The sequence below is a fragment of the Nicotiana tabacum genome, chromosome 19 (assembly GCF_000715075.1).
Source record: "Nicotiana tabacum cultivar K326 chromosome 19, ASM71507v2, whole genome shotgun sequence".
Taxonomy (NCBI): Eukaryota; Viridiplantae; Streptophyta; class Magnoliopsida; order Solanales; family Solanaceae; genus Nicotiana; species Nicotiana tabacum.
Window position 1 is genome coordinate 73,016,554 of NC_134098.1, and position 116,468 is coordinate 73,133,021.

Below are 116,468 nucleotides of genomic sequence, written 5' to 3' on the forward strand. Positions count from 1 at the left end.
CAGCTTGCAGGAGTTGCTTGATAAGGGTTTCATTTGGCCTAGTGTGTCATCTTGTGGTGCTCCGGTTCTGTTTGTAAAGAAGAAGAATGGTACTATACGGATGTGTATTAATTATAGGAAGTTGAACAAAGTCACAATCAAGAACAAGTATCCATTACCATACATTGATGACTTATTTGACCAGCTTCAGGGTGCTAGAGTGTTCTCGAAGATTGATTTGAGGTCAGGGTATCATCAACTGAAGATTCGAGATCCGAATATTTCGAAGACTGTTTTCAATACTTGGTATGGTCACTACAAGTTCCTAGTGATGTCATTTGGGCTGACCAACGCCCTAGCAGTATTCATGCACCTGATGAATAGTGTATTCCAGTCATATCTCAACTCATTCGTCACCGTGTTTATTGATGACATCTTGGTGTACTCCCGAAGCCGGGAGGATCATGAGCAGTATTTGAGGATTGTGCTCCAGAACTTAAGGGAGAATAAGTTATATGCTAAATCTCAAAGTGTGAATTCTGGCTTGATTCAATGGCATTTTTGGGTCATGTGGTATCTAGTGAGGGGATAAAGGTAGATCCGAAGAAGATTGAGGTAGTTCAGAGTTGGCTTAAACCGTCTTTAGCTACTAAGATTCGGAGTTTCCTCAGTTTGGTCGGATATTATCGCTGCTTCATAGAGGGTTCCTCGTCTATTGCTGCACTTTTAACTAGATTAACCCAGAAGGGTGCTCCATTCAAGTGGTCCAACAAGAGTAAGGAGAGCTTTCAGAAGCTCAAGACTGCCTTGACCACAGCTCCAATTCTAGTTTTACCTGCAGTATCGGGTTCATATACGATTTATTGTGATGCTTCACGGATTGATATTGGGTGTGTCTTGATGCAAGAAGGTAGGGTGATTGCTTATGCTTCGTGCCAGCTGAATCCCCATGAGAAAAACTACCTTATTCATAATCTAGAGTTGGCAGCCATAGTTCACGCATTGAATATTTGGAGGCATTATCTCTACAGCATGTCTTGTGAGGTATTCACATATTGTCGGAGTCTACAACACTTGTTTAAGTAAAAGGACCTGAACTTGAGGCAGTGAAGGTGGTTAGAGCTATTGAAAGACTATGTTATCACTATTCTGTACCATCCCAGAAAGGCCAATGTGGTGGCCGATGCCTTGAGTATGAAGGCTGAGAGTATATTACATATATTCCATTTATAGAGAGACCATTAGCATTGGATGTTCAAGTGTTGGCCAATCAGTTTGTGAGATTGGATGTTTAGGAGCTTAGCCGGATTCTAACTTGCGTGGTTTCTCGGTCTTCGTTATATGAGCGCAACAGAGAGCGTCAGTATGACGACCCCTATTTTCTTGTCCTTAAGGACACGATACAACACAGAGATGCCAAGAAGGTTTCTACATGAGATGACGGGGTGTTGCGGATGCAGGGTTGGATATGTGAACCCAATGTGGATGGGTTGCGTGAGTTGATTCTTGAGGAGGCACACAGTCCGCGGTACTCTATTCATTTAGGTGCCGCTAAGATGTATCAAGATTTGAGGCAACGTTATTTGCGGAGAAGGATGAAGAAAGATATAGTAGAGTGTATGGCTCGGTGCTTGAACTGTCAGCAGGTGAAGCACGGGTATCAGAGGCCAGGCGATTTGCTACATAGACTTGAGATTCCCGAGTGGAAGTGAGAGTGTATTACCATGGATTTTATTTTTAGGCTCCCGCAGACTTTGAAGAATTTGACGCAGTGTGGGTGATTGTGGATAAGTTGACCAAGTCGGCAGATTTTATTCCGATGGTGACTACCTATTCTTCAGAGCAGCTGGCTCAGATCTATATCCGTGATATTTTTCATCTCAATGACGTGCCAGTGTCCATTATCTATGATCGAGGCACGCAATTCACATCGCACTTCTGGAAGGCTGTACAATGTGAGTTAGGCACACATATTGAGTTGAGTATAACATATCACCCAAGACGGACGGGCAGTCTGAGCGCACCATTCAGATCTTAGAGGATATGCTACGTGCATGTGTTATGGATTTTGGGAGTTCATGGGATCAGTTCTTGCCGCTTGTAGAGTTTGCCTACAACAATAGCTACCAATCGCGTATTCAGATGGCTCCTTATGAGGCCTTATATGAGAGGTTTGTGTTGTTCTCCAGTTTGTTGGTTTGAGATGGGAGAGGCTAGGTTGTTCGGTACTGATCTGGTTCAAGATGCCTTGGAGAAGGTCAAGTTGATTCAGGATCAGCTTCGTACATCACAGTCTAGACAGAAGAGTTATGCCGATCGAAAGGTTCATGATGTAGCATTTATGGTGGGAGAGAGAGTTTTGCTGCGGGTTTCACCCATAAAGGGTGTGATGATGTTCGAGAAGAATGTCAAGTTGAGCCTTAGGTATATTGGTCCTTTTGATATCCTTGAGAGAGTGGGGGTGGCTTATAAGCTTGCATTGCCACCCAGCTTATCGGCAGTTCACCCGGTGTTCCATGTTTTCATGCTCCAGAAGTATTATGGGATATGTCTCATGTGTTAAATTTCAGCTCAGTCTAATTGGATAAGGATTTGACTTATGTCAATGAGCCGATGGACATCTTGGGCAGCCAGGTCTGAAAGTTGAGGTCAAAGAATATTGCTTCAGTGAAGGTTCAATGGAGGGGTCAACTAGTCGAGGAGGCGACTTGGGAGACCAAGCATGATATTCATAGTCGTTATCCTCACCTTTTCAGCACTTCAGGTATGTCTCTATACTCGTTCGATGATGAATGTTTGTTTTAAGAGGGGGAGAATATAATGACCCGGCCGATAGTTTTGAGTATTTTAGACCCGTTCCCCTATTTATTGCCTCCTCTATGTTCAATTGTGGTTATGTCACTTGCCACTGTGATTGATTTGGTTTTGGATGAATTTCAGAATGAATTGGGACACTTAGTTCCAAGGTTGAAAGCTTAAGTTGAAAGAGTTGACCGGATTTTGACTTTTGTGTAGATGACTCCAGAATAGAGTTTTGATAGTTCCGATAACTTTGTATGGTGATTTTGTACTTAGGCATATGTTCAGATATTGATTTTGGAGGTCCGTAGCTTGGTTTGAGGCTTTTTAGCGAAAGTTGAAAAGTTAAAGGTTTGGAAGGTTGATAGGTTTGATTGAGGGTTGACTTAATTAATATCGGGCTCGGATTGTGATTTCGGGAGTTGGTATAGGTTTGTTGTGTCATTTTGGACTTGCATGCAAAATTTGAGCTCATTCGGAGTTGGTTTGGTATGATTCGACATTAGTTTTAGAAGTTGAATGTTCATTGATTCAATAGGCTTGAATTGGGGTGCGATTCATAGATTTGATATTGTTTGATGTGATTTAAGGCCTCGAATAGGTTCGTGTTGTATTTTGGGACTTGATGATATGTTTGGACGAGGTCCCGGGGGCCCCGGGTGTGATTCAGATTGAAATCGGGTTCATTTTGGACTTTGGATGATTGCTGAAGAACATTTGAGATCTGGTGCAATCGCACCTGCGAGGGCATGGCCACATGTGAGGCAACGCAGAATGGTTCAACGGCCATAGGTGCGAAATGGGGCTGGGTGAGTTGGGTCTGCATATGCGGAGGTCCTTGCGCAGGTGCGTGATGGTAGGCTTGAAACTCGTGTTTTAGCCGTATTTTGCACTCTAATTACTACACTTTACTGGTGTTTGAGCTTAAATGATGGTGATTTGCACTTATTACGTGTTTTATACCTTGTAGGAAATGATTCAGAGTTAAGAAGATAATTTGGAGCTAAATCAAACAATTTAGAGCTTTGAACTCTGAGTAGAAGCCCAAGGAATTAAACTGGTATCACGTTCGAATATTGAGGACCGAATACACATGTAAAAGATAGAGGAAAATTGTTTAAAACCATTTAAATGGCCATCATGGCATGGTAACCAAAATGGGGGACAAGGTGACAATATGTCACTATATTCTATGTAGAAATTTAATTCCCCAAGACATGGTCCAATAAGACATTTGACCAACGTTAAGGATTTGCTTTGTTTCGGCAGAAATGCATCCTCTGATTTTTGTCCACTGCCGCATCGCATTGCGTGGCGCGGCAGTGCAAAATGTGCCCAAATTTTGTTTTTCGATGTGTTCTGGAATTTTTCACAAGGCGCGGCGCAGGGTGCTGCGCGGTAGCCCAAAAATATTAGAGTGACTTTCCATTTTCGCTAAAGAGGGTAGTTTCGACCGGAGTTTATTTTGGGGTCGACTTAAATACACCAAAACACCATTTTAGATGGACTTTTGACACATTTGTTTACATAAGGAGGCTTGGGAAGAACACAAGCACAAGAATTTCATCATTCCTTCCTCACTCAAGATCCGGGTTTGGATTGAATTTATGTTTTCCTATACTTTTGTTATATTTTAGAAGAACTTCTCCATGTCTATGGAGTAAATCCTTTTGGGTTTTGATGTATTTGGTGTATTAATGATTGTTTATGGATTATAACTCTATTTTTATGTATTTGAATCATTTTATGGAAGATTTAATTGTTGCATCTATATTCACTTATTTTTGTAATCGAAAGAGGCATAACTTGTGATATCTTTGCATTATATTGTTGGTTGAGTTCATAGATTCTTCTAAGTAATCGAAAGAGGTTAGCTGAATCATTGATTAAACCTAGTTAGGAGAATAATCAAAAGAGGTTTTCCTAAAGACCAATCCACTACGCATTCTTGCATATCTTCACAGTGCTTAAATTGGTTCATCTCGTAAGGTTAAAACTTAATCGAAAGAGGAGTTTTTGCTGAAAGTTTGAACTAATAATAGAGTGAATTCAAGAGACTCAATTGAACAATAGAAATGAATTGTCTAGAGTTAGATACCGAACTATTATCTTGCATTTATTCTGTCAAAACCCTATCCTCTTCTACTGATAACCTTAACTGCTTATTCCTTGTTTCGATAGTCACTAGTCAATAATTGTAGATTTTAGATTCTTAGTTAAAAATTATTATTAATCATATAAATCTCAATTGTTGATCCTCTTGGATAGCAATCAAGCTAAAAACTACGAGAATATTATTTAAATCCAATCTATGTGGACACGATATTATACTATACTATCTTTGACTAGCGAGCACAATTTAAGTGTGTATTTGCGCTCGTCAATGCGCATCCGTAGATACAGATATCTTCTACAGAAGCGGATTTACGTCAGTTGTCTCAGGACCGCAGGTGCGGTCAGCTTCCGCAGAAGCAGACGTGCAGAAGCGCCCTTTGGTCCGCATAAGCGGAAGCGAATGTGCACATTTTGTCCGCAGGAGCGGAATTCCCTGAGCCTTATTTGAAGTCGCATCTGCGATACATTTTCTGCATATGCAGAGTCACAGAAGTGACCAGTTGTCCGTATGTGCAGAATACCTGGGCAGAAACTATTGTGACTTCCATGCTACTGGATATTGAGGGTTTTTTTTCCATTTTTCATATTTTGAGTTAGAGAGTTTGGTTTTGGGCAATTTTGGAGGGGATTTTCAAGGATTGGATTGGGGTAAGTGTTTTTGACTCGGATTTGCTTATTATTCATGATTCCATCATTGTTTTATCATTTAATTAGTGTTTTGAGTTGGATAAATTGAGGATTTTGTGAAAACTTTCCTAAATTATAAATTGAGGATTTGAAGGTAGATTTAAGGTTGGAAATGGATAATTTTTATATGGTTGGACTCGTATCGGAATGAATGTTCGGATTTTGTAAATTTGAGTGAGTTCCGAGGTGCGGGCTCAGTGTTGTCTTTTTGAGTTGACTTTTTAATTTTCTTTTAAGTTTGCAACTTTATTATCCGGAATCATTTTCTACGGTTTGTATTTATGATATTAAGTTATTTTGGCTAGAATCGAGCCGTCCAGAGTTGAATTTTTGCGGAAAAGACTTACTAGTGGGTTGATTTAGCTTGTTTGAGGTAAGTATCTTGTCTAACTTTGTGTGAGGAACTACCCCTTAGGACTTGGGTTGATTTGTATTATTTGAATAATGTAAAAGACGTGTACATGAGGTGATGAGTGTGTACACTGACTTATATATGATATTTTGACCGATTTAGGCTCTTAGATTCTTTCATGCATTTAGTTAGAAATTGAAATATCATGTTAGATCTTCCATTGTTAAATTGCTCTTACATGCTTTACTTGATGTTGTTATGACATGCTCTATCCTTTATTGCCAAACATGCTCTTGTATGCCTTAATTGCCGTTGTTATCTCTCTTATTTTTATGATACCTCCTTTATTGTCGGGATATTCTTGATTAAAGTTATTGATTATTGAAATATCTTTCCTTGTTGAGAAATTCTTACTCATTTTGTTATTACTGAGATTTTTGTTCGTATTGTGGTTGAGCCGTGGGCTATATGTTGTGGTAACTTTGGTACTGTTGATTTTGGCAAGTTGTGGCATATGGGTGATAAGTGGGGATTTAGACTACTTATTAGCGCCCTTTTGCTTTCATTTTAGTCCCAAAAGTGCTTAATTTTGTTCCCGAAAACTGATGAAATGTGCTTAATTACAGGAAGATTGGAAGATGAGCTCCCGAGATGAAATCCAGCTCAAGAAGGAGTAATCTGAACTCAAGGACAAAAATAGGTACAAAAGCTTAGAAGTGCGGACCGCAGAATATCATATGCAGCTGCAGGTTGTGAAGAATCTTCCATCAGAGAATGTTGCAAAGTTTGGTCCGCATATGAAGTGTGCGGTGGCAGAAGCTGGGTTAGAGCAAAAGTTCAGAGAACCTGCATCTCAAGTCCACCAAAAGTGCGGACCGCACAATTATTGTGCGACCGTAGTAACATTTGTGCGGACCGCAGAAGAGCAAGGTGCGGACGCACTTACAATTGTGCGGACAGCAGAAAGAGTGCAGTGCAGCCGCAGATCAGAATTATGCGGCCGCAGATTTCCAATCCTGGCAAGCTGAAGAAAAGTGCGGATAGCACATGGAATTGTGCGGCCGCAGAACTTCCGAAAGGGCATTTTTGTCCAAAAATTCCAACCCTGGATAAATAGAAGAGTTTCACTTTTTTAGGTTAACTTTTGACATTAACTACTACAGTAGACAGTTCCTTTTACTCTTTTTAGTAGTTTTTGCTATTTTGAGCTTTTTGAACATAGAGTTTATCATTTTAATTAGCAATATGGGTTTAATTATCGTTTCGTCTTCTTTTTCTTCCAATTTAAGCATGAGTAGCTAGATGTTTACTAGGGTTGTAACCCAACCCTAGTGTGTAAACTTAATGGGCATTTGATTTATTGCTTGTTTATGGTTGGGTATTTAATATTTAACCTTGTTCTTGCTTTTATTTGAAAAATTAATTGTTGCAAATATTAGTTCATGCCTATTTGACTTGGTCTCTACTTGAGAAAGAGAGACTTAGTCTAGGAAAACTTGGCTAACAAGAAATTGGGTCAATCGAGAGATTGATAAGCCCAATTAAAGGGTTGAACCTAGAGATAGTAAAACCCGACTTGAGCTTTTATTCAACCGTTTTTTCAATACCCATTTGGACTTGAGAAAGCCAAATTGGGAAAAAATCACTCTCTGACCAAGAGGTATTGAGTGGGTAATCGAGTGTTGATAGCTATAATACACCCCGACCAATAAAACAAGCTTTAAAGTTTACAACCCATTAGGCAAACACCTAGGTGAAGGTCATAGCCCTAGGCCTTTTATATCATTTGAAAAACAACAAAAATAATTTCCTAGTTTCAGTCTTTAAATTGCAATCATAGTGTAATTTAGATTTTTAAACAACCAAACTTTGCGGAAGTAAAAGTTTAGATATACAAACTCACACGCTAAGATATATACTACTAACTCACATTTATATAGCTCCCTGCGGAATTCGACCCCGACTCTTGTTGGGTATTACTATTGCATCGACCGTTTTCATAACCTCGAATAGAGGAGTGAAATTGGACGAGATCAATTTTTGGCATCATTGCCGAGGAGCTAAAGAACGGTATTAGCTATATATTTAGGTGTGCTTTTAGGATATCTTCTTTTTCTTCCTTGTTACTAACGTGTGAGTATTGTAGGTGCAATCATGGCAAACAACGAGTTTGGAAATAAAGTCGTGGGGGATGTGGATGTTGAGGATTTTCAAATGGATGAGGTCCCTCTTGAACCTCAAGCCAATAGACGAGGTCGACCGCCTCAAGACAATGTACCCACTCCGCCTCCACCTCCACCACGAGCTGCTCCACACCGGGTGTTATCGAATGAAGGGTATACAAGTGCTATAGTCCCTCCCCGTATTAGGGCGGGCAACTTCCAAATAACTAATGTGATGCTCACTTTCCTCGAGCAACGAGGGTTCTTCACCGGTGCACCGGGTCAAAATACATATAAACACTTGAAGGGGTTTGTAGATACGTGTTGAGGGAGCAAACAAGCAAATGTCTCCAAGGATGCTTTGAAGCTAAGGCTTTTTCCCTTATCTCTAAGGGGGAAAAGCTTTAGATTGGTTGGAATGTTTGCCAAATCATTCCATTCATAATTGGGATGAATTAGCAGAGAAATTTATTTCAAAGTACTTCTCTCAGGGGCGCATGGCTATTCTTTGGGATGAAATTCTAGAATTCAAGCAAGAGCCTAATGAACAACTGCACGAGATATGGGAAAGGTATAGAAAAATGGTGAAAGAGTGCCCCAACAATGATATGACGGAGAACATGATTCAACAAACTTTCTATCGGGAGATCAATACCACCAACCAATGTGTAGTGAATCAACTTGGCGGTGGGAACTTCATGACTACGCCCTATGCAGAGGCGTGTGATATTTTGGATGAGATAGCAGATACTTCATCGGCATGGCAATCTAGAGCCAATTTTACACAAGGTGATCGAAATGTGATTCTTCTTCACAAAGAGTTGTATGACCATGGACAAGCCATAGCCGAGTTAACAACCACCATGAACCAATTGGCAAAGGCTCAACTTCAACAAGTGCAAAACCCAAGGCAAGTCAATGCAATGGAGGGAGTCAATATGATATTGAACAAGAGAAGAACAAGAAATCCACAAGTGCAACAAAGAGTGAACAATTTTGTGCAAGATGATAATGCATTTGATTAAGATGGATCTTATGCTGACCAAAAGGAAGAGGTACAATATGTGAACAACTTTCAAGGGCAAAGAAACAACTTCCAAGGCCCTAGTAAATAACAATGGAGACCTCCAAACAATCAAGGTAATTGGAATAGTGGAAACAATCAAGGCAATTTGAATAACAACAATCAAGGCAATTAGAGTGGAAGCAATAACCAAGGGAATTGGCATAACAATAATAACCAAGGCAATTGGGGAAGCAACAATCAAGGCGGGTGGAACAACAATCAAGGAAATCGGGGGTCGAGTTTTCAAATGCCACCGATGTCTCAGCAACCGAGCAACCCACCTCCTTATCCTTCCCATGGTGCTAGTTCGTCCAACAATGAAATGGGCCGTATTAAGAACATGTTCAAATAAATGATGGAGAAGAATGTCGATTCCGATGCCCAACTTGCTTCACACAACACATTGATCCGCAATCTAGAGGTGCAAATGAGTCAAATCTCTCAAGTGTTAAATTCTCATCCTAAGGGGGCACTACCAAGTGATACGGTGGTGAACCCGAAGGGCGGGAATGACACGGGACATGCCATGGCTATTACTACAAGAAGTGGAAGGGGTGGGAATGCACTCACCTCAAGTCAAAGGCAGCTTGTGGATGATGATCAAGTGGTAGAAGAAGCGGAGATCCCCGAGCAATATGGTACAAGCAAATGATGAAGTGCATATTGATATTTATGACACGGTGGAAGAGACTCAAGAGGATGTGAACCCGTCTAGGGATTATGTGATTGATTTACCGAAACTGGTAGTGCAAAAAGCCAAGGCAACATTGCCTAAGCCACCTCCTCCCTATCCTCAAAGGATTGCCAAGAAAAATGGCGAGAATCAATTCAAAACGTCCATTGATATGATGAAGATTCTCTCGATAAAAGTGCCATTAGTTGAAGCTTTGGAGCAAATGCCCGGATATGCAAAGTTTATGAAAAACTTGGTGACGAAAAAGCGGTCGATGAATTTTGAAACTATCAAAGTCACTTACCAAGTGAGTGCAATTGTGAATTTGATGGCTCCTAAGTTGGAAGATCTCGGTGCTTTCACAATCCTTTGTACCATTGGAAGTGCCGAGTGTGCAAAAGCTCTTTGTGATCTTGGGGCGAGTATCAATTTGAAGCCCTATTCGGTTTTAAGACATTGGGAATTGGGAAACCAAGACCCACATCTATGAGATTACAAATGATCGCCCGTACAATGAAGAGACCCTTGGGGGGTGATTGAGGATGTATTGGTTTGAGTTGAAAAAGTTCATTCTCCCACCGTATTTTGTTATTCTTGATTGTGAAGTGGACTCTGAGGTCCCGATTATTCTTGGTAGACCATTCCTTGCTACGGGGAAGGCTCTTGTTGATATGGAAGCCAGAGAACTCACTTTCCAGGTAAGTGATAAAAAGATAGTGTTCCACGTGTGCAAATCTCTGAGGCAATCGAATAGCAATGAAGTGTGTTCGTTCGTGGACTTGGTGACCAATGTGATTATTGATGATACAAGTGCCACTATTAATATGGGTGACATGTTGGAGGTCGTCTTGCTAAATTTTGATGATAATGAGATGGATGGCTTCATGGAATGTGTTAATTCTTTGTAAGGAATGGGGTTGTACAACTATGCACCCCGGAAGCTTTCCTTGGACTTTGAGAACAGGAAAACTCCTCTTACAAAGCCTTCAATTGAAGAGCCTCCTATCTTGGAGTTGAAGCCATTGCCTCCACATCTCGGGTATGAATTTCTTGGCCCTTGTTCTACTTTACTGGTTATTCTTTCCTCTTGTTTGATTAACGTGCAGGTTGACTCTACATTGGCGGTGCTCCACAAGAGGAAGAAAGCTATTGGGTGGACTTTGGCGGATATCCGGGGAATAAGCCCCGTATTTTGCATGCACAAGATTAACTTGGAGAAAGATGCCAAACCCTCCATAGAACATCAAAGCGGACTCAATGAAGCCATGAAAGACGTAGTCAAAAAGGAGATCATCAAATGGTTAGATACTGGGGTGGTCTACCCCATTTCCGACAGTTCGTGGACTTCTCCGGTGCAATGTGTCCCTAAGAAGGGGAGCATAACTGTGGTCACCAATGATAAGAACGAGTTGATTCAAATAAGAACGGTGACCGGGTGGAGAGTGTGTATGGACTATCGGAAACTAAACAAAGTGACAAGGAAAGACCATTTTCCACTCCCCTTCCTTGACCAAATGCTTGATAGGTTGGCCGACTGTGCTTTCTATTTCTTTCTAGATGGATATTCGGGCTACAACCAAATCCTTATTGCTCGGGAATATCAAGAGAAAACAACTTTCACTTGTCCCTATGGCACTTTCACTTTCAAGCGAATGCCATTTGGCTTATGCAATGCACCGATAACTTTTCAATGGTGTATGATGGCGATCTTTACGGATATGGTAGAGGACTACCTTGAAGTCTTCATGGATGACTTTTCGGTAGTCGGGGATTCCTTTGATGATTTATTGGCATATTTGGATAAAGTATTGGCAAGGAGTGAAGAAACGAAATGGTGTTGAATTGGGAGAAATGCCATTTCATGGTCGAGGAGGGCATTGTCCTTGGCCACAAAATTTCAAAAAATGGCATTGAGGTCCACAAGGCGAAGATAGAGGTGATTTCTAAACTTCCACCTCCAACATCAGTGAAAGGCGTGAGAAGTTTCTTGGGTCACGCGGGGTTCTACCGACACTTCATAAAGGATTTCTCCAAAGTGGCGAACCCCTTGTGCAATCTTTTAGAGAAAGATGCTAAGTTTCACTTCAATGATGATTGCATGAGAGCCTTTAAATTGCTAAAGTTCAAGTTGACAACAACTCTCATTATCACCGCTCCTAATTGGAGTATTCCTTTTGAGCTCATGGGTGATGCTAATGATGTAGCGGTTGGAGTAGTTTTGGGGCAATTTATCAACAAGATTTTTCATGGTCTACTATGCTAGTAAGACAATGAATGATGCCAAAACAAATTACACTGTTACTAAAAAAGAGCACATTGCCATTGTGTTTGCAATTGAGAAGTTTCGCCCATACTTGATGGGTGCAAAGGTTATTGTTCATATGGATCATGCAGAATTTTGCTATCTTATGAGCAAGAAAGATTCAAAAGCGAGCTTTATGAGATGGGTGCTATTGTTGCAAGAGTTTGATATTGACATTCAAGATCGGAAAGGGAGTGAAAATCAAGTGGCGGACCACTTGTCTCATTTGGAGGAGGAGGGGAGGTCGCATGATGGCCTTGAAATCAATGACTCTTTTCCCGATGAGCAACTCTTGGCTATTTCAATGAAGGAGGTGCCATGGTTCGCCGATCTAGCAAACTTCCTTGTATGTGGAATCATCCCGGATGAGTTCTCTTCAAATCAAAGGAAGAATCTCAAACGGGATTGTCAAGATTATTATTGGGACGAGCCTTACCTCTTCAGGATTTGCACGGATGGGGTAATTAGAAGATGTGTACCGGATGAAGAGAAAAATGTTATTCTTGAGGCTTGCCATTCTTCGCCTTATGGTGGTCACCATGGCGGAGCAAGAACGGCTGCTAAAGTGCTAAATTGTGGTTTCTATTGGTCCACTCTCTACAAAGATGCAAGTGATATGGTGAAAAGATGTGATGAATGCCAACGGGCCGGTGGAATCTTGAAGAAGAATGAAATGCCTCTCACTACCATTTTGGAGATCTATATCTTTGACGTGTGGGGTATGGACTTCATGGGTCCTTTTGTGAGTTCTTGTGGAAATAGCTACATCTTGGTCGCGGTTGATTATGTGTCTAAATGGGTTGAATTCGTTGCTCTACCCAACAATGAAGCGAGAAGTGTGGTGACGTTCTTGAAGAAGAATATTTTCACAAGATTTGGTACTCTACGGGCTATCATAAGCGATGAGGGGTCGCATTTTTACAACAAGGCGTTTGACACTTTGCTTAGTAAGTATGGTGTCACTCATAAAGTTATGACTCCCTATCATCCTCAATCTAGCGGTCAAGTGAAAGTCTCCAACCGGGAGATAAAGAGTATCTTGTCAAAAACAGTGAATGCTAACCGGATGGATTGGTCAAAGAAGCTTGATAATGCAATATGGGCCTATCAGACGGCGTTCAAAACTCCTATTGGGTTGTCTCCATACCGGTTGGTGTTTGGAAAATCTTGTCATCTTTCGGTACAACTTGAGCACAAATCCATGTGGGCTTTAAAGAAGTTGAATCTTGATTGGGATGTAGCTGCTAACTTGCGGGTTGCACATTTGAATGAATTGGATGAATTCTAATACCATGCATATGCAAGTTCGTCCTTGTACAAAGAGAGAATGAAGTACCTTCATGACAAATACATCCGAAACAAGGAGTTCAAGGTGGGCGATCTTGTTTTGTTGTTTAACTCACGATTGAAGATGTTTCCCGAAAAGCTGAAATCCAAATAGAGTGGTCCCTTTGAAATTGTGGGTGTGACACCTTTTAGTGCATTGGACTTGAAGAACAAAAATGATGAGGTATTTCGAGTCAATGGTCATCGGGTGAAGCATTATTTGGGACAAGCTGATGATGTCCACGTGGTGGCAATTATTCATTTGAAGTGATGGTAATCTGCGTCATGCCGCGACGTTAAATCAGGCACTTCTTGGGAGGCAACCCATGTTTTCTTTTTCTTTTCTTCTTTTGTAGATAGGTGTTATTTTGTGCTAACTAGAATTGAAGTGTGTTGCAGGAATGAGTGTGCTTTACAGGAACTATGCTCAGAAAATTGGCTAGGTGTGGAAAAAGTACGGACCGCACAATTTTGAATGCTATAGCAGAAGGCAACTGCGGCCGCATAATTCTTGTGCGGACCGCACAAATTGAGATGGGAAATTGCAAACTCTCTGAAGTTTGTTCTGTCAGAGAAATGGTCAATCTGTGACCGCACATCAAATTATGCAGCCCGTAGTCAAAATTTGTGGTCGCACCAGAAACTGTGAGGACCGTAGATCAACAAAGGCTATTGAGCCTCCAGGTAACAGAGTGCGGACCGCAGATGGAATTCTGCGGCCGCACTCCTCCTTTATTTCCCAAGTCTGCCTATAAGTATAAATAGTAGCCTAAGGCTACTATTCTAAGTTTTTTTTCCCTCTCTGAGCACTCTAAATTCTAAAACTTGAAAATCATCTGTTCAATCATCTGCCACACTCCATACACATCTGTGATCACTTAGTTGCACTCTTTCATATCTGGTATGTTTAATTTCTCGTAGAATTTTTTAAATTTTAGTTAAATTTATAATTTGTTAGATAGTTTTAGGCCATTTGTCAATAGATTTAAATTTTACTACCATGTGGGGTTTAATCTGTGTTGGGTCAACTACTAATTGCTTTACGGGAACTGGGTAAATTGATTTGCATGCTTGATTGTTAATATCATGTCAATTGTTGAAATATTTTGTAAACCCTAGGAGTCTGATTGACTTTGGTTTGAAACCTGCGGCCGCACTTGAAATTGTGCGAACCGCAGAAATTCCACCGCGGCCGCACAAGAAATTGTGTGGTCCGCAGAAGTAGAGAATAGGGTTCTTTGATCAAGCATGGTTCTGCGGCCGCACTTGAAATTGTACGGACCGTAGAAATTCCACCGAGGCCGTAGAAAAGTGTGTGCATCCGCAGATCAGACCAATATCTGTCAGCAGAGAGTTGGTACTTTTTGGAATTCTAATGTGCGGCCGTAATGAGAAATGTGCGGACCGTATTTCTATTCTGTGGTCGCACACAAAATTATGCGGACCTCAGTTCCATTTTTGCGGCCGCAAGTTCAAGTTGTGCGGTTCGCACATCCCAGTCTACGGCCTTACTTGTAATTGTGCGGACCGCACTTCCCCACCCTGCACTCATGTTTTACACTGTGATATATTATCTGTGTGCAATTGAATTACAACTGACTTCTGCTATTGCTTATTACAGAAAATGGTTAGATCTCGTGGCCGCGGTGACACTTCAAAGGGGAGGGGTGAACTTTCCAAAGGCCAAGCCAAAAGCACTTTACCCCTCTCCCTCCAGAAGATAATCACCAAGAAAGCTACAACAGGCCGAGGAAGACAGCCTGAGCCCTCCGAATCTAGTTCATATGCCCCATCTCGGGAAGCATCGGAGGGCGACTTACTGCAAAAGTAGCGTGCAGTCCAATCACAGCCACAACAGCCACATGGAAGGTATCAACTCTAGACGATCCTTCCTCCTCACATAGCACTTTTGAGGGTTCGGAGAGCAAAAGTCAGGCTTCAGAGCCCTCTTCTACACTTGTCCCTAAGGGACCAGTAGCTACTGTGGACGATATTCGAGACGATGGCCGAGGGGGTGATACTACAGTTGCCGGCCTTGAGAGGTCAAAGAAGAAAGAGTTCTGGGAGGACCATTTTGTGAGTCTCGCTGCCCTCACTAGCATCCATGGGTGGTAGCCGGTGAGATCGCTCACTCTTGAGCGACAGTTCCAGCTCAAAGATCTTGAAAAGTACAATACAGAAGTATTGAGACAGTTCCGAGAGAGGAAGGGATGGATGTGGTTCACCCAACCAGTTGTGGACGCCAAGGAGTATTTGGTCTGGGAGTTCTCATAAATAAAGGGAGCAAAGTTACAAAAGTGAGAAATATGAAGGTGCGGTTAGACCAGCACACACTGAACTCCTACTTGGGGTTTGAGGACGTTGAGCCGAAATAGTATTTGGAGAAGGTGGCGATGGGTGATGCAGCTCGCCTATGGCTAGTTGAGCGTCTTGCAGCCCCGGGGCCGCCACCACCATGGATCACTGCAGGGGTTCCTATTCAGCGGAACACCCTAAATTTCGAGGCGAAGGGATGGCAGACCTTCGTATACAGTAGACCAGACCCGTGCCAGAACTAGACAAACCTATGTGGGTGTCGTGATGTCGTCCAACATGTCAGTGGTCACCAGGCAGGCTGCTACTTCCTACCCATATCCCAACACCATCACTGAGTACCTTACTTATGCACGAGTAGAGCCCAGAGATTATGACACGAAGGTTCGGGCGAAGAAGCCCTTCTCTTAGTATTCTCTGATAGATGCACACAACCCAAAGAGAAAGGGTTGGCCGACTACCACCGTAGGCCAGTATGATGAGCCATCGGTGGTGGGTACAGAGACAGCTGATATGCCATCCACTTCAGCAGAGCCTTCTACTAGTACAACTGCCATGCCTCCACCTTCAGCCTCAGTACCTCTCACCTCGGCTTTGTAGCTGGTACCTATGCCATATGCTCCACTCTCTGCGCTGTGAGTCTCCCAGACACTGGCGAGCCTCAACAACTGGATGCAGATAGGTACTTTAAAGCTGACTGACATATCCAGTCATGTTGCAGCACAGTCATCCTGTCTGGCACCCCAGATTTCCCCCAGAATTGATGAAACTTTGAAGAAGCTCCTGGAAAATCAAAACACAATCATGGCCACTTTAATGCAACATGGGGCAATGATCGAAGAGTTGGGCAAATAGGTAAAGAAAATGAGAAAGCGGCAGGCATCTAAGAAGTTAGTGAACGAGCTTTGGAGCCAGGTTACAAAGCTTGCAGCAGCCGGAGACATTCCATTTGACATGTTGATAAACCCGCACCACCCAGGCCCAGCTCCTACAGCACCTACAGCACCAGTTGGCCAGTCTGAGGAGCCAGACACTGCTGCTGACACTGCTGAGGCAGTCCGTCAGATATTCACCAACCCAACCATTTTCGGACTTAAGGATGATGAGATCCAATTGGATGGCGCTGAGGTCGGTGCCACTGCTGGGGACACAGAGATGGCCACAGAGCCATAGGGAGTTTTCTTCACTTTCACCCTTCTCTTACTCTTATGTTGTTAAGCATTGGGGACAATGCTTATTTTTATTCGGGGGGGGGGGGGGTAGAGTTTCTTTAACACATTCTGATGAGTCTGTATTTTGATAACTATCATACATTTGGCCTGTAATTAACTTATTACTCCCTCCGTTCCAGTTTATATGAACCTATTTCCTTTTTGATCCGTTCCAAAAAGAATGACCCCTTTCTAAATTTGGAAACAATTTTGCTTAAACTTACAATTCTACCCTTAATGAGAAGCTTTTATAACCACACAAATACTCTAGGCCCCTTTTTGACTTGTTTAGGATCACAAATTTCAAAAGTCTTCATTTTTTCTTAAACTCTGTGCCCGGTCAAATAGGTTCACATAAATTGGAACGGAGGGAGTACTATTTTCTTCCTCTTTCTCATTATGTATATACTCCCTCTTATCTCTCATTTTGTATATTCGTTTAGCTTTCAATAGTTTTTTTGTTTTAAATCTTCTTTATCTTTATGTTTGTCTTCTTTTTGAATTAGTAGCTTCTTTTTGATTTAATAGCTTGTTTTTATGTCTTAGTGGATAATAAGCCTTTAATTTTCTTAATGCCACGGTTTCTTTCCAAAGGTGATTTTTGTGTGAACCGGGTAGCTCTTCCTAACGATGGATGGCGTGACAACCTTCTTAAGGGATTGAGTCCGTTTTTGGTGTTTAGGTAATAATAGTAGTAATAATGAATAAAAAGACCTAATTAAGTCATGCTCGAAGAGTCAAACATGCTTCACTTGGTACCAACACACTTAACTATGTGCTTATGGTTAAAAATAAGTTTTTTGGAAAGAAATAGCTCTAGTTAGTGACCTTTTGACTCTTGTGTCGACTTAGGCAATCATCGAGTGGTTTAGTCGAACCATAGTAATTTTCAATATTAAATATGGTCGTTGTGGGCCCTCGACTCCATCCTCTTTAACAATCCAGCTGCGTGAGAGATGAGATGTTGTTGTTACAAGTCCAAGTACCCGGGAGAATGGTCTAGTACTTGCCCCAAATATGTTTCTAGGCAAAATTTAAGTTTTACTTGGCTTGAGAAGTGATTGTAGGCTCTCCTTGACCCACTTGAAATTTTTTTTTGCCCACCAATATTGTTATCCCTAGTCAACCCATTCGAGCCTAAGACCTTTGTCATTTGATAACCATGTAACAAGCCTTTACCCGTTTTGTCGTGACCCTCTCTTGGCACCCGAGCTTTCCTTAACACTCTTGTGACATAATTGGCTAAAAACGTAAGTTTGGTGGAGAGACAAGGAGTTTGAAAAAGGTATCAAGGCACAAAAGAGAAAGGAAATAAAGAGAATAAAAGGCAAGAAAAAGAAAGAACAAAAAGAAAGTGAATAGGTTGAAGAGTTGAAGGGATTCAAGGAAAAGTAATGATGCAAAGCATGGAGAAATCAAAGAAAGAGAAAATGAATATCATGAACAAGAAAGAGTGATGTTAAGTCTCTCTAGTTCCCCTAAGGAAAAGAAAATGTCTCAAAGAATTGGCAAAGCATGAGCCTAGAAAAGAAAATAGAGTGCTTAAGGAAAGATGAACCCGTTCTATCATAGCATTTCCAACCTTAATCCAAAAGCCTTCATAGCATTCCGAAAAACCCCTACGTGATTTCAAGCCGAGTGAGCTTACATTAGTGGTGATTTACATGAGGAGCAAGCCTATGGTACTTAAAGCCGTACTTGCGACATTCTTTTGAGAGAGATGAGTGAACCTTTCATAAATCTTTGGATTGAGTGCTATATTCTTAAGTGAGATAGGCAAACGGAGAGTAGAGGAGGAGGAGTTTGGGATCCAAAATAACCTACATGAAATAGCGAGTTTCCTTGATGAACAAAGTCAACTCTTGATGCTCAAGTGTCACACTAGAACTATTTGTGCTTAAAAGTTTAACGTGTTGCCTTGTTGATAATTCATAAGTGGTGTGGATAATTGTTGGTCCCAATTGATGTGTGATTGATTCACTTTTGATTAGCTGGAATGGCTTCTAGCTTGTGGAGGTGGGAACTACTTTATTTGCTTGAGGACAAGCAAAAGCTTAAGTTTGAGGGAGTTGATAAGTGGGGATTTTGACTACTTATTAACGCCCTTTTGCTTTCGTTTTAGTTCCAAAAATGCTTAATTGTATTCCCGAAAACTGATGAAATGTGCTTAATTGCAGGAATATTGGAAGATGAGCTCCCGAGATAAAATTCAACTCAAGAAGGAGTAATCTGACCTCAAGGACAAAAATAGGCACAAAAGCTCAGAAGTGCGGACCGCAGAATATCATCTACGACCGCAAGTTATGAAGAATCTTCCATCAGAGAATATTGCAAAGTGCGGTTTGCACATGAAGTGTGTGGCCACAGAAGCTGGGTCAGAGCAAAATTTTAGAGAACCTGCATCTCAAGTCCACCAAAAGTTCAGACCGCACAATTATTTGTGCGGCCGCAGTCACATTTGTGCGGACCGCAGAAGAACAAGGTGCGGCCGCACTTACAATTGTGCGAACCGTAGAAAGAGTGCAGTGCGGCCACATATCAAAATTATGCGGCCGTAGATTTCCAATCCTGGCAAACTGAAGAAAAGTGCGGACCGCACATGGAATTGTGCGGCCGAAGAACCGCTGAAAGGGCATTTTTGTCAGAAAATTCTAGCCCTGTATAAATAGAAGAGTTTTACCTTTTTAGGTTAACTTTTGACATCAGCTGCTACAGTAAACGGTTCCTTTTACTCTTTTTAGTAGTTTTTGCTATTTTGAGCTTTTTGAACATAGAGTTTATCATTTTAATTAGCAATATGGGTTTGATTATCATTTCTTCTTCTTTTTCTTCCAATTTAAGTATGAGTAGCTAGATGTTTACTAGGGTTGTAACCCAACCCTAGTGTGTAAACTTAATGGGTGTTTGATTTATTGCTTGTTTATGGTTGGGTGTTTAATATTTAGCCTTGTTCTTGCTTTTATTTGAAGAATTAATGGTTGCAAATATTAGTTCATGCCTATTTGACTTGGTCTCTACTTGAGAAAGAGAGACTTAGTCTAGAAAAACTTGGCTAATAAGAAATTGAGTCAATCGAGAGATTGATAAGCCCAATTAAAGGGTTGAACCCAAAGATAGTAAAACCCGACTTGAGCTTTTATTCAACCGTTTTGTTCAATACCCATTTGGACTTGAGAAAGCCAAATTGGAAAAAAAATCACTCTCTGACCGAGAGGTATTGAGTGGGTAATCGAGTGTTGATAGCTATAATACACCCCGACCAATAAAATAAGCTTTAAAGTTTACAACCCATTAGGCAAACACCTAGGTGAAGGTCATATCCCTAGGCCTTTTATTTCATTTGAAAAATAACAAAAACAATTTCCTAGTTTCAGTCTTTAAATTACAATCATAGTGTAATTTAGATTTTTAAACAACCAAACTTTGCGGAAGTGCAAATTTAGATATACAAACTCACACACTAAGATATATACTACTAACTCACATTCATATAGCTCCCTGCGGAATTCGACCCCAACTCTTGTTGGGTATTACTATTGCATCGACCGTTTTCATAATCTCGAATAGAGGAGTGAAATTGGACAAGATCAATGGGCAATTGTGGTGCGAGTTGTTATTGTATTGTGATATTTATGCGCATGCGACGGTATAAGGATAGGGGTTAATGTGCATGCGGTGACATAAGGTGGGAATTTATGTGCATGTTGCTAGTAAGGGAATTACTTGAAGCCACGTGGCGGCATAAGGGGGCTAAAGTGCATGTAGCTATTTCGGGAAAAATATTTTCAAAAATATCTTAATGTAAGGCTCATGCGGTGGTATAAGGAAAAGTTGTAATTTTGAATTGAGAAATGTGGATACGATGAGGTACCTCGCTTGTGATTCTTGTTGTTAATTCTATGTTAAAGAGATTTATTGGTTGAACAGTTTTGTTATTTCTTTATTTTCCTTACTTGCATTTGTCCGTATTGATTACTTGTAATTCTTTCATATGATCACTCCATGTTGTCTTTATTGCTTTAAATTCCATATTAGCTTACATTATTGAACTGCTTTATAGCCATTTATTTCCTCGTCGTCCATTATTTGTTTATGCTATACCTTGTTCAGTTTCTCTTATCCTAGTAGGTGTGTTGATCTGACCTCGTGACTAATCTACTAAGGTTAGGCTTGATACTTATTGGGTACCGTTGTGGTGTACTCATACTACGCTTCTGCACATTTTTGTGCAAATCCAGGTACTTCATCTCAGGCTCGGCATCAGTGATTTGGCTATACATTCCAGAGACTTCAAGGTATACCTTCTTGGTGCTCGCAGACCTCAAAGTCACCTTCAATCACTATTTTTACTATTGTTTATCTTCTACTAAGATAGTGTTGTATTAGATATTTTTAGACAATTTCTCTAGAGTTTATGACTCAGTTCCACTGGTTTTGGGAATGTTGTTACAGATGTTCTGTTTTGGAGTTATTATGAGTTTTATCGAATTATGTTATTATCTTAGTTGTTAATAATTAACGAACAAGATGCCCGAAGAGTGGAGGTGGAGCACGATGGTTCCTGTATACAATAACAAGGGTGATATCCAAAATTACAATAATTATCGGGGTATCAAACTGCTTAGCCATACTATGAAAGTCTGGGAGAGAGTGGTAGAGCTAAGGGTGAGAAGGAGTGTGACTATTTTCGAGAACCAATTTGGGTTTATGCCGGGACGTTCGACTACAGAATCCATCTACCTTGTTAGGAGCTTGATGGAGCAGTATAGGGAGAGAAAGAAGGATTTGCATATGGTGTTCATCGACTTAGAAAAGGCGTATGATAAAGTTCCGAGGGAGGTTTTGTGGAGATTTTTGAAGGCTAGAGGTGTACTTGTTGCCTACGTTAGGTTGATTAAGGACATGTATGATGGAGTAAAGACCCGAGTAAGAATGGTGGGTGGGGACTCGGACCAGTTTCCGATTATGATGGGGTTGCATCACGGGTCGGCACTCAGCCCGTTTTGTTTGCTCTGGTGATGGACGTACTGACGTGACACATCCAAGGGGAGGTGTCGTGGTGCATGCTCTTTGCATATAATATTATATTGATTGACGAGACACGAGACGGTGTGAGCGAGCAATTAGAGGTATGGAGGCAGACCCTGGAATCTAAAGGTTTCAAGTTGAGCAGGACCAAAATAGTATACTTGGAATGTAAGTTCAGTGGCGAGACTCTAGTAGGGTAAGGAGAGGTGAGGCTGGACTCGCAAGTCATTCCTAGAAGATGGAGTTTTAAGTACCTCGGGTCTATTATTTAGGATGATGGGGAGATTGATGAAGATGTTGCACATCATATTGGGATGGGATGGATGAAATAGAGACTCGCTTTCAGTGTTTTGTGTGACAAGAATGTGCCACCGAAACTTAAGGGTAAGTTCTACGGAGTGGTGGTCAGACCAACGATGTTGTATGAGGCTGAGTGTTGGCCAGTCAAGATTGCTCATATCCAGAAGATGAAGGTAGCAGAGATGAGGGTGTTGAGATGGATGTGCGGGCACACCAGGTTAGATAGGATCAGAAATGAGGTTATTCGCGATAAGGTGGGTGTGGCCTCTATTGAGGACAAGATGCGGGAAGCGCGGCTTAGGTGGTTTGGTCATGTGAGGAGGAGGAGCACAGACACCCCGGTGAGGAGGTATGAGATGTTGACATTGGAGGGCCTACGGAGAGGTAGAGGTAGGCCAAAGAAGAGGTGGAGAGAGGTGATTAGGCAAGACATGGCGCAGCGCTTGCTGACCGAGGACATGACCCTTGATAGGAAGGTATGAAGGTCGAGGATTAGGGTAGTAGAGTAGGTAGTGTAGAGTGTTCATAACAGTAGTATTGGCACGCAGTCTCACTTTCTGTTGGTAGTAGATTTTTATGACTAACCGTTGTTTTCTTTCATTGTTGATCACCTTACTGTCTTGTTGTTTTATTCTACTTTTATATGGTTTTTTGGTATTGTCCTTTCTTGCGTATATTTTCATTAATGTGGTACTTATACTATCTTGAGCCGAGGGTTTATTGAAAATAACCTCTCTATCCTCACAAGGTAGGGGTAAGGTCTGCGTACACACTACCCTCCCCAGACCCCACGGTGTGGGATAATACTGGGTATGTTGTTGTTGTTAATTATGTTAAGCTATCAACGAGTGTTAAACTTACCTAGTCTTAGAAACTAGGTGTCATCACGACTACCTTAGGTGGGATTTTGGGATCGTGACAGGGTTATGGATGAATTCCATTGTTGATTGAAAACCTTTAAGGTGGCTTTTATGGGGATTCTTGTCTTTTAGGGTTATCCATTAGTTTAGGGTTGAATAGGATTTTAATTAAAGACAATTTGTTTGATTTCAAGTGTTTTTAAATTTTCCTAATTAGTTCTTTGCTAAATTCTATCTTTCTTGCTTTTTATTTGTGTTCTTGTTATTTTTGCTTCCGTGTCCGTGTCCGTGTCCGTGTCCGTGTCCGTATCACTCCACTTCCTCCTTCATCATCCACAATATAGGACAAAGCTTATATGAAAAATAATAGGTGGAATAGTCCTCGTGTTATGCATATATTCTAGTTTTAGTCCTTGTAATATTCGACTAAGCATATTTTATCTTTAATTAAGCCGTGTGTATTGTGTTTCTAATCCTTTTATTAACGGAGAATGACAGATAATGGTTAGGTATGACGATGGGCAATTTTGCTACTTCTCATGGTACTTTCAACACCACACTTAGCGCATAATAATTACAAAAACTTAGTGAGATATTTTTAACTTTAATTCAAAAGTCAGTTATCAAAAAATAAATAAACTTTTTTTAAACGAACATGTAAATACGTTTTAATGTGTGAAATTATATGTATATATAAGAAATATCATTTATTATTTATTAATTATTAAAAATATACAGTGATTTTAATTGGTAACTAATATCATAAAGAATAATAAAAATCTTCCAAATAAATTATATTTTAACTTAACTTAATTAACAAAAATTCTAATTAAGTTTCTTTATCAACTTAAGTAAAAGAGTTTAACACTTGATAGGTAGTACTAACTGCCTAATCAACTAAGAGGACCTCATGATCTCAAATTAAACACTCGCAAAGGCTTCGATCACCTGAATTTACTTCTAGAATTGGCCAGTTAATAGAGGAATTCTTTCGTTGGCTTAGTAAGAATCGCCTTTTATTGCCCAAAATGACTAAAAACACGCATACAGCTTAATTAAAGATTAAATGTGTCGAGTCAAATATTGAAATGGCTAAAATTGAAACAATGCAATAATATGACTAAAAAAATGCTATTTCTCCTAAAAGAGGAATTAGCCATAGTTATAAACTCATGTTATATTTTTCATGTTTTAGATACAATTTTATAGCATATAGATATTTGAGGTATATTCTCATTCTCTCGAATCTAATTTCTTTCGACGGAATTTATATCTAGTTCATTTTTATCTTACGTACTCCTTTTTCTGTTTTTACATTAAGTAAATTACAACCACCATATATGTGATTTTTGTTAAATAATTGGTATGCACCCTAAGACTTTTGACTTTTTTATTTTCCCGAATTTTTAACTATCCTTTAGATACAAACAATACACTTTTTGAACATTTTCATTTTAAGGAGCTAAGAATATTTAAAAATAGCTTTTGGACCTTAATGACAGGAAAAATAAAAGGCCCCGAAATAATTGTGCTGGAATAATGCATGATAATTTTCTTACAAAATTATGAGAACGTAACATTTATTTTTCAGGTTTAAGGATGTAATCAAGACATCTTCAATCTCTATTTTTCAATTAAAAGGGATAGTAGATAATTATATGAAGGCAATAGCTGACATAAAGTTGAATCACAAAAATATCCTTCAAAATTTGCTGACCATTTTGCCCTTCACCAAAATGGAAATTACCTCCTACTCAATGTTTAAAATACGTTAAAGCAAAATAAACTAATATACTAACCAACATGACTCTTGGTTGCTATTAAAAGAAATTGAAGAATTTTAGACCCAATTCCAAAAATCAAATTACCAAAATATTCTTCTAAAATAGAAAAATAAATAAATAACTTTAACTACCAAGTTTGGCTCCAAGAAAATCATTAATTATGAAAAGGCACAATCATAAGTAAAAGGCACTTTTCAAATAAGTTTTATATATATATATATATATATATATATATATTTAAAAAATCGTTAAATTATAAAGGACACAACCATAAGTTAAAAAAACACTTTTCAAATCAGTTGTTTAAAATTAATCCATGCAATTTATCAAATGTTATGTTGGTTAGGGTAAAAACAAAATAAAGGAATTAGACCAGTGTAAATGGAAGTACGGAAATACATATTCCCTGAACTTTCCCTGCATACAAAATTTTTTAATGGGGATAAATTTAATTTATAAAGTAAAACAAGACATTATGCATCATTTCTTAAGCAGGAAAATATAAAGATAATATTCTTCCGCATATACATGCAGTTTGTAACTTGAAATTACAAAATCGAATAGGAAGTGAGAAAATTGCAAGTAAAAACGTCAAGAACGACGGGATACATCCTTGCATCAGTTTGTACTTTGTGTATGCAACTTCTGACTGATAATTTATGTCTCTCATCTTTGCCCTTTTTTTTTTTTTTTTTTTGTGACTTCATTCACAAAATAGTATCTTCAAGTATTTATCCGTACCATGAGTAATATGGCATTCTCTTATTCTTTAATTTTATAGCTTTCTTTCGTTATGAAAAGGTGCGAGTGAAGTATACAAAAAGTTGTTAGTAATTCAATTTTATGAATTACTAACGTGTTGTTGGCTAGGAAGGATATAAAAAGTAATAGTGAATCATAAATCAGATCACTAGCTTGTTACAGTTGGAAACAATATGAAAAAATCATGAAGAAGAAAGTGGCAATAAAATTGGATTCCTAATTGTGGTTTATGAAATTTAATTTTTAAGAATATTATGATAAATATTCGTTATGTGATGATCTTACAATATAATTTTATTTGCATGAAACTGAGCCGTGGAAGCAGCTACCAATACTTGTATTAGGGCAGGCTTTCTACATCACGCCATTTGGGATGCAGTCTTTTCTTGGACCCTTCGTGAATACATCATGCAATTGTGCACGAGACTACCTTATTTTCCTAACAATCATGTAATACATGTACATTGTTACGCGGCGCCTTCCTGAAACTTCTTGGAAGGGCGACGTAAGGCTAAGCAACCGATGTCAGTGCGGTTGCTATGCGCCAACTGAGGTCCTCTCTGTACGCTAGACTAAATTATCAGTGTCGTACGGAAAAATCAATGTCGTGAGCAATTGATCAGCAGAAAATGAGCAACTGATGATGAAACCTGATGATTGTATTGATAATGATGAAAGCTATTACAAGATGCAATGCGGTGTCGGGGGGGAGAGACACCAGTACAGAGAATTGTTTGAATGCTTGAATGCTTTGGTCCCCCTTAATAATGCTTAAAAAAAATAAACCAAAGTTACATGCGTTGACCTTAGAAAGCTGTAGAAGCACACTGAAAATGAATGAAATAAAACTACTCTATAATTACAATGAAAAGGACTTAGTCTTCTATGGAAGCAAGTCCGATGGCAGCAAGTTTGTCTTGAGCATCAGGGTCTACGCGCGCATTGTTGTTGGCGCGCGCGACACTATTTGGATCTGCTAGCTGCTGGGCGCTGGTGCTTGGCATTGGGTCTGCGCGTGGGGCACTGTCTGTGCGTGCGGCGCTGTTGGCAACATGATGGTTTATGCGCCCGGCATTGTCGGTGCACGCAGCACTGATGGCATTCGCCAGCCGCTGGGCGCTAGCACTGATTATCGGTGGGGCGACAGAGGCGCATGCGCGCTTGTCACTTGGCGCTGCCGAGACCACGGGGCCGATCGTGGCGTTAGGCATTGGGAGGCATGCTGGGACACCACGGGGAGCGTCCAAGGGTTCATGGGTCGATGATGGAAAGCAGCCCATGACATTCTCCCCCACCTAAGTTGGCGACGTCCTCAGAGCCTTACCTGCAGGATGATGATGATTGGTCAGGCTCTTGATGGTTGGGAAGTCTGTTCCCCTCGGTGTTGTGAGGTGGCTTTCTGAATGATCTTTCATGTATTTCTGAAATGGCCTGAGGCGACTGACATGGAAGACTGGATAGATTTTCCACCAGGATGGTGTGTTCAGCTGGTATGTGGATTTCCCGATGCACCTTTCAATGGAAAAAGGCCCGATGTAGCTTTGCAATAGGCGAGGATCTTGGGTCCTCTTTGCAAACAAGTTCTGCTTCGGGGTTCTTACCATCACTTTGTCCCCTGCTTGATGTTGGGCAAAGCGAAGGTTTTGTTTGGCATACCTCGTTGCCTTGTCTTAGGCTTTGAAAAGATAGCTCCGCACTATCTTCAAAGTTTGTTCTCATTCTGTCGAGAAACTGGCAGCTCGATGAGATGTTGGCATGTTTGGTGCATTCACATTTTGTGGGAGTAACGGCTGCTGTCCGGTAACAATTTCAAAAGCACTTTTGTTTGTATGGGCGCACTTTTGTGAATTGAAACACAGTTGAGCAGCATCCAGAAGCTTCACCCAATGTGTTTGTGACCCGGTTGCAAATTAGCGGAGATATTCCTCCAGCATGTCATTGAACTGGTTTGTTTGATCATATGTTTGCTGATGATGATGGCTTGAGTTGTAACTCAATTTGGATCCGAGGCAACTGAAGAGTTGGGTCCAGTCACTAATGATGTTGCTGGGCATACCCAAATGTTTGACAACATGAGAGAAGAAGAGTCGAGTTGTATCTTCTGCTGATATGTTCTGTGGGGCTGCGATGAAGGTAGCATACTTGGAAAATTGGTCTACTACCACCATGATGGTTGCATGATTTCCGACCTTGGGTAATCCTGTGATAAAATTCAGGGAAATGCTTTTCCAAGGTCTCTGTGGGACAGGTAGCGGCTCCAAGAGTCCCGCTTGTGCTGAGTGATCCGACTTGTCCTTTTGGAATGCTTGACAAGTCTTCACACAATGAGGGGCACCATGAGGGGCACCATGAGCTGTTGGACGCCGATGATCTGATGTTTGATTGATGATGTTGAGGGCAGCCGGAACCGTAGGTTCAGGCCTGTTGGTTCCCTTCTTTGACTGCATGTCCGAGATGTTTCCAGCGGCCATCTTTATGGGTATGCATGATATGGTGCGGGGTTTGTCCCCGTTGTCTCCCATCATTAGGAGCATGTTGGCATATGGTACCAGGATAGTGTTTGTTTGCCTGAGGAATTCCAATCCCACTATCAGTTCGAAGTCATCGATGATAGCTATGCATAGGTCGAATATTCCCTTGAATGGGCTAAGCTTCATTGGCACTTCTTTGGCTATTCCACTCACTGGCTGAGATGGAGAGTTGATAGCCTTGACACGACCCTTGCATTTGTGCACTGCTAGACCGAGGCGTTGCACCTTAGTTGAGGTCAGGTAGTTGTGGCTAGCACCCGTGTCTATCAATGCCCGAATAGGTCTTCCGTTTACTTTCATTTCAACGAACATTAATGTACTCTTTTGTGATGTGGGAGGCCTCTCGTCCGCCTTTCCTTTCCCTTTCTTGTCAATTGGGAATGTGTTCTTCTTGGGGTTGCCAGCACTGGTTCCCGCCAAGGTATCATGAATGGAGCCAACAAATGCGTTAAAGGCCCCTACTTGTTCTGCACCGACTGAGCCGTCCTGATCTGACTCATCATCGTCAATAGTTTGTTGAACATTGATTTGTGTATTGGGGACCTGATTGTTCCAATGTTCCCCACCGCAATGGCAGCATTCTGATGAGGGCTTTCTCCCTTGATTGTTGTTGACTGGTGCATCACTGTTGCTTCTTGAGGAAGGAGTCTTAGATTTGGATGCACCTCGATCTCCTTCGTTTCTGTTGAGGCCACCGTTTCTAGGTTGGCTCCTGTTGTATCCCCCTCGGACAGGCTGCTGGAGCCTATCCTTCTGAGTTTCCAACTGATAATCCCCAAGGCACTCTGCAGATTGAATGGCCTTGGGCAGGGTATCTACCCGTTGTCTTTGCAACTCCATACAGGCATGAGGTTTCAAACCTTCTATGAATGCGAACAGTTTGTCTTTGTCCCCCATATCCCGTATGTTTAGCATGAGTGCGGAGAATTCACGCACGTAGTCTCGCACCGACCTGGTGTGGCAGAGTTCACGCAACTTTCTCCGTGCATTGTATTCCATATTTTCGGGGAAGAACTGCAGGCATACAGCTGCCTTCAATTCTGCCCATGTGTTGAGAGTATCTTCACCGGCCCTGATGGCTTCGTATTTGACTCGCCACTAGAGTTTTGCATCGCCTTGAAGATACATGGCATCAGTTGCTACCTTTTTGGATTCCTCCAACGGCATCGAAGTATTGTTCGATGTCGAAGATGAAGTTTTCCACTTCTTTAGCATCCCGGGCTCCGTTGTATGGCTTGGGTTCCAGAATATTCAGCTTTTGTGGCATGGGGGGAATGTTCATGGCACCCCTGATTTGGTTTTCGCCTCCTTTGAGCAGGCTTTGAAGGGAAGCATTGACAATATTGAGCTAGCCTGTCAAATTGTCTATGGTTTTCTTCATGACGGTCAGTCAGTCTGCATCTAGTTTTCGATGGGCTAAATCCTCGACATGCTCCTGTTGTAGGTCCTCGAATTTACCATGAATTTCGGTTGCCTCGACGGCAGCCGTTTGCCGGTCTTCCTTAGAGTCGCGATTGATGTTTGCTATGTCAACTTCGGCCTGCCGCATTCTGTCGTCCAGGTCGTCAAACCTTTTCACTAGGCTGGTTTTTAGATCATGCAACGTATCCACGATGGGCCGTAATTCGTCAACCGTCTCTTGAAGGGTCGCGATGCGATCCCCATAATTCACCATGGTCAGAAATGGTGATGATGATGGCAATGATTTCCCTCGTTCGATGTCGAGACTAGGCTCTGATACCAACTGTTATGCGGCATCTTCCTGAAGTTCCTTGGAAGGGCGACGTAAGGCTAAGCAACCGATGTCAGTGCGGTTGATATGTGCCAACTAAGGTCCTCTTCGTACGCTAGACTAGATTGTCAGAGTCGTACGGGAAAACCAATGCCGTGAGTAATTGATCAGCGAAAAATGAGCAACTGATGATGAAACCTGATGATTGTATTGATGATGATGAAAGCTATTACTAGATACAATGCGGTGTCGGGGGGGAGATACCAATACAGAAAATTATTTGAATGCTTGAATGTTTGAATGCTTTGGTCCCCCTTGATAATGCTTAAAAAAAATAAACCAAAGTTACATGCGTTGACCTAAGAAAGCTGTAGAAGCACACTAAAAATGAATGAAGTAAAACTACTCTATAATTACAATGAAAAGGACTTAGTCTTCTATGGAAGCAAGTCCGATGGTAGCAACTTTGTCTTGAGCATCAGGGTCTGCGCGCGCATTGCTGTTGGCGCGCGCGGCACTATTTGGATCTGCCAGCGGCTGGGCGCTGGTGCTTGGCATTGGGTCTGCGCGCGGGACACTGTCTGTGCGTGCGGCGCTGTTGGCAACATGATAGTTTGTGCGTGTGGCATTGTTGGTGCGCGCGACACTGATGGCATTCGCCAGCCGCTGGGCGCTGACACTTATTATTGGTGGGGCGACAGTGGCGCATGCGCGCTTGTCACTTGGCGCTGCCGAGACCACGGGGCCGACTGTGGCGTTAGGCGTTGAGAGGCTTGCCGGGATGCCACGGGGTGCGTCCAAGGGGTCATGGGTCGATGATGGAAAGCAACCCATGACAGCAAGCACGTGACGAGAAACTAGTATATGTGTGTGTATATATATATATTTATTTTTTTTTGTTGGTCGCGAAGTTTCCAAAATGGAAAACAAATATCATTCGTATATATATATATATTGTTTAGTTGGTCGCGAAGTTTCCAAAATGGAAAACAAATATCCCTCGTCAAAACCTATTCCTACCGGGATACGCAAATCCTAATCGTTTTAGGAATTTTTTTTCTGTTTTCCTAGTTAGTATAGGATAGTAGTAAATAAGCGCTATTTATAGAGACACTACCCAGTGTTTTAGCAATAAATAGTTATCCTTTGAACCATAAAAAGTCTTAGCAATTCCGTTCTTTTAGTTTTTTTAGGGGTGTAATGGATTTGGAAGCAATGTTTTCTTAACCATTTTTGCATTGGAAAAAAGCCTAATATTTTTGAGTTGATTCGAGCAGCTATAACAGTGGGAGAATGGAAGTATTAGATGGAGTATAAGAAGCACAAGAATGATATAATGAAGTGGTTGATGAATCTGGAAATATTAGCACAAGAATATGAATCTGATGAAGATGACTCTTCCCTTGAAGTCGAGCAGATGGAAGTTGTTGTTACTGACAAGAGTCTTATTTTTTATGATCAACATCAGAAAGAAAAGACCAACTCCACCATAATAACAGAAGAACAGAGTTTGGACAAGCCAGATAACGACAACCTAGGCAAGAACATGAATGCAACAGTAAGAGCGATGTCCAAGAGTTGCCGTGTGTCACGAGCTGAGCTATAAACAAGCTCAATCGTGAAGAAGCAGAATAGGGAAGGAGAGGGAAAGAAGAAGATAGAGAGAAAATTGGATAATATTTCTAATATCTATAAAATGCGTACATATGCCAGCTAAATAGGAATCCGGCATTGGATTCTAATATAACAACCTATTACACCATTGACTACCACATGTCCCTACTGAGAGGAATTTAATGGGACTTAATTATAAAAATAAGAAAATAAAGATAGGGACTAAATTGAACATAGTAAGACTTATGGACCTCTACTACTAAGCTTAATTCATGACAATCCATCTCCCTTTAAGGAACCTTGTCCTCAAGGTTCATTAAAATTTGAAAACTGCGATTGAATGAAACTACAATCTTCCCAAGTGACCTCTTCAGGAAGTAAATTTGCCAACTATATCAAGACCTGCACAACTGCAGCATTTCCTATTTTGATCATTTTTCTATCCAAGATTGCTATTGGCTCTACTAAAGGCTGGCCATCTGCAGCACAGACTGGAGGATCAATGGATGGAACAACATAAGACCCTATTTTCTTCTTCAGCTGAGATATGTGAAAAACAGGGTGTGAATTTTAGCAGAAGCAGGCAATTGAAGCTCATATGAAACATGACTTAATTTCTTAATCACTTGATAAGGGCCATAATACTTGGATGTTAGCTTCAGGTCTGTCTATAAGGTTGAAGCTAGAGGAAAACACAATCTCCAACTTCTAGCTCCCTTTCAGTCCTTTTTTTTGTTAGCATAAAACTTCATTCTCTATTGTGCCTTCTCTAGATTTACCTTCAGAATCCTGGTCATTATTTTTCTTTCCTGCAACCATTGATCAGCTTCATCTACCTTCGACTGTGTCACCAGCTCAAAGTAGAGTTGAGGAGGGTCATATCCATATAAAATCTTGAAAGGGTTTGATTGAGTAGCTGTATGGTAATTGGAATTATACCAATCCTCAGCTAGAGACAACCATTTGTGCCAATCTTTGGGTTTGTGCCCACTCATGCATCTCAGATAGTTCTCCACACATTGATTCACCCTCTCAGATTTCCCATCTGATTGAGGGTGATAGGCAGAACTGAATTTCAACTCTATTTTCAACCCCTTAAACAACTCCTTCCAAAACAAGCTCAAGAATATTCTGTCCCTATGACTCACAATACTAGTAGGCAACCCATGCAGCTTATAGATATTGTCCATGAACAATCTAGCAACTTGTACAACAGTAAAAGGATGAGAAAGAGATAAGAAATGTGCATATTTGCTGAACCTGTCCACAATAACGAAGATTGTATTCTTCCCTTCAGACTTAGGGACACCTTCAATGAAATCTATGGTTATATGCTCCCATGCTCTAGAAGGAAGTGGCAATGGTTGTAGTAGCCCCGGATAAGCTACATGTTCTCCCTTACACCTTTGACAAACATCACATTCCAGAACCACTTTTTTACGTCAGCTAGCAGAGAAGGCCAATAGAAAATGGCCTTAATCCTTTGCGTAGTAGCAGTGACTCCAGAATGACCTCACAGGCCTGTAGAGTGAATGTGTTGCACCAATTTTTGTCACAGTTGAGTACCATTTCCTACCCACACCTTGCCTTTATACTTAAACAATCCATTTTGTAGGATCACATTGGCTACTGCAGCAGGATCCACAAGCACCTGGGGTCATGATTTGGGTTACTTCCTGGTCTCCATCATAACTATTGATGATATCTTCCACGCATTTTGGCTGAATTTGAGAGATGACATAACACTCAGCACCAACATCATGCATCCTAGAGAGTGCATCAGCCATATTGTTCTCAATACCCTTCTTGTAATGTATCTCATAGCTAAGACCCATCAGTTTTGTCAGTCCTTTGTGCTGAAGAGAGGTCGTGATCTTTTGGTCTTGAAGGAACTTGAGACTGAAGTGATCAGTTCTGATTATGAAGTGGTTTAGATGTAGGTAGTGTCTCCATTTATCGACTACCATTAATAAGGCTATCAACTCTTTTTCATAAGTTGATAGGCCTTGATGCTTCTTGCTCAAAACCTGACTTAAGTAAGTCACTGGTTGCTTATTTTGTTAAAGTACAGCACCCACTCCAGTACCACATGCATCTACTTCAACTATGAAAGGTTTACTGAAGTCTGGTAGTGCTAGTAGAGGAGCAGAAGTCATTACTTTCTTCAATTTTTGGAATGCCTCAGTTTCTTCTTCACTCCATTCAAATGTTCCTTTCTTAAGCAGGGAAGTAAGAGGTTTACTGAGCTGAGCATATTTTTTTATAAACCTTTTGTAGTAACCTGTAAGACCAAGGAATCCTCTCAATTCCTTAATAGTTTTTGGTTGAGGCCACTCTAACATTGTAGCTACCTTGCTAGAATCAGTACCAACCCCATTACCAGTAATCACATGTCCTAAATACTCGATTTTATCCTGAGCAAAGACACATTTTGATCATTTGGCAAAGAGCTGGTTTTCTCTTAATATCTACAGCACAACTTGCAAGTGTTTCAGATGATCCTCCACAGACAAACTATATATTAGAATGTCATCGAAGAATACTAGTATGAACTTTTTGAGATAAGGCCCAAAGACTTGATGCATAAGGGATTGAAATGTTGTAGGGGCATTAGTGAGGCCAAAAGGCATCACCCTAAATTGCCAGAGACCATGGTGAGTCCGGAATGCAGTTTTAGGCTCATCATCAAATCTCATTCTGACTTGATGATATCCAGATCTAAGATCCACCTTTAAGAATATCTTTGATCCATTGAGCTCATCCAAAAGGTCTTCTACCATGGGGATAGGGTATTTGTTCTTCACAGTTAGAGAATTTAATCTTCTATAATCCACACAAAGCCTCCAAGTATTATCTTTCTTCCTTACAAGTAATGCAGGAGAAGCAAAACAGGAGTGGTTGGGAACCACTATTTGAGATTTTAGCATCTCTCCAACTATATTTTCAATGACATTCTTTTGATCAAATGAATACCTATAGGGGCTCAAATTGAAAGGTTGAGCCCTATGTACCAATGGTATAGAATGATCACAGGGCCTAGAAGGTGGCAATCCTTTAGGCTCTTTGAAGATGTCCTGATATAGCTGCAACAACTTAGTGACTTCTTCAGGAAGTTCTGCTTCATTAGTGGACACATGAGCAGTATTGAGGATGCAGAAAGCAGCCATAGTGGCCCCAGAATTCTTGAGAAACACTTTCTCAAATTTGTCCCCTTATGTTGTGACCAGTTTAGGATCTTCTTGATGACTCAGTAGTGTAACCCAAGTGTCACCTCTGAAAAACGATATACTGAGGGGTCTAGTGTGCAACACCACTGGGGCAACCAAGTCTAACCAATCTATGCCCAAAACTAGGTTCACATCCTCCTACTTGTAGCAGCCTTACATCAAAACAGAAGGGTTCCTCTTGCATCTTCCAACAAAAATTAGGGCAAATGGCCCTACTATACATATATTCTCCATTGGCTACTTTCACTTTCATTGGAGCATAACTAGGAATTGCTTCTAATCTAAGGACCTTGACAATTTTTGAATTCACAAAACTGTGAGTAAAGCCACAGTCAATCAAAATTGTGATAGGCAATTTCTTGACATACTCTTGAATCTTTATAGTTTTAGATGAAGAACTTGTCACTCCCATAGCAACACATAATGATATCTCACCCTGCTCCTCTTCAGGAATATCCTCTGTTTCCACCTCATTTTTACTTCCACTACTGTCCCCTTCTTCCTGAATAGCTTGCACCTGTCCATCTGGTCTTCCCCTTCCCAAGCAATAACATTCAATGTTTTAGGTTTACACTAGTGGCCAGGGTGGTATTTCTCGAGACATCTATAACAAAGGCCTTTATCTCTTGCTATATCAGAAAGTTGGTTTGGCTTGAAGGGAACTCTGGGTTTGGGAACCAAAGCTCTGTTGTTTGGGTTCTGGGAAGTGGTTCCTTGATATGGTATAATAGCTTTGGAAGTAGGTTGGGGATTGTTTGAAATATAGGTTATTCTGGCAGTGGTGGATCTAAGGAGGGCTTTAAAAGAGGCTTCATAAGACTTAGCTAAGTCAAATGCATCCATTGGGCAAATGGGATTTGCTAGTCCTACTAGGGGTTTTAATTCGGGTTTAAGTCAACTGATATAGCTGGAAATAAAATGAATTTCAAGAGGGGATTTACCAATAACATGTATGATTTCAGCTCTTCGAACTTCTCCTGATAGCTTTCCACACTACTTGTTTGTTTAAGATTATTAAATTGGTCCAAAATATCAATTGGACCTCACACTCCCAAACCTCATACAAAATTCTGCGCAAAACAAGGGCCAGTTAGTCCCCTTCTTCTCCAGGATATGGCTATCAAACCATATATCTGCCTTGTCTTTCACATGCACAGACACATAGCTCATTTTGCTTTGTTCAGGGATCTGATAAATTTCAAAAAACTGCTCACATTTAGTTCGAAACTGGCCCAGATTCTTGTATTATCAGTGGTCCTTGTGCTGAAGACGCCATGGATCTGGGAGAAGCAACAGTTTATGCTCTCTTCAAGGCATCGATCTGAGAAATAATTAGTTCCAACCTCCGATTCGTATGTGAAAATGGTAGGTGTTTGAGGTGAGTTTGGGGTGGCCCTTAATGGAGGAAAAGTGAAACCCCTACCAACAGGATAGCTAGTTGAAGTTGAAATCAGGGTTACCTGAGCTTGAGTATTCAAAGTTTGCCCAGATTCTCGCATTATCAGTGGTCCTTGAGCTGAAGACGCCATGGATCTGGGAGAAGCAATAGTTTTTGTTCTCTTCAAGGCATCGTGCTGAGAAATAATTAGATTCAGCCTTCGATTTGTCTCTTGTGTTTCCCTTAGCTGAGAGGAAAACTGATTTTGACTAGATTCCAGTGATTCAAAATGTCTCGCATTCTCCGTAGCCATGGACTCCAGCTGGGTTTCGAGTTTTTTCATACCTTCTTCGAGGCCCTTGAATTTTTCAGAGTCGGCCATTGTTATCCGCAAGAATTGAATGGCTCTGATACCAATGTCACGAGCTGAGCTATAAACAAGCTCAATCGTGAAGAAGCAGAATAGGGAAGGAGAGGGAAAGAAGAAGATAGAGAGAAAATTGGATAATATTTCTGATATTTGTAAAATGTGTACATATGCCAGCTAAGGAGAAATTTAATGGGACTTAATTGTAAAAAAACAAGAAAATAAAGATAGGGACTAAATTGAACATAGTAAGATTTATGAACCTCTACTACTAAGCTTAATTCATGACACAGTGGTGGTTCAACGAAGATCAAGCTGCCCTTCAAAGAACACAAACAATTGGAGAACACAAACAATTGGATGATAGTGATAAAAAGGGAACAAAGCAGGCCCAAATCAACAACCAGCAGACTACTACTACTACTGTCAATCTGAAATCAGCAACAAAGGTCAACTGCGGCGGAGTTATGAGGAAGAGTGGCAAGGGTTTCAAGAATATTGACGCTGACACTCAAAGCAACAACCTGCAGACTACTACTACTATTAATCTGAAATCAGCAATAAAGGTTGACTGCAGCGGAGTTATGAGGAAGAGCAGCAAAGGTTTCAAGAGGACGGATATTGACGCTGACGCCCAAAGCAAGAACCTGCAGACTACTACTGTTAATCTGAAATCAGCAACAAATGGAGTTATGAGGAAGAGCGGCAAAGGTTTCAAGAAGACGGATATTGACGTTGACGCCCAAAGCAAGAGCGTGCAGACTACTACTGTTAATATGAAATCAGCAACAGAAGTCGACTGCAGCGGAGTTATGAGGAAGAGCGGCAAAGGTTTCAAGAAGATGGATATTGAGGCTGACGCCCTAAGCAAGAACACTGCTACTACATTAACAGCAACTAAGCATTGCACTGAAGAAATATTAATGAACAAGAAGAGATCAAGAGTGGATTTTGAATCAAGTAAAAGGAAATATGAGGATAGGTTGGCAGAGCAAAACAAAGCAAAGAGAAGGACTTTCACGAGATGCCTAAGCCTGCGAAAGATCCCTGTGCTCGCTCCCAAACGCTGCTGGGAAAGGAGAAGGTTTTGAGACGATATTATGATTCAATTTCCCCATGAGAATTTTTGTATTGCCATTCACTTGACTATTTTTTTTAGTTAGTCAACTCTTGGGTATATGCCCTTTAATTTGTATACGTGAACTAATTCAAACATTGAAATAATAATAAAGTTACAATTTCATCAATGTTGCTGTATCTCATGTTTTTAATATCTGTGATTCATTACCTGCTATGCATTTACTAGTTAAAGCTAGGATTTCGTTACTCTGAGTCTTAGATGAATATTCAAAATTTTATTTATTGTAATTTTTATCACCTTAGCTGAACTCTTAGTTTAGTGACGCTTTCCCTTACACCGGTAGGCATGCAGTCATGAACAGACAGAAAGCTGCACTATTTATTATTTAAAGTTGACAAAAGTTGCTCAATTTACAATGTTTACTAATGTCATAATCTATTCATTGTGAGGTAGCAGGGGTAGTTCAGCCTCATTTATTATTATTCTCCATTTACATCTGCAGACACTTCAAAACTGAAGCAAAACGTTTAGATATCGCAATCTAGTGAGATTTAATGTAGTCCATGGAACAAAACCATTTAAGGCGCGATGGCAAACTTTCTGTTATCAATATATGGACAACGTTTTGCATAATTACCAAGGTTCGACAAATATCTGCAAGAAGAGCATACTTTACTAAATTTAAATTTTAAAAATAGTACAAAGATGTCTTATGTATAACGGGATTCACCTTCTTTACCTCTAATGGAACTTAATACAACGATTAAAATGAAAATCTAGCCCTTGGACCTGATCGTCTACTGCTGCCTGCTGGTTACTCTGTTACCGGTTATTCCGTTGCTTCCAGTTGAGACAAATCTGTCAATTACTCTATCCAGGAAACTGAAATAAGCCCGTTTCCATGGCTTTCGAACGAGCAAGATACAGTAAGGAACAAGAATACCTGCAAGAAATCCCAATCCAACACTCACATAAAACCATTTATCAGGAAATTCATCACTGCTGTCATTCTCTAGTACTGTTGTATTGTTTGAGTTCCCATTTTGGCATAGTAGTAGAAGTGGAGCTCCACAAAGATGGGGATTCCCCTCAAAAGCAGACTCTGTAAAAGTTGTCATCTGCCCCTTATAAGGAACCATACCGGATATATTGTTGTTTGAGAAGTTAAGAAAGCTCAAGAATGACATCAATCCCATGCTTGATGGGATGACACCAGAAAGCTTATTACTCGAGAGATCAAGCGATGCCAACTGACGTAAGCTTGAAATATTTTCTGGGATTTGTCCACTGATTTGGTTTCCAGACAAGTTCAAAACGATGAGGCCGTGCAACTTAGTCATTTCCACAGGTAATGCACCATATAAGTTGTTCCTTGACAAGTCTATTGAGATCAGAAGTGATAGAGTCTTGGTGTACTTTTGAAACTGGCTTTTCAAATTCACTCTCAAGCTTTCTTCATAGTAAAGCCCTCTATACTTCCCATACAACAAATATTCATTCACCTTTTGCTCTTGGACCATGGCCTTGAGGTTTCCTATGCTTGTTGGAACGGTGCCAGTTAAGTTGTTTTCTGCAAGATCAAGGACCTGCAATGAACTCAGATTTGACATTCCTAAAGGAAGTTCTCCTGAAAATGAATTTGACCTCAATCTGAGGATTCTAAGATTTGGAACATCATCGGATATCCAAGAGGGAATATTTCCTGACAGTCTGTTGTTTCCGAGATCAAGTGTCTCCAAATTAGATAGATTTTTGAAAGATAAGGGGATCCGTCCTGAGAATTTGTTGTCATTTAAGTGCAATGACTGAAGTTGCCTCAATTGACCCAAGGAACTTGAAATTAAGCCAGATAAGTTATTGTTCCCAAGGTCTAAAGCTTTCAGGTAAGAACACTCCCCTATGCTTGAAGAAATGCTTCCTGTTAGCTTATTGTTTGATAGATCAATGACTTGAAGAAGGGTCATCATTCCTATAGTAGCTGGTATTTCACCCAAAATTTCATTACCCGAAAGAGACAGGAATATTAAGTCTGGCATGACTTCAGAAATATTCTGAGGGATGAGACCTTGAAACTTATTGTTTGACAGATCAAGCAATTCAATTGGGACAGTAGGTAAAGGAATGGTTCCCTTAAATAAGTTCGAGCTCAGGTCAATATCTGCAAAGGGAAATATTGGTAATGGATTTGGTAGATTACCATTTAATTGATTAAAAGAACAATTCAGCAGGGATAGATTAGAAGAAATGTCCCAAAACCAGCCTGGAATTGAATCTGAAATACTTGCATTTGAAATATCTAGGAACATAAGCTCCTTTTGAGACTTGAGCCAAGTAGGAAAGGAAGGACCTAAATGGCAAGACCCCATGTCAAGATTTCGAATCTGAAATGGAGGAATCCAGTTGGGATTAACATTCAAGGTGAAGGAGTTGGATGAAAGGTCAAGAATCTTCACTTTGCTCAGGTTACTAAAATGAACTTCTGTTAAAGTACCTGTCAGGAAATTAGAAGAAACATCAAGAACTGACAATTCAGAAAGCTGTCCAAAACTCTGCGGTAGAGTACCAGTTAGCTGGTTCCCTGAAAGTCCCAAGTTGGTCAAATTTTGAAGTGTTCCTAATGAAGCTGGTATAGGGCCTTCAAAAAAGTTGGAAGTTAATCCAAGTTGTTGAAGATTTTTCAACTGACCCAACCATTCTGGTATTTTACCAACAAGACCATTAATGCTCAGCTTTAAGTACATCAAACTAGGCAAGGGCCTCTTGGAATCACATTTCTCGGCTCCTTCGAGTATTTCAGGTAGACTTCCTGTCAAGTTGTTTCCTGATAAATCGAAGTTGATTAATTTGCATAGTCCTCCTATAGTACTCGGTATTCCACCTTCAATGTTGTTCAATAAGAGATTGAAGTGAGTCAAATGAGTCATATTCCCAATGGATCGAGGCACTTTTCCATGTAGTTTGTTCGAACCTAAATCGAGAACTTCTATCTGTTTCCAGCTTCCTCTAAATAGTTCATGACAATTGGCACTAAGGTTCTTGTTAAGCGCAAGGTTCAAGTATCTTAACCTCGGAATCTCACTGATACCAAGTGGAATTCTGCCTCTAAGACCAGAGTTGCTTACGTCTATATATTCAAGATTGCTGCTATTTACAAGCCAACTCGGGAACATTGAGTTGAAACTATTGAAACTAAGATCAATAAAAGCTAGTGAAGTGAAGTTGACAGGAGTAAGATGTGAAATGGATCCAGACAAGCCACAAGATGAAAGACGCAACGCTGTTAAATGTGGAAGCTGGTTTAGCATTTTCAACCAACTTGATCCTACCATCGAGAGATCTACTTGGTTCATCCCAAGATGTTTTAAAGAAACAAGATAAGTCACCCATTGAAAACTTTCAACAGTCACAGCTGAGAATTCTGAAGAAACATCTAGATACTGCAAGTGAGAAAGATTTCCCAAAGTTGGAGGTATTGTGCCAAAAAATCCAGCTTTTGATAGATTCAGATATTCCAAGTTCTTCAAAGAACCAACAAATCTTGGAATCGGGATTCCACCAAAAGTGTTTAGACTCAAATCCAAGTATTGTAAAGATTGGATTTTTAACAAAGAAGGCCTAATCTCCCCACTCAAGTTCCAAAATCCATACCTGGTAACATCAGCAGAATTGACTGGAAATGGATTGTGAAGGTCTATTTTGATAACAGAACCAGTAGTGTTACTGCACCCTATTCCTCTCCACTTACAACAGACTCTTCCTTGCCATGACGAAAGCCGGTTCTCAGGATCATTTAGGCCATTCTTGAAATCAAGAAGTGCTTCATGATCATTAGCTGAACAACTTGTACCAACATTTTGGCCCTCACAAGCAAATTCTACTGCTATTGAATGTAAAATGACAACAAAAAGAATATAAACTTGAAGTCTCTCCATCAATCCCAAGTCTTGGAAACAGAACAAGTACCCTTCTCTTTCCTTTGGTTCTCCACAAAGCAAGAAAGTTACATTTTAACGAATATAACAAAGAACCAAAAGTTTTCAGGATGGGATTAGGTGGTTGAAAATGAATGATGTAGTATCAATAACTAGTATCAAAATGGTTGTCACTTTCCATCATGTAGAACATTAACTGACTAGAGTACAACAAAAAGAATAAAGAAATTGGTTTCACATTTTTTTGGTCAAACTGGTCTTTATGTCATAGGAATGGAAAATGATTTTGTCATGTTTCCTTGAGCGTCAATCTTTCGGCTTTGTCGCTAGCTTTTGTTCTTTATCTTATCAAGTTTTCAGAAGTCAACAACATAAACGATAAAAAAAAAACAGAAAATGAAAAGGGGGAAATTGGGATTAACTTTCTAAAGTTGACCAATACAGCTCAAACTTTATGCAGCTACAGAGCTACTACATGAATTTGATTTTGCACGAAGAAAGAAAAACAGATCAATTCTGATTTGTTTAATATACAACTGGGTTTTATTTAAACTTTTTAATTTTTATATAATAAAGTTGAGAAAAGTTGTATCTAGAAGAGTAAAAGATGGATTTACACAATTTAGACACAACCGTGGTTACAGACAATGTTGGTTCCAGAGGTTGTTCTTGTCTCTGTAGTCTTAACAGATCTTTCTTTTAGTTATAGTAACCACTTTCCAGTATAAACTATTAATAAAGTGTAGGATCGTCAAAGATCAATAGAAGAGAAATCCATTCTGCATAGTTATTACCCTAGTAAAAAGATTCTTCAAAAATGCTACAGCATATGGAACAAACACTTCTTTCACCGAAGAAAGCATATAAGTCCTATTTTGTTCTCAGAATGAAATAATATTGGAGAGTTCATACAATTTAGTGCCTTTGCAGACCCTAGACAATCACCGTTTATACAAAATCTTCATTACACTTCGATATCTCGTATATAAATCAATTCATTCTCAGTAACACTATGAATAAGTGAGGAGGAAGAGAAGAAAAGCTTTTTCAAAGATGTTACAGGCCGAACTCCATCCGAGTAGTATCTTTCCTTTAAAACGAGTACAAACGTGACTGCTCATCATAGCTATCTGATCATAATCAATCAGCCACGACCACTATCTCATTGGATGAAAAGGTTTATCCCTGGATTTGAAGAACCGAGAAAAGCATCTTTCTGATTCTCTTTAGTACTTCATCAGAAAATGCAGTATAAAGGAGTATATATCAACTGGCTTTCCAAATGTATAAGCTCTTCAACATCATGATGACACATTACCAGGCTTTTCCTCATTTTTTGAAGGGACATTGTTGGGTTCCTCTTCTGTGTTGGTACTCTCAGCTTGTTCAGTACTAAGAACTACCCCATTTTCCTTGTTAGGCATGTCACCGTTTTCTGATATACTCTTGGCCTCTGAATTACGAACTGGTTTTGGAAGTTCTCTGGAGGAAGAGGTCACCAATAGTCGGCTAATTCCATCAAAAAGAGTTTTGGCATCGGCTATCAGAGCAGCTCCACCCGGATAACAACGGCCAAAGCAACTAACACAGTGCGGAAAAGCAACCTGGAAAAGTACAGAATTTGTATGATTGAATCAATGGGTGCGAGAATCAATTATAAGTGAAGTCAAACTTGTTCATATGATGCTACCTCAATAAACGCTCGACATAATGATAGAAAAAGCAGAGACTCGTTTTCTCGAAGCATGCGAGTAGTGTTATATCTCAGTAAAGAATCAGAAACAGTCTGCAATCCCTTCACCAGTTCTTGTGCAAGCACGTGTTTTAAACTTAATGGAGCACAAGGTCGTAATTCATTCATTGCCACAGAGACACCTGCAAATCATAGACAGGATACAAAAATAACTGGATTTGTGCAGCAAGACTATTTAGCAATTAGTTGAAACATAAACCCAATGATTTTCTTTCCTTTCTTTTGGACCTTTAAACATAAATCTAAAGTTTGTTCCATCAGTGGAAAGCTCAATAATTCTTAGTAGTTGGTGAAGCTATTATCTTAGAGATACCAAACAACAGTGGCCACTGACTTTCTTTTTATTCCTTTTCTTTTGGGTGCAGGTGGGCCGGTGAATAGAAGGAATGGAAGGAAAAGAGGAAAAGTAACTTTGGTGGGATTAAAACCTGACACCTAATTGATACAGGGTGATTTTGAAACTAATAGTCATGAAAGTACAGCTCAATAGTAAATTGATTAAGATACAATTCGTACAATATGAAGCCCTGCAAACTTTCCTGTGATTCAATAGAAGCTCAAATTTTGCCCTAAATCAAAGACTAATCTTTTTCACACCTGTAGGTCATAGCACTCAATGAAGATGCTTTCCTCCACATTAGAGATGGTAGACTAGATAAACAATTCCAGTTCTATAGTTGAGTTCTCAATTATAAAATAATCAAAACAAAATTCCAGCAGCCACAGCTTTAAAAAAATCGCTTAAAATCGATTTTCAACAAGATGGAACAGAGTGAACTACACAAGATTTACAGAAAAGTGAATCGACCTCTAAAATCCTCTTGTTTTTTGTTTATTCATGGGAAAATCCAAAGGACGAATTTGTAGGATTCTAAAAGAAATTTGCCTTTGCTTAGCAGGAGACCACAGGCAGATAACAGGCATTAAAGCATTTTTGGTGACATAATAACATCCATAACACCATAAATTTATTAGTGTACTCCAGCAGGAGCCCGAAGCACAATTTTGAATTCATAACCTAGATATCTATAAAGCGGTGGTTAGACCGGCCATGATGTATGGGGTTGAGTATTGGCCCGTTAAGAACTCACATATCCAGAAGATGAAAGTAGCAGAAATGAGGATGTTGCGGTGGATGTGCGGGCACACTAGGATAGATAAGATTAGAAATGATGATATTCGGGAGAAGGTGCACGTGGCTCCCATTGATGACAAGATGCGGGAAGCGAGGCTTAGATGGTTCGGACATGTTCAGAGGAGAAGCCCAGATGCTCCGATACGGAGGTGTGAGCGGCTGGTTGTGGAGGGCACGAGAAGAGGTAGAGGGCGGCCTAAGAAGTATTGGGGAGAGGTGATCAGGCAGGATATGGCGAGGCTCCAGATTTCCGAGGACATGACACTTGATAGGAAGATGTGGAGGTCGATTATTAGGGTTGTAGGTTAGAAGGTAGTTGAGTCGTGCCTTACTTCGTACCATTGTGGGACTAGCCATGTAGGGTTTTTGACTAAGATAGCTAGTGGCAATGTTGTGTCTTACTATTTCGCTTTTCAATGCAGGTCCTATTTACTAGCTATCGCTTTTGCTTTGCATCTTTCTTCTAGATTTCATGGTGTTCCTATTTTTCTTATGATTGTTGTGGCGATACTAATATTGTCTCCCTTTGCTTTGCATCTTTCTTCTGGATTTCATGGTGTTCCTATTTTTCCTATGATTGCTGTTGTGATACTAATATTGTCTCTTTTTTGTCCTTTTGTCTTTTTGTTTTTTTGAGCCGAGGGTCTTTCGGAAACAGCCTCTCTACTCCTTCGGGATAGGGGTAAGGTTTGCGTACACACTACCCTCCCCAGACCCCATTAGTGGGATTTTACTGGGTTGTAGTTGTTGTTGTTGTTGTAACCTAGATATCTCTCATGCTGGTCTAAAAAACCATCTATTGGTACTTGTCTTTTTCTTGGTGCATTAACAGTTGTTGGCAATGAACAAGGGGGAACCTTCGCAAAAGGAGCTTAAGTAGTGAACTACATAACGTACCATTAACAAAGACAGCCAAAGGTGGGTGCTCCATTAGACTCGAGGGAGGAGTAACATCTTCCTGACTTTCTTCACCAAAACTGCTGGCAGGAAAGCCAACTGCTGGTAATGGAACCCAGCGATGAGAATCAAGGACCAACTGGAATCAAGTAAAGTATACACATTACCAATCCTGAGCGAAGAATGATTGGGTGCTCATTTCAAAAGATAACTTCAGGTCTAAGTGCCTCCATTTAGGCTGACTGTGCTAGGTAAAAGATTTTTACCATCGGTGACAAAATATATACCTGGAAATTCTCAACAGCTGCATTCATGTTCTTCGAGAAGAGCTTTAGGACAGCCCTGCAAAATCATCAGAAAATGAAATGCATAAATGAACTAGCTTAATGACCAATTTTAACATTCCAAAATCACAAAGAACCAATCAGGTATGCACTCTTCAAAAAGAGGGGGAAGCAAGCCACGGAAGTCCAGTCCAACCCAACCAAGCCCCATGGCACAGTACTGTCAGGAGAAAAAGGAATAAAGCATCAATAAAAGAGTTAAACCCAAAGCTTGATTTAAACACGGAGTAAGTAAATAACAAATGCAACAATAGGAACAAATATTGCAACGCCTCAAAACAAGCAATAACTATCTCGCGAATGCATCTGAGCAAATATGAACACCTTTATAGATTAAACAAAGCTTTGGCTGAGCCTGATTTCTGATGGCTTCAATACATCTCGTACAGAATAACAAGAGAAGAACTTATGGTTGGTGATGCCTCTCAACTCCCCAACCCAACAGAAAAAAACTCCAAAAGAAAGGGGAGGGGGAACATACTCCGCTACTCACAATTTACATGAGTCTTTCCTTGGGAAAATGTTTGACACGATTCTCATAATAATACAATTCTAAAAGAGTTTCACAATTTTCAAGAATTTAATCTCATTAATAAACAAAATTAAATTTAGATGCTGGCCATTCTTTCTACTTTTTGATAAGGTAAATTGTATTAATCAAAAGGGAGAGAACTCCCGTGTACACAAAGTATACCAAAGACGTAGAGAATTTACATCAGAACATGATTCTCTACAAAAGACGCCCAATTTTCTATACAAGTAGGGGCTAAGTAAGTGCACCAAAAAGCGATCAAAGATAAAAGACTATTCTTAAGATGTGAAAAAGGAGACTCAATCTCCTCAAAAGCTCTCCTATTTCTCTCCCCCCATACTACCCACATGAGAGCTAACGGAGCGAATTTCCATGCCTTTTGCTTTCTTCTTCTACGAAAACCGCCCCAGCTATATAACATTTCCTTTACAGTGCTTGGCATCACCCATTGAACACCAAAGAGATTCAGGATTGCCCTCCACAAAGCTGAGGACACAGGGCAATGCAACATAAGGTGATCAACTTCTTCTCCTGAGCTTTTACACATGTAGCACCAACTAACAAGTGTAATTCCCCTCTTTCGGAGATTTTCAGCAGTCAAGATCACTCCCCTTGCCGCTAGCCATGCAAAAAAGCACACCTTCGTGGGCGCCCTAGGAATCCAGATCGAGGAGTATGGAAAAGTGGTCTCCTCTCTCACCAACATACTCTGGTAAAAGGACTTTACGGTGAACAAACCATCGCCACGCAAGCCCCATCTCCAAGAGTCGCAGGATGGCTGGAGCATGTCTTGCCCGTATAGCAGTGCCAACAAAACTTGAAGCTCCGCAATCTCCCAAATCTTGCATGCTCCTCCTGAATGAGAGGTCTCATACTACCCTCCCTCCATGCTCCTTGCGAATCTGTTGGACCATCAGTTCCTTCTGGTTTGAAACTCTGAAGACGTGGGGGAAGGAGACCCTCAAAGAATCCTCTCCACACCACCTATGATTCCAAAAGCTGATTCTCCTTCCATCTCCCACCCTGTAAGTGATGTTGCCACTGAATGCTTCCCAATTCTTCATGATACTCCTCCACATGCCACACCCGAAAGGTGTTGTGATCGCCTTGGTCCTCCACCCCCCTCCCGTTGAATCATACTTTTCTACTATGACCTCCCTCTATAGAGCATGCTCTTCTACCCCGAATCTCCACAGCCACTTTCCCATTAAAGCTCTGTTAAATACCCTAAGGTCTTTCACTCCAAGTCCACCCCACTTCTTTGGGGAAGTGACTGTTTGCCAATTCACTAGATGAAACTTTTTAGTTCCATCCGCCGCATCCCATAGAAAGTTCCTTTGAAGTCTCTCCAGTTTTTCTGTGATGCTCACCGGTGCTTGCAACAGGGATAAGTAATAGGTTGGCATACTCGATAAAGTGCTTTTGATAAGCACTTCCTTACCTCCTTTTGACAAATACCGTTTCTGCCACCCTGCTAATCTTTTTTCAACCCGCTCGATCACTGGATTCCAAACCGTAGTATTCTTATATGAAGCTCCCAAAGGGAGGCCCAGGTAAGTAGTGGGAAGGGAGCCCACCTTGCATCTGAGAACACCAGACAAGGCATCAAAATTAGTAACCTCACCTACCGGAAAAATCTCACACTTGCCGATGTTGATTTTGAGTCCTGATACTAACTGAAACCACTGCAGGACCTGCTTCAGGTAGGTCAACTGATCCATATCGGCATCACAGAAAACCAGTGTGTCATCCGCAAAAAGCAAATGTGAGACTCTTCGGGCACTGAGCACCCCAATCGGAGCTGAGAATCCTCTCAAGAAGCCTCCGCCCGCCGCACGATCCATCATTTTGCTCAGAGCATCCATCACTAGAATGAATAACATGGGGGATAGGGGGTCACCTTGCCTGAGACCCCTGGAGCTGCCAAAGAAACCACACGGGCTACCATTAACCAGGACAGAGAATCTGACTGAGGAAATGCAAAACTTTATCCATCCCCTCCATCTTTCCCCAAACCCCATCCGCATCATAATGAAGTCCAGGAACTCCCAATTGACATGGTCGAAAGCCTTCTCAAGATCTAACTTGCATAGTAAGCCGGGTTCTCTATTTTTCCTTCTGGAGTCTACAAGTTCATTTGCCACCAAGGCAGCATCCAGGATCTGCCTACCTTCCACAAACGCATTCTGGGAAGACGAAACAGTCATGTCAAGAACCTTCTTAAGTCTGTTGGAAAGCACTTTAGAAATAATCTTGTAAATGCTCCCCACGAGACTAATAGGCCTGTAGTCTCTGATACAAGATGCACCTTCTTTCTTAGGCACAATAGTAATAAATGAAGCATTGATACTTCTCTCGAAAACACCATTCGCATAGAAGTATTCAATGGCTTCCATCAACTCTCCCTTGATGGTGTCCCAAAAGATCTGAAAGAAAGCCAAGGAGAAACCATCAGGCCCGGGGGCCTTATCACCAGCACAAGACGACACAGCCTCGTGCACCTCCTTCTCCTCGAAAACTCTTTCTAGCCACTCGTTGTCTCCCTCCCCTATATGGTTGAACTCTATTCCCCCCAAAGTCGGCCTCCAACTAACTTCTTCTTTATATAAGTTCTCATAAAACCCCACTATCGCCCCTTTTACTTCCTCCTCTCCCTCAATCCTCACCCCATCCACAACTAAGGACTCTATGAAGTTTCTCCTTCGATTTGCGACCGCCACCCTATGAAAAAACTTGGTATTCGAATCCCCCTCCTTTAGCCAGAGCGGCCTCGATTTTTGCCGCCAACTAGTCTGCAAGCATTCTTTAACTAATAGCTCATTATACTAGAATATACAACAAAGAACTTTCTACTTTATCTTATGCCATCAGAGCCAAGTCAGTTTAGATTTTGGATCTGTCGAGTGATTGAACTTTTCAGCCTGCAGAGAATTGAAGCCTACTTATTTTCTATTGTAAATGTGGAAGAAGGACAAGAAAGTTAATGCCATCTGCTTTGGTTTCACGGAAGTTAGGGGCCAAAGAGCGGACAAAGATTCAGAAAATGTGACGAAGAAGATGGATAACGAAATTGTCCCCAAAACGTGACAAAGAGATAGGTTGAGAATTGAAATTGACCGAGTAAAGCAAAGCGATTAGAGGGAAACAAACGGATGGATTTCAACTCTACTCTTTTAGGTTGCTGTCTAGATTTTGAGTTATATGGCCCTTAGGACTAGCTCATCAGATGAGATTACCCAAAGGTAAGTATGTTTTTTTGCTTGTCCTACACCACTCTCCTTCCTTCCCCACCAGAGAGAGAGAGAGAGAAGAAAATACAGTTGCCTGCTTTTTGCCTCTCGAAAATCATGTCAAAATCTTGATCTAGAATGCTTCTAGCAGGATGGCCAAAGTGCAACAAGAGACTTGAATGGTAAGGACAAACTTAAAAGCTATCTTTCTCCAACCATTTCTGGGAGCTTACGACTCGCGTTGTTCTGTATTCATAACGCTATACCTTTTCTTTCACATGTTTAGTATTCAAGGTGATTACAAGCAGAAGACATCAAAGTCAATCACATCCAAGACTTTTACTCTCTCTTTTTTGACAAATAGGCATTTTACTAAAGCAAAATGATTTCAAACGAGCAGTCTGGCACAGATAAATATGTGCTCACCATACACTGATCCAGAATGTTCGACAAAGAACCTCCTTCAGTGATCTTTGGTAGCATCATTTTTAGAGTTCTGAGGTGGGAAGAAATTTGGTGCATGGCCCAACTGAAGAGAAGCCCACCATCATAGTTTTCTTCCCTCCCTGAAGTATCATCGGCAAATATTGCACGGTACTGGTTAACAACATCAAAGAGATGCATTCGATGACAATTTATCATCCCTTTAAGGTATTCATAAGCATTTCTCTGGTCCAAGTCATCGAGGATTCCAGAAAGCCAGGCCTCACGGCATCTTAGAAACTGTTGAAGGGGCAAAATTGGTCAGCTCTTGGTAAAAATAATGAACTAAATGCAATTAATGAAGACCAAAAGCAAATGGAAGATGTAGGCGTAGGCGTAAAACCCGGTGTTGTTCAAATGAATCAGTCTCACCTGTAAGCGCATCTCATACTCGTTGAACACCCCTATTCGACGCAAGTATCCGATGATACGCAGACATTCTGGCAACTGCACCAATAAATTGTAAACAGTAAGGTCTTAAGCTTCATAATTTATGGAGAATTTCCATTCAAGTATGCGCCAATAGCATCACTGTAACATGATATACATAATCTATGCGAGAAGTCACCTGAATGTTTGATCTAAGTCTTTGGAGAAGCTGAGAAAGAAGAGATTGGGTAGTCTGCCGAACTTCTGCAGCAAGTGCTTGAATGACAGGTAACCTTCAGGGGAGGATGAAAAAGAAGCAAAAGTACCTTAATAATTTTTCATCAAATTCAGTTAAAATCAGTTCATACTGGAAACCAAAGAAAAGAACTCACTTGGGGTGCATTGTTGAAAGCTTGGAAACAAATGCTTCTAAATCAAGAGCTTCATCATAGTTCCCATTCCTCACGCATCTGCAAAGTGAAGAGATTCATTAAGTCTAGCACCGATGAAGCACGGCAGGTTAAAATAATGATACTGTTTAGTTCTAACAATTATACATATTATGTTCTGACACATAAAACTTCTTTTCAAGCTTGACTCCTAGCATGGCTGTGCTATGCAAGATAATTCAGGCTGAAGCTCCAGGTTTAGCAGCTGTAATGGCTCCAAGAACTACACGACTTTTTTTTTAATAATCGTGGTGTCCGGGTCAGCTTGTGCGCACCTCGACTTATACCACGGGATACATGCTACCTCCCACCAGCAACAGGTACCAAGTAACTCTCCCACCAAGGCATGGACACATGGGAAGAAATCACCGAGTGTTTTTGTCTCCGCTGGAATTTGAATCTGATACCTCATGGTTCTCAGCCCACTCCATTGACTACTAGGCCATACCCTTGAGTGCATAACTACACAACTTTGTTCATCGCCCAGATAAACGCAAAACTTGATCATTTTCATATGCTAAACCACAACCCCAAACCCCAATGCATAGGAGCAAACGACAATTTCTCACTTTACTCTCTTGGTGATTCAAATTCCTAACCTCATGATTGAGGTAAAAGGTCCTTTCCACTAGGCTATCCCTCCCTCGTAAAAAGAGAAGAAGAAAAGTTGGATATGATAACTTGGCTACAATGTTTGCACCAAAATGAATCCTCTCGCAAATTTACCAGTCACACACATAAACTGCACTTTGGAATGTAATCTACATCAAAAACAAATACCATGGACATTTTATCCCTTCAAAATCATGGATACCGATTCAATTCTAACGTGTGATCCTTACAGCATTGACGAAAACATACGTGTCCATTAGCTGAGGAATTTCAAGCAAGTCCAGCAGAGTACTATGATTTGCAAGCAATGTTTGGTTCATTTTCCTCTTCTCCAAGATATGTTCTGCAGAGGTGCTGAACTCGCTGCAACCAGAAGTTAGCTTAGGAATCTCATCGATCTGCAAACAAGAAACACGATGGTAAGTGTTTACGTCCTTGTTCTTCCTAAAAAGAATTTATATGAGAAAAAGATGAATAGTGTATTCCCACTTACAGAAAGAAATAACAGAACATTGAAGCCAACTATAAGGCACACCCTAAATTGAATAAGTTATCCAGAAGGGTCTTTAGAAGCTTTGTATAGCTAGTTTAAATCTTATTCAAGAAAGCCATTAACCAACTAGGATTCATGCACTAAGCCTATTCCACTCACACTTTTACTGGATATATATTCTAGCTATAATAGCAATGCAACTGATGAACTCAATTCTTATAATATCAGTCTCACTTAGTCCTTAGGATTACTATCTCGTTAGTACACTAAAATGCACTTTCAGAATTATATAAGAGCTAAAATAGCAATTCAACAACTCAAAATCAAATCAATTAACAAAATTTCTGCAAGGAAATATGAAAATTACCAAGGATTCAAGATGCTTATCAACAGAAGAAACTTCTTCGCGAATGGCATGCAGTGCATCAGCAGCAGAAATAAAAGCGCGATAATTTCCAACGGCAACCTCTTGCATCTGCCTCCGAATTCTCTCCGCATCCACTCTCAGAAGCTCCGGTTCCTGCACAAATTTAAAAAAAAAAAAATCAATTCAAATGAATTTAAATAAACTAGTACATTTCAAACTTGCGGAGATTGCATTTAAGTAGTACTTTGTGAAGGCGATCGAGAGTGAAAGAGAGAAGTTCGGAGACATAAGGCTGTTGTGAAGCTGACGCCAGTGGGAGAAGTCCGGTGACCGGTGATGCCTCGTCCATCGGATCTTCCGAATCCATTGAAATTGCTGATGACGAAGCCGAGAAATGTATGAGATCTGGAGTTTTAGGTGAGGATCTACTGTTAAGTCGTCGCAGGTTCGGGAGAAAATGACCAAAAAAATTAAAATCGGTATGAAAATGAAATTACCAAGTTTTACGAGGTCACTTAAAGGCTTTTTCTTGCTGTTTTCGAGTTCAGAACAAGTGTTTGAGCTCGAATAATACTCCAGTTTTATTTTTCTAATATAATAATGTGACTTTTAATTTGGGTTAAAATAATATATTTGTAACTTATTGTATCATACGCGAATTTTTTGACCAATATTATCTCTTCTTTGAGCGTAGATCTATTTTGGTCCCTTAAATATAACTCTGAGCATATTTAGTCCCTTAAGTATGCTAAAGTGGAGCACCTTTAGTCTCAGTGACATAATATGTTCAAAAACCAACGGTATTACCCAACTCTGATTCATGAAGCAAATTTTCTGCTCTGAAACAAAACGTTTCCTCTCCTTTTATTGGATAACGCAAATTATCACTTTAATTCCTTATTTTTAGATAATGTCTTCTAAAATTTTGACCTTAAAATATCCCATTTTGTACCAGTTTTCAATAAGAAAATGACACTGTATAGCCGCTGTAAAAATAATAGCCGAAAAAATGTATAAAATTTGTAAAAAAAATTGTATATTTTTTGTATAGGAGATATTTTCAAGGTCAAAATTTTAGAAGACATTATCTAAAAATGAGGAATTAAAGTGATAATTTGCGTTATCCAATAAAAGGAGAGGAAATGTTTTGCTTCAGAGCAGAAGATTTGCTTCATGAATCAGAGTTGGGTAACACCGTTAGTTTTTGACCACATCGTGTCAGTAAGACTAAAGCGACTAAAGGTGCTCCACTTTAGCATACTTAAGGGGCTAAATATGCTCAGAATTATATTTAAGGGACAAAAATAGACTTACCCTCTCTTGGCTAAAAACTCTATCATACCTACAAGTCTTAACTCTTTTTCAACAGTACTCAACTATTTTTTTTACTTTTTCTTCATTTACATTGTTGTTAGTTGTATTTACTGACACCACTTGTAACCATCAAACTTGGTATCGCATCATGCTAACAGCATTACTTACTTTCTTTCTTTTTTTAACATTTTCATTTTTTAAATCTTACATCATAATTTATTTATTTATTTATTGCATTGCTGTCCTATTTTGCAATGACAAAGTCTGTATGTATATAAGGCGTGTTTGGTAGGAAGAAAAATAAATTATTTAAAATTATTTTTGTTTCAGTGTCCAATACTCTCACAACAACAACGTCTGGAAAGGTTACAGGTTAGTGTGTACACATACGTTATCTCTCTTCAAAAATTTTAGAACTTGCTCTTGGGTTGCTCTTGGGTGACTCGAATTCAAAACTTTAGGTTAATTTATCCTATCATGTGGTGCTACTATGACTTTAATATTTGAGATTCTTGCATTTTTGTTTTTGTTTTTGTTTTTGTTTTTGTTTTCGTTCCCACTACCTGAGCAGCCGTCCTCACACCAAAACAGAAAAGGAAAATGAGAAAAAAGGGAAGGCATAGTTTACTTTCTCAGCATTGGCTCTGAATTAATCACTAGAACTAGTATCTGGGCAATGGAAAGCAAGAGTTCCGGAGGCGGAGAAGGAAAGGTTGTATGTGTAACAGGGGCCTCTGGTTTCATAGCTTCATGGCTTGTTAAGATGCTACTTCAACGTGGTTACACTGTCAATGCCACTGTTCGCAACCTCAGTCAGCTCTCTCTCTCTCTCTCTCTTGATTCTCTCTATGTTTTTTGATTTCTTTTGCAGTGGTATTTTTGCGTATCAGTTCAACGTTATATACTTTTGAGCTTGTTTATTCTATTTGATTTCTGGATTGATTTTATTTTATTGGTCAACGTGTGTACCAAGGTCCAAAAGCTTCTCCTATTATTCATGTTGCGCACTATCTGATTCCAAGATTTAGATGAAGTTAATATACTTCAGCAGCTCGCGCGATGTATATTTCTTTTCCTAATTCATAGTAAAAGTTATGAGAAGCTATAACGGCTAATAGGCAGAGGCGAATCAAGAATTTAAAGTTTATGGGTTCCTACAGCGACCTTAAATAAATATACAATAAGTAAATGGGTTCACAATTAAATATTTATGGATATTTAGTGGATTTTGTAATATATATACATGGTATATCCAAAAGCTACTGGGTTTCCGGGAACCCACACGTAATAGGCTGGATCCGCCCCTGCTAATAGGGAAGTTATTCTTTTTATATATAGATGGTAGAACTAGAATAGGACTGGCCAAGGGACATATATAGTGTTTAAGGCTATTGCCAATGGGTTCATTCAAAACCAATTGCTTTGGCTCAAACCCTGCTGTATATATGTTAAAATTTTCACTAAATAAGCACAAATGATATATTTCAATAGCGGACTCTGATATCTATCATCAGAAAATAGAGTTAATTTCACGTATAGTCATTGAGTTTTATCTACTACTCCCTCCGTTTCAATTTATGTGAACTTATTTGACTGGACACGGAGTTTAAGAAAGAAATGAAGACTTTTAAAACTTGTGGTTCTAAACAAGTCATAACATTTGTGTGACTATAATTCTTTTGAAACTTGTGGTGTGAAACATGCCAGAGTATTTGTGTGGCTCTAAAAGCTTCTCACTGAGGGTAAAATTAAAAGTTTAAGTTAAATTGTTTCTAAATTTAGAAAGGGATAATTTTTTTTGGTACGGACCAAAAAGGAAATAGGTTCACATAAACGAGATCGGGAGAGTATAATAGTAAAATTACAAATATATGTTTTGTCGCGTTAAAAATAACTTAACTTTACCTAGTATTACAGTAGACTCACAAATTTGCTTCTTGTCATGTTGAAGTATAATATTAAAGTCACTGAGATTGTAAGCTATTGATTTGATTGACTTTTAGAAATGTTATGTACATTCAGTTCTTGTTTTAGTCAAATCGAAATGGTGGTTTCACATACATTTCATAGTCAGGACAGAATACAAATTCTGCAATAGTTTTATGAGATCATGGGCTCAGCTGTTGCTATTAATTCTATGAATGTTTAAGAGTGTTTCCTTCCTCTAAAATATTAGTTATAAACACGCAGAGGATGCGAGTAAAGTGGATCACCTGTTAGGCCTTGACGGAGCTAAAGAGAGGCTGCATCTTTTCAAAGCTGAGTTACTTGGTGAGCATTCGTTTGATCCTGCCGTTGATGGTTGTGAAGGTGTCTTTCATACAGCATCACCTGTTTCTCTCACAGCTAAATCCAAGGTCAGAAACCTACTTTCTTGCAGTCTTCGACTAGATCACTGTACTAATGTCTTTGGTTCGTGCTAGAGGTGACAAATGGATTTTGTTGGGTCAAAATGAGTCAATTCAATAAGGGAGTTATGACCCAACTTATCCAAAACTTGCTTGTGTCAAATTAGGTCGTGTCAAGATGTGTCAAATAACAGGTCATCATAACCCAACCTACCTAATATGACCCAACATCAACTCCTTTTTCATTTTGCTTTTTGAAAAAGAAAAAAAAAGACGTGAAAGCTAATGTATTTTTCTTAAATTATTAGCTTAAATTCTTTCGAATCTACTTAGTCCCCAATCTGCAAATTTGGCTTTGTATGTTTGGGGTTTTGGTTGCATTTTGACCAGTTGGTTTATAATATTTGACACGTTTTGACTCAAAAGTATATATATGATGAATCATTTCAAGTTCAACTTTTGTCGAGTTAAGTAAACAAATGGATGATCCAACCTGTTTAAACTTGGCTGGGTTGGATGAATTACTATAACAAAGGAGTTACTCTTGTCGCTTCCAAATACTGTTGTATGTCTTTTATTACTTCCCAGGAAGGAAAATAGCATTTGTTACATATGGTTTGATATGGATTTGTGCTTTACTTTAAGCAACAAAATACTAAAGTGAATGCACATGACAACTTTACTATTTCATTTGAAAGATGAAGATAATAAATTTGAAAGCCTTTTGGATCTTAAACAATGGTGTAGCTTCCTTTGATTTTTCTGTTTCAGACATTTTCCGAATAGTTCTTACATTTGCCCATCAAAACACTAGAACTCTATCAAAAATGTCAAGAGATATCTTTAAGGAGGAACATGTGCATTGCAGCTTCGATTTTGCAGTTAAATAGATTTGTGGATGCTTTAATTGCATACTAATAAAATATTCTCTTTCTCCATCTTTAAGGAGGAACTTGTAGACCCTGCTGTGAGCGGAACATTAAACGTCCTTAGGTCATGTACCAAATCAACATCTGTTAGAAGAGTGGTCATAACCTCTTCTACCGCTTCTGTTATTTGCAATAAAAACATGTCAACCCCTGGAGCTGTAGCTGATGAGACTTGGTATTCAGATGCAGAACTCTGTGAGGAAAGAAAGGTACCATGTGGTCTATACATTGGTAGTTCTTTTCAATTGATGAGTCTTATCCGTTGATTAATGTAGTAAGAGGTTTGAATATGACTGTCTTTCTCGGAGTTGCATTGGAAGTTGATTTGGTTGTTTGTGCCCTTTTCTCAAATGATCTCTTCCACATCTTTTGTTATTGTGGGAAAAAGTCCAAATTTATACCTCAACTATAGAAATATCTTAATTTGATCCTTTGTTATACTTGTGACAAATTGTATTATTTACCCTTCACATTTGTCCTTACATGTGTACGTGCTATCTTGACCTAATCTGCGTTTTACGCTGACTTAATTAGCGTTATCTGTCTTGAGATGCTAAGATAACTATTACATTTAGTCCATGTTGTTGTCTTTTAAGGTTTTTGTACACACATTAAGAAACATCTAATAGCCTTAATCATATGAATATTTGTCTAAACTACCTTTTATCTCTTTCCTAAACGTCTCAGTTTTAAGGTAGTATTATATGCTCCATTTGGTAGATGGATTTGAGAAAGTAATAGAAGATATCAGCATTCTCTTCACAATTGGCTTATTTTGAAGGTCTACTTGTTTGCAGGAATGGTATCAACTCTCCAAAACCTTGGCTGAGGAAGCTGCTTGGAAATTTGCAAAGGAGAATGGGTTGGACTTGGTTACACTTCATCCAGGTCTAGTCATCGGTCCACTTCTGCAGCCTACGCTCAATTTCTCGTGCGAGGCTATAGTGAACTTCATAAAAGAAGGTAAGTTTGTTCAGTGACATTTAACTGGAAACAGCTTTTGTGTCAATATATTTTCTGTTATTTAGTGTTTCCTCGATTCAAAACACAGCTTTCTGCTTCTGAAATAGTTCTCTAACAATTTTGTTTTCTAAGCCCTTAAAGAGTATAATGTGAAGAACCATCATATACAGAAGTAAGATTTTCAGAAAGCCTACTTTCTATTTGTTACTCTGCCACTGATGAATATTTTACGGGAACAATCGTTAACCCTCTTTATTTTATCTCACGCAATATTAACTCTGAACAAAAATCAGATATTTTGCGAATGAAATGTTGAGTTTGGTAAATGCTGCCAAAGTCCCTTCTTAACCTTCCGTCTTCCCTCTGGTTTTCAAGCCTGCAAAAGGCATACCTGGAACTTAACCTTATCTCCTTTGAGGCTTCATCACGATGTTGGGCTAAAATGGCCCAAAGATACTCTTAACATGGTGTGATATTGTCTGCTTTTAGCCAAGCGTGCACGATTTTCCCAAAAGGCCTCACACCATTAAGAGTATCCAATTCCTTATAAGTAGCTTATTTTTTTCCTACTTTCCATGTGGGGCTTTGTTCACACACTACCAACACAGGAGTCATGATATAAAAGCAAAAGGCGCTATGGTTTCACTCAAAATTAGTGGTTAGATAGTTAGATATCGTTTTTCTTTACCATTTGGGCAACATTTTGGAAAAGCTCTTTGGAGTAGTATTTCGAGAAAAAGTGTATGGAAAACAAACTTGTGTAGATAGTCGTGATCTTTTAAGGTTTTGATAAGTAGTGCTTCCAAGAAGTTTCAAAAGCATATGTTCCTGAAAAACTTAACCAAATAAGCTGTTTCAAAACACTTGCAAAGCTTTTCAAAGTTGTGTGGTGAAATAGTATGAAAAATTGCCGGCTCAATTGATATGTAGATGACTCATTTTATTTAGCTACAACTTTTTTTTTTTGGCTTCTCTCCTTGTTTGGCGTTCAAAGTTTGATAATAAATAGTAAGTACTAAAGTTTAACATATATATTGTCTTTGTTTGATGAAGGAAAAGAAGCATGGTCTGGCGGAATATATAGATTTGTCGATGTTAGGGATGTTGCTAATGCACATATACTAGCATTTGAGGTCCCTTCAGCAAATGGAAGATATTGTTTAGTTGGGGTAAATGGATATTCTTCTTTGGTTTTGAAGATTGTACAAAAGCTTTACCCTTCCATCACTCTCCCTGAGAAGTAAGTATTGCCAATATCACTGTTATAATTTTCTTGATACTGAATAGTTTTCATTACCATCTTCTTTTCAGCAAAGAAAAAACATCAATTGATGTGAAGATTCAAAATAGGAGAACAACAAAGGCAGAGGAAATTTAATAAGTTTACAGTTACTGAGTAGTTAAAAGTTTTGAAAAGGATAAACATTACAAGTTTCTGATCCCCTCCTTAACAACTTGAGTGCTCTTTTGACAGTGGTTTACATAAGAGTTGAAATTTCACTCCATTTGTATAAACGATCAAACTACGCGTTTTGAAGAATTCTTATCAACTATCATAGGTTAAATTACATTGTTAGTGTAGAAAATCCTTACACTGTCAGTTCATCTGACTGAAATCCAATAATTATTTGGGATCTCCAACTACTCTTAGAAGTGAAATTGAACATGTTTTGCTTCGTTAAGCTTAAGTGATCTTTTATTTAAGAAAATTTTGTTCTATTTAAAGCAACTTGAGGTCTCATAGTTCTTAAATTGGGATGTAGTTTTGAAGATGGATTACCTCTTATCCCAACCTTCCAAGTATCAAGCGAAAGAGCAAAAAGTTTAGGCGTCAATTTCACATCTCTTGAGTTGAGCGTGAAGGACACTGTTGAAAGCTTGATAGAGAAGAACTTCCTCAAGATTTGAACAAGCAGTAGGTGAATACATTGAAACATTGTTCATCTATTGCCAAATTTAGAGCCTGCTGCTCTTGGAGTTTCCACACATTTTATTGTACTTGGTGTCAAAGGAGCTCCTGGCTCTGGATTTCTCTGATGTTATGTCAATTTACTTACCTGGATTCTACTTGTTGCATGTTGGTTCAACGAGCATATAGAAAGAAGAGTAATCAAATTTATCTTTCCTTCTATAGTAGTGGCTATTATACTGAGATTAGTGGTCATAATTCTTTAGTGAAACTCTTGAGCTTACTGACCCTACTATTTGCATACTAGTAATGGAGTACATGCTTATTTATTTATTTTTTTGGGGGGGAGGAAGAATACATACTAATATCATACTTATTAGCACTACGCCACAATATACCTACTAATTACACACAATAGGTACTTATCCACCATCGCTTGATAGGAGCATGTAGAGGTCGAAAAATTAGGATACAAGGTTAGTAAGTAGTAAGGCGTATTTCTTTTCCATACCATTAGTATTATTCTCGTAATTTTAATTTACTTTTTCAAAGGCTTTTCACACCTATAAACATAATTTTTCATATACTCAAAAACATATTTACAAACATGAGGTGTATTCTTGTCGCTTCAGCTCTAGCCCATGCTAACAGGAAAGAAGATTTCACCCCGAGTGTTAAATTCTTCTGTTAAAAACTTCACCAAATTTTGCCAGTTCATCCCTGAAAAATACATACCAAAAGAATGCCCAGAATCTCATCAAAACTATGTCTTTCAAAGGGGGAGATTGAAATGTGAGGGATAAGACCTCCATCAGAGTTAAAAACTCTGCTTATTCGAGACATGTTCTTGCGAGTTATGAGCCTGTGACAATTTACAAGATTAGTACTCATAAAAATCTCGGGATAAAATGTGAAATTACTGGTTAAAATTTTTATTTCGGTTATAAGCAACCCTAGGATTATTTATACCACAATTGTGGTATTAATTTTATACCATACTTCAGGTGCGATAATTATTTCCAAATTACTAATACTGGGGTAAAACTCAAAATGGCACATTTGCCTTTATTCAAAACTCTTGTCTCAAAGTTTTTTAAGAAAGCAACTTAAAATTTAAAATAAAAGTTTACCCAAGTTTATTTAGTGTAAAATCAAACATTTTACATTATAATACAATATAACTTGTTCACAAACCAAACCAGCTAAGTAAATTAGTTGAATAAGGCTGAAACAAACACAACCATAAGATAAATGGTTTTGATTCTTTTCACGTGGAGACTAATTTGTGAATGCAAACAAGAGCATAATATGTCCAAATTCAATAAACAACAAGCTAACAAAAATACAAGAAATTGTCCCTTACTATATATGCATTGGTTCTGAATCAGTACTGGAACTAGTATGTGGCAATGGAAAGCAAGAGTACTGGAAAAGGGAAGGTGGTATGTGTGACTGGGGCCTCTGGTTTCATAGCTTCAGCGTGGTTACACTGTCAATGCCACTGTTCGTAACCTCAGTCACTTTTCTCTCTTTAATTTCTCCATATTTGTGTTTGGATTTCTTTTGCAGTGGTATTTAATTATTTCCTCCATACCAAAGACATCCTGAATAGGGTGAAGCAAAACTGGTTGGCTTTAAGGCTAGAACCAAAGGTATGTTATGTATATTAAATTATTAATCAGAAAATGCTAGTGTGAGCACCTTATTTTTTACTATATTTGAATTTTTACCACCTTCTACTATGTAATTACTTTTAAAAATTTAATATATATTTTTTAGCTTTGTTACATTTTTTTAATATAGGGCAAGAATTAAAAATAATTTAAAAGGTCAAATTATTACTATTATTTTTATTTTTTATCTTTAATTTTAAATAAAATAAATTTTAAAAAAACCAAAAAAATTAAATATTTTTTTTTAATTTTCGGATGGGAATAAAATAATAGAAAAATTAAAATGGTGGAATAAAAAAAGTAAAAGTAAAAGTAGGTGGAAATTATTTTTTTAAAAAAGTAAAAGAAAGTGAAAAATTAAAAAAATAAAAGTAAAAGAATATGGAAATTTAAAAAATGAAAAGTAAAAGAAGTTGGAATTAAAAAATAAAAGTAAACGTAGCTGAATTTTTATTTTTTTTTAAAAAAAGTAAAAGAGTAAAAATTAAAAGAAAAAAGAAAAGTAAGATAAGAGGAAATTTAAAAAAAAAGAAAAGTAAAATAAGGAGAAAATAAAATAAAAGTAAAGTAAAAAAAGTGAGAAAAATAAAAGTAAAGGAAAGTGGGGAATTGTTTTATTCTTTTTTAAAAAAATGGGAAGTGGGAATTCTTTTTAATTAAAAACAGAAATAAAATCTGAAAAAATTCCGATTTTTTTTCTATAAATAGAAGAGAAATGTGAGGAGAAAGGGAGAGGGAGAAGGAGAAAAAAAGAAGGGAGGAGGGAATTGAGAGAAATTATTTTTTCTTCTTCTGCGCTAAGGGAATTTCTACTTGTGTCAACTTTTTTTACACGAGTCAATAGTCGAGGTCGAGGATTCAGTTGGAGCTCTGTTCACTAGGTTTGATGTTATTCGTCGCTTATGCTTGTTCGACGTTCGTCTGAGTTATTGTACCTGTTCTTGGAGACTCATTTAATTGAAAATTTTGCATTAAAGGTTTATTCTTCCCTTTGTTCTTTTTATCTTATTTCATGTGATTTTATTTATTTGCCTTTAAATTTTATAAATAATAATGTAAGTTAGTCCTTAAATGCTATATGCTTAATCATGTTTTTGGAAATATGGTATTCAAACTTGCTTTAAAGTTGGAAAGATTTGGACCCTAATAAGTTTAGGCTTCAATTGCTGGGTTGTAGGGTATTGGTATATGATGGTTTATTTATTCAGATATCTAAAATCATACACTTCTTCTACAAGTAATTCCATAATTCATGGCCTTCACAATAATCTCAAACTTAGGAAAGAAACAAATCATGAATGTGCTAGAATGCTTTAGGCGTACTCATAATTAATTAAATCATCGTGATTATGTATACATTCGCATGACATAATTACGATTCCCAAAACTAAAATCAAGGTATGCGTTCGCGCAGCTTTGGGCGAAACAACCTTAAATATAATAAAAATGCTATTAATTGTGTGCACATACACGTGACATGATTTTGGCACAATAAACAAAACGAATTCACACACGTGATTCGTTTCAAAGACAATTCTATATTTTAATATAAAAGCGGACAGATAAAACATGAAAACCAATAAATCACAGTTTATCTAAAATTAATTCAAGCCAAGTTGTAGTCAATAAAGCGACCGTGCTAGAACCACGGGACTCGGGGAATGCCTTACACCTTCTCCCCGGTCAATAGAATTCCTTATCCGAACTTTGTTTTCGCAGACCAATAATAATAGAGTCAAACATTACTTTGACTAGGGATTCAAATAAAAGGTGACTTGGAACACCAAAAATTAATTCCAAGTGGCGACTCTGTAAATAAAATAATCCCTACTCAAATTTGTCACTTTAATTTGAAAAACTCTTTAACCCACAACAATAACACACATATTTTTTTGGGGTAGAAAATGGGTGTGACAACTCTGGCGACTCTGCTGGGGAACTCTTAAGAATTCGAGCTTGTATATTGACTTTATTTGGCTTTATTATTTTTGCATATATTGTGATTTATTTGGGTCTAATGTGCTACTTGTCCACTTTTTACCTCTTTAGTATTGTTGAACTGTACATATAAATTGTATCCTCTTTCGCACCCCTCTAATTCTTCTGATAGTTAGTTATGTTGTGTTTGCCTACCAGTATCACAAAATTTCTGTCTTGAGGTAAAGCCAGTTAGTCTACCAGCTTCTGGTGAAGGATTCAGCCACACATGTTTAGGCGGGAGAGCCGTTAGCTAGCCAGTGTTGTTCTACTACTGGTGCTTGACACTCCTCGGCTCGGATTGTCCGCCCGGGTAAGCCAGGTCTAGATATCATCTCCTTTAGAATTTGAAAACTTAGAAGAACAAGCCACAAGAAATGAATATCCCTAGTAGGCTACGCTTTATTTGCACCATGTGCATTAGATTTAGTGGGACTCGGCACAGAGGATGGGCCCGTCTAAGACATGTACCAATTTTTTATACGAGCATGTGCATTTTCTGTGCTATATGTAACATTACTTGGTAGGCTTTACTCAAATGTTGACCGGCTTTAGGATAGATTGATTAAACAGAGGAGAGAGAAAGAGAATATTTCCTCCACATTTTCATAAAGTTCCCATTTTTTTAAAAACAAAGTTTTGAAGGGTTCTAATGGGTAAAATCACAATTTTCAAAATATTTTTATTTATTAATTTTGACTGAATTACGCGGGCCTGATTCTCACCGGGATGTGAGATACGTAGGCAAACCTCATCGGTTTCGGCCCCCAATTTTCAAAAATCCAAACAAATATTTTTCTTTAATTCCTTCTTTAAAAGTCTTTCTTTGAGACGTCAAATCCAAAAATCAAAAAATATTTTCTTCCTTTTAAAAAAAAAAAATCTCTCCCTAAATTCAAAAAAAAATATTCAAGATCCAAAAAATATTTTCTGTCTTTTTAAATTTACAAAAAAAAAATCCAAAATATTTTCTTTCTTTTTTAAAAAAGTTTTTCTTCGGAATATTCAAAAAAAAAAATCCAAAAAAAAAAAAATCCAAAATATTTTTCTTGTTTTGAGCTTTTATGGGATGATTTGTATGAGTAAAAACAAAAAGAGTTAGTTTATTTACTTTATTTCCAGATTTGACTGAACTACGCGGGTCTGATTCTCACCGGATGTGAGATACGTAGCCAAACCTCATCGGTTCCGGCCCCAATTTTCAAAAAAAAGGAAAATTCAAAAATAGTTTCCCTTTCCTTGATTCCCTCTCTAGAATTCTTTCCTTAGAAAATCCAAAAAAAAAAAAAATCCAAAAATATTTTTCTTCTTTTCTGAAGTCTTTCATTCGAAAAAAAAAAGAACAAAAATAATTTTCAAATCAAAATCCAAAATATTTTCTTCCCTCTTTAGAATTCTTTATTTTTTAAAAAAAATCAAAATTCCATAAAAATAAAAATAAAAACTCAAAAAAATATATTTAAAAGTCTTTATATAAAAAAAAGAAAAAAGAAAAAGAAAAATGGGTCAGTCTATTCCCGATCTCCCTAAACTACGTAATGATCTGATTCATGCGGCGACATGATACGTAGGCAATCCCCAAAAGGTTCGATCAAAATATTTTTCAACGATTCTAAGATGAGGGATCAAAATGAGGCGTGAGTGAAAAACAAATGGTGATAATGTTAGGAGCGTGGCATATTATGTGTGATTCATATCTATAAAATGCCTAATCCTAACACGTTTGTTGTCTCTTATATAGTAAGCTTAAGGTGGTTGGTTTTATGGTGAAACTGGCAACACATCATTACTTCACCATATCAAAGGGAACAGTAGTAATGGATAACAATGATGAAATCGAGTTGGTCAGTGACAATCCCCAGGGTCCGTCAGTTGAGCAAGAGTCGGAGGAAGTAAGAAAATTGAGACAACAACTGTCTGATGTATATCAAGCTTGGGTTTTCGGTCAGCCTCCACCCCAGGATCCCTCAGAGGGAACTTTCACCGTACCCCGGGCTACTCAACCACCGCTCCATGTAGTGAGCGATCACATTCTACCACCAGGGTATGTGCCAAACTACACCCTCCATGCTGCTCCTGGTACCTCTAATATGCGACCTCCAGTCGCACCGGTTAGGAACACCCCTCTCGTCGTGTCTGGCGCACCGGTATATACAATCCCGCCACCACCTCCTGTGGCGAGGCCAAACAACGAGCCACTACCTTAGGCTTATGATGGCCAATACGACTCTCCAAATATGGATTTCAGGCTCTCGGCTCTATACAATCAGACTCCTTAGTACGAGTCACCAGTGAAAAATGAAAACCTGCCAAGACAGGTGAGCTAGATGAGATGACAAGGAAAATAAAAAGTCTTGAACAAAATATAAAGAACATGCAAGGACTAGGTGGTCACAAAAGTGTTTCGTTCAGTGACCTATGCATGTTCCCTCACATCCATTTGCCACCAGGGTTCAAGACCCCAAAATTTGAGAAGTATGATGGACACAGCGACCCTATCGCCCACTTGAAAAGGTATTGCAACCAGCTGAGGGGTGCAGGTGGAAAAGAAAAACTATTTATGGCTTATTTTGGGGAAAGTCTTGTGGGTGTAGCCTCTGAATGGTTCATTGACCAAGATATCTCTCACTAGCATGTCTGGGACGACATGGCCCAGGCCTTCGTCAAACAATTCCAGTACAACATTGATATTGCACTATATCACAATTCCATGTCCAATATGAAGAAAAAGCCGACGGAAAGCTTTAGGGAGTATGCCATCAAGTGGAGGGAGCAAGCGGCTAGAGTTAAGACACCCATGGATATTCATGAGTTGATCACTATTTTTCTAGAGGCTCAAGAGCCTGATTATTTCAAGAAAATGATGTCTGCTATGGGTAGACCATTCACTGAGGCTATCAAAATTGGGGAGATGGTCGAAATTGGTTTGAAAACGGGCCAAATCTTGAGTCAAGCTGCTTTTAAGGCCACATCACAGACCGTTCAGAATAGTTCGGGGGGTTTGATGAACAGATTCGGGAGAGAAGAGAGAGCCATTATGGCTTCTAGCTCGAGGGGCCCCCGCATGACATTCAACCAATCATATATGCTTCCTGAGGTCCCACAATACTATTATCCCTATCAAGATGGTCCTTATGTCGTGGCACCGCATCTCTATGCAGTGATGAACACGCAGTCTTACACGCGGCCACAACATTATACACAAAACCAAGCTCCACCTCCCAAAAATGCTCGTCCCTACCAAGCTCCATATAATCCCCAACCAAATGTTCCCCAATACAATCTTCGCCCATGAGAGCCCCTAGAAGGAATCAGTTCACCCCTATTGGTGAATCATACTCTAGCTTGTTCAAAAAGCTAGTCAGGCTAGGTCTGCTGCAGCCAGTGGCCTCGAACCGACCAAACCCTGAGTCCCCCTCGCACCGAGCTGATTCTAGATGTGAATACTACTCCGGAGTAGTGGGACATGAAACTGAAGATTGTTGGACTCTCAAAAGAGCAGTGGAAGACCTCATCGAGATCAAGGCAATAGTTCTTCAGGATGAAGAGGCTCATGATGTGACAAACAATCCCTTGCCTGCTCACAACACTGGGCCATTAGTTGGAATAATTTGTGAAAATGAGGAATTTGATCCGCACTGAAGGCCATTGCATCCATTGCCGAGACAAAAGAAAAGCCAAAAAACAGTCGCCAAACCTGAAAGTTTCCTATCAGACGAGAGTCTCAGTAGCTGGTCTTGCTATCCTTTCCGTGTTCGGATTATTTCAGGGTGTGATCCGGATGTTTAACTTTGTTGTCTTACTTTCCGATGTAAACCTTTCTATCTTTAAAATTTTTTTAAAAAAATCAAATGAAATTAATATTTCATTGTCTAGGAATGTATCTTTTCTTAATCTTGTCACTTTTCTTATTCTCTTTTCAGTTCTGTTAAATGCAGATTTTAATGACATGGCATGCTTGCGAACTTCATGCCCAGATCCTAAAATACTGTCAGACTTTGAAATAATGATTCAAGAGTCAGAATCCAATGAAGATAAGTTTAAGGAAATAAAACAAAGAATCAGAACAACTAAGGGAAAATTGGCTCCAGATTGGAAAGGTCCATACATTGTAACGAGAGTACTACCAAAAGAGAGCGTTGTACCTGGGAAGCATCGAAGGAAATGTCCATGAAACAACTGTCAACGCAAGTGTAGTCAAAATGTACTATGTTTGATCCTTTATATAACATTAATGTTCTCCGGTTGGGATGAAGAAGACTTTCTTTCTCGCTATCCAAGTACTATCAACCCTTTGCAAACCCTTTGAACCGGTTCCCTTTTGTTTGATTACCCTCTTTGAAACTTGGAAGTTATTATTGAAATAAAAAAAAATGAATGAAAATGTAAAAAAAAAAAAAGGAAAAATAAAGAGAAAAGAAAACAAAACAGAATAAAAAGAAAAATAAAAGAAAATAAAAAAGGGTTCATTGAACTACGTTTGACTTGATTCCAAAAGGATACATAGGCAGCCTCTCTCTGGGGTTCAGTCACACCAAAACAAAAATCCACATTTCCCCAAAAGTTAAAACTGGGGCAGATGTTACAATGGTTCGGCGATGGTTTCGCCTGAAAGGTTCCAAAGTTGTAACTCAATCCAAATCTTTTTTACCCAAATCCTTTTTAAGTCCTTCCGATCAATCAACGAGAATGTTCAAGAACTGGAGGATACAATCACTTGGATCTGATACAACAAAATTAGAGAAGTAAAATGAGAGATTTTTATTGGTGAAAACCCTAACGGGCACTACAAGGCGATGGTGAGTAAAGAAACCAAAATGAGAGTCTTGTTAGTGAAAACTCGTAAAGAGCACTATAAGGCGATAGCGAGAAGAGAAATGACAGAGGTCAATTGGTGAAAACCCGCAAAGGGCGCCGCCGATCTAAAAGAGGATCCTCACACCTATTGGCATTAACACAGTCTGAGGCAAGGTTTCTCGGTTTCAAGGCAAAAGTTATGATCAATTTCTGAGAGTCATACAGTGGACACAGATCGGACATCCAGTCCAAAAGGCATGTCATATTCATTGAAGTCCTCATATACTCCAGATAAGTCCTTCTTTCCTTCCCCCGAAAGGGATATCTCTTGTCTAAATTCATTGTCCATTTTATTATTTGTTGTTCTTTGAATCCCTTTCGGTCTAACTCTATTCCAAAACTAAGGCAAATAGGGAATAGCAAGACTGATTTACAGGGTTTTTGTTTGATACAAGCTAATATTCAAGAGGCACCCAGCCTTGGCAGGGGCATCAAGTCAACCCCGATTGGCCATGGTGGCTGATGCATTGAAATAAAAAATTCTCGAAAGGAGGAAATCAAATTAAAAGTTTCTACAAGGCAAAATGAAGTTGAATAGGTTAAGTCCCAAGTGGCTAACCGTTTTGGGAATGTTTGAAAAGCCAAAGGTTCCCCAATGCTCTGGAATTGAAAATTTTGGAGGAAAGAAGTCGAAACTGAAATGCCATAAAGGCAAAATAAAGTTGAAAATGTTAAGTTCCACTCGACCAACCATCATGTAAAAGTTTGAAAAGTCAAAGGCTCTCTAGGGCCAGAAATATATGTGGTATTCACGAAACATCTAATGGCAAGTTGAAATAATCATCAAAAGAAGATGGGCACAAAGCCAAGCTGCCAAAGTCATCAAGACCACAAACCGACCGCCACTTTTAAAACTCATAATTTTTCTTTGTTTACAGCAGGAACAAAGCAGTGCAGAATGGAGACTCTTAAAAGACGAATGTCACCAAGGTAAGTTTCCTCAAACTCTCCACTTTCCTTTATTTTTAGCATGCATCACTACTGTTCATACCTCTCATTTTCGTAGCTTAACCCAGGTAGAACCTTTTTACCTAGGGGGATCCAGCTCATAGTTCCGGGTAGAAGTACTCTTCGCCCAGGATGTTTTACGTAGGTTAACCCAGGTAGAACCTTTTTGTCTAGGGGGATCCAAATTATAGTTCTGGGTAGAAGTACTCTTCGCCCAGGATGTTTTACGTAGCTTAACCCAGGTAGAACCTTTTCACCTAGGGGGATCCAGCTTATAGTTCCGAGTAGAAGTACTCTTCGCCCAGGATGTTTTACGTAGCTTAACCCAGGTAGAACCTTTTCGCCTAAGGGGATCCAGCTCATAGTTCCGGGTAGAAATACTCTTCGCCCAGGATGTTTTACGTAGCTTAACCCAGGTAGAACCTTTTCGCCTAGGGGGATCCAGCTCATAGTTCTGGATAGAAGTACTCTTCGCCCAGGATGTTTTACGTAGCTTAACCCAGGTAGAACCTTTTCGCCTAGGGGGATCCAGCTTATAGTTCCAGGTACAAGTACTCTTCGCCCAGGATGTTTTATGTAGCTTAACCCAGGTAGAACCTTTTCGCCTAAGGGGATTCAGCTCATAGTTTCGGGTAGAAGTACTCTTCGCTCAGGTTGTTTTAAATAGCTTAACCCAAGTAAAACTTTTTCGCCTAGGGGGATCCAGCTTATAGTTCCGGCTAGAAGTACTCTTCGCTCAGGTTGTTTTTCGTAGCTTAACCCAGGTGGAACCTTTTCGCATAGGGGGATCCAGCTCATACTTCGGGGTAGAAGTACTCTTCGCTCAGGATGTTTTACATAGCTTAACCAGGTAAAAACTTTTTCGCCTAGGGGGATCCAGCTTATAGTTCCGGCTAGAAGTACTCTTCGCTCAGGTTGTTTTTCGTAGCTTAACCCAGGTAGAACCTTTTCACCTAGGGGGATCCAGCTCATAGTTCCGGGTAGAAGTACTCTTCGCTTAGGATGTTTTACGTAGCTTAACCCAGGTAGAACCTTTTCGCCTAGGGGGATCCAGCTCATAGTTCCGGGTAGAAGTACTTTTCGCCCAGGATGTTTTATGTAGCTTAACCCAGGTAGAATCTTTTCGCCTAGGGGAATCCAGCTTATAGTTCCGGGTAGAAGTACTCTTCGCCCAGGATGTTTTACGTAGCTTAACCCAGGTAGAACCTTTTCGCCTAGGGGGATTCAGCTCATAGTTCCGGGTAAAAGTATTCTTCGCTCAGGATATTTTACATAGCTTAACCCAGGTAAAACCTTTTCGCCTAGGGGGATCCAGCTTATAGTTCCGGCTAGAAGTACTCTTCGCTCAGGTTGTTTTTCGTAGCTTAACCCAGGTAGAACCTTTTCACCTAGGGGGATCCAGCTCATACTTCCGGGTAGAAGTACTCTTCGCTCAGGATGTTTTACGTAGCTTAACCCAGGTAGAACCTTTTCGCCTAGGGGGATCCAGCTCATAGTTCCAGGTTGAAGTACTCTTCGCCCAAGATGTTTTATGTAGCTTAACCCAGGTAGAACCTTTTCGCCTAGGGGGATCCAGCTTATAGTTCCGGGTAGAAGTACTCTTCGCTCATGATGTTTTACGTAGCCTAACCCGGGTAGAACCTTTTTCCTAGGGGGATCCAGCTTATAGTTCCGGGTAGAAGTACTCTTCGCTCAGGATGTTTTACGTAGCTTAACCCAGGTAGAACCTTTTCGCCTAGGGGGATCCAGCTCATAGTTCTGAGTAGAAGTACTCTTCGCCCAGGATATTTTACGTAGCTTAATCCAGGTAGAACCTTTTCGCCTAGGGGGATTCAGCTGATACTTTCGGGTAGAAGTACTCTTCGCTCAGGATGTTTTACGTAGCTTAACCCAGGTAGAACCTTTTCGCCTATGGGGATCCAACTCATAGTTCCGGGTAGAAGTACTCTTCGCCCAGGATGTTTTACGTAGCTTAACCCAGGTAGAACTTTTTCGCCTAGGGGGATCCAGCTTATAGTTCCGGGTAGAAGTACTCTTCGCCCAGGATGTTTTACGTAGCTTAATCCAGGTAGAAACTTTTCGCCTAGGGGGATTCAACTCATAGTTCCGGGTAGAAGTACTCTTCGCTCAGGTTGTTTTACGTAGCCTAACCTAGGTAGAACCATTTCGCCTAGGGGGATCCAGCTCATAGTTCCAGGTAGAAGTACTCTTCGCTCAGGTTGTTTTACGTAGTTTAACCCAAGTAGAAACTTTTCGCCTAGGGAGATCCAGCTCATATTCTGGGTAGAAGTACTCTTCGCCGAGGCTCGCTTTTCATAATTTAACCTAGGTAGAACCTTTTCGCCCAGGGGATTCATTTTCATCTCAGTAATACAGGGCACCAACCCCTGGTTACATTTCTTTTCTTTAATACAGAGTGTCATCCTCTGGTTACATTTCTTTTCAGTAATACAGGACGCCATCCCATGATTACATTCTTTTTCCGTAATACACGATACCAACCCCTGGTTATATTTCCTTACCAGTATCAGGGTACACCAATCCCTAGTCGTTTTTCCAATATAGGGTTTCCACTCCCTAGTTTCTTTCATTTTAGGCATAGGGTCTCCATTCCCTAGTCTCTTTTTGTTTTTCGGGGTACACCATTCCCGACCTTTAAAAGAATGTAAAAATTTAAAAAATGAAAAGTAAAAGAAGTTGGAACTAAAAAATAAAAGTAAAGGTAGCTGAATTTTTTTTAAAAAAAAGTAAAAGAAAGTAGAAATTAAAAAAAAGAAAAGTAAGATAAGTGGAAATTAAAAGAAAAAAGAAAAGTAAAATAAGTGAAAAATAAAAATAAATGAAAAGTAAAAAGTGGGAAATTAAAAAAAAGAAGTAAAGGAAAGTGGGGAATTATTATTTTTTTTGTAAAAAAAAGAAGAAAAATGGGAAGTGGGAATTCTTTTTAATTAAAAAATAATAAAATAATAAAATAAAAAACAAATCTGAAAAAATTCTGAATTGTTTCTATAAATATAAGAGAAATGTGAGGAGAGAGGGAGAGGGAGAAGGAGAAAAAAAGAAGGGAGGAGGGAATTGAGAGAAATTATTTTTTCTTGTTCTATGCTAAGGGAATTTCTACTCGTGTCATTCTTTCTTCGTCTTTGTTTCAAGAAATCCAACAAGTCATCACCCAAAACCCAACAAAAATACTTCATAACATCCTTTTTTACACGAGTCAATAGTCGAGGTCGAGGATTCCGTTGGAGCTCCGTTCACTAGGCTTGATGTTATTCGTTGCTTATGCTTGTTCGACGTTCATCTGAGTTATTGTACATGTTCTTGGAGACTCATTTAATTGAAAATTTTGTGTTAAAGGTTTATTCTTCCCTCTGTTCTTTTTATCTTATTTCATGTGATTTATTTATTTGCCTTTAAACTTTATAAATAATAATGTATGTTAGTCCTTAAATGCTATATGCTTAATCATGTTTTTGAAAATATGGTATTCAAACTTGCTTTAAAGTTGGGAAGATTTGGACCCTAATGAGTTTGGGCTTCAATTGTTGGGTTGTAGGGTATTGGTATATGATGGTTTATTTATTCAAATATCTAAAATCATACACTTCTTCCACAAGTAATTCCATAATTCATGGCCTTCACAATAATCTCAAACTTAGGAAAGAAACAAATCATGAATGCGCTAGAATGCTTTAGGCATACTCATAATTAATTGAATCATCGTGATTATGTATACATTCGCGTGACATAATTACGATTCCCAAAACTAAAATCAAGGTATGCGTTCGTGCAGCTTTGGGCGAAACAACCTTAAATATAATAAAAATGCTATTAATTGTGTGCACGTACACGTGACATGATTTTGGCACAATAAACAAAAAGGATTCACACACGTGATTCGTTTCAAAGACAATTCTATATTTTAATATAAAAGCGGACAGATAAAACATGGAAACCAATAAATCACAGTTTATCTAAAATTAATTCAAGCCAAGTTGTAGTCAATAAAGCGACCGTGCTAGAACCACGAGACTCGGGGAATGCCTTACACCTTCTCCCCGGTTAACAGAATTCCTTACCCGAATTTTATTTTCGCTAACCAATAATAACAGAGTCAAACCTTCCTTTGACTAGGGATTCAAATAAAAGGTGACTTGGAATACCAAAAATCAATTCCAAGTGGCGACTCTGTAAATAAAATAACCCCTACTCAAATTTGTCACTTTAATTGGAAAAACTCTTTAACCCACAACAATAACACACATATTCTTTTAGGGTAGAAAAGGGGTGTGACAGCTATGTATATTTCGTTCTTGTTTTAGTCAAATCCAAAAGGTGGTTTCAGATACATTTGATATTCAGGACATAACAGAAATTCTGCAATAATTTTATCTGATCATGGTGTTGCTTCCGTGCTTCTAAAATGTTAGTTATAAACACGCAGAGGATACAAGAAAAGTGGCTCACCTGTAAAGCCTTGACGGAGCTAAAGAGAGGCTGCATCTATTCAAAGCTGAGTTATTTGATGAGCAATCGTTTGATCCTGCCATTGATGGTTGTGAAGGAGTATTTCATACAACATCACCTGTTTCTCTCACAGCAAAATCCAAGGTCAGAAACCTACTTTATTGCAGTCTGTTTACCCGAAAAACGGATAGAGTTGAATTTATACGTAGTTCTAAGGATACGTGGTATAACTTGGTACAAAATAAAAAAATAAGTAGAAATATATTGAATATTGACTGTAAAAAAAAGGAATGAAATACAAACCCAAATTGAGTAGAGAATGATTTATAAATAAACAAGATGAGCCAATGTAAAAATCCCCCAAAAGGATAATATTTACTATATGTATGTAAATCTCAATAATCTCTGAAATGTGAGAGTGTATTGATGTCTGAATGTACAATGTGTCCTCCCCTTACAGAATTGATAGCCACTCTTAATATAGTAGAGCAATCCTACTTTGGATATTATTAAAAATGCATAGTGGGGATCGCATGATAGATTAGTTAAATAGCTTTTTCGTAATTCCCGCCGAGATTCTCTCCCCTAGTGCAGCTACAACGACTTTTTGTCCCTAAGATCGATCTTGGTCGGTCTCTGAATCTCGAGCTTGATAATACCACTTCACATCATAGTTCGGTATTGACTCGAACTCGATATTGACTCGAGCTCGGTATTGACTCGATCTTGGTATTGACTCGAGCTCGATATTGCCTCGAGCTCGATATTGACTCGAGCTCGATATTGACTCGAGCTCGATATTGACTCGAGCTCGATATTGACCCGAGCTCGGTATTGATCGATTTGGATCTTGAGCTCGATAACCTGGCTTTACTTCTTATCTCGATGTTACAATGATGACCCTCGGTTCATCACATTCCATTCTCGATTAATTATACAAAGGGCAAACTCGGATTTGACCGTATACATATAGTCCCCTCGTTTCTCAGAAAGAATGTGGCGAGAAACGATATAACTAGATCAATTTTTTACTAGATACACACTGACGTCTGCATCGAGCCCGATTATGACGTATGTAACAAATGTCTCATTAGTCCAGTTATCAAGGCATCAAATGCGCATCAGACGATGGTCGGCCACTGCCGATTTTGAATCGTCATTGCGAAATCTATAAATAGCCACCTTCTTCATTATTTTAAACCTTTTACCTTCAACTCTTCTCATTCCAACCTTCACAGTTCTTCGCCTTCTCCAACATTCTCTATTTCTAGCTTTAAGAATTTCTTTGCTTGTTCTTTGCCAAACACCAAAATATTTCAATTTCCCATATTCTTTGTTTTTGAAAATTTAGATGGCTAAGATGTCTAAAACCGTTCCTCAGAAAGAGACTACTTCCTCATCTCGGCTGGCCGGTGAGAAACCGGTGGTGGAGCCATGCCTCGAAGAACTCGTTCTCGGAGGATGTGTTATCGATTCTGACTTTAAGGTCGAGAAACCCTCATCGATTGCTGGTCGATGTGAGCCGGTATCGAGATACATATGCTCGATACCCCAAAGCCTTATTGATTTGGTGAAGAAAGATTATGATTGGGAAAACAAAGAGGTCGTGATACCGGCACCGGAGGAAGCGATCACTATCCTTTCACGTTGGGTCCCCTCGATTCGGTCATCATTGACTCCTGCAAAAAGTACCAAGTGACCCTCAGCCAAATACATCCTTTTTCTGGAGGATTGTAATACTACTCCGTTTCTTTGTGAGCAAAATCTACGGGCTTCCCTTTACCCTCGACCACCTCGTAAGATTATACAACCCTCATCTTTACCGAGGTGGGCTAATAAAGCTTCAACACCGGGCCACCAAGTTGTTCACCTCGAGCATAGATGAAGACAAAGATCGAGGTTGGATGAGCCGGTTTGTTCGAGTGAAGACCTCGGACTTAATCCCGGCTGAGAGTATGCCATTTCCCGAGAAATGGAATATGAACCGTAAGTGTGATTCCGTTTTTAGCTTTTGTTGCTTTTACTTCTTCACATTTTCTTATTAGTGCCTTTCTTGATACAGCCGTTGCTTGGATGCCGGGCGCGGTTACCCATCTCGAGAATTAGGTTAGGAGCCTGGTTTCGACGTCAACATATGCCGAGCGTGCATGGCACGATTTGTCGAAGGGCCGGTGGGAGGCTCGTACTCATGGTAAGCCTTCCTCTTGGCTCACCGATTTTTTCAAGTATTTTTTTGGGCATAATTTTTACTTACTTTCCTTTCTTTGTAGGTCTTGGAAAAGATGCGGTTATGAGACCTCCATCAGGTGATGAAGAAATTCTACCGCCTTTTCTCAAAACCAGAGAAGATGGTTAAGAGACAAAGGGCCTCGAACACCGAGGGTCAAAAACCCAAAAAGAGAGCGGCTCTTAAACCCAAGGTGAACGTAATCCCTTTGACTATGGAGTTGGTCTTGAGTCTAAGGGATGAAGAAGAAGAAGAAGAAAGTGATTCTGGGCTCTTGGCCCGTGCCCGGGCTAACACCGATACTCAGAATCCTTCGGTATCGGTGGAAGATGATACTGCTCCGACCAGGCTTGATGAAGTCGAGGAGGGGACTTCGACCCAAGTTCCCGAGCCGAGGGAGACCGAGGATGTTTTACCTCGGGGTAAAGAGACCATCGAAGAGGCGGTGAATGCCAGTGCACAAACTGAGCTTGGGGCTCCCGAAGACAAAGGTTGTGCCCCAAAAGACCTACTCGGGGTGATAGAGATCGAGGATTCCCCCTCTTTCCTTTCCTTTTCCCAATCAATGATACGTGATGCTCAAGCTGTGGAGACTTGTCACGGGGAAGGGGCCCACATAGGGGAGGATCCTTTCCATGGTTATTTTATCGGGATAGAAGATATTATCGGTCCGAGTGACTTAGAGGCTTTGAAGAAGAGCTCGAGCGAGGTAGAAGCGCCTTGCCTGTTTAACGAAGCCCAACAGGCCCTGAATCGGGTAAGTTCATACTTTCTTTGCCAATTTTCATACTTGTGTTTTTCTTTCCTTGTATAATCTCTTCTTATTTTTGTAGGCTTATATGCTTCGTCACGAGGTATTTTTCCAATCCCGAGGGGAGCTGAGCCGGTACGAGGTCGAAGTTTGAAGGCTTTCTGAGGAGAGAGATGCCTTAAAGCTTCTCAGTGAGCAGAGAGAAGGAGAAGTAAAAGGACTTTGGGCCGAGCAAGAAGCATCTCGGAAAGAACAAGTTGAACTGGCCGAGTAGGTACAAAGAATCTTTGAATTTAATGATATTGACTCGGGATTGGTGGCTAATAATTCGGTCCCACAGGTCGAGCAAAAGTTCGATGTGATTAGGCAGCTTTGTGCTGAAGTGGATGTAGTGAAATCGGAGGCCGAGGAGTGGAAGAAGAACATTGATCGCCTCACCTCAGAAAAAGAGACTGCCCGAACTCAACTAACTTCGGCCGAGGGCCAACTTCGAAGCTTAAAAGAGAAATCCTTGGTGCAATCCAAGACAATCGAGGAGTTCCAGTCTCAGTTGAGCTCAGCAAATTCTAATCGAGAGAGATTGGCCACAAAACTTGCAGCGGCCAAAACAGAGGTCGAGAAAATGATGGCCAATGCTGATGCAATGGTGGACATTTATCGATCTAATGTAGAAGCTTCTCAAGTTCGAGCAAAGGAGGTTGCTGAGGCTGCTCAGGCTCGGGCAAACTGGGTTGACGAGCATGCTAAATGCCAGTCTCGAAAGGAGACTCTCGAAGAGATTCATGCTCGTGGCTTCGATCTAACAGCCTAGATCGAAAAAGCTAAGGACCTTGAAATCGAAGCCAGGGTATTGGCCTTTCCCGATGATGATGATACCGGGAGTGCGAGTGGATCTGAAAGTGAAGGGGGCCTCGAGGGTGAAGATGCTGCTCCCGATAAGGACTAAAAATTTTTTTTTATTTTTTTGTGTTTCTTATAAGACCATTTTGGTCTTTTTAAAGAAATTTGATCAGGCCGTCTTGAACTTGTAAATTATTTTGACATGAATATAAAAACTTTATTCCTTTCATATCTTCTAAATCTTTCACCTTTTGTTAACTTGTAAAAAGTGCCTTAGCATTGAATAATTATTCGGAGGTCCAAGATTGAGATAGTAAGGACCGATAGTAAGTACTGCACTCGACCGTTTCTTATAGATAGTCCCCGAGTGAATGTTCGAACTCGAACTGAGGTGGCCCTTAGGCTTGATAGATAGATGTCAAATGAAATGATTTGCTCAAACTTGAAGCAGAGTAGCCTTTTTAAGCTTGACACGTAGTCCCCGGTTCGGGGTAATAGTTCAAACTTGAATCAATGTGGCCCTTGGGCTTTGTGGTTGAGTGAGAATGAGTTCTCGGACTCGAAGTGAAAAACAGCTCTTAGGCTTAATGGTCAAGTGAGTGTTTGCTCGAACTCAAAGAAAGATTAGCCCTTAGGCTATATGGAGCTCGATATAGTTGATTTTTCAGTTGGCAGTCTCCGATTTATGGGGTAATTATTCAAACTTCGATCATGATCGGCCTTTAAGCATGTTTACATAATAGATCGGGAACATGAAGTAGAAGAATCTTTTTGAGATATGAGATATCGGTAAAGAATAAATTTCTCTTTATAAGTCATTATACATGTGTTCATGTTTTGTGCCAAGGCTCGAGCAAACAACGCGGGCATGGTTCGTTTGACCATTTGGCCTTTATAAATTTTTCCCATTGAGACCCTGTTTCCTATCGAGACCCTGTTGCATAGAACTTGATATATTCGAGGGCAATGCCCCCAGTATTCGAGGTTGATTGTAAAGAGGCCTCGGATACTGTTGAATTGTTCTAAGTTAGCACGATCAATGGTTGCCTCATTAAAAACCTTGCCGAAAAACCCATTTGGGACAAAACCGGTCTAAGAAAAAAAGAGTGCACCGCGTGCTTTCAGACCTAAAGGCTTCGAGTTGAATAATCCATCCATGTTTCTGGTCGAACACCTGCAAGGGTTAATTTCGAAATACAAATTAACATGGGAGGGTCGTACCTTAGCAGTAGTATCATTTTAGGTGCGACACGTTCCAATTGCTCAGTAGTTGTTTTCCGTTTATCACGCCGAGCTTGTAGGATCCTTTTCTGATGATTTCGAGAACCTGATATGGTCCTTCCCAGTTCGGATCCAGTTTCCCTTCATTCCAATTTTTGGTGTTGAGGGTGACTTTCCTTAGTACCAAGTCCCCGATTTTAAAATGTCGAAGATTTGTTCTTCGATTGTAGTATCTTTCGATCCGCTATTTTTGGGCGGCCAATCGGACGAGAACGGCCTCTCGTCTTTCGTCCAATAATTCTAGGCTCGTGTTCACGGTCTCGTTATTCGACTCCTTTGTTGCATATCGAAACCTGATGCTAGGTTCTCCGACCTCAACCGGGATCAGAGCTTTGACGCCATAGACCAACGAGAATGGCGTTGCTCCGGTACTGGATTTCAATGTTGTACGTTATGCCCATAAGACCTCGGGTAGTATTTCTCTCCACTTTCCTTTGGCGTCGATCAATCTCTTCTTAAGATTTTGGATAATGGTTTTGTTGGTCGATTCGGCTTGTCCGTTCCCGCTGAGATGATACAGTGTTGATAGGATCCTTTTGATCTTGTGATCCTCGAGAAATTTAGTTACTTTGCTGCCGATGAATTATTTTCCATTATCACATACAATCTCAACTGGCACCCCGAATCGACATATGATGTGGTCCCAAATGAAGTCTATCACTTCTTTTTCTCTGACTTTCTCGAAAGCCTCTGCTTCAATCCATTTAGAGAAATAATCAGTTATAAACAAAATAAATTGAGCTTTGCCTGGGGCCGATGGGAGGGGGCCGACGATGTTCATTCCCCATTTCATGAAAGGCCATGGAGATAGGACCGATTGGAGTAGCTCCCCGGGTTGATGAATCATGGGCGCATGCCTTTGGCATTTGTCGTATTTTCGAACGAACTCCCTCGCATCTTTGCCCATATCAGTCTAATAATACCCTGCTCTGATTGCTTTGTGGACCAGCGAATCGGCACCGGAATGGTTTCCACAAGTGCCTTCGTTAATTTCCCGTAGGATGTAATCGGTATCTCCTGGTCCCAAACATATTGCCAATGGTCCATCGAACGTCCTTCTATACAGCGTTCTGTCTTCGGACAGGGTGAATCGTGCTGCCTTTATGCACAAAGCTCTCCATTCCTTTGAATCTGATGGAAGCTTCCCGTTCTTGAAGTACTCTATATAGTTGTTTCTCCAATCCCAGGTTAGAATTGTGGATTTTCTTTCGCCGTGACCTTCTTCGATCACCGATCATATGAGTTGTACGATAGTCCTCGAGTTGAGTTCGTCATCTTCGACCGATGAACCTAAGTTTGCAAGAGCGTCGGCCTCGTTGTTCTGTTCTCGGGGTACATATTGCAAAGTCCATTCTTTAAATTGATGTAGAGTCACCTGTAATTTATCCAAGTACCTCTGCATTTGATTTTCTCGAACTTCAAAAGTCCCGTTAACTTGGTTTACCACGGGGAGGAAATCACACTTAGCCTCTACGACCTCCGCTCCCAAGCTTCTAGCTAGTTCGAGACCTGCAATCGTGGCCTCATACTCGGCCTCATTATTAGTCAATTTTGTAGTTCTGATAGACTGTCTAACTACATTACCTGTGGGTGATTTTAGTACAATGCCTAATTCGGAACCCCTCGCATTCGAGGCACCATCCGTGAAAAGGGTCCAGACTCCCGCAGAGGTATCCGATTTTATCAGTAGCTCTTTTTCAATCTCGGATACGAGGGCCGATGAAAAGTCAGCCACAAAGTCTGCCAAGATTTGAGATTTGATAGCGGTTCGGGGTCGATACTCGATATTGTATCCACCGATTTCTATGGCCCATTTGGCCAATCGACCCGAAAGCTCGGGTTTGTACAAAATGTTTCGAAGAGGATAAGTTGTTACAATATGTATCGGATGACATTGGAAATATGGTTTTAGTTTCCTAGAGGCGCTTATTAAAGCAAGCGCTAATTTTTCTAAGTGGGGATATCTAGTTTTGGCCTCGCCTAAGGTCCGACTGACATAATAAATAGGGAATTGCGTACCTCGTTCTTCTCGAACCAGGACTCCACTTACCACTATCTGCGAGACAGCTAAGTACAAGTAAAGTTGTTCGTCCACTTTCGGGGTATGAAGCAGAGGCGGGCTCGATAAATACCGCTTTAGTTCTTCCAAAGCCTGCTGGTATTCTGGAGTCCATGCAAAGTTGCTTTTCTTCTTAAGCAGTGAGAAATATCGGTGGCTCATATCTGAGGATCTCGAAATGAATCGTCCCAGGGCAGCTATCCTCCCCGTTAACCTTTGCACGGACTTCACATTATCTACTACCTAATGTCCTCGATAACTTTAATTTTATCGGGGTTGATCTCGATTCATCGATTAGACACCATGAAACCAAGAAACTTGCCCGAACCAACCCCGAATGCACATTTTTCGGGGTTGAGCTTCATATTGTACTTTTTTAGTATGTTGAAAGTTTCCTATAAATGCTTTAAATGGTCCTCTTCTCATAGGGACTTAACTAACATGTCATCAATATAACCTTTCATTGATTTTCCTATTTGTTTTTCGAACATTCGATTTACTAGGCATTGATAAGTTGCACCAGCATTTTTTAGACCGAATGGCATTACGTTATAACAGTAGGTACCGTACTTAGTGATAAATGAGGTCTTTTCCTGATCCTTCGGGTTCATCTGTATTTGGTTGTACCCGGAGTAGGCATCTAGAAAACTGAGAGTTTCGTGGCCGGCCGTGGCATCGATCATACGATCGATATTAGGCAAAGGAAAAGAATCCTTAGGTTATGCTTTATTCCGTTCTTTATAATCTATACACATTCTAAGTTTGTTTCCCTTCTTAGGGACCACCACCACATTTTCTAGCTATATCTTACTTCTCGAATGGATCCTAGTTTAAGAAGTTTGGTTACCTCGTCCTTGATGAAGGCATGTTTGACCTAGGACTGGGGCCTTCTTTTTTGCTTTAGCGGATGGAATTTCAGATCCAAGCTTAGTTTATGAGTGGTTGTTTCTGGTGGGATCCCTTTCATATCAAGGTAGGACCAAGCGAAATAGTTCAGGTTAGCTATAAGAAATTGAATAAACTTTTTCTTGAACTCAGAATCTAACCTAGTGCCCAGGTATACCTTTCACTTGGGCAGATGTTTGATTAGCGTGATTTGCTCTAGTTCTTCGACTGTTGATTGGGTAGCGTTGGAATCATCAGGGACCACAAAGGATCGAGGGACCCCATAGTTATCATCTTCGTCAGTCTTCCGATTCTTTAGTTGGGTCGAGGCTGACGTTTGTGATTGCTATTTAGCATCTTGTTCCTCCTTCGAATCTGATCCTTTTGTCGATGATAGTGAAGATATCAGAATCACTTCATCGACGGCAAACATTTCTTTTGCGGCTGGTTGCTCCCCGTAGACCGTTTTGATTCCCTCCGATGTTCGGAATTTCATAACCTGGTGAAGGATCGAGGGCACTGCTCTCATGTTATGGATCCATGGCCTCCCGAACATGGCGTAATATCGCATATCGCCCTTGATTACGTGGAACTTCGTTTCTTGGATGATCCCAGCCACATTTACTGGCAAGATTATCTCGCCTTTAATAGTTTCACATGCCATATTAAATCTGTTCAGTACCAAGGTAGCGGGCACGACCTGGTCCTGTAGACCGAGTTGTTCTACGACCCTTGATCGAATGATGTTGGCCGAACTACCTGGATCAAATAACACATGCTTAACTTGAGTTTTATTCATAAGTACATATATTACCAGTGCATCGTTATGGGGTTGCATGATTCCTTCCGCGTCTTCATCACTAAAGGACATGGTTTCTTTAGGTGTGTAATCCTTAGTCCGAGATCGCTTCTCACTTACAATAGACATCTTAGTGCGTTTAAGCACCGGCCCCTGGGGACATCGATCCCTCCGATGATCATGTGGATGATGTGTTGTGGCTCTTCTTGTTCGTTCCGTCTATTGAAATCTCTGTTTTTGAAATGGTTTTTGGCCCGGTCACTTAAAAATTCTCGAAGGTGCCCTTCATTGAATGACCGGGCTACCTCCTCTCTCAACTACCTGCAGTCTTCGGTTTTGTGGCCATGGGTGCCATGATACTTGCACATTTGATTGAGACTTCTCTGGGCCAGATCGGACTGTAGAGGTCGAGGCCACTTAGTATCTTTGATGCGTCCGATAGCCGACACGATGGCGGATGCATCGATGTTGAAGTTATATTCTGATAACCGTGGTGCTTCCTTAGGTCCGGTATACCTATCGAGCCCATTCTTGTTCGTCAGCCCCCGAGATCATTGGCCTCGATCACTTCTCTTTTAGCCTCGTACGGAGTTGCGCTTAGGTTCGCTACCCCTACGATCTCCGTTATACGGCCGGTATCAATCCTTTTTCGACCTTGGTTCTCGGTCGATGTCTCTTTTAATAATGGACCTAGAACCCACCTGGTCGTCTTCAACTCTGATCTTCGATTGATATCGATTGTGTATATCGACCCAGGTAATAGCCGGGTACTAGATCAAATTCTGCTTCAACTGTCGTGAAGCCATCGAGCTTCGTTCGTTCAGTCCTTGAGTGAAAGCTTGTACAGCCCAATCGTTAGTGACCAGTGGTAGATCCATTCGTTCCGTTTGGAAACGAGATACGAACTCTCTTGGCATCTTGTTGTCTTTTTGTCTTACCCTGAAAAGGTCCGACTTTCTGGTCTCGAACTTTATGGCTCCGGCGTGTGCTTTTACGAAAGAATCTGCAAGCATAGCAAAAGAATCGATAGAGTTAGACGGTAAATTATGATACCATATCATTGCCCCCTTTGACAGGGTTTCCCCGAACTTCTTCAATAGTACGGATTTGATCTCGTCGTCTTCTAGATCGTTCCCTTTAATGGCACATGTGTAAGAGGTGACATATTCGTTAGGGTCGGTCATTCCATTATATTTAGGAATTTCGGGCATGCGAAACTTCTTGGGGATCGGTTTAGGAGCCGCGCTCGGGGGGAAAGGCTTTTGTACGAATTTATTGGAATCCAAGCCCTTCAATATAGGTGGTGCCCCCGGGATCTGATCAACCCTGGAGTTATAACTTTCTATTTTTTTGTCGTTTGCTTCAATCCTCTTTTCTCCCGACTCAATTCTTTTTGTCAGTTCCTCTAACACCTTAATAATTTCGGGATTAGTCCTCGATTCTTGTTCATTTGATCTTACTACAGCTGACCCCGTTTCGTGGGTGACTTCTCGGGGTTGACCGGGCTCAGCCCTGCTCGGTGCCTGGGTTTGGCTCTGCAACTGAGCTATCGCTACCTGTTGAGCTTGCAATAATTCAAAAATCATATGCATGCTGATCCCGTCTTCTCCAACATTTTGGGTATTTCGAACTGCAAATCGAGTTCCACCATGAATGTTGTTTTCGGGGTCGGAACGCTGGTTCGCCTCGATGGCACATGCGAATTATCGTCAATTGGATCTATGGCCCGAGCTCTATCGAGATCGACTGGTGGCCTTTCATCCCCGGTCGTCAGGTTGTTGTTCTCATCTTGAAGGCCAGCTTCGTTGTCAATAGGTAGGGCCATTAATTGAGAGTTCGTCGTTTTTAATCTGAAATCAAAGATACTTCCATAAGCAAGCGTAAAATGGTGTGTTTTGCAGAGATTCGTACCAAATAATCACTGTTATCCTTAGTGCCACGGTGGGCGCCAAATTGTTTACCCGAAAATCGAATAGAGTTGAATTTATACGTAGTTCTAAGGATACGTGGTATAAGTTGGTACAAAATGGAAAAATAAGTAGAAATACATCGAATATTGACTGTAAAAAAGGAATGAAATGCATACCCAAATTGAGTAGAGAATGATTTATAAATGAACAAGATGAGCCAATGTAAAAAGCCCCAAAAAAGGATAATGTTTATTATATATATGTAAATCTCAATAATCTCTGAAATGTGAGAGTGTATTGATGTCTGAGTGTCCTCCCCTTACAGAAATGACAGCCACTCTTAATATAGTAGAGTAATCCTACTTTGGATATTATTAAAAATACATAGTAGGGATCCCATGATAGATTAGTTAAATAGTTTTTCCTTAATTCCCGCCGAGATTCTCTCCCCTAGTGCGGCTACAACGACTTTTTGTCCCTTAGCTCGATCTTGGTCGGTCTTGGTATTGGTTGGTCTCTGGATCTCGAGCTTGATAATACCATTTCACATCATAGTTCGGTATTGACTCGAGCTCGGTATTGACTCGAGCTCGATATTGGCTCGAGCTCGATATTGACCCGAGCTCGGTATTGATCGGTCTGGGTCTTGAGCTCGATAACCCGGCTTCACATCATATCTTCGATATTATAATGACGACCCTCGGTCCATTATGTTCCAATCTTGACTGATTTTACGAATGACAAACTCGATTTTGACCGTATACATAGTTCTCTATTAAATTAGTGTACTGATGTCCAAGAAATGTCTTTAAAGAGGAGCATGTTTTGTATGTAACTTTAAAAATAAAACATTCTCTTTTTCCATATCTTTCAGGAGGAACTTGTGGAACCTGCTGTAAAAGGAACATTAAATGTCGTTCGATCATGTGCCAAATCACCATCAGTCAGAAGAGTGGTGATAACTGCTTCTACTGCTTCTGTTATATGCAATAAAAACCGTTGATCCCTGGAGCTGTGGCTGATGAGACTTGGTATTCGGACCCAGAATTCTGCGAGGAAAGGAAGGTGACTTTGGTAGTTCTTTTCAATTTGATGAGTCTTATCCTTTGATTAATATAGCAAGAGGTTTGGATCTTGTTTGACCATCTTTTTAGCCGTTGCATTATGTCACAGAATCAAGCTTTACCATCACTAAAATCAAAGCTATTTCCTTCTATATAATAGTATAGCTTATTTGTTGGGATTTTTAAATCTGTTAAGGATACACACCGACAGAGGCGGACCCAGGATTTTTACGCGACGGGGGTATAGTGTTCAGCGCAACCAGTGTCTCCTAAAGGCTTTTAGTGTTCAGGGTGCCAAGTGCTTTAAAGTAACCGTTTTCAAGGATATACATATACAAGATTTCTGCCGAAGCTTACGTGTTCCGGTGACCCCTCACTGTAACACATAGGTCCGCCTCTGCACACACACACATTAGTCTTTGTGTGTGCGCGTGCTATCTGAACTTAATGTGCCCAAGTAAGATATGGTTCTTATACCAGAAATTTACTTAATTCTGCACTCCCTGTTGTACCAAGTGTGAAACAAAGCGTTATCTGTATTGAGATGCTAAGTATGTGTCCTTTTATATATGAGAAAGTAATAGAATATATCAGCATTCTCTTAATTAAAGGTCTATTTTGTTTGCAGCAATGGTATCAACTCTCCAAGACCCTGGCTGAAGAAGCAGCTTTGGAATTTGCGAAAGAGAATGGGATTGATTTGGTTACACTTCATCCAGGTCTAGTCATTGGTCCACTTCTACAGCCTACGCTCAATTCCTCTTGCGAGTCTATAGTTAACTTCATAAAAGAAGGTAAACTTGTTCAACTGTCATGTGACCCCTTCAGATATCCTTTTGATAATAAATGCAAAGTTGCATTTTTAAAACATTGTCTTAATTTGATGAAGGAAAAGAAGCATGGACTGGTGGAATTTATAAATTTGTCGACGTTAGGGATGTTGCTAATGCACATATTCTAGCATTTGAGGTTCCTTCAGCAAATGGAAGATATTGTTTAGTTGGGGTAAACGGTTACTCCTCTTCGCTTTTGAAGATTGTACAAAAGCTTTACCCTTCCATCACTATCCCTGGGAAGTAAGTATTGTCATTTCTTGTTATAATAAATAAGTTAAAATAATCATTTGGGATTAAAAGTGGACTATTTACACATTGGCTGTTTCGCCAAGCTTCTATAAAGCCAAAATCACTTCTTCTTCTTTTTTTAAATGCTTTTTTTTTCAAAGTTGAAGTGTTTGGCCAAGCTTTTAGAAGGAAAAAAAAATATTTTTAAGGAGAAGCAGAAGCATTTTTGGAGAAGCAAAAAAAAGTAGTTTCTCTCCAAAAATACTTTTGAAAAAAATACACTTAGAAGCAGTTTTTAAAAGTTTAACCAAACATTAATTGCTTCTCAAAAGTGATTTTCAAATTTATTAACCAAACAAAACTTATTTCTCACCAAAAGTACTTTTGAGAAAATATTTTTCAAAATAAGCTGATTTTAAATGCCTATTATAGTCATTCATGTTTCACTTTCTTATGGTTAAATAGTTCTACTAAGAATTATTTTGTTCTATTTAAAGCAACTTTTGAGGTTTGGATGTAGTTTTGAAAATGGATTGCCCCTTACACCAACCTTTCAAATATCAGGGGAAAGAGCAAACACTTTAGGCATCAATTACACATGTCTTGAATTGAGCGTGAAGGACACTGTTGAAAGCTTGATCGAGAAGAACTTCCTCAACATCTAAACTCTCACCTAGAGTATCCAGACAGTTGTTGTACGTACTTGGTGTCAAAGACCACTATAGTTTGATACCAAGAATTCGAGTAAAATATTGGTAGAACCATTATTATCCTAAAAAAGTAATCATCACAATAATTTATTCCTGTATTAGGCTAATAGTATGTTCCTCAAGCACTATGCTTCATTTTATATGACACTTCTTTTTTTTTTCCGGTATAATTTAAAAAGAATGACATAATTTTATATTTAAAATTTATTATATTTTAACTTTAGTGAAGACAAGAGTGGGTTGCTCTAGTGGTGAGCACCCTCCACTTCCAACCAAGAGGTTGTAAGTTCAAGTCACCCAAAGAGTAAGGTGGGGAGTTCTTGGAGGGAGGGAGCCGGGTTTCTATCGGAAACAGCCTCTCTATCCCAGAATAGACCCACTAGTGAAATTATACTGGGTTGTTGTTGTTGTTGATTTTAACTTTAGTGACATACTTTATAGCTAAAGATATATTTTGATATATCCAAAATCACAAGTTTTAAAGTTCTTTTAGTATGTGCCAAATTTATTTCTTAAATTTTACGCCCATCAAATATATGGGAACAGATAGCAGTTGGTATTGGAGAAAATTAAAGTCGTTGAAAGGGCAAATGATAAGCTGGTATCATAGAGGGAAGTACACATTAACTCCAAAGGGTGATTACTTACTCTGTGACTAAAAGCTATGTAGCTATGCTCGGGGAACAAAATAGAGTGAAGGAGACTGACTGAATCAGTTATGATGCCAAGGCAAAGAGTAATTGTGTGGCTTGCCTACCATGACAAACTGCTAACAAAAGAGGCTGAATATACAGGTTGATGATGGAAATTGTTGTCTTTGTGAGGAAGGTGTTCCTGAAACACAGTATCATCTATTTGCAGAATGTAATTGGGTAACTCAAGTGAGAAATGCACTGGTTAGTTAGGCTGGGATTCCCATCCAGAAGAAAGGGATCATGCAGAATTTAGAATTGTTCAAAAGAAGACATTGGCGGCAATATAAGAAGGAAATGATCTATCACACCTGGTAATTGTTCAGGAATGCCACTGTAAATACTGAGTATACTATGAAGTGGATTCAGAATGAGCTTAGGAAAAGCATAGGTGAACTGCATAGATACAGGACTACTCTTAGGAACAACTGTTTCATTAATAGATTATGAAACTAGTTTGGGACTCAATAGTGAACTCTGCCTTGTATTCATATAGCTTTCGAGGTCTAGTTGTTAAGAACAACCTTCCTAGAAGAGGGTTATAACACTGGATGCTCTTTTTAAGTGTGTAAAGTTTAGTTGTTAACGGTAATTTCACAGGTTATTACCAATTACCAAATAATAAAATGGAGGAAGTATTATCCTAAAGCGTTCTTGTCCAAACGTCATGAAGTCTCGTATGACACTATACGAAAAGGACATATCCAAGACCCAATCAGTGGAACTAATTATGCGGTTTTTCCAATCCTGGATAAAGGTTTTGATGTAATGGAAGTTTCCAAAATGTGACACAATCTTGGACAGGAGCATGCAACAAGAAACAATCTCATACGACTTTTTTATTATAAGGTTTCTTTAGCTTGTTGATACTTTCTCAGTTTGCTTGAACTCTGGACGGAGTACCGACTACTTTGGTAGGCTATGTGCGACGCAAATCTTAACTATTTTAGCCAATAGATTTTGGATACCGAGTTATTAGACCCAAAATAAACCTAGAATTGAAATAGTACTCAGGCTCTATTAAATTTCCCAGTATCAGTCGAACTAAATATTTACCATGATAGCAGTGCTTTTGGATTAATTTCACAAAAGGTCGCTGAATCTGAACATAAAGTACACATGCCGTAAAATCATCAAACTTATTTTTCTAACTACAAAATCACTCCACTTTCATTTTGTTTCATACAATATCAATCGTTAATTTGAAGTAAAAGAAGAACCCATGACCCAAATAATTTTACCCATCCCAAAACCTGACCCATGAGTTTAAAAATGTTCTGCATTTGTTAAAATGTCTGGAATCTAGTTCAGATTCTTTTTAGAGGTAAGCCAACAGTTAACTTTAAACAAACAAACAAAAAAAGAACAAGGAAGCTCAGTCACAAATTCTATTATTTTACATAGCCAAAGGTAACATCCAGCCTCAGTTTTTCTAGTGAGAAAATCTCTAAGCACAGATATAATTCCTTGCACACAAGGTAAAATACCAACCAGTTACATAGCATTCACAAAGTTGAGCATTTTCCTTAGAGTCGATTAAATATGTCAAACTTTTCATTACAAACCAACGATCAAGCTTTTATTCAGAACATGGTACCTCAGATACGTCCCCGGCGTATTTCCATCACAAAATAAACCTAAAATAAGAAATGGAAATAATGAATATCAACGGCAAAGAGTAATACATAGATATGCTACAGTAAACAATGCACTGGAAACACAATCAAACCAAAACTTGCTCCCGCAATATCACACCAGCAATTCAGTAGAAGATCCTTTATCACAGTGTTACAAAATAAGTGGTATACTATAAAGAAATGTCATCAATGTATCAATTACTCTATCGAAGAGTAATCCTCTGAAATTTCAGAATACAGCACAAAGTCAGGGGGGACAGAACCACATGCCTTGTCTTCCACATAGAATGTCTCACATTGAGCATTCATGGAACATCCCTGGTTTCATTTTACGTCCACACATCCTATTCAAGGTGCTTTGCTCTAAAGACAAATGATTCTCTAGGAAGCCTAAACCAACAGCTCATCGATACCCAAAGACTAGGCACTCTTAATTCTATAAAGCACCGTGAGTAAAACCACTCATTGTGCTTGCCTCATCACAGTTATGGCGGTGAGCTTTATTGAGTACAAATATCTTGGGTGGGTAAGGCTGCATATGCAGTTGCCCCTGCTACCCAAATAGACAAGCATTGAGCACCAAGGGAGTCAGTGCTCTGATATAGTTTGATATTACGCATTATTTCATGGTTTTTAAAGTTCAATGGGGAATGTAACTTTTTCTTTTTTATTGAGCCGCTGCTACCCAAATAAAGAAGCATTGGGCACCAACGATGTAGCAAGGACGCGCGGAAAAGTAGTCAAGACTCGAAGACTGTGGAAAACAAGACATGAATTCTCTACAATTACATTGTGGAACAATTGAAGGGATGTGGGATGTGGCGCAGCTTGGTAGCGCGTTTGTTTTGGGTACAAAATGTCACAGGTTCAAATCCTGTCATCCCTACCTATTACTGTTCCTTTGAGCAGTAACGAGGGATCAATTGAGATCGCTTCAAATTGGACATAATCTTTGATTTTTATCATGCTATTCTAGTATATGCATACAAAATGTATTGGGGTTATGAAAAGAATCCTTTTGTTTACAGTCTTATCTATTCTGATAAGAAAGCGCTCTTAGTTCAGTTCGGTAGAACGTGGGTCTCCAAAACCCGATGTCGTAGGTTCAAATCCTACAGAGCGTGATTTTTTTCTTCTTAGATCGAATTAGAATAAAATAGATTCATTCAGTAACTTTCACAACAATCGGAATTTGACCTCCTGTGTCTGTGAATTAAAGAAAGGAGGAGGTCAATCAAAAAGAGATGTTAATTAATCAAAGGTCCAACTGATCACCACGCCTATATTGTAAAGTACATTGCTGTCACCAAAAACAGCCGAAATAACTCAAAGTAGAAGATTGCATAACTTCTAACTTTCCGAATCATAAACAGTTTGAAGGTTATGGTACCCAAGTAACAAGGACTCAAGCGACCAACAACCAAAAAAAAAAACACATCAGTCCAATGTCAAGATATTTTTTTACAACTAAAAGAGAGAATACACCAACTTGTATCAAGCTGAGCCATTGTTATTGTTATTGTAAAAGAGAAAAGACACCAACTTGATGGTATCATTTTGATTTTGCACCGGGTGTCCGAGTCTCTTTGAGCCCCGACTAATCCCGGGGGTGCACAGGCCCTCGGCAAGGAGCTTCCCGCAAGTGCACCACGGTTAATTCAGGTTTTACCCAGTCCGATGACCCTCAGAAATTGTTTGCACCCAATGAGTTTCGAACTTGAGACCTTGAAAGGGAGCAAACCCCAAGGCTCAAGTCAATTGCCACCAGGCCAACCCCTGAGGGTTACCAACTTGATGGTATCATAAAAGTGTATGCGCTACTATATTTGATACCGTGCTACATAGTTTTAGCAACATGTTGCAACAACCAGTTGGGAATAAACACCTTTTCCACATCTTACAATTTGAATAAAAGAGGATTTCTCAAAGCTTTGGCACAGCCCCCGTCAAAATACAGAGGGATGCATTCACGAATACTACAACAGTTCAGACCACCAAACACTCAAACTGCATAAAACTTTCGTATACCTAACAACATATACATACAACAAATCACCAAAAGGGGAAGTAAAAAATCAATCACATACGCAAATTAACAAATCAATTCCATGCCAACCAAAACATATAAAAAAAACAGATCAAACACAAATATCAACTAAACACAACATCATAATTCATAAAATCAACCCATCAGCTGATCAAAAAGGGGAGTAAAAACTCAATCATAATTCATATTTACAAAAGTTCCTTAACTCAAACAAAAACTCAAATCGCCACAATTCTAGTATATTCCAAAAATTACCTATTGGTTTGAATTAGTTGTAGTAGAGCTCAAGGCCCATGCCATCGTGAATTTCGTAGTCCTTGAGGGTAATATGGTCTTTGTAGACATTGTACCACTTCTGGATACGAATCTTGTCGGCGCGTGTACCAGTCTGAGCAGCAACCAGCTTCTTCAAGTCGCCGATGGTGTCATCTTCGTTGCACTTCACCTTCACCTTCTTCCCCAATCGATCGTTCAACACCACCTCTATCATCTTCTCTTTTTTTGTTCGCTTTTGATATGAACAACGCAAAACCTAATATTTTGATTTCTGTAGAGGTCGAAGGGTCAATATATATTGTGTTGGGTCTTCGCCGCCCTTGTATGAATGGACAAAACTACCCTTGGATTAGAGGGAGAGTTTCACTTTAGTTAGCTTATAAAAATTTGGGACGAGGGGTACATATTGTAATAGAAAATAGAATATTGCTGCCTAGGGGGTACCTTTAACATGTCATATTCAACTTTGAATGGGAATAGATGCTTCCTAATCCTAATCCCACAATTAAAAGAGAATTTTTTTTTTTTTTATGACGGTGGTTATTTCGCCCTATTGGATATTTTGTCCATTAAAGTTTATAAAATAATTTTCACCTAAAAAAAATATTTATGTTACGAAATAAAAGTAATTTAGTAAACCAACTTGGATTTAAACCAGCATTATCAAGATAAATTATCATAATTTATATTTTAGAACTTTGCTCTAATAATTTGAGCATGTAATCTTGCAAAAGTCAAAATGCACATATGACTATAGAATAGATGCATCTATTAAAATCATATAATAATAAAAGGTTCACATGGCAGGTGACTGGGCCCATATATTTATCACATTTTATTCGTTCCAGAAATCAAGGGATTCAATCCCAACCTTAACTGGTATATCATGAAAATAAGCAGCATAAGAGAATTCTTGAAGAATCTTATATTTATTCAATAAATGCCAATGTGAATTCTCAATTAATGTTCGCATCATAATTGAACCGGGATGGCCAACCGGTCATGCCAACTAATATTTGTTTCAGTAAACCTCTAGTTTACTTATGGCATATGATTCCATCATTATGCTTATACTTGTGTAGTACAAATAGAAGAAAAATCGGGTGACCTTTTATTATTACCCGATATGATTAAAGTAATATGAAGATAATAAATCTTCCTTTCATTTATAGTCTCAATATGCCAACCACTTTGACTAATATATTTGAAACCCAAAAAGTTTCTTTTGAGACTTATTACAATATCAATATCATGAACAATTTCACTCATATAGGTAGTAATAAATTAGCTCTTTCAGAGCTTTGAATTAATTTTGTACTGCAAGATCTTTTGTCACATCATTCATATGTTGAATGTCTCCTTCACGGATAAAATCATATCATAATGATTGTCATGGTTAAAATCATCATAAGCAAAATCATTTCTTGCTTTAATTTTGTCTTTAATAACCTTTTATAAGAGATGTCAAAATATTTTCGACGTACCATATGTGCGTGACCAATAACATATTCATGTAATCACACAGTAATGTTCATTATCTTTCTTTCTCTCAAACCTCCCAGTAGAGATGCGTTGTTGTATTTATTTAACCATGCATAATCACATTCTTATGCATAATTTATATCATATATATATTTCGACATTCACTTTCAGGAATGAGTCTGCATTTACAATACTTATCATAAGTCGCATTCTTTCAAAAAATGGACTATAATCGTCTGAACGTACCTCATATTTTACAGACCATATTGATACACATTTCCTTCACCTTTGAAGGATTATTTTGAGAACTCTTATTGTTCTTCTTTTTACAATTACCATAATGATGACTATTATTATTTTGGTCTTTGGCACGCCCATGTTCATTGGTCAACCACTTGTCTTCATTTAGATTTATTATGCACCGCTATCACATTCACTTCAAGAATGGAGCGAATCAAGTGGGACAAGCTTCATGCTTTTTAATGAAAAATATATTATTTTTCTTTAGTCATTATTATATCGTCAATATGGTGCACTGAGACTCAAACTCAATGCCTTACCCATATAAAGGTATGTTTGGCCATAATGCATTGGGACTCGAACCCAACATCTTATTATCATGGTGCACTAGGACTTAAACCCGATGTCTTACCCTCAAGGTGCGATAGGACTTGAACCCACCGTCTTACCCTTAACCAATAGCATAATAGGCCAAAGTGCAACTGAGAATCACCCTTAGCCTTTAAAATATTATCACTTCGAATTTTTAATTAGAACTAGCATAGATCTTTTTCATGAACAATAATACATGACATGGTCAAATATAAAGAAAACAAATAAAATCTCTTACATGTATTCTTCATTAACTAAAAAGGTAAACAATGCCTTTTGCCATAAGAAAACAACGAAATCTACTCACAGTTTTCTAAAAATTTATTTATTTTAGCATTACTTTTCCTTATTTATGTGAAATGCAAGTACTAATTTATTAACGGGACAAGAAGGTATAGTGTTTGACCAGATTGAGATTGTATGATCACATGTTTAACTGATGAGGTGATGAAAAATGTTAAACTAATACATATAAGAAGAAATAAATTAAACAGTATACAACATAGGTCATCATCACAAACATAATAGTGTCACCAATAAATCTATTGTTCTATTTATATGCCATAGACGCCTAGCATTTTGTAGTATATATTTTTTTTTATGTATAATTACATGTGCATATATCTTTTGTAATAGTAAAATCAATCTTACCACAAATATCTCTGACGAGATAAATGCAAAATTTACCTTTATCACTTGGCAAAGTTCACTGAAAATCTCATGGAAGGCTTGGACATTAGTAAAACAAAATGAAAATCATAAATTAAGTGTGGCATCTTACTTGAAGAAAAAAGCCAATGTTAACAACTTTATCTTCAAAATCAATTCCTTGCCTCTTTCGTCTTTTTTTTTACTAACTATCAAATAAAATAGCAATTCATGCTGATAACTTGTTTTGAAATAAAAGCAATTTAGTAAAACATGAACAAGAAATAGAGATAGAGAGAAGGAAGAGATTTTCTTCTTCAATTGTGTATATTTTTCTATCTATTAGAAGTCCTTTATATAGGCATGAAAAGTGAAGAAAAATATATCATTGAATATGTCATTAAGCATTTAAGATGAAGATTATGGAGAAAGATAATGGAGGAAGAGTAGACATCCACCATAATTTAATTTTCTTATAACAATTTACTTATTCAAGTAGAGATTTGATGAAAAAGTAGTGCATATATGTAAATGGTGTTCGAATTAAGTCGTGCACACTTCTGCCCACCGCCCACGTATTTTGCTACTTAAGATTTGGTGAATGTTATGTCACTTTGCTTACTAAACCTCTTCAAGGGGGGATTTTACTCTTTATATATATATATATATATATATATATATATATATATATATATATATATATGGTAGTTTTGTATTTTTTAATTTTCGTTTTTATATATATTTAAATATTAAAATTATTATTACAACAACAAACTCAGTGTAATTCCACAAGTGGATTTAAGGAGGGTAGTGTGCATGTCGCCTCACCCTCACCTTGTGAAGATAGCGAGTATGTTTTCGATAGACCCTCGGTTCAGGTGAAGCATATGTTTCATCACTTTTTGAAAAAAAAAATAGTGCACAAACCATGAAAAGACAATAGTAACACTGCATATTACCATCAACAACAGGATAACAAGAAAACAGATGCAAAAGAAACATCGAAAATAATACAAGTCTAGGTATATAAAAATAGGAGAATATTATTTGTCACGCCCCAGTCTCGACTGGGACGGACTACATTCTACATGCATGCTATATGCATCTACTATGAAACTGTAATCGTCAACATGATGTAGTAAACCAGTAAATCTATTAACATGAACTATAAGATGCTCTGTCCATATGATCAGAATACCAAACATGTACATGACTGAACCCGATCATAGACATCCATGAAGCCTCTAAGAACATCTGACTGACATATCCAAGTCGGGACAGGGCCCTAACTGTCACGACCCAAACTTATGGGCCGCAACAAGCACCCAGTACCTTACTTAACCGAGTACCAATATAATTTATCTTTCTTATTATACTTTCGTTGGCAAATGGGCCAAACGGGCCGTTATGGGCTAACCAGAATAAACATAGAGGAATACTCAATATATGACGATCCCAACCTGATATAAAAACTTATACATGTGATATACGGGCCTATAAGGCCAACATGGTCACTTGTAAACTCAAAATATAGGCCGGCAAGGCCATACAAGCATTCGTATACATGACATCCGTCTACGAGCCTCTAAGAGTACATACTTATCACAAAGGTCGGGGCAGGGCCCCGCCATACCAAACAATACACGTCCAAATCATACTGACCAAACAAGCAATTCCGGAGCAAATGGAGCGCACCAACATCTTCCGCTGATCTGATGGCCTACTTGGAGGACTCTCGACCTCTCTATCGGAACCTGCGGGTATGAAACGCAGCGTTTCCAGGCAAAAGGGACGTCAGTACGAATAATGTACCGAGTATGTAAGGCACATAAGTACATAACAGACATGGAAGAAATATAGAGTAAATGACTCAACCTGTAAGTCTGGATAACTCTGTAAATCATGAAATAATTATAGTGTCATGCATATGCGTATGAATGTCATATCGTGCATAGGTACATGTTTTATAACATCATCGGCCTCTGAGGGCATCCCATCATATCATCTCGGCCATTGTGGGCAAAATTATCAACGTATACCAGCTGATCAGGTGGTGGTGCGTATATAACGCCATCTGGTCATGGGTCAATGTGCATGTATAAATGCATGAAATGCATATGAAATACGTTAAGAAAATTTCTTAGTACGTCATAAGACCATTATATCTTTGATTAATATCATGAAATAACCTTTACCAACTTACGTATTTTTGAGACTCATGAACAGATGATAAAATAATATGACACATGGAGAATCAAGAACATAAGCATCTCTAATATTTTTATGAATAGAGTCATGTATGAAAATTGTGCATTTTCTCGTTTCGTTTGTGTCGTATGGATCATGCCAAAAGAAATAAGGGATAGCCTTAACATACTTGAGTCGATTCTCTTGACAATTCCTCTAGCACACGTCAATTGCGACAACATGTAACGGCAAGATCGGAGTAGGAAAAAAATTCGTATGATATTCTTGAGAAAAATTGCACCGTACTTCATTATAATTGCAAATTTCACGCTTTATAGTAAAAAATGGTCTCTATACGAAATGTTTTGAAGCAATACGTTGCTATTGCAATCCATGAAGTTTGCTGGAGCTTTTTGGCGTGAAACTGTTAAAGTTATACAATTCAAGAGCTTTGGGATTTTTGACGTGAAATGCTAGCTATACCATTCAAGGATTGGAATTATGAAAAAGGTGTAGTATAAAGTGATGATTAGGTACCAACCCCTCTTAATTGTGACATCTTGCAAATTTGAGTTCAAGAGTCACTCAAGAATCATGTGTTGCTGCCACGTGGGGACAATTTAGGCTTATCCAACATTAGCCATTTAATTTCTTAATTAATTTATTAATTTCTCATTAACCAATAATTACCCAATTATTCACATAATTAGGAATTATCTCAATTTACTTAAAATACTGTTTACTTTTAATATACTTTGCACACCTTTCTATTATGGTCATGTGATACCTTGTATGGTACTAGTCCATAAATACCGAATATTTTAACTCGGGCCGTATTTTATCCCAAAATGTCAAACTTCGACGAAATTTATTTTTTTCAATTTTCTTACCCTTTCATCTTCACGAATTTACTCATCACTTGTTTAAAATAGCGTAATGCTTATAATCTCAAAATAATCTCATTCCCGAACTTACGTCGATTAACTTACGACGAAACTTTAACATACGAAAATGCGGGATATCATATCTCATTTCCGAGCTTCCATCAATTTACTTATGACATACTTTCACGTACGAAAATATGGGGTGTAACATCATTTCCCCCTTTGGAACATTCGTCCTCGAATGTTGACTGATGCACTTATTATTCTCATAACCCCTAGCTCTTGCGAATACTTTAATATTTTTCTTACCATTTAGGCAACTATTCTGTAAATAATTCCAAAGGCCAGGGCATTCTCCCCTTTAGGCCTCTTTATCATACCACGACTTGTGGTCGGAATTCTTCCAATCTCGTAATTGTTGCTATCTTCTATCACGCAGCCTGTACGACTTTTTCCTTGTATGTGCGCCTATGCGACTCTTCTCTCCTCTTTCCTCTAGCTTTTAGCTAATCTCTAGGCCTCATTTCGCAAACATATACAGAGCTTGATAAAATGTCCCTCCGGGTATCTGTAGGTATACTGAAGTTCTTCGCTCGGTACTTTGTCAAACTTACGAATATTGTTATACCTTATTTCATAGATCCGCTTATCCATTCGTATGACTTTACTGCATCTAGGTAGGTTATACTATATCATAACTCTTACTTTGATTTATCGTTACTGAGGTCTATTACCGAACTCTATGTTACTTTCGTTACTTATCCCGTTTGTATAAATCTAAGTCCTTTAATGCTTCCTCATTACTTGTTCATCTTAAGAATGACGGCCTAATCTCACCTCATACTTTGTGACTTGTGTCCATCCATTGTTGATTCACCTCAATATTGATCTATAATATACCACTGATAACTTGAAACCTTTTACGTAATCACAAGGGCTCATGTTGCATCGTAAAACATTTGAAGTGATTTTTCTGATCCACCTGGGGTGATACGATACTATACTTCCATAATTGTATTTCATAGCATCCCAATGTGATTCACTTACGTGGGTATTTTAATCATGTACAACTCTTGAAATCCCTTTATTTATCATAATTACACCCTCATTCTATTACCAGGGCAGCATTCCATTTCTTCTAAATGCTACTAGTCTTAGATTTCTTTGAGTTCATTCGGCTATACTGAGCTCTCTACAACTTAGAGAAACTATCAGCTCTCTTGTTTACATGGGCTTAATCCTGAGGACTTATCCATTTTTGTTACCTTCTCACTTGCCCTTTCTTATCGTTTCTCTTGTCCTCCTAATACCTTGTCGTTTTTCCATACTTTAGCTTGTGACCTATACATATCTATTTATACTACTCGCAACCTTCCTTCAACTTGCTTGCACCATAAATTTCCTTATGTTATTCTGGAACGTCAAGCGAGACACCGCATCGTCTCTAACTCTTTTTTACTCTCTTAACTAGACCTCTAGATACTTATAAACCATGGGCTGGAAGGTATGTCACTAATGACACTGCTATTATTCCTGGATACTGGATCCCGACGCTTCTAGCCCTCTATCTGAAGTACGGATTATTCACAACCTTCTGCTTTTGAGTATCTCATACGTTGTCCACCTTTACCTTACTTACCTTAAAGTCTCACATCACATCTTCTATCTCTTTCATAACCTCCCCTCCACATAGGTATAATTCACATCCATGTCTTGAACTTCTATTATGATACATGCACCTCTTTACACAATCTCGTGAGAGCTTCATACTAACTTCTTATGAGGTTGATACTCTTCTAACTGCTTTATCGTAGAGCCGTTATAGAATATGGCTACTGTACTATCTCTCTTGTACCTCTGATATTTAAGAGTGATCCTGCAATGTTCTCAATCACGAGGTCTATAATTTTTTTAATCCAATAATCAGGCTCCTGATTTACTTAGTTGGTGTAACTCTTTAGTTTCCACTTCCCTCTGATTAACCTTCATGTAGGCTTAAGCTATCTTCCGATCTGCGGCTCATGGTATTAGTTATTCCTTTAACCTTTCATGGACGCTATGGAATATCCATGATACAATCCTTTAACAATTCAATCATTTGCCTATGACCTGGACTTAATTCTTTCTTTTAACTTATACCGGAGTCTTCTACATCTGTATGATTGTCAACATATATGTTGTATGTATAAAACTCCGAACTCTTAAGTGTGTTCATAATGTAACTAACTCTGGGTCATTAATCGAATAATTCTTTTCGTTCCTTCTCATCTTTCTTTAAATGTAAGCAATTACTTTTCCTGGTCTTTCTGTCCCTTGTTACGTGCATACTTAGCTTACCTTAGTGCCCACACATATTGGAATTCCATACAACTCTTATGATCTTGAATATCACTTTTGATTTTACTTCCCGTTCATTAGCCACGGTAGGTGCCATTTTCTTATGGAGTGCATACACTGTTGTTGTGAGACTGTTATTATAAGACCATTTCCTCCTTAGGTTACTGAGCTTAGGTTGAATCATTCTTCCTTACTTTCTTAGCTAGTCTTTCATTGTAATATTTAGGGAGGACCTTCTGATTCTTGTAAAGCTGTGAGCTTATTACATTGTATACTCGACGGGCCTTTCGATGTCCTTCCTTTCCTATAATTATCCGTAGTTACTTACCTCCACGCCTTTGTGCTTGTAGGTTTGCTTCTAAGCTGATATCTTGACTGTCTTCCTAGTGGCATTCTCTTTTATTCCCGTAATACTCATACGGTACCTTTAACTACCCTAACTCCTATCTGAATCTTTCTCAAGTATTCCAATGACACTATTGTGAAGTTGAATTCACTATATTGGGTTTTACTACGTTTATCTTGCACGATCTGCTGATTCGTCTGTAACCTCCTATCTAGCCATAACTAGGCTCTTCCTGAATCAACTACCAACTACTTGTTGTCCCATTCTCATATCAATGTTTCGCGTAATCTTTCTTGGGTTATTTCCTTTGTCTTAACTTACCTTTCGCAGTGGCTCTTTATTTATTAATAACATCCTGGGCAGGAACCATTACTTTCTTTCCTTGACGTCGTATTTGTATAATGTTCTGGAATTATTGCATATCTGTAGGATTTGAATAAGTGCAATCTTATCCCTTTCTCAGTCTTATCGCATTCTTCCTTTATTATTCCATAGTTACTAGAACTACTTAATTCTGACTTAATGCCACATCACTCCATATTCCCTCCTTTAGGGGAGTACTAAGATTTAGCGTTATGATGAGCTACCTATAGATGTTTACCTCTTTATCTTTGGCGTCTTTTCACATCATCGATAACCCTTACTTGCCTTGCGGAAATCCTTCTGTACCAAGGATAACAAAATTCCTTACCCACGAGGGTGACACTTAATGTAACTGGCACACATAGTCCTTTAAGCTTAACTTTGCTAACATTGCTTGCTTTAGGGAGGCTTCTTCCTGAATGACCTTTAAGGGTTATTCTTCTATCGTCCATTCTTTTATCGCCAGAATGCTCTCTGAAATTCTCATGATGCCGATTATTACCAAATCACTCAGTCCCCAATTTATGTTTAGTTCATCTTGTTTACCAGTCCACACTAATTTCTATTACTCTCGGGTCTAACTTTTCCTTCTGGTAATCACGTTAGAGTCACGAACTTATTTCTCGAAATGAGGATGTGACTTTATGGCCTGTACTCTTTTGTTGTCTCAAGGTCTGTCACCTCTCGTCTTTTCCTTCATTTGACTATAGATTCTATAATACTTTCATCTTTTTAATCTACTGTTATCATCCATGTATCACATCTTACTCATAATGCTTCATTAACTCTCTTCTTACTTCCCTGCTAACATTTATGCCTATCACTTTATTCTGAAAACTCCAACAAGACATTCATTTGCTTTTAGCTCCCCTTTGCTCCATCCACTGGCTCTTCAGGTTGCCTAAAATTCTCTCTCTACTAGGGACGGGAGCTAAACTAAGATAATTTTTATACCTTCCAGGCTTCCAGTGCCCATCTTTGTGGTATTCATATCTAGTTGTACTATTTTAGAGTGCACCATCTGGGTGTCTCACAAGGAGATCTATCGGCACATTATCCTTCGGAAATGTCAACTAACGCAAACAATCCATCCACTATTTTGGGTCACTCTAACCCCATCCGGATCCTGATACCATCTGGGTGTCTCACAAGGAGATCTATCGGCACATTATCCTTCGGAAATGTCAACTAACGCAAATAATCCATCCACCATTTTGGGTCACTCTAACCCCATCCGGATCCTGATACCCGTCCTTCTCTTATACCATATATATTAGCTCTTATAGGGCATAACTGAGATCGGTGTGTCCAATTGTACATACCTCTGTTACTGTTGAAGGTAACTCAAAGGCTTATATTTCTCTGCCTGAGTTGTAAATACTGTTATTCTTCATTAACTGGGCGCCTCGTACCCTTCTTCATCTTGGTTTTTTTTACTTGTTGAAACTTATACCTTCTAATTCTTTCATTGCTTTTTACCATAAGAGTGGATAGGCATTCTTGCCTTAGGGATCCTTATCAAGAAGCTTACAAATCTTAGTATACACATGATCTGCTGAATACCTCGTCTTTATCCATCATAAGCATGATGCAAAAATCGAGTTCCTCTAACTCAACTCATCCCCAACTATATCCCTTACCAATCGTCCTTCTGGATATAGGCATCGTCGTATTATGAACAAGATAAAGTTTAGAAAATTGAGTTCTTACAACTGGGCTCTACCACACGATCTAGAGTAAGAAGAAAGAGTGACAGTCCTAAATGCTCTATAGCCTCCTGCTTTTAAGTGTGGTGCACGACACACCCATAAACAAGACTCTACTAGACACGGCTTGTAGACTCCCTAGGACAGAACTGCTCTGATACCACTTTTGTCACGACCCAAACCTATGGGCCGCAACGAGCACCCGGTACCTTACTTAACCGAGTACCAACATAACATATCTTTCTTATTGTACTTTCGTTGGCAAATGGGCCAAATGGGCCGTCATGGGCTAACCAGAATAAACATAGAGGAATACTCAATATAGGACGACCCCAACCTGATATAAAAACTTATACATGTGATATACGGGCCTATAAGGCCAACATGATCACTTGTAAACTCAAAACATAGGCCGGAAAGGCCATACAAGCATTCGTATACATGACATCTGTCTATGAGCCTCTAAGAGTACATAATTATCACAAAGGTCGGGGAAGGGCCCCGCCATACCAAACAATATAAGTCCAAATCATAATGACCAAACAAGCAACTCCGGAGCAAATGGAGCGCACCAACATCTTCCGCTGATCTGATGGCCTACTTGGAGGACTCTTGACCTGTCTATCGGAACCTGCGGGCATAAAATGCAGCGTCCCCAGGCAAAAGGGACGTCAGTACAAATAATGTACCGAGTATGTAAGGCACATAAATAAGTACATAACAGATATGGAGGAAATATAGAGTAAATGACTCAACCTGTAAGTCTGGATAACTCTGTAAATCATGAAATAATTATAGTGTCATGCATATGCGTATGAATGTCATATCGTGCATAGGTACATGTTTCATAACATCATCGGCCTCTGAGGGCATCCCATCATATCATCTCGGCCACTGTGGGCAAAATCATCAACGTATACCAGCTGATCAGGTGGTGGTGCGTATATAACGCCATAACCTTTCCCATATCCCATATATATATATATATATATATATATATATATATATATATATATATATATATATATATATATATATATATATATATATATATATATATATATATATATATATATATATATATATATATATATATATATATATATATATATATATATATATATATATATATATATATATATATATATATATATAACGCCATCTGGTCATGAGTCAATGTGCATGTATAAATGCATGAAATGCTTATGAAATACGTTTATAAAATTTCTTAGTACGTCATAAGACCATTATATCTCTGATTAATATCATGAAATAAACTTTACCAACTTACGTATTTTTGAGACCCGTGAACAGATGATAAAATAATATGACACACGGGGAATCAAGAACATAAGCATCTCTAATATTTTTATGAATAGAGTCATGTATGGAAATTGTGCATTTTCTCGTTTCGTTTGTGTCGTATGGATCATGCCAAAAGAAATAAGGGATAGCCTTAACATACCTGAGTCGATTCTCTTGACAATCCCTCTAGCACACATCAATTGCGATAATATGTAACGGCAAGATCGGAGTAGGGAAAAAATTCGTATAATATTCTTGAGAAAAATTGCACCGTACTTCATTATAATTGCAAATTTCACGCTTTATAGTAAAAAATGGTCTCTATACGAAATGTTTTGAAGCAATACGTTGCTATTGCAATCCATGAAGTTTGCTGGAGCTTTTTGGCGTGAAACTGTTAAAGCTATACAATTCAAGAGGTTTGGGATTTTTGACGTGAATTGCTTGAGCTATACCATTCAAGGATTGGAATTATGGGAAAAATGTAGTATAAAGTGATGATTAGGTACCAACCCCTCTTAATTGTGACATCTTGCAAATTTGAATTCAAGATTCACTCAAGAATCATGTGTTGCTGCCACGTGGGGACAATTTAGGCTTATCCAACATTAGCCACTTAATTCCTTAATTAATTTGTTAATTTTTCATTAACCAATAATTACCCAATTATCCACATAATTAGGAATTATCTCAATTTACTTAAAATACTGCTTACTTTTAATATACTTTGCACACCTTTCTATTATGGTCATGTGGTACCTTGTATGGTACTAGTCCATAAATACCGGGTATTTTAGCTCGGGCCGTATTTTATCCCAAAATGTCAAACTTCGACGAAATTTATTTTCTTCGATTTGCTTACCCTTTCACCTTCACGAATTTACTCATCACTTATTTGAAATAGCATAATGCTTATAATCTCAAAATAATCTCATTCCCGAACTTACATCGATTAACTTACGACGAAACTTTAACATACGAAAATGCGGGATGTCATATCTCATTTTCGAGCTTCCATTAATTTACTTATAACATACTTTCACGTACAAAAATATGGGGTGTAACACTAACCTACCCATAGTCTATATAAATATAGGTAAAGACCTGACTCAACTCCAGGAAGAAGTGGAGCTTACACCATCTCGCTAACACCTATACCATCTAGAATGCATGTAGCATTTTACCTACAATTGTGAACATAAACAAGTGCAGTGCCCCCGATCAAGGGACGTCAGTACAAAAAGATTGTACCGAGTACATAACGCAGACATGAAACATAACAATAAGACATTATCAATAAAAGGGGTAAGAATTAACCTGAAACCTTTGTGTTGCCATTGAGGGACATGATATGCAAAATGATTATGCTCATGTATGATGCCACTCTACAGGGCTATATTATTTATATCGAACTGCTCTTCGGAGCTAATATTAACATCATAACCCTAACTTCCCAATTGATTAGTGGGAACTGCCCGACCGACCGTCGCTTGGTGGTAAATGCATCACTGTCCAATCTGTCGTAGTTGGGTGGTAAATTGAAATACATAACTGCCCAACTATTAGCTCGAATTGCCCAATCAGTCGTAGCTCGGTGGTAATGCGTAACATCCCAACCGGTCGTATCCTATTTGGTAAATGTGTGCATAACTTCATTAGTCATTACATATATACATACAATATTTGAAGAGTCTTTTAGGATCATTAGAAAATCTTTTAGAGCGACCTATAGTTGTTTACCCTCCGATTATGTTATGAACTAACATCATCAAACATACGTTCAATAAGAATGAAGAATTAGTGCCATGAATCAGAATTTACATTATAGGGGACAATAAACATAACTTTTCCATATTCACAAAGAATAGTATAATTTTTTTAACAAATTTAATTTACATTCCACCCTTGTTGTCATGCCAAAAGAAGTGCCTCTTTGTGATACCTAATTTACCCTAGAGGACGCTATGTGAATCAATTGGGTAAATTGGGTTCTTTAACCTATCCTCCTTACATTACACTTGTATACGGTCAAAATTAGTTTCGACCTTCGTATGATTAGTCAAGATTGGAACATAATGGACCGAAGGTCGTCTTCATGATATCGAGATGAGATCTGAAGCCAAGATACCGAGCTCAAGTTTCAGGGACCGATCGAATACCGAGCTCGAAGTCACTCTCGAGCCCGGGTCCAAATCGAACTATGATGTGAAATGGTGTTATCAAGTTCAAGAGCCAGAGGCCGACCAATACCGAGACCGACCAACACTGAGACTGAGTCAATACCGGGCCCCGAGTCAATATCGAGCTTGAACCAATATCGATCTCTAAATCTAGAGATTGACCAATACCAAGTCCGATCAAGATCGAACTAAGAGACAAGAGCCGTTATAGCCGTACTAAGGGAGAGAATCTTGGTGGGAATTAAGGAAAAGCCAATTAACTAATCTATCATGGGATCCCCACTATGTATTTTTTATATCTAAAGTAGGATTTTCTCCACTATAAAAAGAATGACGATCATTTCTGTAAAAGGAGATTGAAAACACGCATCTATACACTCCCATATTGAAAAGATTATTGAGATTCATATAAAGATTATCTTTTGTGAGCCTTGTACATTGATTCATCTTGCTTGTTCATAAATCATTTTCTACTCAGTTTGGTTTATATTTTATTCTTTTTTTACAGTCAATATTCGATATTTTTCTACATATTTTTCCGATTTGTATCAAGCTACACCATGTATTCTTAGAACTACATATAAATTCAACTCTATCCGTTTTTCGGGTAAACAGTTTGGCACCCACCATGGGGATAAGGATAATAGTGGTTATTTGGTACGAATCTCTATAAAACACACTATTTTACGCTTGCTCTTGGAAGTGTCTTTGATTTTAGGCTGAAAAATGACGAATTCTCAATTAATGGCCCTACCTATCGACAACGAAGCTGGCCTTCAAGATGAAAACAACAACTTAACGCCCGGGGGCGAAAGGCCACTTGTCAATCCTGTTGGAGCTCGGGGCGAAGAGCTAATAGACGTTAACTCACATGTGGCCATCGAGGCAAACCAACGTTCCGACCCTGAAAATAGCATTCAAGGTGGAGCTTGATCTGCAGCTCGAAATACCTAAAACGCTGAGGAAAACGGAATTAACTTGCGTATGATTTTCAAAATATTGCAAACTCAACAAGCAACAATAGACCAGTTGTAGAGCCAAACCCAGGCACCGACCAGGCTCGAGCCCAGTCCATCCCAAGAAGTCACCCACAAAACGGGGCCAGTTGTAGTAAGGTCGAATGAGCAAGAATCGGGGACTAATCCTGAAATCGTTAAGATGTTCGAGGAACTGACAAAACGAATAGAATCAGGGGAAAGGAGGATTAAAGCAAATTACAAAAAAATGGAAACATATAACTCCAGGGTTGACCAGATCTCGGGGGCACCACCGATATTGAAAGGCTTGGATTCCAAAAAATTTGTACAAAAGCCTTTCCCCCCGAGCGCAGCTCCGAAATCGATCTCCAAGAAGTTCCGCATGCCTGAAATTCCTAAGTATAATGGAACGACCGACCCCAACGAACACTTCACCTCTTACACATGCGCCATTAAAGGGAACGATATAGAGGACGACGAGATCGAATCTGTATTATTGAAAAAATTTGGCGAAACCCTATGAAAGGGAGCAATGATATAGTATCATAATTTACCGCCTAACTCTATCGATTCTTTTGCTATGCTTGCAGATTCTTTCGTAAAAGCACACGCTGGAGCCATAAAGATTGAAACCAGGAAGTCGGACCTTTTCAAGGTAAGACAAAAGGATAACGAGATGCTGAGAAAATTTGTATCTCGTTTACAAATGGAACGAATGGACCTACCACCAGTCACAAACGATTGGGTTGTTCAAGCTTTCACTGAAGGTCTGAACGAACGAAGCTCGATAGTTTTACGACGGCTGAAGCAGAACCTGATCGAGTACACAGCTATTACTTGGGTTGATATTCACAATCGGTATCAATCGAAGATTAGAGTCGAAGATGACCTTCTGGGTCCGTTACTAAAAGGGACATCAACAGATAACAAAGGCCGATTAGGGACCGATACCGGCCGTATAGTGGAGATTATAGGGGTAACAAACCAAGACGTAACCTCGTACAAAGAAATAAAAGAAGTGATCGAGGCCAAGGGTCTCGGGGGCTGATGAACAAGAATGGGTTCGACATGCATACTAGACCTAAGGAAGCATCGCGGTTATCGGAATATAACTTCAACATCGATGCATCCGTTATCGTATCGGCTATCGGATGCATCAAAGATACTAAATGGCCTCGACCTCTGCAGACCGATCCAGCCCAGAGGAATCCCAATCGAATGAGTGAATATCATGTCACTCATGGCCACAGAATGGAAGATTGTAGGCAATTGAGAGAGGAGGTATCCCGGTTATTCAATAAAGGGCACCTTCGAGAATTTTTAAGTGACCGGGCCAAAAACAATTTCAAAAACAGGGATTTCAGAAGACAAAATGAACAAGAAGAGCCACAACACATCATCCACATGATCATCGGTGGGATCGATGTCCCCCCAGAGACCGGTGCTTAAACGCACTAAGATGTCGCTTGAAAGAGAAAAGCAATCTCGGCCTTAAGATTACACACCTAAAGGAACCCTGTCCTTTAATGATGAAGACGTAGAAGGAATCATGCAACCCCATAACGATGCACTGGTAATATCTGTACTTATGAATAAAACTCAAGTTAAGCGTGTGTTAATTGATCCAGGTAGTTCGGCCAACATTATTAGATCGAAGGTCGTAGAGCAGCTCGGTATACAGGACCAGGTCGTGCCCGTAACCCTAGTTCTAAACAGATTCAATATGGCATGTAAAACTACTAAGGGCGAGATAGTCATGCCAATAAACGTAGGCGGGACCATCCAAGAAACGAAGTTCCACGTAATCGAAGGCGACATGAGGTACAACGCTCTTTTTGGAAGGCCATGAATCCACAATATGAGAGTTGTACCCTCGACCCTCCACCAGGTTTTGAAATTCCCAACATCGGAGGGAGTCAAAACGGTCTATGGAGAGCAACCGGCCACAAGAGAAATGTTTTCCATCGATGAGGTAATTCCGATATGTACACTATTGTCGACGAAGGGATCAGATTCGAAGGGTGAACAAGATACCAAATAGCAATCACAAACGTTAGCCTCGACCCAAATAGAGAATCAGAAGACTGACGTAGATGATGACTATGGGATCCCTCGATCCTTTGTGGTCCCCGAAGATACCGATGCTACCCAGTCAACGGTCGAAGAACTGGAGCAAATCACTCTAGTGGAACATCTGCCCGGGCGAAAGTTATACCTGGGCACAGAGTTAGAGGCCGAGCTCAGGAAAAAGCTTATTCAATTTCTTATTGCTAACATGAACTGTTTCGCGTGGTCCCATCTCGACAAAACAGGGATCCCACCGGAGATAGCCACTCATAGACTAAGCTTGGATCCAAAATTCCATCCGATAAAGCAAAAAAGAAGGCCCCAGTTCGAGGTCAAACATGCCTTCATCAAGGACGAGGTAACCAAACTTCTTAGAATAGGATCCATTCGAGAAGTTAAATACCCCCAATGGCTAGAAAATGTGGTGGTGGTCCCTAAGAAAGGGAACAAACTTAGAATGTGTATAGATTATAAAGACTTGAACAAAGCGTGCCCTAAGGATTCCTTTCCTTTGCCTAATATCAATCGTATGATCGATGCCACGGCCGGCCACGAGACTCTCAGTTTTCTCGATGCCTACTCTGGGTACAACCATATACAAATGAACCTGGAGGATCAAGAAAAAAACTCGTTTGTCACTAAGTACAACACTTATTGTTATAACGTAATGCCATTCGGTCTAAAAAATGCTGGTGCAACTTATCAACGCCTAGTAAACCGAATGTTCGAAAAACAAATAGGAAAATCAATGGAAGTTTATATTGATGACATGTTAGTTAAGTCCCTGCGAGCAGAGGACCATTTAAAACATTTGCAGGAAACTTTCGACGTGCTAAAGAAGTACAATATGAAGCTCAACCCCAAAAAATGTGTATTCGAGGTTGGCTCGGGCAAGTTTCTTGGTTTCATGGTATCCAATAGAGGAATCGAAATCAACCCCGATAAAATTAAAGCTATCGAGGACATCACGGTAGTAGATAATGTGAAGGTCGTGCAAAGGTTAACAGGGAGAATAGCCGCCTTGGGACGATTCATTTCGAGATCTTCAGATAGGAGCCACCGGTATTTCTCACTGCTTAAGAAGAAAAACAACTTTGCATGGACTCCGGAATGCCAACACACTTTGAAAGAACTAAAACGGTATTTATCGAGCCCGCTTCTGCTTCATACCCCCGCCTCTACTTCATACCCCGAAAGTGGACGAACAACTTTACTTGTACCTAGCAGTCTCAGAGATAGCGGTAAGTGGAGTCCTGGTTCAGGAAAAACGAGGTACACAATTCCCTATTTATTATGTCAGTCGGACCTTAGGCGAGGCCGAAACTAGATATCCACACTTAGAAAAATTAGCGCTTGCTTTAATAAGCACCTCTAGGAAATTAAAATCATATTTCCAATCTCACCCGATACATGTTGTAACAACTTATCCTCTTCGAAAAATTTTGTGCAAACTCGAGCTTTCGGATCGATTGGCCAAATGGGCCATAGAAGTCGGCGGGTACGATATCGAGTATCGACCCCGAACCTCTATCAAGTCTCAAATCTTGGCAGACTTCGTGGCTGACTTTTCGCCAACCCTCGTGCCCGAAATTGAAAGAGAGCTACTTATAAAATCGGGAACCTCTTCGGGAGTCTGGACCCTCTTCAAGGACGGTGCCTCAAACGCGAAGGGGTCCGGATTAGGCATTGTACTAAAATCACACACAGGTAATGTAATTAGATAATCTATCAGAACTACGAAATTGACTAATAATGAGGTCGAGTATGAGGCCATGATTGCAGGTCTCGAACTAGAAAGAAGCTTGGGAGCAGAGATCATAGAAGCTAAGTATGATTCCCTCCTCGTAGTAAACCAATTTAACGGGACTTTTGAAGTCCGAGAAAATCGAATGCAAATGTACTTGGATAAATTACAGGTGACTCTACATCAATTTAAAGAATGGACTTTGCAACATGTACCCCGAGAACAGAACAGCGAGGTCGATGCTCTTACGAACATAGGTTCATCGGTCGAAGATGACGAACTTAACTCGGGGACTGTCATACAACTCATAAAATCGGTGATCGAAGAAGGTCACGCCGAAATAAATTCCACAAGTCTAACATGAGACTGGAGAAACAAATATATAGAGTACTTCAAAAACGGGAAGCTTCCATCAGATCCAAAGGAATCTAGATCTTTGCGTACAAAGGCAGCACGATTCACCATATCTGAAGATAGAACGCTATTCAGAAGGACTTTCGATGGACCATTGGCAATATGTCTGGGACTAGGAGACACCGATTACATACTACGGTAAATTCATGAGGGCACTTGTGGAAACCATCCCAGTGCCGATTCGCTGGTCCATAAAGTGATCAGAGCATCGGTCCTTGGACCAATATGAGCAAAGATGCGAAGGAGTTCGTTCGAAAATGCGACAAATGCCAAAGACATGCGCCCATGATTCATCAATCCGGGGAGCTACTCCATTCGGTCCTATCTCCATGGCCTTTCATGAAATGGGGATGGACATCGTCGGCCCCTTCCCATCGGCCCCAGGTAAAGCTCAGTTTATTTTGTTTATGACTGATTATTTTTCTAAATGGGTTGAAGCACATGCTTTCGAGAAAGTCAGAGAAAAAGAAGTGATATACTTCATTTGGGATCATATCATATGCCAATTCGGGGTGCCAGCTGAGATTGTATGTGATAATGGAAAATAATTCATCGGCAGCAAAGTAACTAAATTTCTCCAGGATCACAAGATAAAAAGGATCCTATCAACACCGTACCATCCCAGCGAAAACGGACAAACCGAATCGACCAACTAAACCATCATCCAAAATCTTAAGAAGAGATTGACCGACGCTAAAGGAAAATGGAGAGAAATACTGCCCGAAGTCCCATGGGCATATCGCACAACATCAAAATCCAGTACCGGAGGAACGCCATTCTCGTTGGTCTATGGCGTCGAAGCTTTGATCCCGGTTGAGGTCGGAGAACCTAGCATCAGGTTTCGATATGCAATAAAGGAGTCGAATAACAAAACCATGAACACGAGCCTAGAATTATTGGACGGAAGTTGAGAGGCTGCTCTCGTCCGATTGGCCGCCCATAAACAGCAGATCGAAAGATACTACAATCGAAGAACCAATCTTCGATATTTTAAAATCGGGGACTTGATACTAAGCAAAGTCACTCTCAACACCCGAAATTCGAATGAAGGAAAACTGGTTCCAAACTAAGAAGGACCATATCGGGTCCTCTAAATCGTCGGAAAGGGGTCCTACAAGCTCGGCGTGATAAACGGCAAACAACTACCGAGCAATTGGAACGTTTCTCACCTAAAACGATATTACTGCTAAGGTACGACCCTTCCATGTTCATTTATATTTTGAAATTAACCCTTACAGGGGTTCGACCAGAAACATAGATGGATTATTCAACCTGAAGCCTTTAGGTTTGAAAGCATGCGTTGCACTCTTTTTTTCTTAGACCGGTTTTATCCCAAATGGGTTTTTCGGCAAGATTTTTAATGAGGCAACCATTGATCGTGCTAACTTAGAACAGTTCAAAAGTATTCGAGGCCTCTTTACAATCAACCTCGAACACTGGGGGGCATTACCCTCAAATATGTTAAGTTCGATGCAAGAAGGTTACTTCATGGCAACAAGGTTTCGATAGGAAAAATTGTAAGGGCCAAATGGTCAAAACGAACCATGCTCGTGTAGTTTGCTCGAGCCCTGGCACAAAACATGAACACATGTATAATGACTTGTTAAGAGAAATTTCTTCTTTACCGCTATCTCATATCTCAGAAAGATTCTTCTATTTCATGATCTATTATGCAAACAGGCTCAAGGGCCGACCATGACCGGAGTGAAAAATTACCTCATAAATCAGGGACTGCCAATCGAAAAATCAACAAGATCAAACTCCACGTATGCCTAAGTGCTACATTAATTCGAGTTCGAGAAATCATTCTCACTCGACTACGAAGCCCAAGGGCTACCTTATTTCGAGTTCGAGCAAGTCCTCACTCGACCACTAAGCCTAAAGGCTATTCTTACTTCGAGTTCGAGCAAGCACTCACTCAACTATTAAGCCTAAGGGCTACTCTTACTTCGAGCTCGAGCAAACACTCGCTCGACCATAAAGCCTACGGGCTACATTATTTTGTGTTCGAGCAAATACTCACTCGACTATTAAGGCTAAGGGCTACTCTTACTTCGAGTTCGAGAAAACGCTCACTCAACTATAAGCCTAAGTGCTACTTTTAATTTGAGTTCGAGAAAATACTCACTCGACTATTAAACCTAAAGGCTATTCTTACTTCGAGTTCGAGCAAGCACTCACTCGACTATTAAGCCTAAAGGCTATTCTTACTTCGAGCTCGAGCAAACACTCGCTCAACTATTAAACCTAAGGGCTACTCTTACTTCGAGCTCGAGCAAATACTCGCTCGACCATAAAGCCTACGGGCTATATTATTTCGAGTTCGAGCAAACAATCGCTCGACTATTAAGCCTAAGGGCTACTCTTATTTTGAGTTAGAGTAAACGCTCACTCAACTATAAGCCTAAGGGCTACTCTTAATTCGAGTTCGAGCTAACACTCATTCGACTATTAATCCTAAGGGCTACTTTTACTTCGAGCTCAAGCAAACACTCGCTCTACCATAAAGGCTACGGGCTTCATTACTTCGAGTTCGAGCAACCGCTCACTCGGTTATAAAGACTACAAGGTCCGACTTCGATCAAATTGCCTAAAGCTTCGAACTTATGAAAACTTTCATAAGGCATGAATAAAACAAAATTTTCACAAGGCAGAAAATAAAATAAAGACAAGTTGGGAAAGGAATAAATCTTTATATACATAAAAGTATTTACAAGGTCCGATCAGGATCCTACACAAAAAGATCAAAAAGTGAAAAAACCCTAAGGTTCCTGATTTTCTCCGGGGGCAGTCTCTTCTCCATCGAGCTCCTCCCCACTCTCAGACCTACTCTTGCTCTCATCATCATCATCATCATCATCGGAAGCTAAGGCTCCAGCATCGGCTTTAAGTTCTTTAGCCTTTACTATCTCTTCAGTAAAGTCGAAACCTCGAGCATAGATCTCCTCGAGGGTTTCCCTCTGAAATTGGCATTTGGCAAGCTCAGCAATCCAATATGCTCGAGTTTGAGCGGTCTTGGCTGCCTTTCTTGCTTGTACTTGAGCGGCTTCGGCATCAGCCCGATAGACGGCCACAATCGCCTCTGCCTCGGCCTTTGCCTTCTCAGCTTTAGACTTGGCTTTTGCAAGTTCGTAAGTCAACCGGGTCTCGAGCTCCTCTATCCTCTTCGCCTGAATTGAGCTTTTTTCCTTCATGCCTTAAAGCTGACTTTCGGCCGATGACAATTTAGATAAAGCAGTTTCTTTTTCTGCAGCGAAGCGGTCCATACCTTCTTTCCAACCCAAGGTCTCTGCCTTTATCATATCGACCTCCTCACGGAGATGCCCGATCATCTCGATCTTCTGCTGCAGCTGTGAGATGGAAATGTTAGCTAGCGTTCCCGAATCGAGCCCATTAGTTTTTAAGATTTTTATTGCCTGCTCGGTCAGGTCGGTCTGGTCTTGGTGAGCCTTGGCAAATTCGGCTCGGAGGTCCTTGATATCCTCTTCTCTTTGCCCACAGAGAAGTTTAAGGGCATTCCTCTCCTCCTGTAATGACCCGACCGGTCATTTTGAGCATTTAAACTTTGCTAGGTTGTTTGAGGGTATGAGTAGCTCCGTATGATGTATTTTGACTTGTGTGAATCATCGAGTTTGACTTTCAGGTTATTCGGAATCGAATTGGAAGAAAGAATTTCATTGTTGAAACTTAAGTTAAAAAAGTTGACCGGATATTCACTTATGTGTAAACAACCTCGGAATTGAATTATGATGATTCTAATAGCTCAGTATGGTGATTTTGGACTTAGGAGCGTGTCCGAAAATTTTTTGGAGGTTCATAGTGGAATTAGGCTTGAAATGGCGAAAGTTGAATTTTTGGAAAGTTTGACCGAGGAGTTGACTTTTTGATATCGGGGTCGGATTCCGATTCCGGAAGTTGGAGCAGGTCCGTAACGTCAAATGTGATTTGTGTGCAAAATTTGAGGTCAATCGGACATGATTTGATAGGTTTTGGCGTCGTTTGTAGAATTTGAAAATTTTGATGTTTCTTAGGCTTGAATCCGTGTGTAGTTTGTGTTTTCGTTGTTGTTAGAGGTGATTTGAAGATCCAATTAAGTTCGTATGATATTATAAGACTTGTTGGTATGTTTGGTTGAGGTCCCGGGGGCCTCGGGTTGATTTCGGGTGGTTAACGGACTTGGAATGTGATTTGAGAACTTACTGAAGTCTAAGAGCTGTTGGTGTCACCGCACCTGCGGAGAGGGGACCGCAGATGCGATGCCGCAGGTTGAGAGCAAGTGCGGAAAGGGTGGAGACCAGAAGGGGTCGCAGGTGCGATGGTTTCTCCGCACCTGTGATAGCGCAGATGCGGACCATGGATCGCAGGACCGGAGGCAGCCGAAGTTAATCATTTTCGTAGGTGTGCCCAGATTTTTTGCACCAGCGGGCGCGCAGGTGCGGAAGTGCCTGAGCAGAACCTATATCAGCGGGGTCCGAGATTTTTGGCTTCATTTCATCATTTTGAGCTCGGATTTTAGAGATTTTGAGAGAGCTTTTCAAGTGGGATTCTTGAGGTAAGTTCCTTATCTTCAATTTTCTTCAATAATTATGTTTTCCCAGTGATTTTCCACCTAGATGGTGTGTTTTTGAGGTGTAAATTGGGGATTTGAGGCTAGGGATTTGGAGAGTTAGTTTTGAGGATTTGAATGACCAATTGATGTCGAATTTTGATGAATTTGGTATGGTTAGGCTCGTGGGTGAATGAGCTTTCTGATTTTATGACTTTTGTCGGATTTCAAAATGTGGGCCCGGGGTCGGGTTTGGGCCGATTTTGAATTTTGGCTATAATTTCGTATTTTTCTTGTGGAATTAATTCCTTTAGCCTATATTGATTGTATTGAACTGCTTGTGGCTGGATTCGGGACGTTTGGAGACGGATTTGAGTTGTTTTTGGTTAGTTTTGAGCCGTTCGGAGGTCGGAACGTGCGGGATGGCATCTTTGGAGCATCGCTTGGCTTGCTCAGCATTGTATTGGCTTGTTCGAGGTAAGTAACTCTTGGAGCTGAGGGGATGAACCCTGAATGCATATATTATGTGAGTTATTGGGGGGTGACGCACATGCAAGGTGACGGGCGTGTGGGCGTGCACTATGGAAATTGTGACATAATTATTTCCGTGGAATTTTATAGTAAACTAATCTTGGCATTTTCCTCGTATTGTCATATGTTAAAGGAATTTGAGCTGAGAATCATATTAAAAATCATGTTGAGACTATGTGTCAGTACTATTAGGACCCACAGAGGTCATATTGCTGTGAATTATTTGTTTTAAATTGAAAATTTATACTCAGTCATATCCATGTCATT

The 116,468-nt window shown here is 39.5% G+C and overlaps 3 protein-coding genes, 3 non-coding genes and 1 pseudogene across 7 annotated transcripts; 4 read left to right on the forward strand and 3 right to left on the reverse strand.

The window, feature by feature from the left end:
* Positions 1 to 38,310: 38,310 nt before the first annotated feature.
* Positions 38,311 to 41,716, reverse strand: LOC107761299 (receptor-like protein EIX2). The gene has a single exon (XM_016579522.2). The coding sequence runs from the start codon at positions 41,579 to 41,581 to the stop codon at positions 38,447 to 38,449; it is 3,135 nt and encodes a 1,044-aa protein (XP_016435008.2). The 5' UTR covers positions 41,582 to 41,716; the 3' UTR covers positions 38,311 to 38,446.
* Positions 41,717 to 42,426: 710 nt separating this feature from the next.
* LOC107761300 (conserved oligomeric Golgi complex subunit 8) lies at positions 42,427 to 52,816 on the reverse strand. 2 transcript variants are annotated; one of them, XM_075238001.1, is made up of 13 exons: positions 52,743 to 52,816; positions 52,490 to 52,650; positions 52,246 to 52,398; positions 51,635 to 51,783; positions 50,717 to 50,794; positions 50,524 to 50,617; positions 50,328 to 50,402; positions 49,899 to 50,195; positions 45,803 to 45,870; positions 45,654 to 45,708; positions 45,367 to 45,505; positions 43,272 to 43,456; positions 42,427 to 43,185 (listed from the first exon to the last, which is right to left on the reverse strand). In XM_075238001.1, the coding sequence occupies exons 2-13, from the start codon at positions 52,610 to 52,612 to the stop codon at positions 42,883 to 42,885; spliced, it is 1,719 nt and encodes a 572-aa protein (XP_075094102.1). In that variant the 5' UTR covers positions 52,613 to 52,650; positions 52,743 to 52,816; the 3' UTR covers positions 42,427 to 42,882. The 2 variants fall into 2 exon arrangements, with proteins under 2 accessions (XP_075094102.1, XP_016435010.1); XM_016579524.2 differs by lacking the exon at positions 49,899 to 50,195 and having other exon boundaries at positions 52,490 to 52,743.
* Positions 52,817 to 53,794: 978 nt separating this feature from the next.
* On the forward strand, positions 53,795 to 59,962 carry LOC107761302 (phenylacetaldehyde reductase). The gene is made up of 7 exons (XM_016579525.2): positions 53,795 to 53,931; positions 54,131 to 54,371; positions 55,750 to 55,916; positions 56,854 to 57,045; positions 57,634 to 57,799; positions 58,853 to 59,039; positions 59,563 to 59,962. The coding sequence occupies exons 2-7, from the start codon at positions 54,236 to 54,238 to the stop codon at positions 59,705 to 59,707; spliced, it is 993 nt and encodes a 330-aa protein (XP_016435011.1). The 5' UTR covers positions 53,795 to 53,931; positions 54,131 to 54,235; the 3' UTR covers positions 59,708 to 59,962.
* A 1,155-nt stretch (positions 59,963 to 61,117) lies between these two features.
* Positions 61,118 to 88,570, forward strand: LOC107827443 (phenylacetaldehyde reductase-like; annotated as a pseudogene).
* Positions 88,571 to 89,287: 717 nt separating this feature from the next.
* Positions 89,288 to 94,924, reverse strand: LOC107827444 (uncharacterized). Its single transcript, XR_012702798.1, has 2 exons — positions 91,852 to 94,924; positions 89,288 to 89,549 (listed from the first exon to the last, which is right to left on the reverse strand). It is a non-coding gene; the product is annotated as an uncharacterized LOC107827444 (transcript).
* On the forward strand, positions 90,362 to 90,435 carry TRNAP-UGG (transfer RNA proline (anticodon UGG)). Its single transcript has one exon. It is a non-coding gene; the product is annotated as a tRNA-Pro (tRNA).
* Positions 90,600 to 90,673, forward strand: TRNAW-CCA (transfer RNA tryptophan (anticodon CCA)). Its single transcript has one exon. It is a non-coding gene; the product is annotated as a tRNA-Trp (tRNA).
* Positions 94,925 to 116,468: the final 21,544 nt, after the last annotated feature.

Excerpts from the sequence above, each read along its gene's own strand:
- LOC107761299 (XM_016579522.2), bottom strand. The coding sequence starts at position 41,581 with ATGGAGAGACTTCAAGTTTATATTCTTTTTGTTGTCATTTTACATTCA.
- LOC107761302 (XM_016579525.2), top strand. The coding sequence starts at position 54,236 with ATGGAAAGCAAGAGTTCCGGAGGCGGAGAAGGAAAGGTTGTATGTGTA. Across the intron at positions 57,046-57,633 it reads AACTCTGTGAGGAAAGAAAG|GAATGGTATCAACTCTCCAA; the intron begins GTACCATGTGGT and ends ACTTGTTTGCAG. Across the intron at positions 59,040-59,562 it reads TCCATCACTCTCCCTGAGAA|TTTTGAAGATGGATTACCTC; the intron begins GTAAGTATTGCC and ends ATTGGGATGTAG.
- LOC107761300 (XM_075238001.1), bottom strand. The coding sequence starts at position 52,612 with ATGGATTCGGAAGATCCGATGGACGAGGCATCACCGGTCACCGGACTT. Across the intron at positions 52,399-52,489 it reads CTCTCGATCGCCTTCACAAA|GAACCGGAGCTTCTGAGAGT; the intron begins GTACTACTTAAA and ends AAATTTGTGCAG. Across the intron at positions 51,784-52,245 it reads ATAAGCATCTTGAATCCTTG|ATCGATGAGATTCCTAAGCT; the intron begins GTAATTTTCATA and ends TCTTGTTTGCAG.